Source organism: Ceratotherium simum, chromosome 2 (genome assembly GCF_057802395.1).
Source record: "Ceratotherium simum simum isolate JZ-2026a chromosome 2, ASM5780239v1, whole genome shotgun sequence".
Taxonomy (NCBI): domain Eukaryota; kingdom Metazoa; phylum Chordata; class Mammalia; order Perissodactyla; family Rhinocerotidae; genus Ceratotherium; species Ceratotherium simum.
This window is the reverse complement of record NC_141901.1, coordinates 46902415-47006235: the sequence shown is the minus strand read 5'-3', so window position 1 is coordinate 47006235 and position 103821 is coordinate 46902415. Positions and strand designations below refer to the sequence as shown.

General features: G+C 45.1%; 9 protein-coding genes across 14 annotated transcripts; 2 read left to right on the top strand and 7 right to left on the bottom strand.

Annotated features, from left to right (window-relative positions):
- Positions 1-3981: 3981 nt before the first annotated feature.
- ITGA10 (integrin subunit alpha 10) lies at positions 3982-19885 on the bottom strand. The gene is made up of 30 exons (XM_004420568.3): positions 19050-19885; positions 17432-17543; positions 17128-17237; positions 16811-16902; positions 16459-16573; positions 15611-15738; positions 15287-15435; positions 14463-14613; positions 14091-14256; positions 13885-13958; positions 13470-13614; positions 13110-13258; positions 12736-12879; positions 12400-12603; positions 11740-11870; positions 11168-11334; positions 10930-11072; positions 10358-10471; positions 10072-10157; positions 9785-9926; positions 9521-9613; positions 9285-9361; positions 9041-9130; positions 8539-8623; positions 8257-8370; positions 7919-7999; positions 7650-7763; positions 6248-6343; positions 5858-5971; positions 3982-5560 (listed from the first exon to the last, which is right to left on the bottom strand). Exons 1-30 carry the CDS (start codon positions 19201-19203, stop codon positions 5495-5497), a joined length of 3606 nt encoding a protein of 1201 aa, XP_004420625.2. The 5' UTR covers positions 19204-19885; the 3' UTR covers positions 3982-5494.
- Positions 19886-19979: 94 nt separating this feature from the next.
- PEX11B (peroxisomal biogenesis factor 11 beta) lies at positions 19980-25511 on the bottom strand. 3 transcript variants are annotated; one of them, XM_087444281.1, is made up of 5 exons: positions 25430-25511; positions 24518-24633; positions 23906-24107; positions 21005-21192; positions 19980-20339 (listed from the first exon to the last, which is right to left on the bottom strand). In XM_087444281.1, the coding sequence occupies exons 1-5, from the start codon at positions 25483-25485 to the stop codon at positions 20050-20052; spliced, it is 852 nt and encodes a 283-aa protein (XP_087300407.1). In that variant the 5' UTR covers positions 25486-25511; the 3' UTR covers positions 19980-20049. The 3 variants fall into 3 exon arrangements, with proteins under 3 accessions (XP_087300407.1, XP_004420623.1, XP_087300400.1); XM_004420566.3 differs by having other exon boundaries at positions 20316-21192; XM_087444274.1 differs by having other exon boundaries at positions 20316-21192; positions 25372-25444.
- Positions 25512-25827: 316 nt separating this feature from the next.
- Positions 25828-31166, top strand: LOC101400748 (gonadotropin-releasing hormone II receptor-like). The gene is given in 4 exon segments (XM_014779934.2): positions 25828-26184; positions 26186-26668; positions 29313-29523; positions 30044-31166. Coding segments are annotated over 4 exon segments (1122 nt in total). The 5' UTR covers positions 25828-26157; the 3' UTR covers positions 30445-31166.
- Positions 30723-32506, bottom strand: RBM8A (RNA binding motif protein 8A). Of its 3 annotated transcripts, none has more exons than XM_004420565.3 (6): positions 32367-32506; positions 32020-32079; positions 31815-31892; positions 31500-31636; positions 31037-31173; positions 30723-30928 (listed from the first exon to the last, which is right to left on the bottom strand). In XM_004420565.3, exons 1-6 carry the CDS (start codon positions 32431-32433, stop codon positions 30883-30885), a joined length of 525 nt encoding a protein of 174 aa, XP_004420622.1. In that variant the 5' UTR covers positions 32434-32506; the 3' UTR covers positions 30723-30882. The 3 variants fall into 3 exon arrangements, with proteins under 3 accessions (XP_004420622.1, XP_014635419.1, XP_087300362.1); XM_014779933.2 differs by having other exon boundaries at positions 31815-31889; XM_087444236.1 differs by having other exon boundaries at positions 32330-32462.
- A 3453-nt stretch (positions 32507-35959) lies between these two features.
- Positions 35960-56074, bottom strand: LIX1L (limb and CNS expressed 1 like). The gene is made up of 6 exons (XM_087444242.1): positions 55700-56074; positions 47453-47616; positions 42961-43101; positions 39075-39170; positions 38744-38821; positions 35960-38146 (listed from the first exon to the last, which is right to left on the bottom strand). Exons 1-6 carry the CDS (start codon positions 55989-55991, stop codon positions 37904-37906), a joined length of 1014 nt encoding a protein of 337 aa, XP_087300368.1. The 5' UTR covers positions 55992-56074; the 3' UTR covers positions 35960-37903.
- Positions 56075-57634: 1560 nt separating this feature from the next.
- On the bottom strand, positions 57635-60834 carry ANKRD34A (ankyrin repeat domain 34A). Its single transcript, XM_014779932.2, has 2 exons — positions 60644-60834; positions 57635-60092 (listed from the first exon to the last, which is right to left on the bottom strand). Exon 2 carries the CDS (start codon positions 59974-59976, stop codon positions 58486-58488), a length of 1491 nt encoding a protein of 496 aa, XP_014635418.1. The 5' UTR covers positions 59977-60092; positions 60644-60834; the 3' UTR covers positions 57635-58485.
- Positions 59343-73364, top strand: POLR3GL (RNA polymerase III subunit GL). 2 transcript variants are annotated; one of them, XM_087444231.1, is made up of 10 exons: positions 59343-59486; positions 59579-59790; positions 62784-62939; positions 69668-69835; positions 70177-70306; positions 71150-71218; positions 71577-71633; positions 71885-71958; positions 72089-72202; positions 72504-73364. In XM_087444231.1, exons 4-10 carry the CDS (start codon positions 69710-69712, stop codon positions 72588-72590), a joined length of 657 nt encoding a protein of 218 aa, XP_087300357.1. In that variant the 5' UTR covers positions 59343-59486; positions 59579-59790; positions 62784-62939; positions 69668-69709; the 3' UTR covers positions 72591-73364. The 2 variants fall into 2 exon arrangements, with proteins under 2 accessions (XP_087300357.1, XP_087300352.1); XM_087444226.1 differs by having other exon boundaries at positions 62721-62939.
- A 9777-nt stretch (positions 73365-83141) lies between these two features.
- TXNIP (thioredoxin interacting protein) lies at positions 83142-87325 on the bottom strand. Its single transcript, XM_004420562.2, has 8 exons — positions 86813-87325; positions 86217-86289; positions 85947-86094; positions 85644-85746; positions 85250-85506; positions 84992-85148; positions 84728-84879; positions 83142-84596 (listed from the first exon to the last, which is right to left on the bottom strand). Exons 1-8 carry the CDS (start codon positions 87060-87062, stop codon positions 84561-84563), a joined length of 1176 nt encoding a protein of 391 aa, XP_004420619.1. The 5' UTR covers positions 87063-87325; the 3' UTR covers positions 83142-84560.
- A 12438-nt stretch (positions 87326-99763) lies between these two features.
- Positions 99764-101967, bottom strand: HJV (hemojuvelin BMP co-receptor). Its single transcript, XM_014779930.2, has 3 exons — positions 101853-101967; positions 100890-101458; positions 99764-100387 (listed from the first exon to the last, which is right to left on the bottom strand). Exons 1-3 carry the CDS (start codon positions 101947-101949, stop codon positions 99764-99766), a joined length of 1290 nt encoding a protein of 429 aa, XP_014635416.2. The 5' UTR covers positions 101950-101967.
- Positions 101968-103821: the final 1854 nt, after the last annotated feature.

Here is a 103821-nt window from a genome sequence, read left to right as displayed (position 1 = left end):
TGGGAGAACATGGGGAGTAGAGTGATTTCTACTGGGAAGTCTCAGAGTGAATCCACTCTATCCTCTTCTCCTCTCACCATCACTCTTCCCCAACTCAGTCAAAGGAAGCAGAGCACAAGCCCTAAACAACTGGATGAGGGTTTAGAATGAAGGAATATTCTGGGGAGAAGCAAGCAGAAGGCCTTGACTAGCCCAAGAACCAGTCTGGTGACCAGACACTGCAGTGAACTGGCCAGGGTGGATTCTGCAGGCAACTTACCCAGTTCCTTGGGGAGCAGCCAGGCCACTGTGCCTCCTCTGGCAGTGCCTGTCAGGCTGGCCAGACTGCAAGATTAACCCACAGAGGGCAGGCCGAAGGAGGTTGGGGCAAATAAGGAAGAGTGGGATTGAACAACCACTGGGCAGAGGAGGGCAGAGGTTGCAAGGGAGAACAGGAGAAAGCTGCTATTGTGGGAGCACCAATTGGAAAGAGGTTTGGAATGATGTCTGAGAGCTAGTGGTGATGATTCGAGAATGGGAGTGGAAGTGGCATGAGGTGAGATGGGGGCAAGGACAGAGAAGACTATATGAAGAAGGGCTAGGAGAAGGCACAGGGCTGGAAGTACTTGTTTGGCTGACAGAAAACAGCAAAGATAGGACCATATGGGAAAGCAGGGTTGTGAGGACAGGGCAGGGCTGGAAAACGGGGCCGTGGGGCAGGACTTGGGAGACAGAATGGAGCTTGGAGCTGAGCAGGGGCTGGGGATAGGGCAGATGCTTGGGGGTAATTCAGTACTGGGAAACAGAGCAGAAGTAGAGGACAGGGCTTTGAGGAGGGGGCAGGGGCTGTAGAAAACATATCAGAAGTTGGGGGTGTAGATGCTAGGAGGACAAGAAAAGGTCCTTTGAGGAGAGCACAGGTTAGAAGGCAAGTCAGAGGCTAGGGGACAGGATGTTGAGGAAGGCAGAGCTGGCAGGCTGCATTGTAAGAGCGGAGGAGCTGGAAAGACCGATAAAGAGAAAAGGCGATGGTACACGGAGACGGGAGACGGGACCCAGGACTTCTGTCACCACAGGGCTTGGACCCCAGCCTCATGCCCATCCTCTCAGACATTTGGCACCTACCGCCACCTGTGAGCTGGAGCAGGAGAAGATGCGCTTCATGGCCGGGGCCAGGGCCACGGGGGGACGGGGACGCGCGGAGAACGGGGCCACAGGTTCCTGAACCCACCGGACTCGGCTGCGGCTGTGAGAGAGAGAGCTGTCAAAAGCAGAGCTGGACCGGCCCCGGGACCCGGCCCGCTCAATCAGAGACAAGAACCCGAGGACTGGGCTTAAAACTCCGCCCCCGGTCCTGCCCCACTCCGCCGTTGCAGAGGCAAAAAGCCTGCAATCCTCGGCTGCAACATGGGCTTGGTCTCAAGCCTCGCCCTCCCAGACCGAACCCGCCCCCAGCTCCGACCAGCTCTATCGCAGAAGGGACCCCGCGGGCTCCGGCTAAAACTCCTCCCCCGGCCCCGCCCCTCCTCGCAGTTCCAGGCTGAGGCTCCGCCCCAGACCCCGCCTCAGCCCCGCCTCTTCGAGTGCCGCCGCAGGAGGCGGGCAGCTCTTGGCTTTTCCGGGTGTGCTGCGCTCCTACCAACTGTCGCATTTAACCACTGGGATGACGCTTTTATTATATCCAGAGACCTTTGGCCAGTTTAGTTACCTCTGCTTTCTCCCCAGATTCCGCGGCCAAAAACCCAGGCACAAAAGAGGATTTGAAGAGAACAGTTTGGAGACGGGAGGAGATTGTAGTGCTGAGCAGAGGACTGAGCGTGGATGATGCATGACCCGCCGCAACCTGAGAAAACCTGAGGGAAAGGGGACCAGGCTTAATATCCTAATGCACCTCTAAGTCAGAAAACGGCAGAAGGGGAGAAGAGAATTTTTATTTTAAGCACCGCCCCCAGCAAAAAAACCCCACAAAACAGTCTTCACTATTTCCACTGCCCTTTAAGTTCAGATTCTCAGCAATTCTTGCTTGAACAGTCAGTCGCAGCCAACCCGGCTCTCCTTTCTCCTCCCTGTGGCCTGAGCGAGCCCACTCGAATGCATATGAAAGCCTACTGGATAAAGTTCAAAGTTCTTAACGTGGTGTACAAGGCTCATCAGGAGCTGCCCATGGCCTTCTCCAGTCTTGTCTCTCACTACTTTCATGAATAGCCCAATGCTCAGGTTTTTCTAATCTACTACAATTCTCTTCCCGACTGGTGACTGATCCTCCCTGGAATGCCTCCTCTCACACTTGGTGGTCCCTCAAGCCAAATGTTTTTTTCTGTAAAGTTTTCCCTTACAACCCTGCCACCCCACCCAAAAGAGTGTGCCTCTTCTGTGTCACACACTTCTAATACTTACTGCTATGTTGTATAGCAACCACCTCTCTGTATTTGTCATTATTTGTTTACATGTTTGTTTCCCCTGCTAGACTGGGATCTTTGATGGTAGGAGTTGTATTTTGTATTATTCCCACTGCCTGGCACATATGAGGTACTTAATGTCTAATGAGTGAATGAATGAAGGAAGGAACAAAGCAGCAATAATGAGAAGAAAGGAAGGAACACTCATGTGTCTGGGGAGAGCCTGTTGTTTCTACAGTTGCTTCTCAAACTGGTTCTCCAAAAGAAGAGGTAACAGGCTTATTGAAGAATAGGTTGGGGTTAGAGAAAAGTCCCACTCTGGAGCTGAGGGATAGAGAGGAGAGGGATCTCTAGGTGGAGAAAAATATTGAAAGTGCTCTTTTAATCATATGGATAAAGAATTAGATTTATCTCAATCCTTGAGGAAATCCATCTCCCTTTGGGGGCTGACTGGGGATAAAGAGGGGAGGTCTGTTGACATAACCATGGCCTCAGTCCCAGCCCCAGAAACAGTATGCACCATAAAGGATGATCAAGCTACAGCCTATATGAAGTGCACTGAGGGCCACGATGGACTCTTCCTGCCATGAAATAACTCACCAGCTTGCCACAGAATGGCTGTCCCTGCCTAAGAGGCCAGGCACACCACCATTCTCAGGTTAGGCAACAGAGGCAGAGACATGGTCTCCATAAAGCCATTGCTTAAGTGCACATGTTCCTTGAGGGTAGTCAGAACCCTGGGTGTCTGAAGAAATCAAATAGATTTGATTTCTACCATTGGAACCTTAAGTTCATTAGCTAATCATCGTCTTAGTGGGCATGAAGGCTTACTAAAGAGGATGAGGCATAGGATAAGATTTAGTGCGAGGAGTCAATAGCACACAGAAGAAACAAATCTTCAAGGTCTGTGAAGGGTCACCAGATCAGTAGTACCACCTGATGCTTGAATACCTTCATACCTTCTCACTTCTCACAACAAATGGTGGGGTAGATTTTTTTATAATAGAATATTTTTATAACAATAGTTACCATATATTGAGTACTTACTATATGTTCATTTTACTTGAATTATCTCATTTAGTCCTCACAACCCTAATAAGTTTCAAGACAAGAAAGCCAAGACGTAGAGAAGTTAAATCTGTCGAAGGTCAAACACGTTTTACGTGGTACAGCTTAGATGTAAATGCAAGTCTGTCTTCATTCTTAACCACTGTACTACGCAGCCTCTTATTGTTATCTGAGCCTCGGGGTGGTTATGACTTGCCCAAGTCCACACAGCTAATAAATGGCAGACCTTGGATTTCAATCTAGGCCTATGTGCTTCCCAAACCTACACATTTTACACTCTATGGTCACTTAAGTAGGTGAGGATTACAGGAGGCGAGAGCACATCTCCAGTGGGAGAGTCACAGCAAACATTTCAAATACTTCATAACTTGGCCTTCCAGGGACTCAACTGTATAAGGTCTCAGGTGAACCAAGAATCTACCTCTCACCATTCCTGAGCAGTCCATATCTTAGGGAACTCAAATAGAGCCAGAAGTCATGTGACACTGAACTTCATTTGTTCTGACCATCTGATATACTGTCCACCCTACCGGGGAAACAGAGACAATGCCCTCTGCAAAAGGCCAGAGACATGCCAAAATAAACATTGTGGCCAGGCCTCAAGAACAGCCCTGGAGGACAGGTTCTGTGGCTGCTAGTCAACTGCCCGATCAGGTCTCTTCTCTTCTCAGCTCTAAATGGGTGCTGATTCTTCAAACGGCTGTGAGAGCTGCACTCTGGAGACCAATAATTGACTTTGGTACCCAAAGTATTGATTGCAAAGAAATACAAGTTACCCAGTTGTCAATGAGAATCCAATTCTCTTTACTGGCCATGACCATAAGAGGTGGGTGGTGGCGGAGGGGGAGGGTGATCCAGAGATAGAAATTAACTTGGGAATTTCCAGTAAACATCAGGCAAGGGCTGGCAAACTGATTCCCCCAGAGAAGTCCTACAAGGTATGAATGGAGTTGCCCCCAGAAACATTTTCCTAGGAGCTATTTGTACTACGCAACCAGTGCTGAGCAAGTCAGGGCTTGCTCCCAAGACCCCCTGCCACCCACTTCAGCTTCTTCCTTAAGGCAGACCCCACTCATTCAGACCCCATGGGGCTGCTGCTTCCCAAAGCTGATAAGGTGAAAGAGTTTCCCACCATCAAGCAGCAATCCTCTGCCTTCTCTCTACTTTCTATAAGGAGGCCCCAATGAGGGCTCAAGAGTGCATGAGGCCTGAGAGAGGAGAAACACTGCCAGGATTATCCAGTCTTCTCTGCTATTCCGGCTCTAGCCAGCCGGGGGCCCCTGGTTCCAGAGAATCAGGCACCTGGCCCTGGCTTTGCTCCCAGGGAAGGCTGCGAGTTGGGAAACCCATGCCCAGCAGGCCTGGGGCAGCTCTGTTTCACCAGCACCTGAGGGCGGGCAAGTACACCATGAAGTCTCGGGTTTCAGGAGGACGGCAGTTGCCTGTCTAAAGGCTTCTCTGTTCCTTGGAATTGTACAGAATGTCTCTTGTGGCTTTTCCTCCTCCCTCCTTTTTTCCTGTTGACTCTCCCCATCTGGCTCTCTGAATCACCAGACTCCACAGGAAAGCAGCAGATGTTGACTTTACTTCTTTCAAGCCAACGTCAGCTCTCTCCTGTGGAGTAGGGCACAGGCAGGAAGGTGAGAGGCAGGGAATGGAGGATGATAACCCTCATCCTTTCCAAATTGTGAGGGAGGATGTAGAGGGAATCTGAAAGAAGTCAGGGACCTAGGCAAAAAATTCTTGATTCCTGGGGACAGGGAAAAAAGGGCCCCAAACCAGGCCCCAATGTTGACTGTGGAACCAGGATTATGAGGGAAACACAGGGTGGGAGTGTTCCTGGCTTTGGTGCCAGGCCATCTTGTATGAGGGAAGGCCTCATCTCTTGCCAGCAGCATCCTCATGACTCAAAAGTCAAGTCAGGCTGCAGGTCTGGGGAGACAGTCCAGAGGCTTCTTCTTGTCCCATCTGAGCCCCTAAACCTCTGCTCTTATGCAAGTCTTTTGGAGAAGCTGCCAAGGAGGACTTTCTAGGGCTTTATTCTACATTCATTGCTCCAATTTCTCTTCTCTTTTTTCTTCCTCGGGGATTTTCTTACGGGCAAAAAAGCCAAGCTGTAGAGGAGGAGATAAGAGTCATTGCCAAATGCCCTGCCTGGGGACCTTGCCAACAGCCCTCAGACATAGCTGAAGTCTTCACTTTTGTTCTGTTTCCAAAAATGAGATTCAAATTTATTTTACTTGGCTAAGTTTAATTCAACCAACATTTGTGGAGTACAGTGAAGGAGATTCAGGCATGACACCCACAGCCTGCTTAGCTGCCCAGCACAAATCCAGTTCTCTCTGCTATCATCAAGGATCCCTCAACTTGTGGGCACCATGCCCCATATTCCCCACTAAAGTAGTGCTTACCTTCCAAAGGCAGAAGACAAGGAGAGCAAGCAGGAGCAGCCCTCCCAAGACACTGCCAATGAGGATCCACAGGGATATGAGGACAGGGCGGGTCTGGATCACCTCCAGGAGGCTCTGTATGGGGAGGAGAGTTATTTTTTACTGGCACCCTTTTGCCCAGCTAGCCTCTCCCCACATTATAGCAAAGCCAGCCTCAAAATAAAAGAATAAAAGGAAAGAAACTGAGGTAGGAATGGAGGCAGTGGGACCCCAGCATCCTGATTTATCACTTCTAAGTCACCGACTGCTGCCTAATGAAGATACCTCTGTTCTGAAAAAGCTCAGAGGTACCCTTACCCCATCCCCACCCTCATTAGTTTCACAGCTCTCAAACTCAGTCTCCAGCCCCACCTCACTCCAACGGGAGGCCTCAGTCAGCTGTAGGACACTGCCCTCCTCAGTTCCCAGCTCAAAGGTGCTGACCACTGTCAAAGACTTGAACTTGGCCTGTGGACAAGTGGATGGGAAGACATTTAAAGTGAGCCATCTTAAGGTGGTATAGCTCTTGGAACCCCAATAGCAAGGATGAAGCTGAGAGGCACAACTTGCAGGACCCTCAAGACCAGAAGAAAAGTTTTGAGACTAACAGGGAAAGAGAGGAAATAGATGGAAAGCCTCTGGTCTTTCATATATGCTGTTTGCTTTACCTGAAATGCACTCAACTCCGCTTTCTTTGGCTAACCCCTACCCCTCCTTTAGGTTGAAGTTTAGATGTCATCCCCTCTGAGAATTAGGGAAGTGTGTCCTCTTAACCCCTACCACCCTGGATCAAGTTATAATGTTCTGTTTACTTCTCTGTCTTTCACCACTGAACTATAAGATCCTTGAGGTCAAGGGTTGTGTCTTACTAATTTATGTGTCCCTAGTGCCTGGTGCCTAGCATAGTGCTAAGTACATAGTGGTTTCTCAATAAATCTTTGTTGAAAGAATAAATAAATGAAAAAGAGGATACCAAAGAGAGACAAAGAGAACCAGACTTACAGAGGAATGGTTGGTCAGACTTAACTTCCCTAACACATATGCCTACATCCCAGGGATCTGTATCATTCAAAGTAGATAGTATATGGGAAAGCACAATATAAACCTCTAGTACTAAATAGCTGTTATAATTAGGATGTCATTTCCCTGCTCAGCAACTCACACTGACTCCTGACTGCCTATCGTATTAAGTCCAATTTCATCTCCCTAGCTTTAGAGAACTTTCATAATCTAGATCCCTGTCAACTATATAATCTTACTTCCCACTACCCTCCAATACATACCCTGCAAGTAATATCAACTATTTATTCATTCATTTAACAAAAATGTATTAAGTCACTACAATGAGTTAGGCATGGTGCTAAATGTTGGAGATATTCTCATCAGTGTCTACCTAATACAGAGCCTTTTATATAGTAGGCAGTTGATGGATTATTGATTGATTGAATTTAGGTATCCGATAAATGTCGATTGATTATTGATAAAGCACTAAGGGATGATAAATGGAGGAAAATACAAGGATAATAACTAGTTTTTAATGAATCTGCCTCATTATTCATTTTTTCTTTACAACAACCCCATAAAGTAGGTATTATCTTCCTTGTTTTAGAGATGAAGAGAAAGAAGCTTAAAGAGATAAAATAACTTGCTCAAGGTCCAACAGCTAGTAGGAGGTAAAGCTGGAATTTGAAGATGGGTCTGTCTACCTCCAAAGCCTATGCTAAAGTTCCAGATAGGAGCAGAAGGGGAGAGTAGTAGAAAAGAAACGGTTTACCCTCCGGAAAAATTCATTGTGAACCAGCCTCAGTAGTCCAACAGAGACCTCAGTGCCCTTTGCCAGCCGCCCAAGGTGGCACCTCACAACCTGACACTGAGTGTTGCTCCCATTCTACCAAAAGAAAGAGACAGATCAGAACCCTGAAGTGGGAAGATCCCCTCCTCCCCACTCCAGGCTCTACTCCCTATCCCAAGGCTCCAAACTCTACTGCCCCCACCCCTGCATTCCCACTCTGGACACCTTCTTCACTTTCTTGTGACTCATACCAGTCGGCTTGTGTGCTGAAGCTCCTTTGGATGCAAAGGGGACCCTGGGGGCTCAGTCAGGTTCTGCACTGTGCAACTTGCCTAGAGGAAGATTCAACTTGAGGGACCTTCTTGATGGTAAGAGGCCAGCCACTCTAGGCTGAGCAGGAGCATACTATCCACACTATTGTAGTTCTTCCCTGGGTAATCCCCTTCTTTCTTCTCAAAGAAGCCACATATATGAAAGAAAGGTCTCCCAGGGGAAAGAGCCCTGAGAGCAGTGATCCAGCAGACAGGGAGCTGGGTGAGTCCACCAGATCAAGGTGGCAGGGTTCCACACACCCCTAGCACAGACTCACATTGTTACTGATGACTTGAGACAGTGAAAGGAAGTAATTGCCCCCATGGGCCACAGCTGGTAGGAGGGCTGAGATGATGAGGCCACTGATCACATAGCAGCCCAGGTTCTGAACCTAAGAGGAGGATTGAAACGGGAAGAGGTGGGAGATAAAAGAAGACTCTTCCTCATCTATTCCCCTTTACCCTAGATACCATTGAAATCTAAGAGAGACTCTTCCCATCCTTTTTCCAGGACTCCTCCCCATCCCTCTGTTCATGCCAAGGCCCATCTGGCTTCTCACCCTAAGAGTAGTTTTGAATTCAGGGCCAGGACCCACTGACAGGGTCCCATATGGGTGAACCTCATAGCGGTGTAGAGTAGACTCACTGCGTGAACACCAAGTCAGGAAGTACATGGTCACAGCCATGACACAGATCCAGAGGCACACGATCAGCACAGAGAAATGGATTCAGGCAAGGCAGGGCCAGCACACAGATAGAAATGGGACATGACATAGACTTGGTACAAACTTTATGGCCACATCCCATATCCCCTCACCCCAGCTCCAACCCCCGGAGCCCAGCAAATCCCTACACCTAGGATGTATAGGTATACCTGTATCTAGGAAAGTAAGATATTTAAAAGAGAATGTTCAGCATGAGTGGGACTGAGGGCCAAAAGATGGAGCAGCCCCAAGGGTTTGGGTCTTGGGGAACACTGAAGCACATGGAGGGAAAGGAAGGAAACATAAAGAGTATGAGTCTGCGGTCAGAACAGGGTCCCAGTGGGGAGCTGAGCCATACCTAGAGAATAGGAGGTGAGGCTCATATTGGATGTAGGCTGAAGTCTGGGCTGTGTTATCTTGAAGTGTCCCATTTCTCTCCAGGCTATTGCTGTAGGGTCAGAGGGAGAGGCTCACATCCCAGCTCTGTCTCAATCACCCCTCTCTGGAGTAGAGGAGTCAATGCTGTATACACCCTACCCCCAACCCCCTTCCCACCAAGACCCAAAAGGAGAGGGCTGGGAAGAAGTTCCCTTTGTTCTCACCTAGTAGCAGTCAGCCTCACAAGGACCTGGTTTAGGAGGGAGGAGCAGCTAAACTCAAACTCTAGCTGAAAAGTCACCTGAGGGCAGGAGACATGGGGTCATGGTAGATTCCTCTTCATGGGGCAACTACAGAGGAACAGGAGCCCTTGTGTGCCCTCTTCCCTAAACTCCTAGGCCCCACAGATTCCAGCCCCTGCTCTCTCAGAGCCCCTGTCTCATCCTGGGCCCCAACTCACCTTGGCTCCAGTCTGAAAGACAGGATGCCCCACACTGCAGAGCCGGGCATGAGGGGAAGGAGCTGTGCATTCCACCTTCACTGGGCTGTCCCTCTGGGAGCAGAGGAATGGGGGTGGAGGCTGGAGCTGGGGCTGCAACTGCTCTCCCGCCCACAGCCTCTAAACACTGAATCTTTCTCTAGAACCCCTCATAGCTGAGGCCAATACCCCATCTTCTTCCTCCTCCTTCCCTGACTCCTCCCAAACTCCCTTCCCCAAGGGCACCTGAGGAGTGAAACTGGCCAGGTGGAGGTTTCTAGAGAAGCTGAGACTCAGGCTAGTGTTGTAGGCATTTTCCTTCCTATTCTCCAGAGCTGCTGACACCAGCACTTTCCGCCGACCATCTCGAACCACAAACGGGTCCTTCCTAGGAGTGGTGGATAAGGGAGAGCCCAGGAGTTGAAGGGGTGCCAAAAGCCTCACTTCTGTTTTCCTGAGCAAGAGACAACCCACCAAGTCCCTTCCGGTCTCTATCAGGTCACCCTGATTTGGCCAGTTCACGTCCATCCCACCTGGAGCCTCTGATGTCCATATTAACTCGAAGCACCAGGTCTGTTATACATTCATTATCAGGGCCACAATCCTTCGAGAAAGGCACCTAGAGGAGAGAGAAGGGGCTGAGGGTAAGAAGAATGCAAGGAGAAAGGAATGGAATTGGGGGAAAACTGAAAAGGGAAGAGTGGGTGCCCAGGTCAGATTTCACCATGATCTCATGTCTCCTCCCTCCCCTTCCTCTTGAATTCACTGAGAAGGGCGGTGTTGGGACCCAGGGGCAGGGCACGGTTTGGCACTGCTGACCAACTTTCGTATGGAGGTGAGTGAGGCCTCATCCAGCACAGGCCCTGGCTTTGTGGTGTTGTCCAAAGTAAAGGTCACAGTCAAAGCCACTGGCCGGAGGTAATCTGATGTATCCTGAGGGAAACCAGAATCAAGGATCATGAGGACCTAGGGTTAAGGGTATAAGCCAGGCCCCTGGCAGAATGTAATAATTACAGTGATCATTTACTGGGCACTTTCTGTGTGCTGCACACTGTCCTAAGGTTTTATCAATACTAATTACATTTAATTCTAATACAACTCCAATGATGTAGTTATTATTACTATTATTATTATTATTATCATTATTATTATTATCCCCCCTTTGCAGGCAAGGAAACTGAGGCTTGCAGGTTATATGTGACTTGCCAGAGTTCACAGGTGGTAAATGGCAGAGCTGGGATTCAAATCCAGATCAGCCAGACTCCAAAGTCTGAACTTTCTCATTTTCCTGTCTTCAGCTTTCTTGCCCATCCAGCAGAAATTCCTTCTCTGATCCAGCCTTCCCCTCACTCCCCAGCCCAGATGCAAAGCAGTTCCTGTCCCCTTCTCACCAGCACATGGAAGTGCAGCTGCTCACAAGTGATATTCCCCACACTGAGCCGGAGCCTCCGAGAAGACAGCCTCTGGCCAGAGCCATCAAATGCTGCACGTGCCCCAGCTGTCCATTCATCCAGTGATGCTGTGAACCGCATGTCTGAATGGGGCAGGCAAGAGGGAGGGTGGAGGGGGTCCAGAGACCAAGGCAGGCAAGGAGTTGAGAGTTGCTTAGGATGCATTCTAGTCACTCACAAAATCGGCGATCCCAGCGGCCAGGAGTGCGGGAGGTCACTTGAAAGCACAGGGCTGCAGATAGGCAGGCTGCCTCCTGGCTTCGACGCCTGCAGTCCCTCTGAACCACACTGATGGCTGGTGGAGTCACATCCAGTGAAGAGGCCAGGTGGACAATGGGCCGGGAGCTAGGAACAGGGTGGGGAAGAAATTCTAGCAGTAGGAGGAAAGCCCTTTGAGAAAGGCAATTTCCAGTGTCTGCCTCCCTGAGGTCAACGGAAAGAACAAGGAGATAGATGCCCTTGTGTCACCCTCCCCTGAAATTTCTGACAGAAGTAAGATAACAGCTAACATTTAATAAGCACTTGCCATGTGCTAGGCACTGTGTTAAGATCTTTACATGGATTATTGCATTTAATCCTCACAACAAGCCAGTAAGGTAGCTACTACTATTATTCCCATTTTATAAATTAGGAAACGGAAGCACAAAGTAAGTTGATCAAGAAATCCAAATCTAAGTCTGTGACTCTAAAGCCCTTGTTTTTAACAGCTATGCTGTGCTGTCCATTGCTACCTGAGCTGGGACTGCTCACCTGAGCAGGATGGCTGCCCCTTGGGCACCCACAGCCACATCTACCAGGTCATCTCCATCCAGATCTAGCCGGCCATCCACACTTCGGCCAAAGTAGCTGAGGGCCAGTGGCATGGAGATAGCAGCAATCCGCTGAGAGGAAGAGAGGAAAGGCTTAGCAGGGACACACACACCTGGTTTCCCAGGCCTCCTACCTGGCTCTTTCTTTCTTTTTTTTTTTTTTTTATAATTTTTATTTATTTATTTCCCCCAAAGACCCAGTAGATAGTTGTATGTCATAGTTGCACATCCTTCTAGTTGCTGTATGTGGGACGCGGCCTCAGCATGGCTGGAGAAGCGGCGCGTCGGCGCTCGCCCGGGATCCGAACCCGGGCCGCCAGCAGCAGAGCGCGCGCACCTAACCGCTAAGCCACGGGGCCGGCCCCCTGGCTCTTTCTAATACTCCCTTCAGGCATAGGAAGGAATAAGAGAAACTTGCTTGCATTCAGAAGTCCCTGAACAGCAACCTTTATCCTACCCCACCACCTCACCTTTTCGCCTACTGATAAAAAAGCACTTGTTCAGTTTGGGTCTCAAGACCAGGGGACAATTGATAAGCAAAGAGCATATCTCCCTTTCCTTTCTTCCCACCAAGCCCCTGCTTTATCTGGCCACTCCTGACCTGGGCAGGATGGGGCCGGACTCCACTCTGGGTTCCATGATATAAGTACAGTGCTCCATGGTGCCCATCCTCCAGGGGTGCCCCCACAGCCACATCAGCAAAACCATCTTGGTTCAGATCAGGAAGGGCACCCATGGCAAAGCCAAATCGAGCATCTTGGGGGGGTTCTGGCTGAAGTGTTCCCTGGAATGTCAGCAATGACTGCTGGTGGAGGTGAGAAGATAGAAGATGCTGATCTGACAGTCCCACCACTCAGCCAGCCCTCAGTTGTATGTACCTTCCCTCCCACCCTCCACCCTCAACAAACAAGTTCTAGGGGATCCCAGCAAGACTCACCTGGCCCACGAGATACACATAAACACGTCCTGTCTCCTTGTTCTGGGGTCCCAGGAACATGGGGGCAGCCACAAGTAAGACATCTGTTGTTCCATCCCCATCCATATCCAATGGGCAGAGCTCACTGCCAAAGTATGAGCCAATCTGGGAAGTGGTAGGGAGTGGTGACCCCAGAGAAAAAGGAAGGTGATTGTGGACAAATGGGAAGCACCCATCAGCCTGCCAATCTGGACCTCACACCTTTGACAGTCTGCCAACCAGAATTCAGTACAGACTTTTCAGGCCCCTTCACTCTCTTGCCCCTTCACTCTCTTCCCTGACAGCCTGGAGGTCCCTCAGGATCCAAGAACCCCACCCTCCATTGGATGCCCTACCTGCTCCCCCTGGAGGCTCTGGGCGACCCTCACAGCCCCATCTTTCTTAAGCTGGAAGGCGATGACCTTTCCTCGATGTCTAAACCGAGGAGCCCCTGAGAGAAAGAGGCGGCGTCCACCTCGCAAAAGCATGGAGGAAACAGAGTAACCTAGAAGTGGGCAAGGAATCAGAGGTGAAAGGGAAGGAAGATGGGGTCAGAGTGGGAGGGTTCCTTAAAGGCACAGAAGGAGGTTCCAAGGAAAGTAGCAGGAGATCAGTGAGAAACTACATGAGTTAAGAGGGAGTACATTATCCCCCCGACTGGGGAAGCATTTCCCCCACCCCCATCCCCTAATCCTCTGCAACTCTCTGCTACTCACCCAGGTAGGCTGCATGGTTCTGCAATGCAGGGGGGAACTCATCTTCCAGGGCCGTCCGTGGGGGAAAAAGGCGGTGACCTTCTTCAAGCCATAACACTGAGCCCCCCCAGTCATAGGCCCCCACCATCCCAAAGAGAATCCCATCCTGTAGGGCAGAACCAGATGGGCTCACTGAAAAGACAGTGGGGAATAAGGAGAAAAAAATCTCCAGGAGTGAGAGGGTCCCTGAGAATATGCTGGGGTAAAAAGCATATATATTTTTTTATGCTGGGAGTTGGAAAGGCATGGGAAGGTCAGCATGGACATTGGTTAAAGGAGGAATCTAGAAGAGCCCTGGGGTTGAAGTTGTCTGAGTCAGAGGTTGGAAGGAGTCAGAGGTTGAAAGGGGTCATGGAAGGGTCAGAGTCTGTCCAACCTTTAGTCGATGAGTGGAGAAACCAATCTGAGACATTTCCAGCCCAAAGGAGCTTTCGTTTTCTCCATGGGACCCTTGAGCATGAGAAAATATCAAGGCAATATTAGGGAAGACAGTTCCCCCTTTGACCTATTGAACTCACTCCAGAACCCCACCTACACTCCAGAACTCCTCCTACCCTCCAGTTTCTCCAAGGTAATCATTACCCTCAAGGCCAAAAATCCGGTCTCCTAGTGCATCCACAATGTCAGTCAATGCAGCTTCATCTGTGACATTGAAGAAGAATCTCTCGTCTGGATCACTGGCAATAGCTCTGATTTCCCGCAGGAAAGAGCTGGGGTCTCGCTGCCGCCGGAGGTAGTGACCAAGGACCTGGTATCAGGAGATCAAGGTAGGGTCTGTTAGCTGTGTGGAGGGAAATGTTACAGCTGGTATAGAACACAGCCAACTAAAGTGAAGGAAAGGAAATATGGCTGACATCTGGGAAGCAGTTAATGCTCATTTTCCTCAGGTTCCCAGTCCTCAATGTCACGGTCCCCACCCACCTCCATCCTTCCAGGTCCAGGGTAGATTCTCACCGCAATCCCATAGCGTGTCACTCTTCCAGCATCACAGGCCTTTAGTGCTGTGGGAAGCTCCTCTCCATCATGTGATTCTCCATCAGTGACAACCACCAGTAGCCTGGCAGCCTCTGGTCGGCCCCCACGGGACTGACTGAATCCTTCTGTGCTGAGAAAAGAGAGAAAGGAGTGAGATGTGATCAGATGTATGCAGATACACGTGCACACACACACACACACACACACACACAGGACTCAACACTGTCAGCACTTCACCGAGGTCAGACATCTTGCCTTTTTAGTCTATCTCCCCAACAGTGTCTAGCATGGACACTGGCACACAGTAAGAGTGTCATAGAACATATAGAGTAGCATATCATCAGTGCAAATAAGTATAAAATCCACTCATTCATAGATTTATTCAGCAAATATTACATTTGGGAGGATAAGTATTAAGGGAATGTAGAATAAAGGAGAATGATCAGGTCAGGGGAGTCTTTCAAGAGATAAGTTTTGAATCACGTTTGGAAAGTGGGCTAGGATATGAGTGGTGGAGTGACCTGAAGGCCAAGATCAAAGTGGGAACGGAGGGATAGAGAGTTCTGTCTGCAGAGATAAATAAAGCAGAAACATGGAGAGACACAGACATAGACTCTTTGAGGAAATGCGTTGAGAGGGAGTGCAATGACAGCCAACTTAGCATTCCCCCACCCACCATTAGTGTGGACACAGAGATAAGCACGCAAGAATCTTGGGATGTACACACTGCCCTCCAAACCCTCCCCTAACCTTTCTAGGCCCTCCTCACTCTGGCCTCCCACACTCCCCTCCCAATGCCTCACCAGGCCACCATTATTGCTTGGGCAGTCTTTGTTTCTCGTCCCTCCCGCCGACTCAGGTTCCTTGCTGCTCTCATCACTTCTTCCTTGGTTCGGTAATCTCCCAGGGACCACTCATGTACAGGACTCTCCCCATACTGTACCAGACCCACCTGAGAATAAAGTGTACATTCAAATGGAAGGTGTGTATGGTTGTAGGGGGAGAAGAAAGTATGTGAGGGACAGGAAAGGAGCACCCAGATACCACTGAAGACACCACTACCTAACATTTATCTCCTCTCTTCCTGTCTCTTCCCCTCCAAGCCCACCCATATTGCCTTCTCTTACCTGTATTTGCTCTGGGTCAATAAACAGTCTCCCTACCAGTCTTCGTAGGAAAGTCCGAACTTCAGACCAGGGATAGATGCTGTTGGAGCCATCCAAGACGATGACAACATCCATGTATGTCGGGCAGCCTAAGAGGAGGGTATGGTGACGGGAAACAGAGGAGCAGAAGGATATTGGGCATGGGGGCAACAAGGGAAGAGGTCACAGGAGGGCACATTCAATTCAAACATTTATTAGGCACTTCTGACATGCAAGGAAGGTAGTGTGCCAGGCCCTGGGTAAATGTAGAAACAAATAAAAGAGGCGATGAGCATACATACAATTTACCAAAAAAAAAAAAAAACAAAGAAAAAGGAATTAAGCACTAGGCAGAAACACAGTACCACTCTATGCTATGGGAGAACAAAAGAGGGTCAGTTCTGATGGTAGGCAATCAAAGGAGGCAGGAACTGAGAAGATATTGAAGACTGAAGATGTTTAAGGAGAGGAGAATATAAGGAAAGGCATTTGGGTGGAGAACACTTTAAACAAAAGGAGATGGAGGTATAAAAATAGATGATACATAGGAGAATGTTAAGGTGAATGCTATGGGCAAGGTGCAGGGTATGGAATGATATAATGAGAATTGAGTTTTTGAAGTTGGTTAGATCAATTCATGGAGTCTTGATGCCCTGGTAGAGTCTGAATTCTAATCTGTTAGGAAATCTGGAGGTTTTGCAGGTATATTAGGTAGCAATGAGGATAGTCATGCAGGCCCCCTATCAAGCATCATACCCTCTTGCCCCATCTTTTTCCCACCCTGCACCCCATTCTGAGGACTGAGTCCTCAGTCCCTTCTTCCGGCTCACGTTGTGCGGTGGGTGCCAGGCTTCCCTGGGGCCGGAATGAAGCATCTACATGGGCACATATCCCAGAACTGAAGACAGAGGAGCCGCAAGCACGAGACCAGAGAGGGGCACAAGCCTGAGAATGGGTGGGGGAAATAGTTATTCCCAGGCTTGAGAGGGCACCCTCAGAACATGCTTCTAGTCAACGGAGGCATTGAGACCACTCCCTGAGATTCCTCTCCTTTCTTTCTAGGGTTTTAACTCCTTGACCCCTCCACATATACCAGTTACCCTTTACCATATTGCTCTTTTCTCTGCCACGAACTTTCAGAGACTCCCCCCACCATCACCCACCACCCGTTCCTTAGCTCACCATGAATCCCCCATCACCATTTGTCTCTAGTAGAGACATCCCCAGGTGCATATTCACAGCAGGACGAGATGAATTTCCCAGTGGATAGTCACCTGGTTGGGGGATGAGGGGGTGGGAAAGAATGAGATCATGGGGTCACAGATGACGGGGTGCTTAAGTTCAGGGTGATTTTGGAAGAGGATGAGAAGAGATCAGGATCAAGTCAGGGGTGCGGAGTATGTGAGATATGGGAGCAAAGAAGGTGAGGTGTAAGTGGTCACAGCTACTAGCACATCAAGGTTAAGGGTTAGGAGTGGAAGAGTGAAGCATCTTCTTACCCAAGTGGCCCTTGGCACATGGGGCATTGTGGGAGCCCCCTATAGGGCAGCGATAAACATCCCCTCTTCGGTCGCCTGAAGGCCCATCCCAGGGGGCACCCACCAGCATCCTGGGAGGAGGACATGAATATAAGTGTAGTGTGAGTATGACCTTTGAGATAGGCCAGAGGGGAAGCACACGGGGGTGGAGAGTCTAGAGCCCTAGCCACTTTCAAAAGACCAGATTAGATTCCCATCTACCCTGCCTCCCCTTTAATAGCTCTATCACAGTCCCAACCCCATGGCCCTCTGGTTTCCTCCTCACCATCGTCGTCCACCCCCAACATGTTGTAAGACACTGTATCCAAATTCAGCCTCGGGTGGCCCTGGGAATAGGCGTGGGCGATGTACGTCCAGGTTAAAGGGGGAGCAGAGACCTGGGGGGCCAGGATCATAAGGTTAGCAGGAAGCAGTCAGAGAGACTAATGAATGCCTGGAAAAGCACAACCAAAGAGAAGCCACGAAGGGAACATTTTGATTTCGGTCTATCTCCCTACTTCTTACTCATAAGCTGTCCTGGCCTCTGTCAACGTCATGTACTCAGAGCTCCAAGCAAGGATGATCTCCTTCCTGTGTTTGGGTCCGGATGTCTAACTGTGTCCCTCTGCCATGCTGGTGCACAGCTGTATTTTCATTCCCATTTCTGAAATCTCATTTACAGACATGTCTGGAAGGGTCAAGTTCCTCTTTTCCACATTATTCCTCCTACACATCCTCCTCCCCAAGCTGTGAGAGTCAAAAGAGGGAGAAGGTCTTTCTGCAGCCCCAGAACAACTACTTCTTCCAAATTCTCCCCCAACTCAGGACCATAGGGAGAACAAGGAGTCTAGGGAGCACTGTATGTCTGGGTCTCCTTCTCTTTCTATCTCTTCTTGACTCCCAGTGTCATTGTTACACTCTCACTCTTTCTCCAATGTCTAGGTCTCTGGTTGATTCCAGCCCTGGAAACCTCAGTGGTAATTAACTGGGTGGGGCCACTCGCCTGCCCACACATATGGTTTGCCATCCATCCTTACCAAGGGTCCCATTACCTCAAAGTTTCCCACAATCCCGTTCCTTTCTAATTCATCCACCCTCCCAACTGCCCCCTGCCTACCTGCATTTCTTCCTTAACTCTCATCCCACCCTAAAGACCCCTCAATCATGTCCTAGCTGATTCTTCCCTCCCAACCTCAGTCCCTTTAAAATCAGAGCTGGTATTTTAGGAAACGAAGATTACAGGGCACCAATGAGGAAAAATTCCAGGCCTCTTGTCCCTCCCATGGTTCTTTCCCTGACTGTACCTTGCTCCTTCCTTTCAAGCAACCCCCTCTCAGGCCACAGCCACCAATGGCTATAGCTCTGTCTCAAACTATGCTCATTTTCAGAAAGGTATTTTGTATGTGAGCCTTTCTGCATCCAGGAAACTGGCAGGGCTGTATGACCAGGAATTGTAGCTCATTGGTTTAGATAAACCCAGAGTTCTGACCACAGAGTTAGTCAATTATGCCTCAGGCCCCAGAGACCACCAAGATTAGGGAGAAGTAGGGAGGGGGATAATAGGAATTAGACTAGCCACATGGAAGGTCACATCAGGTTTCTTTTTGGTCCCCTCACTCCTCCAGGTCTTAGGATGAAGATTTTAGATAAATGAACACACATCTTACACGAGGCCCTGCCAGTCTCAATATTGAAGCAGTCATATGTTGGGCATAAGAATGCAATCATGCAACGCCCCCCAACTCCCCCCGCCCCTCGCCCCCACCACATACACACTAGAAATGTAGAATCAGTATTAATCTCTCACCCTAATTCCTGAACAATTTTAACCCTAAAGGTCCCAATGCCAAACAATACAAACATATTCCATTCCCACCGGAAACCAAGAAGTTAACCTCTCTCACCTGTCAGGAACATCAGGGGCAAGAACAGGGGAGGGATGAAGGGGAGCTCCATGTCTGGTTGTTCTCTGTCCGTGTGAGAAGTCCTCTGTCCATGTGAGAAGTCCTCTGTGCCTCTGTCCCTCTCCTTTTCTGTTTTTTTTACTTTCCCTCCCATCCTGCCCCCTCCCACTGGCAGCTAAAAATAAAGTTGGAAGGAATGGGAGGAGTGATGGTGGGGAACTGTGGGGAGCCCCAGACCAAGAAAAGGAGGACTGAGCAATCTTACTCTAGTTCTGTGCCTTGGTGCTGCCCCCTGGAGGCATCACCTCAATATCCAAAGAGAACACAATTCTTGACTATTTCTGCCGTTTCTTTCTCTTCCTTTTTTCCTATCCTTTGCTGTTGCCAGGCAATAATGCTTTCTTCAGATTCAGAATAGAAGGCAGGAATGGGAGATAGATACTTTTTACTTTCTAACTTTATTTATCTCAACCTGGGATATGGAAAATGAAAGAGCTGATAACAGTGATATCACTTCCCCAACCAACCAAGCGGAGTCCCAACGTGTGAAGACACAGCCAGCCCACAAACCAAGCCTTACCAGCCTCACTCCACTTAGTCCTGTTTGTGACTCTTAGCCCATGCTGCCTTGTGGTATTGGAGGGACTATAAACCATGAACTGGTATGCGGTGTGCTTTGTGGAACCAGTATAATTACTTCAACATTAGACCCCATCTTCTCAACCAGGCTATAAACTTAGCTGAAGTTGGGACCATAGAGCTTCTTAGCTTTTTGTAGCTCCACCACCAAGTATTATGTCCTGCATAGTGTAGGTGCTCAATAAAAGTCTGTGGGTGATGATGCCAGCAGCTAATCCCATGGAAAACCCAAACCACAGTGACAGAAATAGGGGCCTCAAATGACTACAATACACAGTACCAGACTAAACATTAATGAGCAAACTGATCTTTAATTTGCTGACCTGGAACGCTTGCTCTCAATCGTGGGCATGGGGCACAGCTATTTACACAGAATCATTGTACAATATTTACAGCAAGATGCTAGACACAGCTTCATCCTGGATAGGCAAAGAAGGGGTAAGATCAGGCTAAAGAACAAAGCCCTGAAATTAAAGTGTAGCAGAAATCTGCAGGTGTGAGTAGAGAGAAGGGTATGGGCGAAGTCATGAGGGAGGTTGGTGAGGTAGACAGGAGGGAGGAAGAGGAAGCATCGAACCACCTCTGGTGCATGAAGGAAGAGTCCACCAGGACTTAAAGTCTTTAAAATTATGATTTGGAGTTTGAGGGCAGTAAAATGTGCCAAAGCCACCTTTGTAAAGAAAAAGAAGGCAGTTAGAACCTTAGGGACCACACCTTCTACCTCCTCTACCAAAAAGTAATTCTGCTGCTGATTAAATTCCTAGGACAGGCGACTGAGAAGGTAAAAAAGAGATGCAGAGACAGAATCTTAAATAGACTAAAGAGAGACAAAGTAAAAAGAGTCAAGAGAGACACAGACAATGCAATGAAGGAGGAAAAGAACAAAAGCTCCAATAGGGCTGAACATCAGAATCGTCCTATTGACTTCACAAGTCACTTTTTCTCACCTCATCTTCCACAAAGCCCCTCTCTCTACTCCTGAATCTCTGGATTTTTAACTTAACCAAGGAGTAGAGTTAGAATGAAGCTGGTACACTGGGGACGATCTAATGTTCCATCTTACCAATTCAGATCCCCTCCTTATCCTGTACCAGAATATCAGGGCTTGAGTCGTAGCCAAGGGTAGATTAGCGTGAGAATAGACAGGATGGAGGACACGAGGCCACAAAGCCCCACAATCCCAGGGCCACAGCGCCAGAGGCCTAGTTTGTCCAGTGGAATGAAGAGATCACAGGCATTTCTGACTACATCCAGCAGAAGGGGGGGATGACCTCGCAGGACCCGAGCCAGGAGCAGGACTCGGAGCCGAAGCTTCAGAGCCAGTTGGGGCAGGCCTCCTCCCGGAGTCCCTGTACCCCCAGATCCCCCAGTCTCAATTCCTCCTGGGACTCCTCCTCCAGAACCCTTCAGTCGCCGGCTACAAGCTGAAGACTCTTGTTCCATCAGTAGGCGAATCTCATAAGCATCACGGCTCAAATTCATGATGAGGGAAAACAGATAGTACCTGGGATACACAGGACAGAAGGGTCATTAAGGGCATGTATACCCACTTAGCATATCCAACAGAACGCGTAAACACTTTTTTCCCCATACTGCAAAGGGATTACACATTAGAACACCAGATGTGAATGCTATTAACCACTATTAGAAATGTTCTCCCACCTTTTTGTAACTAATATGTGTTTATGTGTACCTTACGATACTGGCTTAAAATTCATGAGCATCATCAAATCTTCCAAGATCAACCTCAAATTTCACTTTTACACTTGGCAACCCATTAGCACACACACACATTCAACTTCAACTATAATAATGCAAATTTGTTTTGAAAGAACAAGCTTCAGTTGTTTCAGAGACTCAGACACATTATACATCATTTAAATACAATTCTTTTGTTAAAAAAAAAAAGTGAGGCCCAGAGGTGTTAAGCAGCTTGTCAAATGTGTTAGATTATAAATTCCTTAAGAACACTCTATGTTCTTGATCTTTAATCCACTCTGACAACAGTAGTCTGTACTCAATATAATTGTCCTACCTCTAAAACACATCTTGAATCCAACCACACCTCTTTGTTACATTCCACCACTACAGTCTATGCCACCATCATCTCTCACTTGAACTACTCCTTTAGTCTTTTAATTGGTCTCTTCAGGGCCACTCTTGCCACTCTGACCCCAGCAATCTAATTTCATATAGTAGCTGGCATAAACGTAAATCACATCATTATTCCTCTTCTTAAAAGTCTCCATGGTTTCCTTCCCATCACATTTAGAACAAAATCTAGATACCTTAGACAGGCTTACAGAAGTCAACATCTGACCCTGCCTCTCTAACTCCATCATGTACCATCCTTTCCCTCAATCACTACGCTCCAACCACATTAGTTTCCTTCTATATTTTGATCCCATCAAGCTTGTCCTGCTTTAGGGCCTTTAAACTACCTAGTCCCTCTACTTGAAATATTCTCTCCAAAATCTTCACATGGCTGGCTCTTTCTTGTTCTTTGGGTCTGAGTTTAAACGTCACCTCTTCAGAGAGGCCTTCTCTGACTCCCCTCTCTATATAGCGAGCCATTTACTTTCTACCACATGATCCTATTTTAATTTCCTGCATGGAACTTACCACTATCTGATATTTTTCTTATTTATTGTTTCTTTGTCTCCTCCCATTACAATGTAAGCTCCATAGGAACAAGGACCTTGTTTGTCTTTACCACTGTATCCCTTTGTCTAGACCAGTGCTTGCCACATAGTAAGAGCTTGGTATATTTATTGAATGAAATGAATAAACATAGCACATAAACTCTTCTAAGGGTTGCTTTTCCATACCACTCCAGCCATGCCTCTGCCCCCACCCTTCATATATCATTAGCTGTGTTATAGCTGTAGATCACTGAGAAAGATGAAGAGAAAAGCAAGATATAAATGGAGATGGAAAGATGCTAATATAATGTAAAAGAATGAAGAGAATCATAGAGAAATAAAAAACAAATACAAATGATATTTATACAGATAATTTTATTCCCAAATTGTATTTCTCTCCACCTTCATTACCAGCCAGCTCCTTAGTCCAAGCCAACATCATCTCTTGGCCATATTAGGGCATCTCCTCCTCTTTTGCCCTACTGCAATCCATTTTCCACACTGCAGCAAGAGAGATCTTCTTTAAACACAATTTGAATCATGTCACATTCCTGTTCAGAACCCATTGTACTTACGAGACAATTTAAACAAAACTGAACAAAAAAATCTTACCTTTGCCTAAAAGGCTTTGCATGAATGATCTAGCCTCTACCTACATCTCCAGTTTGAATTTATGCCCTTTACTCAATACTGTCCATCACACTGGCTTTCTTTCTTTTTTTTTGTGAGGAAGATCAGCCCTGAGCTAACATCCATGCCAATCCTTCCTCTTTTTGCTGAGGAAGACTGGCCCTGGGCTAACATCTGTGCCTATCTTCCTCCCCGTTATATGGGACACCACCACAGCATGGCCTGACAAGTGGTGCCTCGCTGGGCACCTGGGATCTGAACTCAGGCTGCCAGCAGCAGAGTGCATGCACTTAACCGCTACGCCACGGGGCCGGCCCCCCGGCTTTCTTTCTATTTCTCTAATTCCTCAAAGTCTTTCTTAGTTCAAGGTCTCAAAATGTGCTATTTTCTATTTGGAAAGGTCTTCTCTGCCACTGTTACTTGGACTTCAGGTCTGAACTAAAATATTACTTTTTCAAAGAGTTCTTCCCTGACCTTTCAATCCAAATTAGCTTTCCTTATTATATCTGGTTTGGTAGTTATTTGTTTTAAAATTTGACACCCTCACTAGACTAGAAGCTTCATGAGAGCAGGAACCATATCTGTTTGGCTCTTTGCTTTATTCCCTGGCCCACAGTAAGCACTTACTAAATATTTTTAGAATGAATAAATGAGCAGGCAGTGAGGGGCATAACCTGTGGCATAAACAGAGCAGAATTAAAAGAATATAATATCTTATCTAGCCCAATCTTAGTCATTTATCATGGAAGAGCATCTGTCTTTCATCTGCCCTCGTTCATTATTCTCTGATAGTTTAAGATCTAAATGAAGATTGGAAACCAAAATTGGAAGATTGATTAAGATGTGTATATTCTGGGAAGACCTCGAAAGATCTTTCTCTCATAAAAAACAAGCTACGCAGTATGGAGAATACAAAAGGTCTTGTAGGATAAAAGGATATCAAACCTGAATGAACGTTGGGCCCACTTCTCCTGATCCACATGGGGAGCTAGTCCAGACTTTCCAGCCCACAGGACATTGTCACAGGCGAAGTACAAAGCTCGATTGAGGTGACTAACAGTGATGCAGAATCTCAGGACAACATCTGATAGGTGCACAGCTCGTTTGGCTGACTCAAGGGCATCTGCTGAGTTACCCAGGCGTAGAACTTGTGGAGATTAGCAAGGAAAAGCAAGGATTTGGAAGGAGAGAGGCAAACAGAGGGCAAGACACAGAGAAAGAGAGACAGCAAGAGTGTGAAGGTAGACCAAGTGAAAGAAACAATAACAAACAATTTTTAAAAAGAGCAGAAACAGTTCTTTCTTTTTTACTTCAAATTTTAAATAATTTGCACCCCAGTTTAGTTTTCTCAAAACTTGCCTGAGTCTCTCCAATCCTTTATTACTCTCTTACCCCTGCTCTCCTATCTCAAGTTACCCCTGCATGCAGAGGATAACTGCAGAACCAAATGAGGGAGAAGAACTGCCAGAGATGGTCAAAAACAGGAAGGAGGGACTAAGGCAGAATAGCTGGGGATGGAAGAAGTCTTGGGGTAATAGGAAAGGCACAGTTACTTACGCTTTCTTCCTAGGCTCAGGTGACCCTCCAGTTGTCGAATCTGTTTCTGTAACTCAGGACTGGCTCCATGTTTCTGCAGTGCATGACCAAGAAGGGAGCAAGCATACTGCGCGGCCCTGGAGGAGAGGACATGCAGGGTGAGGTGGAGACCTCCCTAATCTCCCCGTCAAAAACATCCTCCAAAAGGCAAGTATGGACTTTCTCTTTTCCCAGATTGAGACCATTCCCTTTCCTCCTCTTCATGCCCATATCTCACAGTTTGGTGAGGGGCCAGGGGAAGGGAAAGGCATAAGATTAAAAAGAAGCCTAGAAGGGGGTGAGGAGCACTAATTAGAGTTGAGAACATAAGAGATTTGACAATGAGGCCTGAAGAGGACAGTGAAGGCAGCAGGGGGTCCATCACAATCACCTCAGTGTGAGCATGTATGTGATATGTGAGGGAGTGGAGAATAGTTGGAAGGCAGATTATTCTTCAGAGATTTCAAGGCCCCTCGAGCTGAATCGAGACCAGAAGACAGAGCGGAGGCAAAGGAATTCCCGGGTGACAGCAGGGTGAGGGGACACGTAAACTTGGAGAGCCTCCTTTGCTCTGGGGACAGAGTCTGGGTCGCTATCTACCGCGGGGCGAACGCTCCTCATCCCACCACTGCCCAGTGAGAAAACTGTTGGTCTTATGTGGACACGGCAACCCTGAGCAGTCTCCCCACTGGCCCACTAATGCCTCAGTTTCCCCATCTTTCCCGTGAGCAGAAACGAATCATCTCCTCGTGGCCTGCTCAAATCAGCTCCTGGCGGTCCGTCTGGGCCCCCGTAGCCCAAGTTGACCCTTTTTGACCCCCGTAGTGTGAACTGACCTCGCCTCACGAAGACCTTCCTCTGCCTGCCCTCCCCCCATTCCTATTCGGGCCGCACCTACACAGCCGCTCCCGCGCCTGGCTCTGAGCACTGAAGCGGACCCAGGCGTCCATGACACCGGCAGCCGCGGCTCCGCAGGGCCACTCCCGCCCCACTGCCCGCCCCTCGTCACGCCTCCGGGACGACCCAACGGTGCCTCGCGAGGGACAAACATCATCAGAAAAGAAAGCGAGCGCAGCCGGCCCCTGAAGTGGAATTTCAAAACGAGAAGCGCTTGTCTCTGATCCTACACCTGCGTGTTTTCGTGCGTGTCTCTGTCAGAGCGTCGTCTTATCAAATGGTCTATTTTTTCTTAAGCACGCCTCCAGCGGCACATTCCTCTTTAAATATTCTGACCTAAGGGCGGGGCCTGCAGGAGTGCGGGCGGGGCGAGAAGGCGCCGCAGGGATCTCTCCGCGGCGGCTGGGATAGGGTTTCCCCCCGGGTGTGTCCAGCAGAACACTCCCACCACACGTGCATGCATGCACGCACGTTCCGCCCGAATCCAGGCTTCCAGGGGCTAAAGAGGTCTATGAAAGTAGAAGCCAGCATCAGATCCCTGTTATCTGCAGGTCCCTGACAGTTGAACAGGTGATCTGCAGAATAAAGATGGAGAGTCTTCAGAGACCGAGGCTTTACTGGACGAAATTCGCAATAACCAGCTCCAGATCCTAAAAAGGAGGGCGAAGAATCAGTGGCCGAAGCTAACCTCTTTATACCCACAACCCTTGTCCTTCTAGGCCACCATGACTGCAGCCTACGGCACCCCGTGGGGGGTCAGCTACGGGGGAAGAGGTCTGGGCTGGATCAGGAGTAGAGGTGGAGGGCTCAGAGCTGCCCACCTTCTCAGCTGCAGCCAAGTCCGAGTAGGAGTGACCATTGTGCTGTTTTTTTTCTTCTGCTGGAGGGAACTTGGCCGTGCTGTGGTCAGTGACGCAGCCGCAACCCGGCCAACTCCGCCCCTCTCCAGTGTGGCGACTCTTTGCCCATTTAGCAGCCGACGACTTACTGGTCACTTTTGTGATTATGCCCCTAGATGCCACCTGGAATATCACTGTTCAATGGCTGGCCGGGGATATTGCATGTCGGACACTCATGTTCCTGAAACTAATGGCCATGTATGCCGCAGCTTTCCTGCCTGTGGTCACTGGGCTAGAACGCCAGGCAGCAGTACTCCACCCGCTCGGACCCCGCCCCGCTGGAAGGAAACTTCTGGGGACAGCCTGGGGACTTAGTTTCCTGCTTGTCTTGCCCCAGGTGAGTGACTTGTCGGGACTCAGGGCTAGACAGGACAAGAATTTGGGTACACAGCATGAGCCTCCGGAGTCAAGGGGTGTGCTTGGCCGGCGTCAACCGTTAATCCTCAGGGGGGAGCCTGTGCTATCTCGTTTGCAAGTTAAGATCATTGCATGTTAATTTGTCTCTGTTTAGAGCCTACCTCTTGAAAACAGTACCCTGTATCTATGCTCTTCCTTCAGCTTTGTTTTACTACACTTAGCTTCCACCTGTTTGCATCCTGCCAGTCCCACCTTCTTCAGGAGGTTGTTGCAGAAATACTCTAGGGCAGGGAGGTCTATTAACAAGACAGTGAAGTCAAGGGCTTTGGGTAAAGCCATTTGGGTACATTCATTTCATCGATTCAAAAAATAATGTGCATCATCCCCAGATAGACCCAAATGCTCTATCAAGCATATAGCAACAAAGTCCTGCCTTCAAGAAATTTATAGACTAGTGCAGGAGACAAATTAGTATGCAGTTACAATACAGTGTGCAGTCAAGTGTTACACTAAAGGTAAGCATAAGGAGCCCAAGAACAATGGAGGGTGACTGACCCACTCTTGGACCGTCAGGAACAGCTTCCTAGAGATGTTAAAATATGATTCCTGACAGATAGGTATTAGAAAAGTTTAAGCAGGAGGAATGCTGGGGAGGGTAGATGGTAGAGGATCTCAAAGTGGTTACAGCTAAAGTTAAGGACTAGAAAATGATGAGTAACGAGCCTGGAGGGGAAGGATGGGCCAGATCACAAATGTTAAGTTTGTACTTTATCCTGAGGGCAGTAGAGAGACACTTGAGTAAAAGGTCATGAGTGATATAATCAGATTTGTATTTTTTTACTCTGGGTTTATTGTGGAATGGGTGTCAAAAACAGAAAAAAAAAAAGGATCTGAACTTGAGTGCCAGTTAATCAAATCTCAATATTGCAAATGAGCTAGAAATCTAGAAAAAAGCTAAATATGAAGCAGTTCCTTCAAAACAAAAACTACTACCACCATCTGGGTGGGAGGGGCTTGAGCATCTGAGACTAGGATTAGGATTATGTCTGGAAGGGGCCAGAAGGGCTGATTTCAGTCTCTGGAATGATTATGCACTAGAGTCAGATTTAAGATTTGATCCTTAAATCCTCAAATATTAGAAATATAACTACCAAAAGTATCATATATGTATACATATATGTTCATATACATATGAAGCAAATTTTAGATGTGGACTGGGAGTTAGAAGCCTGTTTTTGTTGCATTGTCTGCTTGTTTTACTTGGCTTTGTTTTTTTTTTTAATCTAGGCTCTACCACTAACTAGCTGTGACTTGGGGTAAGTCACTTGAAATCCATGGGCCAGAAAACAACGGAATAGGAGACGAATTTCATACATCTTGACAATCTGACAGTAATTGCTATCTCCATTTGCTTCAGTGGCAAACTAGTGGTGATGTATGTGCCAAGGTGATATTTTTGGTTCCACATTAGCGTCCTCTTGTATATTCTGCATTGCCCATATACTGTATTTAAAATATTAGTGTCAATAAAAAAATTTTTTTTGAAGCGTGGGGTTAGTGTAGTGAAGGAGTATTGGGGTTGTTAGAAATTTTTTTTATAGGCTCAAGTTTCCAAGTATCAGAAGTAGTTGAGAGGAAGGTTTCTACAGTAGATGGTAAATTGCATATAAAATAGGGGAAAGGAGAGACAGAAGCAGGGCTGTGGACCAAATTCTAAGTCCAAGAGCCTTATCTATTTTTAAACCCATTCTCACAATGTCTCAAGTACTTCTAGGCATAGTACAAAAAAACCCCCAGAAATATATGGCCTCAAGATAGGGAAAGAGGAAAGACTACTTCCCAACTAGCTCAGAGTAGCCTGATCGTAACTCCAAGCAGGTCATAAAATTGTATGTCCATGGCTGACACTATTCACCTTTCCTAAAAGTCCCTCATGCCTGCTAAAATGACTTCCCCAAATGCCTTCTATCTAGGAAACGATACCTACTGAACTTGCCTTTTCTCAGACTAATAATCTACCTCACCTGAACCAAGGTACTAACCCTGAAGCTCTAAACTGAAAAATACTCTACTGATTCAAACCAAAAACCCAACAATTTACCAAAAAGGGGGAGGGGCAGCCAATAGCATTTTGAAAATGTTAAGTTTTATTATTTAACATTACTTCATCATTGTAGTTATTGTACATAAGACTATTAGTACAAGTTACTTCACAGAGTAGTTGCAAAATGGCCTGGAATTTTAGCAGCACCTGTTTTATACAAGATTTCTTTTTTCCACAGAATTAACCAGTCACATCAGAAAATTCATTTCAGCTAAAAATGTTGGTGAGGTGGTAGAGATATCCTTTTTATAAAGTGCAATGTTAGAATATATGAAAAGGCAGGATTTTTTAAGTCCCAGGATTTAACAAACTTAACGGTTACCTCCATAGCCTAAGGGGACAGGGATTTTCAAGATACATTTCTACCCTTTTAAAAATGGCACCATGGATGAACCATTGCTTAGCACTGCATTGCTCTGCATAGAATTAAGGATGAATTAGGAGACAGTATCACACTCGTGGGTAGGCTGAAGGGGAGGGGAAGAGGGACCAGTTCTAATAGTCCTTAAATCCACTCCAGCTGTTCCCGTTCCATACCGCCCGCCAAGCTGGCCCAGTCCCCTTCACTCAATGTGTCACCAAAGGCAGCTTCAAGGCTCAATGGCAAGAGATCACCTATAACCTCTTCACCTTCTGCTGCTTCTTTCTGCTGCCACTGACTGCTATGACGATCTGCTATCGCCGCATTGTCCTCAGTGTGTCCAGTCCCCGGACAAGGACAGGGAACCATGGTGAGACTCCAGTCTCCAGGCCCGAATCCATACCCTGAAACTATTGCCTCTACCCTCATTTATTTATCTGATAGCCATCTATTATATAGCTGTGATAAACCAAAAGTAAGATCCTAACGATATTTCTAGCACCTGAAGCTGCACATAATTTTATCGAATGCCTGCAGTTCTAACCAGCCTCTAAAGCTGAGTTAGCTGGGCAAGGATTAAGGAGAAAGGTGATCTATATTCTCCTTTACTTTTGGACACCATCAAATCTTAAAGTAAACTTAGTAACTTCACATAACACAGCAGTTCCATCAAAACCTTTTCTCTAGCATGTTTGTCATAATCCCTGGTGGGGAGGGGAGCACATGGTCACAGGTTCGGAAGGGGAAGAGGGTTTGCAGCATTACCTCCTGTTTATAGCATTCTCTTCCTCGTAGGGGGAGAGCTCCATCTCACTATCTCTGCCTATCAGTTCACCCTAAACTCAGAAGCTGAGTGGTTCTGAATTTGAGTATATTTTCTAAATTCCCAGCCCCTGCCAGTGAATTTGCCCTCCGCCGCTCCTTAGACAGTCGCCCCCGTGTTCATCTATGGGCCCTGCTTGTCTTGCTGACCTTCGTCCTCTGCTGGACACCTTATTACCTGCTGGGTCTGTGGTACTGGTTCTCTCCCACCATGCTAACTGAAGTCCCTCCCAGCCTCAGCCATATCCTTTTCCTCTTGGGCATCCTCAAAGCGCCTCTGGATCCTCTCCTCTACGGGGCCTTCACCCTTGGATGCCAAAGAGGGCACCAAGAACTTAGTAAAGACTCTTCCAGGGAAAGAGGGTCTGGGAGAATGCCTCGACAGGAGACTCAAGCCCTTAGACAGCTGGAAATACAAACAAATGTGGCAGGAAGAAGAGCAGGAGAAACACAAGAGACATTCCTGTAATATCCATTTGCTCAGGACAGAGTATATAGGAATGGAATAATTATTCTTTAATATCATGAGAACATCTCACTTCTAGCCCTGCTTTATTAGCTTCCAAGAAAAAGAAATACTAAGCAGTCTCTTTCTTTTAACCCTAGCTGAGACTTGAAACTATGTCTAATGTAGAAACTCACACAGAATTCAGTTCCTGGGAGAAGTATCTTCACAGTAACCCACACTGCCTTACTCTAAATAGTGCTTCAGAGCTTCCAATGTTAGAATAGAAAAAAAACTTTAAATGTAGAAAACAAAAATGGGACATTTATTCATAACTCAAACACTAAGCAGGTAGGGTAAGAGATTAAATATAAACATAGTGAGTTCCACCCCAGCTCTTTCTCCAAGGTTGCGTGGTCAAATGGAATCTCTGGAGAAACCACCTCGACAACAGAGATCTTGTCAGCGACGCCTCCGGTCTGGACTCCTGCTGCGTCTTCGGCCACCTCTAGGGAAAAGGAAGGGGGAGGTCCATCAGAGAGACATAATACAAAGTCCTTAATCGGTTTCCTTCATATTCCCTTTAGTAAGATAGTGTTTGCCCGCTCCACTTTACCTCCTCTTGCCCTTGGGTGGACCCCGAACAAAACACCAGTCCACGCTGATTGGCTGTCCCATCAAATCCTGGCCATTGAGTCCCTCCATAGCAGCCTGGGCCTCCTTGTATGTTTCATACTCAACTAGAGTATATCCCTGGGGCAAGGGAAAAGACAGATATCAGAACCCTCCTATTCCACCAAACATCCCTGAGTATCTTCAAATACTAAATTTTTCTTCAAAACTAAATTCATACTCAAATAGAAAAATCTATAAACTTTAAACAATGAATGTACATCATATATCCCTACTGTATACACACCGTGTCTGTTTCTGTCTGTCTCTTTGCTGTGTCTAACAAAATCAATTTCCAATGTCATTTTATTTCAACTTTGCTATTGGTCAACCACAGCAAACAAGAACTACCAATGATGTCTAAGGGTTATGGAGGAAGAAAGGCAATGGAGTGTTACTTAGGATACCTTCAGGTATCCTGTACGCCTGTCCAAGTTGAGGTGGATGTTTTTTATTTCGCCATACTCTGCAAATTTGTCATGGATGTCTTCTTCAGTGGCTTCCTCATGGACTCCAGTGACAAAGAGAATCCAGCCTTCAACAGCTGTTGGGGAAGGGACGGAGACTGTTTGAGAACATGAGAGAAAAACTTCAAACAAGATCACAGGAGTAGAGTGAGTGCACGGACTGCAGCTATCTCTGACCCCATTTCTATTGGGTTTTATTTTATTGGTCCCTGATTCTCTACAAACACAGATCCCTACAGGCTCCATGTTACTTACAGCGTTGTGGTCCGGGTTCATCACCATCTTGCTCCACGCTGTCATAATCCTCACGCATCCGCGCTCGAGACCCCTCTTCTATAAGGAACATACACGAGATCACCGGAAATTCTCCTTCTCCCACTGCTTCCCATGAGTCTGAACGGGAACTCCAAAACTCGTAGCTCTCGCCATTCTAGACCCCATTTTTCCCACACACACTCACCGGAGCCAAAGCCGCGGCCCTTCCGTTTCTTCGCTTTTTCTTTTAGTTTGTGGATGCTCTCTGGAACCCCAGAAATGAAAGAATGAATAACAAAGACAACAGTTATTTATAACAATAGTCTCTTTGTCCCAAGACATTATCTGAAAGTAGACCCCACCACCTCCAGTCCCAGTCCCTTCCCGGTCCCACCCCCAGTCCTCTCGAAGGGGGCGGAGTCTCTAATCCAACCGAAACCCAGTTCCCCGGCTCCCATCTTCCCTGCTGGGGAAAAGGGAGATTATGTTTTCCAGTTAACGCCCTTCTCTCGCACCTTCCCCGCTTCCCGCAGCCGCCTCCACTGTCCTCACCGTCCCCATCCTCATCCATGGCGAAATCCTCGCCGCCAGCCTCATGAAGATCCAGCACATCCGCCATCTTGCCTTCGTTGTAACTCTCGTCCGTGCCGCTCAGGCACTAGGCACCTCGGGAAACTGTCGCGGAGACGAAAGGTCGCCCGTCAAGTTGACCAATGAAAAGCTAACTCTAAGTCCGGCCCCCGGCGCGGTGAAAATACGCAAATAGAGGCGGGCCCAGTTCGGGAAGCTGCCGGAAGTGTATCTGTAGCCATCTTGAGCAGGTCGTGAGCTGAAAGCAGCAGCGCTGTGAGGGACAAGCTCGGGGGTGGGCAAGTCAGCGGATTTCTCGACTAGGACAGCCAACGAGAAATAGTACTGACAGTGAAGCCCAGCCTAATTTCCTTATTAGAGGGTTGCTTTCCGTCTCTTTTCACCACACCATTCTAGGAAATTGAAGTTTAAGAAAGTTTTTCTGTCAAAACTTCCAGGCCTTTACCTGTTCCGAGGAGCAGCTGCATGTGTGATGGAAGCATTTTTAAAAAATAGTTCAGTCAGCAATGCTGGCTCAAAAAGCTGCCTCTGGAACCTACGGCAGCACCGAATTTCTCTCTTAAGGAAACTAACAGACCTAGTTGTGCGTGAAACCATTGGTGAACAGATAACTTTCTTTTTTTTGTTGTTAAACTCCGAAACTCTTCCCACCGTCTCTGGGAATTAAAAAGTAGTCATGGCTTTAAACAGAATAGGGGTTTTAAAGTTTCTCTGGTGGTGGTACAGGTATTTCATGTTCAAAAACCTAGGCGTTGAGGCTGTGGGAGATCAAGATTTGGCCACCCTGAAATATATCTCTTTACCTTGATTGTTTTCTCTGAGGGACATTTGACCTCCCCCACTAACTGCCTAAAGAATTTGACATGGTGGCTCCTTCCTGGAACAGATCTTCTATCATGATGGCTATAAAGATAATGTAGGATAGAGGTTACAATAGCAAAGGCACCAAGTCTCTTTTATCAAAAAACTCTGTCTCTCCCTGACCACGTTATCTATAGATGACTCTGAAAAGAATTGTCCTCCTGCCCTCTGAAGTCCCAGGCCACTAACCACCCCCAACACGCTCCTCGCCTTTAGCTGCAATACTTAAGCAAGCAGCTTAGACAGAGGGACGAGTTGCTCATTTCTGAGTTTCTCCCATGTATACATGTTATTAAACTTGGTATTATTGTCTCCTGCTAACCTGTCTTGTTGATTATTTGGCCAGCCATAGGAACCTTAAGGAAAAGGGCAGAGGGAGATTCTCCCTCTTCCCCCGACAAGGCAAAACCCATATTGCCCCCAAAGAATCCCAGTGTAGGCCTTAAACAATAGTGGACTGCAGATTCACTTATTTATTAATCAAAGAGTTATGAGTGCCTGTACGTCTAATGTTAGAGGAGGTGCTGGCAATACAAGGAAAAATAATTGTATTATCAACAATCACTTTATTATGAAAATCACTTACATCACATTATGAAAGTGATAATTGCTATCACAAAGTGCTATGGCAGTACAAAGAAAGTTTCTAATGGGACTGGGAGTAAGGAGGGTCCATGTAAAGGAGGACGTCTGTTTGAACTGCGCCTTTAAGGCTGGATAGTTTTCCAGGAAAAGCAGTTGTATTGAGACTAGTGGACACTAACCCATTGTCCACAGTAGGTAGTGTGACCTTTCTAAAAATCAGTTGGTCACATCCTGCTAAAAACTCTTCCTTGACTTATTTTTGCACTTAGAATAAAATTCAGGCTCACACAGTCAGCTCTGCCTATGTCTCTAACCTCTTCCACCACCATTCTTCCCTCTCACCCATTAAGCTCTCCCTACACTTTCCCTCAACTATATTGTACTCTTTCCCATCTCAAGACTTTTCCAACTTTTTGTTCCTGATGCTTTTACTCAAGCTCTTCACATCGCTAGTTCAACCTCATCCTTTAGGTCTCCCTAAAATACTACTGTCACCCGGAGGGGTCTTCTCTACCCTCCTATCCTTCATTTTGTTTATTTCCTTTACAGAACTGAAATCCGAATCTTTAATTACCTTGTTTACTTTCTAACTTGCTTATTGTCTGTTTCTCCCATTAGAATGTAATCTTTATGGCAGAGACTCTTATTTACAACTATATCCCCAAAGTTTAGACCAGTGCCTGGCTCATAGTAGACATCTGGTAAATACTTATTGAAGAATGAATATCAGAATGGCAAGAAATTCTGTATGCTGTGTGACTAGGAAATAAAGCTGGAAATACAGTTTAGGGCCAAATTTTATGCCATGCTAAGGATTTTGAAACTTATCCTGTAGGCAAGAAATTTCTCTACTTCAAGTATTTGAGGAGTCACGATTTTTATTATTTGCAAATAGTCCCCATACTATTTTTGATTAGTATTTTTCCTTAAATAGACTGACTTTTTAAACAAATTTACACTAAATTTAAATATCACTGCCATAAGTGGAAAACTTATATTTTTCTACTACAAATTCAGATTAAAGCATAACTAGAAAAAAGGAAAACTATTTGCCCATCTACCACCTAAAATCATCTCAGGTAATACCAAGGGTTCACATATAAAACTTTGGGAAATGCTGCTAAAGGTAAAGATAGCTAAGTGATGGTTTAGCAAGGGAGTGGTACAGCCATACGTATTTGAGAAAGAAATCTGACAGGAGTGTGTAGGATGTTAAGAATAAAAGCAGAGGGGCCGGCTGGGTTGCGCAAGCGGTTAAGTGCGCGTGCTCCGCTGCGGCGGCCCAGGGTTCACCGCCCGGATCGGGCGCACACAGATGCACTGCGTCAAGCCATGCTGTGGCAGTGTCCCATATAAAGCGGAGGAAGATGGGCACGGATGTTAGCCCAGGGCCACTCTTCCTCAGCAAAAAGAGGAGGATTGGCAGTTGTTAGCTCAGGGCTGATCTCCTCACAAAAAAAAAAAAAAAGGCAGAGATTAGTTAGGAAGCTGTTGCAGTGGTCCAGCCCAGAAATGATAAAGGACTGAACTAAGGCAGTATATATGGACAACACAGATTAGGAAGTTTATATGGGAGGTAAATTCAACAGTAAGTGACTGATTAGATGACAGTAGGGAAGAGCTGAGGATGGATCTGAGGTTCTAGCTTAGATGACTGGGCAGATAATAATTCCCATAACAGATCTGGGAAGTCAAAGAGGAGCATGTATGGTGAAATGGGTTTTATTTTGGATATGTGAGTTCAAAGAGTTGTGTCATATTCCCCCGGTGGTGATGTCCAATATGTGGAAATATAGATGTAAAAGCTCAAAACAGTCGAGGTGGAAGAAATAGATTTGAGAATCATGTGTATGATAGAGTTTAAGCCACAATAGTGGGTGAGATTGCCAGTGGAAATGGGTAGAGCTTGAGGAGAAAGGGCCAAGGACAAAATCCAGGCTCCTCAAATGTCTGGAGAAGGGAAGGCAGAATGCCTTCCTTCCCCCAGCAGTACCATTTTATTTCTACCACCCCAAAAATACTAATCAAAATTATTTTTTAGTATATATGTAAGAGAAAGGGTCATTTTAGAGCTCCTCTGATACACAGGTCTCAAGAAAGAGTCTGGCTCACTAGACAAAAATCTATTTTTAATTGTATAAAATTATACATATAAAATACATAGAAAGTAGTAAATGGTGAGTAAAATCTTTAATACCAAAAGTGGACAGATCAGGGAACAATTTTTCTTAAGTTCTTTGAGATCTTACTGGTTGGTATTTGAGAAAAACAATAAATCCAGGAGGTGCAAGGACAAGTTCTTCCCACAACTCATACCCCTTAACACTTCTCAGAGAAAGGAGCATAGGAGGAATGAGGGTTTATGATTTCTGGATTATAAATATCAATAAAAACTGAATAGACACACCTATTTTTTAATGTAGGATCCTCTACTCCAACCTTTTATGTGCTTCGTGGAATACAGAGATGGGGACTGGAGAATTCAAGGAAGTCCTTTTCAAGCACTAATACAATTGTTGCTAGATTCCTTACCTCTGATCCCATATATACTGGTTACCAAGATCATTTAAAAAGCAAGAAAGCTGACTTTCATCTTGTCCCTCTATGATCCAAAGAGCAAACGGTGGCCGGTTTCCTAACCTATTTCTAAAAGCAAACTGTAAAATTGTTAAATGAAAAGTCCAATTACATGAACATTAAACTTCCCAAGAAAGTGCACTGAGCTATAATATAGTATAAAGGAGATTAGAGAAACAAGGGGAAAATATATCTTAGAGAGACCTACAAAAAGTTCTCCCAAAGGGGAATGTTTTAGCTGTACTCCAGATCATTTCTCTCCTATTTCACTCAAAAGAGAGGTGGGGAAGAGAACAAAATTAAAAACACAAATAGCTGATCATTGATTTTCTTTCCCCTCCTGCAGTCTCCCACGGTTCCAATTAGGAAGTGCCACAATGCAAAAGTCTCATCTAATTTTCCTGATGCTCATGCTCTAATAATCAATGTGAGGAAGAGGAAAGAAAAGAGAGAAAACAAATGTGAATCTAAGGTATGTACATCTAAAGTCATAAACAGCAGCAACTTCGTGGAAGTAAGAGGAACATGGCCCTCACCAAACAGGACAGATAATGTTTCCAAAGAGCAAAGTGATGGGAAGAGAGAGAGGAGGGAAATATGTTTTACCTTCTACCAATCTCTGCAGGCAGGAAGGTCTAAATATAGGGCTTAAGCTGGGTGAGAAGGGGAGGAGGAGTGAAAAGGGAATGTTGAAAGATAAGCAACTTCAACCCTGACCCCTTCTGTAGTGTAGAGTACATCCGGAAATCTGGACTACCAGTATGGTATTGTATCTATGCCCTAGAAGCAACTTAGATGATAAACCCTTGTGAACTGTGTTTCAAATTTCTCTCTTGTTCCTGGACAGTTTCTCAGGATTGATTTTAAAAATAAGAAACCAGATCTCCACTTCCTGCCAAATAATAAAGTAAGGAAGCCTCAAAATGAAGTACCATTTGGAGGCAAAGGAGTAAGGTAGTAGTGGGGAGAGGGTGGTGGAGGCTAGGAAATATCTAGTTACTGAGGGAACAACTCGGTACCAAGTAGGCCCAGCTCAAGATAAACCAAAGTCGAAGTCTTCATACTCATACCCTGTTTGAGCCCAAGAGAAAGCAGGAATGGGAGTGAGGGTGGGGCACATAGTCCTTATTCAAGCTCCCTGTTATTTTAAAAGAAGGAGACATGAACACTTAATCATTTTGTGCTATTGAAATGACTACACAGAATTACTGAGAGTGTAAGAGCCAACAAAGCTCCGAAGACAGCCTGCTCTTCTTGTAAAGTGGAGTGGAGATGTTTCAAATGAAACTACATCCAAAAACTAGAAGTAAGAAAACGGATCTCTTAGCAAATAGGAATCCAGGTGTAGAATTTATACATACATATATATATCTCTGTATTTTAAAGTATAAAATTGAGAAAGTATGTACAGAAATCATACTAAGTCTTAGAAAGGACATATAAAAAGAGAGGATGCAGAGTATGTGGGTGGATGCCTAGCAGTTGGAAGAATGCATATTGCCCAACTGCCCAGCAGCCAGCATGAGAATATCTTTCTTCTCCTTGTGGAAGCGCAGCTCCTTGCCTGCCAGGCGGGCTTCATCGAGCTCCCGCTCAGTAGAGGCCAGCTCTCTAGACAGTGCCCCTGGCACACTCTGCTCCCGGCTCACCCAGTCCAATGCCATTTGGTGGCGAATATCATCATCCAGGGCCCGGTGTGAATAATGAGCCAACACTTCCTGGAGAGGGAGAGGAATGTGAAGGTCACTGACAAGGTAAAGATTCATACCACATTGACCCAACGGGGACTAGAAACTCTTAGCCTTGGAGTCCTAACTGAAGTCAGCACCTAAGTCCTCAAAGGAGATTCTTTTTTTTTTTTGAGGAAGATCAGCCCTGTGCTAACATCTGCCAATCCTCCTCTTTTTTTGCTGAGGAAGACTAGCCCTGGGCTAACATCCGTGCCCATCTTCCTCCACTTTATATGGGACGCCACTATAGCATGGCTTGCCAAGCAGTGTGTCGGGTGCGCGCCCGGGATCCGAACCGGTGAACCCCAGGCCACCGCAGTGGAGCGCGTGCACTTAACTGCTTGTGCCACTGGGCCGGCCCCTCAAAGGAGATTCTTAAGAGAAACTTCGTGGTGGGGGAAGTAAGGCAGGCGAAAGAATCACAGTTAAGATTTAAACAGGAAAGATTATAGGGGTGAAGAGGGCACTTGAAGTAAAGCTTTCAATATTCACAACTTGGTAACCACAGGTCTGCTTATTTCTAACAGAGCAGCCACCTGAAAATAGTCCCTTTGCTAGACTCACCTCACCCACAGGATCTCTTACCTGCCGAGAACACTGTCTTTCCCTCATGGCCTTAAGACTGCCATTCCAGTGCAGCAGTTGAAAAACTGTCATTAACTCCTGGGGGAAGAAGATATGAAATGCCAGGACAGTGATTTTATATTGGGAGGTTGCATCAGAATTACATGGGGAACCTTTTACAAAATGTATTTGTGGAAGCATCTCTTACACCAACTCTGATATGCCCTTGTGGGGAGAAAGGTATTTATATTTTGAAAAATATCCTAAGGACTTTCTCTCCCTTCATTTCCAATTACATATGGTAACAGGCTGATCCATGTTATTAGAGCCAGGGAAGTAGGAGGAATAGTACCTGGAACTCCAACATTGACTTGCCCTTGTTGGATTCCAACATGAATCGGAAGGCACCAATCCCTGTATTTGGGTTGTCAGCTTCCTCCCTGTTGCCCTGGTAACAGAGGAAAGGAAAAGAAAAATAGATTTTCAGTTAGGATTATCACCTCAAGCAGCACTGTCCAATAGAAATATAATACAAGGGGCTGGCCTTGTGACATAGTGGTTAAGTTTGAGTGTTCTGCTTTGGCGGCCAGCGGCCCTGGGTTTGCAGCGTTTGGACCCTGGGCGGGGACCTACTCACTGCTCATCAAGCCATGCAGAGGCGGCATCCCACAGAGAGCAACTAGAAGGATGTACAACTATGACATGCAACTATCTGCTGGGGCTTTGGGGAAAAAAAAGGAAAAAAGGAGGAAGATTGGCAACAGATGTTAGCTCAGGGCCAATCTTCCTAAAAAAAAATATATGCTATTGGATTGTTTTGAGAATTAAATAAATTAAAAAAATGTTTTAATTTAAGAAGGGATGAATATGGTCTGAAAACTCCAATCATATAAAATGTGAGTGCATTATTGTACTGGACCTGGTGTCCAGTTACAGAATCCAAATCCATTCTGGTACTGGCTCTGATTAGGTGCTATTTGGTGGTGGTTTAATCTTATTGGGGATAATTCCAGATCCTGGGGCTGGCTGGGACTTCCAAAATAAGGGCATCTCCTGGTTTATTGGTGACCCTTTTATCAACTTGATCTAGGAAAATAAGATCAGGAGACTACTGGGAACACAGGGACCCAACTTTCTCCTCCTGCTTCCTGAGAAGTTGCCTGCTCTTCCTAGCCAATTCCACACACACTCCCACCTACCAAGATAAGAACTTTATTCTGCTCTCTTTGAGAAAGGAGGCTGGGTAGAGGTTGGGAGCCAACTAAGTTATCTCCAAATTCAGTTTATTGTGGGGCACTTTATCATGAAGTTTTACTGTGTATGTATCAAACCTAAAATAATTCCAGGCACTTAGTAAGTATACCATAAGTGCTGGCTTATCGTTATTATTTGTTTTCACTGTTCTAGAATCAACAAGAAGTCAGAACTACTAAAAATCAACCCATATTGTTTTGTGGCTGACGAGAAACAACCATACCACATGTACTTAACCTTTGTGGTGAAGCAAAGATCACAAAATTTGGATTTAGAAGTGAAAAGCTAGAGGGAAGGAGGACAAAGGTAATCTTCACTATTAGGATTTAGGACTCTGAAGCAAGCAACCATTTTTATTTTTACCTATAATTGGTCAATACAGTACTTTATTCAGCACCTCCAAACTTTCCCATGATATAGCACATAGAAAATAATGATCATATCTGTACAGCCTACTGAAGTATACAAAGGAGGCTGTTGGCAGAGCAGCCTGCCAGCAGAGGCTGCGGGGCAGAGGAGTCCATCTGCTCCAGCCCTTGCTCAGTCCCTTGAGAGCTGAGGGAATCAATATCATGGCACATCTGTAACCCACTTGGAGTACACCAGAGTGGCATGACCCACTAGTTGGGAAGTTCTACCTCATATGACACTTCTACACCTAACGTAGTTATAAACAAACTCCATTAATTCAATAAACATTTAATCACAGAATACTTGATAAGCGGTAGGAACATTAGAATATAATTGGAAAGGAATTAGAGTTAATTTAATTCAACCTGCTTATTTTACAAATGAGGAAACTCAGACTCACAGAGGCTAGGTGACTTGTCAAAAGACAAATAATATAATAATATAATATAGTGTCAGATTGAGGACTTTTAAAGAAAAGCTGAAAGCAAAGAATGTGGACATCACTTTTTACCCATGGCTGAGACCAAGTGAAAATTGTTATTCTGGAGAATGAGGATTCCATTGAGAAATTAATGAGAAATCTATTAAACTCTCAATTTGGGGGGTTAATCAAAAGGAATAGTGGCATGAGAATAAAAATAGTTTACATTTCTTAAATACTTTGTAGTAGACACTGCTGGGACCTACCCAACATCTATTTCCTTCCTCCTTGCTATAGAACCTTAATCTTGTTTTAGTGCCTACCCATTTCCCATGTGCCTCAGGGAAGAGTGATTTTATCCTAATTCCAGTGGGTAAATCCTAATCCCTTTTCCTGTAATTGGTTTTAAGGTGGGAATTCTGGCCATGGAAGGTAGAAGGGAGGTCTGCTGGAGGGCTTCTGGGCAAAGATTCCTTACTACTAAGGAGACATGAGAAAAGATGGTCTCTTTCTGTCTCTGAATGTAGTTATGTCTGTATTTAATGTCTGGAATTCTGTAGCCATCTTGCACCCTGAGGGGAGCCAGCCCAAGGACAAAGCCATTATCTAGAAGTGGCTGGAAATTGAAGAGATGGAAAGAATTTGGGCCAGTAGATGATGACATTCTTGATCCATGGAATCAACCAGCCCTGAAATCTGCCCTACTTCTGAACTTCCTGTCATGTTAGATAATAGATTTCCTTCCTTTATTTATTTCCTTAAGTCAATTTGAAGTGAGATTTTCTATTACTTGCATCCAAAGGCATCTAAACAGATAACATGTGCTAAGTGCTTGACTATATTCTCTTTTATCCAGTAATCCTATGTGATAGGTATAACTGTTATCCTATTTTATAGATGACGAGTCTGAGACTTAGATTAAGTAAATTGCTCACAGGCATATAGCTAGGAGAACCATAATTTCAAAACAATGAATTCAGAACCCAGGCTCATAACCAATGCTTTCTATAATCCAAAACTTATGTTTCATTTTATAATATATTAGGTGATTTAAGAATAACAAATGTACTTTCTTAATTTTAATTGGCTTTGATTAATATAAAAATGTTTTTATTCTCTGCAGATACTGCTGACTGGGGCAAAGAGTAATAGGAGAAAAACAGATGGGTCCTAGATAACAGAGGGAAGCCAACTTATGATTTAAAGTGTCCAACACTAATCCACAAAACAGATAACTGAAGCAGTTTAGTATATGTAAATACATCTTAAATGCAAAGAGAACAGACACAGAAAATTGTTATGACTTTATCACCCAATCAATGAACTTGTGGGGAGGGAGGAAGAAGGTAGTATTAATTTCTAAGATGTACCTCTCAGTTAGAAAAGTCTGTAAGTTGGCTTGGGTTCCAGTCTTGGCTCTACCACTTACTAGCTGTATCACTTTAGGCAAAACTTCACTTCTGTGTTTTTAGTTTCCTCATCTGTATAACAGGGGTAATAATGGTTCTTATACCTCATAGGATTGTTGTAAAGATCAAATGAGATAAAATGCATATAAATCCCCTAGAATAGTGCCTGGCACAAAGTAAATACTCAATGAGAATTAGTTATGGTTATCATCATCATCACAATCATTTGAAAGAACAGATGTTCTTTTTAGAGAGGGTAAATATATTATCCTCCCCATTTCTAGAAAGGAAAAAAGACAAGACATTGTATTATAAAGTGATCTTTATTAATAAGATCAAGTAATGGAGGCAGGAGACAAGTGACAATAAGAACAGTCATATAAAAAAAAGAACAGTAAAGGAAGAAGTGACTAAGGTCTTAAACCAAAATTGGGAAAAGCAAAATTCAAGCTCAATTTTCACTTTCGAATATCTCTAAAATTCCATAAATCTTGAATTAAAAATTTCTAGATACCAAATAGACACAAAGAAAGAGACAAAACAACAAAAACAAACACACAGAATTAGAGACTGAGATATATGGAGCAGGTAATATAAAAGACTGACAGAATAAACAGAAAGAACACAGATGTAATAGGAAAGAAAACAAGAATTCATGCTGTTTCCCAGTAATTTACAAGACTTCCCAACCAGCCAGTTCTCCCATCCCCCACTCTCTTTCCTTCCAACTCCAAGTAACTTACATTGAAAGATGCTAGGGCCTCAGAGACACTCTTCTCAATAAACTCATCAGTGATTCTTCGGGAAGGATGTTCATTAAACACAGAATTCATTAGCGCAATCTTTGCAGCACTCCGCCGGGCCTCAGCTTTTGTGGGGCAAAACTAGGCAGGGTAGAGAGAGAGAAGATACGTTTAGAGAGAGAGAAGATATGTTTATGTGCATCTGAGAGAGAGGAAGGAACAGTGAGAAGGAAACACTTGGGATAGAAGACACTCGGACACTGGGTAAATCAGTTTGTTCAACACACCCTCCAAAATTTTTATTGTAAAATGGTTGGGGCATTTGGAAACATAATTTTGATTCAACATCCTGAAGTCATTAAGGAACTGGAGACGGCTGTAGCTCATACCAAATTGAATGCAGAATGAAGAAGGCTGCTGAAGTCAGCATATACTCACTGGAAATGAAACATACCCCTGTTTAAACTGTCAACAGAATTAATTACTCAAAAGCCAGATTCTGGCCAGCCTGTTAGAAATCTGTATCTTGTTCTCTTGTTCTTTGGACAGGCAAAATTTTTTTCATCCCTCTAGATAACCTAAGAGCAGAACAAAGCTGTGTCCAGGCTACCTCTGCAGAGGACACCTCTAGTCTCTATCAGAAGCACCCATCTGGGATTCTTTGACTTCACTTTTAGCTGTGAGCAGGCAGTTCTCCCAATAATGTAGGGAGCCAAGGAGCTATCCCCGAGGTCTGAAGAAGGAATTTATAGTCTTTTTTTCTCCCCCAGTGGAATCAGGGAGGAGAGGGGTGGCTAGGGGAAGGAAAGCTGACCTGAGGAAAGCAAGAAAATATCAATTCATGTTTTTACATTGTATCCAACATAGGTATCATAGAACAAGTCTGATTTTTCAGTCTTAAATCATTCAACTTCAGATCCCTAGGCACCATAGTATTCCTTTATAATTCATCTTCACTGGCTGCCTCAAAGGCCTCTGTGCCCTTTGTCATTTATGATTAGGATTCGAGGAAAGGAAAAAAAGTGATGTTGATGCAGCCCTGATATCAGTTCCCCTGCATCAAACCCAGAATATATGGGGTTAAAACCAAAAGCCCTCATCCCCTTTCCCTGCTTCTCTAAGTTGCATTCATATGTAAATATTGGTTTTTTAAACCTTCCTTTCCCTGAACTTCATAAGGCAGATGGAAGTTACTTTAAACTGTTAAAAGCCCAGGTGGCCTCATGCTGGGCTCACACTGAAGTTTTGGCTAATTACCGGTTCTTGAGGTATGTTACAAGGAAACTGATATCCAGAGAATATCAAGAAGCTGAAGCTTCCCAGACCCCAACTCCTTGGCTTCCTGGTACCAGAATCTACCCTCCACCATGGAGGCAGACAACCAAGGACACCCACCTACGGATTCCCTTATCTCACCATCCTCCTCCTTGCAAGCAGCTTCATAAGACCAAATGCAGGCTGGTGGGAAAGCCCTGACCAGCAAGGCCACAGGCTCCCCCTCCCTACAAGCAGCTGCATTCCTCGCAACCTTTAAAACCCCTTGCCTCCCATCTTTTGGGGGAGACAAGGCAAATTTGAGGGCTCACTCTCATCTCCCGGCTGACATCACCCAAAATAAAAATGCTTTCCTTGCCATAAGCCTGGCGTTCCAGTTTTTATTTGGCCCCTCTTGTGTGGCAGGTAAAGAACCTGTGTTTGTGTCCAGTAACAATGTTACAGTTTTAAAAAGTAGACCCGGAATATATTCTCTACTTAACCATCCTTAAAATCAATAATTCCCAATTTCCTTTAGCTGACAGGTATCTCTGAGACAGCATAGGGAGCTTGGTACATTAACCCTAAGTCTTCTTGATTCTTCAATTTCTGTTTCTACTTCTCTATTTACTAGCGCACTGCCCATTGTACTGTATAATGCTGAAAAGTCATCTACGAATAAAACCACTGGGAGAAATTTCACCTGCCAAAGTGGATATAAAAGATATAAGCGAAAAGAGGCCAAGATAGATAATTCTACTCTTTCAGGAAATAACATGAATCAAATTACTATAATTGTCCAGTTATAGGCATCACCATAAAATTATAAAATCCTTATTCAACAATATGATGAGGCAAGAAAAGGAAGGAAAGATCTTATTCTCTAGAAGAGAAAGCATAAACATTAGTTATCCTGGGCATATATTTATTTCTCTGAAATGTTCTGAGGGAAGAAATTTAGTCACCTGATTTGAAATGAAGCTTCCTTAGAACTGTTTCTGATTGAGGCAGGAACTGAGCTGCAATGGCACTCACTCATGCCACAGATATATTAAGTGCCTACTCGGTGCTTGTCTTGACATGAGTACAGCCATGTTTGGCCGCTCCATTGACCTACAGCCACCAGCACAAAAAAGAAATACAAGGCTGCTTTCTGCGTGGTGGGAACTGGCCCTTCTCTCACGGAGGGAGTTGCAAGTTGTAACATTTCAAGGCTCTTGGAGCGTCGTAGCACGGGATGGACTGGCCATCTGTGCCGGGCTGGGACGATAACCAAAGAGAACAATGCACGTACGCAACTACTGGGCTGGGACGTTAGCCAGGGGGCTCAGTGCACGTACGCCACTGATAACCATTTGTGCATGGGAACACTAAATGCTTGCTCTGCAAACTCTGTAGTTGCTTACTCTGAAAATTACTGATGGTATAAAAACTGCTGGAGACTGAGATCCAGTGAGAGTTCCACCTGTGGAAGGGACACCTTGCCCAGGACGTGTGATCCTTGCCCAGCCGTGTCGATTGACAGGACTCTCCCGGCAGTGGGGCGTGGATGTTGTGAGTAATTGATTTGATATGAAGTAATTGATTTGATGTGTTCTCTTTTTGGTTAACCTGGTGTTTCTCTTTCCGGTTGATTTGTGTCATTTCTCTTCAGCCGATGTGGGTGTTTTCCCTTTCCAGTCGGGCTGATGTTTTTTCCTCTTAATATTTGACCTATTTGATCTGTTTGCAGACTGTCACCTTTACTATCCTCTATATAATAAAATATACCTTCAGCCCATTTGTTTGGAGTGGAAAGTGTCTTTTACGTCTCCGATCGAATCCCCGAACCTCTGATAACAGTGCTGTATGCTGAGTTTGGTGGTAGAGATTTAAAACTGAATAAGAAAGAAGACAGACACTATCTCTGCCTCTATGGAGCATCAAAAATTTTTCTAGTACTAGCGTTCTACAATTAGATGAAAGACCTGTAATATATGATGATAAAAAGAGTAGTTGCTTTTATAGGGTAATGAGAAATTTGACTAGTGTGAATATTATCATCAAAGATGGATTTTTTTACATTTTACATAGACTTTAGATAATCTAACCTATTTTCCTTCATGTTATAGATGGGGAAACTGAGGCCCAGCAAAGTTACCTGATTACCCTTCTGGCAGTCAGGAGAATGAGAATTTGGATCTCCCAACTCTTAGATGAGGACTATTTCTACCATACATAGTCCTTCCCCTTTGATCACTTAGAGAACTCAAACATTGCTTTCTTTAGTAATTGCCTATTAAAAAGTACTGGGGGCAAGGAATGTTATTCTGTGTTCTCAAAAACAGATGGCAGGAAGTTGGAAAGCCAGATCTGAACATGGGTTATGTGCTGGTAGTCTGATATACTGAGTAAGGGCATATTCATAACTGCTCAAATTCAAAGTGGATTTGAGGGGCCGGCCCCGTGTCTTAGCGGTTAAGTGTGCGCGCTCCGCTACTGGCGGCCCGGGTTTGGATCTGGGTGCGCACCGATGCACCACTTGTCTGGCCATGCTGAGGCTGCGTCCCACATACAGCAACTAGAAGGATGTGCAATTATGACATACAACTATTTACTGGGGCTTTGGGGAAAAAAAAGGAGGAGGATTGGCAATAGATATTAGCTCAGAGCCGGTCTTCCTCAGCAAAAAGAGGAGGATTAGCATGGATGTTAGCTCAGGGCTGATCTTCCTCACACACACACACACACACAAAATACAAAACAAAGTGGATTTGAATTTTTTGTTTTTTTGTTTTTGTTGTTTTGTGGTGAGGAAGATCAGCCCTGAGCTAACATCTGTTGCCAATCTTCCTCTTTTTGCTGGGGAAGATTGGCCCGGGGCTAACATCCGTGTCCATCTTCCTCTACTTTATATGTGGCATGCCTGCCACAGCATGGCTTGATAAGTGGTGTGTAGTTCTGCACCCGGGATCTGAACCTGTGAACCCTGGGATGCCCAAGTGGAGTGTGCGAACTTAACCACTATGCCACCGGGCTGGCCCCAGGTTTGAGTTTTTGTAGGCTGAAAGAAAAGCATGCTACTGAGGTTCTTTTGTGGTCAAATGAGCCTCAGATGCTACCAGAATGATTTTCTCAGAATTGGTTCAGGTCCTCAAATATGTGATTTCAGACAGAAATTTCATGGCCAAAGTGATGGAGAAAGCCATTAGTAGCACCTAAGCATTTGTTTTTGCTACTGCCACCTCACAACTCTTACCTGGAAACTCCCAAAGCAACTTCCCCCAGGTAGGGTGACATAGCAGACATAGGGAGGGCTGTTGGAGGGAACCATCTCATAAACCACTAGCGCCCCATTCTTCAAGTCAGCCCCACGAGACTGCTTCATCTGCCAGAATTCCTGGAGTGCCTCCACCACATTCACTACAAAAAGAGAAGTAGTTAAGTTCAGCAATGAGAATACCTCCAAGTGGTGCTGTGCTTCAATACAGTTTCTGTAATCTGTACCTACATTAAGAGTCTAACCCCCTTAGCTCTCTACCTATCACCATTTAAAAGCATTTAATTTAATGAACCTAGACTGTGATTAAGTCCACTTGCATAGGAAGACCAGAGTATGCCTGCCTCCTCTACCACCTCTCTAGTTCACATTTTGATTAATACTAGACACCAAAGGAGCATAACTTAAACATTGGAGGCAGAGTTTCCAAGATCAGCAGACCATTATCACTATCTGAAGAAATGCAAGTAGATTATTCCACAATTGGTCAGCTGGCCTAAAATAATAATAACCACCAGAATAAGTGCTAACACTCACTGAACACTTACTGTATGTCATGCATTTCTCTAAGTGCTTTATTCATTTAATCACAACAACCTTATGAGGCAGGTACTTTTATTATCCCCATTTTACAGATGAGGGAAATGAGGCATAGAGAGGTTAAATAACTTGCCCAAGGATGTAACAGCTAGAAAGCAGCAGAGCAAGAATTCAAACCCAGGCAGTTCTTAACCATTATGCAATACTGCCACTCAAGGAAATATGGCCCTATTAGCCATTCTTGACCTTATGCTTCTGGTGAGCAAACCCATGGCCAGATTCCTTTTCCATCCTGGAATACTATGTGTATACTACATGAGAGAGAGAGAGAGAGAAAATATTTCTCTTCTAAGGCTATCCCTAGGTATAAATGATTTCTGGAGGAACTGTATACTGGGAGACACTCCTCTACAGGTCTCTTGCACTCCTTTCCATTTTGCTGGGTGTGCCAAGATTTCAAGCCCCTGACTGCTCTTTACTTGAATCATTTCTCAGGATTTTGTTTCAAGCAAGAAACCTTGAGGGATGAGGTAATGTCTCCCTCTGGGACAAAGAACAAGCTTGCTTACTGCTTGCTATAAAATGGTAGGTTCCCCAAACTCAGTGTTCCTCTCCTGTAACGCAACCCATGGCCTGGGCAAGCATCCACGTGAGCTCTCCATGTCAGACTTTGGAGGCAAAGGGAACCAATGCAAACAAACATGATGTTCATACTACTTGCTGTGCTATCAGTAATAAAGTCCTTTGTCTCTGATCCAGAAGTCTCTTGACTTTTGCCAGTATCCATGAAACAGTAACCAGCTAACTTATTATTTGTAAATAGGGTAAAATCAAACTCCAGACCCAATACTGTATTCCAGAACAGTGCCCCTTATCCCCCAATACTTGGGCTCAATCATTCCACAAATATGTATTGAACAACTACTCAGTGCTAGACTATGTGCTTGATGCTAATCTACAATAGTGAGCAAAACCATACACTGTTCCTTTTCCTTATGTAGCTTACAGTCTAAAGAGGGAGAGAGATATTAACCAAATAATCTCAAACAAATGAAAAATTACAACTGTGATAAGTGCTATAAAGGAGCGGTAAATGCTGGGAAATGTCGTAGGAGCATCTGACCTAGTTAAGAAGGTCAAAGAAAGCTACCCTGATGAGATGATACTTAATCTCAGATATGAGTATGAATTCACTAGGCAAAAAGGTAAGAGAGTAATACTCTGAGCAGAAGCAACAGCATGTACAAAGGCTCTGTAACAGCGGGAATTTGGTGAATAAAGGGACTAGTGTGGCTAGAAAAGAGAGAGTGAGGAGTAGTGTAATGCAAAATGAGGTTGCAAAACGAAGCAGGGACCAGACAAAATTGGACCTGGTAGGCCATGTTAGAGTACTGGCTTTATCCTAGGAGAATGGGAAGCCATGCAAGGGTTTTAAATGGAAGGAGGGATGAGATCAGTTTGCCTTTGGAAAGGATCACTTTAAGTCTAGGGTTCCAAACATTTCAAATGGCTTTAACTAAAGCCTCATAATAATAAATTATCACATGAATTCTCCAATATCTTCCAACATGACCTCTCTCTACTCTTAGTTACAACCAGGACTCATTCATTCTTTTATATTGCATTAGTTCAGGTCTGCCAAAGAGAAGACACCACGATGGGATAGACATGCAAGAGATTTATTGGAGAGGAAGTAGAAGGGAGAGCCTTCAGACCATGTTGAAGGTATAACACCTGTGGAAGGAGAGCGGGAAGGAAGGAGATCTGGATATGAGAGTCTCAGACTGCAGTGCAGTTCCAATAAAGGTTTGGCTAGGCCAGTGGGAAGTCCTCAAGCCAAAGAAATCCCACATCTCACCAGGATGTGCCGGAGTTAGTACCCCTTCTGTGCTCAGTCACTGGCTGAGAGCAGACTGCAGGATGTGTGGCCTCAGTACAAATGTGGTGATGGACCTAGAGGGAATAGCAGCTTAAAGCTGTCAGTCAGTTATGCTCCCTGCAGCAGGAGATATAAACAGCACATTTTCACGGCTGCCACACACACATTAAGCAAAAATTTGAGAACTTAATAGATGCATAGCTCTATTCTAGGCATCAGGGATGCAAAGATGAATAACACACATTCCCTGCCAGCAAGGTGTTCAAAATCTAGTGGCCAATAATAACTGTTATCTTACCTGCTCTGCAGCTGAAGCAAGCATTCCATGTACCAGCCAGAGTCTGAAAGCAGCATAAGCTCTTTTCTAATACCCTATATTTAACAGATTTCTTAGAATGTTCATTCTTTCATTAAAAGACAGCATGAAAAGGAAACTTTCTCTTTCCCACCCTTAGTTTTGGCAGGGGCTCTTCAAAGGTCACTGCTGCCCAGAAAGCTTAGCCATCTTTGTTCTTTCCATTGAGATCTTTTCAGCCCCAGTTCCCTCTTTGAGACAATTTAGCACAATGCGCTGGGTGACAGCTCTCCTGACATGCAAATAACAGGGAGAATACTGAAATAAAGAGGAAGGGGAGGAGACCACTATAATGGGGAAGGTCCTATTAAAAAGCATATGTCCATTCTATATCCAGTTAAATCCCTCTTGACACAGAGTACAGGACTGTTTTCTAATGATTACTCAAAGCCAAAGGAAATAGGGAGTCTTATTTCAAAAATGTGAGTGTGAAATAGGAAACTGGGCAAAGTAATCAGGAAACAAGCAATTAATTATGATCAGCATTTGAAAATGCTCATAGACTCATTCATTTTTAGAGCTAAAAGGGATCTGAGAGATCATCTACTCCAACTCAGGCTAAGAAAGGGTAAATGACTTGCTTGAGGTCACACAGCTATGGCAGAATTGGGGCATGAATGTAGATATCCTGATGACAATTCTCTTTCCAATTTGGGAATCTTAACCCAGGTTCCAGTTCATGGTTGAGCTTCACGGGGTTCACAGGCCCCCTAAAAGTCTTAAGTAAAATTATGTGTGTGTGTGTGAATATGAGTATTTATGTGTGTGTGTGTGGGAAGTACCCAGAGTTTCTATCAGATTTTCAGTGAGGAACCATGGATATAATAGTTTACATATGGATGGTTAAAGAACAGTAAGGCAGGAGGGTAGCAATGACTGAGACATACACATCTGACAGCTACAATTGCCTTTTGGAAGTCACTGATGGATGCTGGGCTGAAAGGGACAAGAAAGACTAAGGTAGTGAGGAATATTTAAGTGCTTGTACCATGATGCTGAACAACAATAAAAAAGAGAATAATTTTGGTTTTGCCCTTAGGAGGCAAAATATTAGATGAATGGCCAAGTGAGATGAGAGGTACAGACTGTATATCCACCAGAGTAAAAGCATTAAAACAACACATGAAACTACAGTAAAAATTATCATAAAAATAAATATAATTTTGTGGTGGGAGAGCATGGATAAATAGATAATAAATAGATAATGAAATTGAAAGATGAGTGAGAAGGTTCTCCCTGATCATACAGGGTGGCAAGAATAGGCTGGCCTGGCTTAATTCATGTTCTTATGAAGACAGAGAAGCTGGTTAACAATATTTCATCTGACATTTCCTATTTCAATTTGTAGAAGGTACCCCTGAATAGGCCACAATGCACTGACTCTTTGGAAGGGAGACAGTGACAGTGACTTTGAGAGGACTATGGTAAGCTGAATAATGCCCCCTGCCAAGATGTCCATGTCCTAATCCTTGGAACCTGTGAATGTTACCTTATATGGCAAAGACTTTGCAGATGTGATTAAGTTAAGGATCTTGAGTTGCAGAGATGAGCCTGGATTATCCAGGTGAGCCCTAAATGCAATCACAAGTATCCTTAGGGAAGGAGATTTGATGAAACACAGAAGAGGAGAAGGCAGGGTGACCATGGAGGCAGAGATTGGAGTGATGTAGTAACAAGCCAAGGAATACTGGCAGCCACCAGAAGCTGGAAGAGGCAAGGAAGCAGATTCTCCCTTAGAGCCTTTGGAGGGAGCACACACCTGCTGACACCTTGATTTTGGCCCAGTGATACTGATTTTGGACTACTGGCCTCCAGAAACATGAGAAAATAAATTTCTGTTGCTTTAAGCCACCAAGTTTGTGATAATTTGTTAGAGCAGCCACAGGAAACTAATACAGGGTCTAATCCAACATTCCCAAAATTGGAAATATTCTGACCAATCAATTTAATTTCACAGTCATTTACAGGCAAAGAAGCTATCTGTGATTCTGAGGAAAAGGAACAACTAAACAGAAAATACCACACAAGATTCATTTGTTCAACCTGGTGGAGTAGCTGGGCAGAATTTCCAATCATGTAACTATATTGTGATATAAAGGGAGAATACCAATTCCAAAAAAATAGGTTTGAAGAGGGCAATGCAGAAGTTGCAGAGCAAGGAAAGTGACTTGGTCATTCAGTCAATCATTAGAAGAGGAGGACTATATGCCATGTGGAAAAAAGGGGCAAGGGAAATGATAACGCTAATAATACCTACCATATGCACAGTTTTCAAAGCATTTCCAAATGCATAATAATAGCAACCACTCATTGAATACTAACTATGTGCTGCATACTTTACATTTATTATCTCATTTAATCCACACAAAACTATCAAGATACATATTATAATACCCATTTTACAAAAAGTAAATAAGTTATAGAACAGGCCACAGTGGCAGAACCAGGATTTAGAATTAATGTTTGTTTGCCTCAGAAGACAACCCTCTTTCTATTGTACTATCCTGTTTTGTTGCATTATTAATCCTCACACATGTGCTGTAAAGTGCATTGTGAGCTCCATGAAGATAGGCACTGAGTATCTGTCTTGTTCGCCACTGCCTCTGGTAATCAATAAGTATTTGTTAAATGAATGAATCGAACAGATGAGGCCTAGAGAGATTAAGCAACTTACCCAAAATCACACAGCCACTATTTTATAGGGCCAGGTCCTCTGATTCCAAATCCTATGCAGTGTAAACCGATTAAGATCCTACAGCTTACTGAGCTATGTGTGTATCTTGAGTGGGGCTGGGGCCCAGGGATACAGGGTGGCAGGGAGATATAGGATAAACAGGTGAAATAACAGAAGAGTTTTTTTTGTGTGTGTGATGAAGATTGGCCCTGGGATAACATCCCTACCCATCTTCCTCTACTTTATATGGGACGCCGCCACAGCATGGCTTGACAAGCGGTGCGACAGTGCGCACCCCAGACCGAACCCGTGAACCCTGGGCCACCGAAGCGGAGTGCGCGCACTTAACCGCTGCGCCACCAGGCTGGCCCCTAACAGGAGAGTTTTTTTGTATAAATGCTGAGAGCCTACATGAGTGAAGGTAAATCTAAAGACTGTGACTGGAAAAGGTGAATTTGGAGCAGTCAGGAAGAAGATGAAGGATGTGAATTGAAGATGATACAGTAAAGCATTGCTGGATCGGGGAATGGTTTGGCGAAAGACCAAAGTAAATTATATTCAGGGGACTAGAGCCAGTCCCCAAATACCATGCCATCAGTCACAAGGGTATGTGGCTACATGCCAATGGCAGCTTTGCCTATTAATTGAAGCAGAATAAGTAATTCCATGTGGTGAAGGACTTCTGAGCCAAATCGGCAGAAATTCTGCTTGCCTGAAGCTGAACTATCTGCCAAACTCTCCCAAAGTACTGGCTGGACAACCAGACTGGAAATGAGAAACTCAAGAATAATGAGAAGGACTGTGGTGGGAGGTAGGGAGGTTGGAGGAGAGAATCCCCACAGAGTCTGAAGCCTGACTGATTGCTCTTTGTCAGTACTATCCCCTCGTTCCCTCATCCTTTCTAAGAAAATGAAAAAGTTTTTACAGGACACTCAGTTTAGATGCTAAACCAGAAGCTCTCCAGGTAACACAGACAAGAAAAATGGTACACTCCTCTACAATTGTAATAAATTCCTGTAAGTTTCTAAGAGGAAGGGTTCAGATTTAGGGTGACCACTCCTGGCTACTCCTATGCCCAGAGGCAAAGACCTTCCCTTGGTCTTGACTTAAAAAGACCTAAAGCAGCAGGACAACAGCTAATTGCAGTTCCATCACATAGCCTTGTTAAATCTAGAAATTAAACTAGAAAAACAAATACATTCCCTCATGATGGTTTTCAGAATCATATGCATTTGTATTCCCAGTATCTAGCAGAGTGCCTGCCCCCTGGTAAGAGTTCAAAATGTTGAAGAACAAAGGGAAACTGATGATAAATGTATCATTTGGCACATATAGTAAAACGGATTTAAAAATCTGTTTTCATGGAAATCTTTGGGTTTACACAGGATTTAAGAGTGGAAGAAAATGAGACATGTTCTTCCCAAGGAAATATGAACCAATAAATTTGAGATAATACTCATCATTTTTAAAGTACCTATTATGTGTTAGGTGCCATATCTCATTTAATCCACATCATAACCCTTGAGGAAACTAAAGTTCAGTGAGGTTAAGTCACTTCCCCAAATACATAGCTGGCAAGTGACAGAGATTTAATCTGGGATTTAATCCAGACTTGTCTGACTCCAAAGCCTGTGTGTGCTCTTTTCACTACACTTTCTCAGGGAGAAAAAAAAAAAAAAGTCATTACTGTCTATAGAGGAAACCCTGCAAACTTTGTGTGTATTATTATTAAACTAGAAAGTTAAAGATATAGTCACTTCCAGGTCATGCAGGACCTGGCCAAACAGAGAGAAGTGATGTCTCAGAAATTTCAGATCTAAATTCTGTATCCCACACCCCTCGCTATATATTCCTTGTTACACTATAACTCTGGAGCTCAAACTCAGGAAATTCTGCACTGGTTAAACAAAAACAACAAAGAAAATCCTCACATCCCCCTTCTCAGACACCTTAGAAATTAGGCATCCTTAAGATGAAGATTTCTAATGGAAATAGGATTTCTGCCTGGCTCATTTCCACAGAATTTAACATTGAGAGAGCCAAGGCCTGGGATTTATCCTTAGTTCCTGGGCAAAGGCCAAGAAAACAGAGCCAGACAGACAGAGAGGACAGAGTTGTGAGGCTCCATACTAAAAAAGACACCAAAGTGAGGTACTAAATCACAGGAAGTTGGTGCGGGCTCAATGGTATGGGTCCAGATCTAAAAGCACAATTATTATAAGTGACTTGTGAAGGCACTACCTAATTCCTCAGCAAATCAGCAGTTGCATTGGAAATTTCAGAGTGATGATAAGTAGGAAAAGAACTAAAAAGTCAAGGTTAAGGAGATGGAGTACAGGGGAATCCAAGAATTGCTGAGATTACAGAAGAAAGATTTTGAGAAGGTATGGGTGAGAAATATCTTGGATCTGAGATAAAGGATAGGATCCTACACGACGGAGACCGGGCTCAAAGGCAGAGAGATGTTAAGGCATTAAGCTACAGAAGGAATTCTATTTCTGAAGGAGAAAAGGTTGGGAAGAAATGAGGGTTGTATCTGTAAAAAGGGGTCCTTGGAGAACATGGTAGTAACTCAATAAAGGGGAGGGGGTGAGAGGCTTAAAACGTGTGCATGAGTGTGTGCGTCTGTGCGTGTGCGTGTGTGTGTAGCTCAGAAGGAAACTCCCCAAAAGGAAATGCATGTGAGGGCTCTGCGCCAGGAAAAGCGATCCAGAGGACTGTGGGAGCAAGGCTCCCTTACAGAGGGTGTCCCGCAGGAGGCCAGACCCGCAGACTCACCTCGGCCATAGCCCTGCGTGTGCTTGGCGAAGCTCCTTACCACGGCCTCCACGGCCTCTCGCAGCACCGCGGGGCTGCCGGCGGCGCCGGGGGGCAGCGGCAGCCCCGGGGCCCCCGACAGGAGCAGCGGCGGCGGGGGCGGTGCGGGGGGCGGCGGGGCCGGCGGGGGGCCCGCTGCGGGTGTGGCGGTGGCAGCCGCGGCCCCAGTCACTCCCGGCCGAAGCGCTCGCAGAGTGCCCCTCCCGCTGGTGCCCACTCCAGGCTGCAGCCGCTGCGCTCGCATCGTCTCCATCCCGGCCGCCAGTGGAGTAGCGGCCCGGAGCCTGCCAGCCTGGCGAGCTAACGGTCCCAGCCACCCTCGCCAGTGAGCGCCCAGGGACTGAAGGCGGTGCCGGAGCCCAGCCGTCAGTCAAGCGGGGGCGGGGACGAGCCAAGTCCCATGCCAATCACCGGTGAGGGGGCGGGAGCTGGTGGGTTCCAGCTCCGCCATAGGCCAATTATTAAAGAGGGTGGAGGTTTTGAGCAACCAATTACAAAGAGAAAAGGCGATATCTTCTATAAGGGAGAAGCTTAGCTTGGGAGCGTGTTCTGGAGTACTGTGGGGGAGTACCAGAAAGTGGGCGAGACCCCGGAGGGAGGCCTGGGGAAAAAAACCCCTGGATGCAAGGTCGGAGAGAATTATAGACAGAGTGAGAGGATTCTTAGAGATCATTTGTCTGACTACTTCATTTTATAGATGTAGATGAGGAAACTGGCTCAGAAAAGTGATATGACTTGTGCAAGATCACATGCAATTGGTGATGAAGCTAAAGCAAGGAAAGATACTGACATTTAATGATCATATACTTACTGTATGTCAGACACTAAAGAGTGTACTTTAGAGCATCCTCTTATTTAATAATTACAATCACTAACTAGATTTTATCATTTTACAGATAAGGAAATTGACACTCAGAGAGCTAGATAAATTGCGCAAAATTAAATAGCTAGGAGATGGCAAAGAGGGGTTCAGACATAGGTCTCCTGGTTCCCAATATTTTGATTTTTTCATTATACCACATTGTTGGGTAATTTTCTGATTTCACCTATTCTAAGTGGGGGGAGGGAGTAAGAAAGAGTAGAATGGGCTGCTCCCTTACCTCTCATTGGAGTAAGGAAGAGTTAGAATATATGCAGAAAATCAGCAAACTGAGAGGTCCAGGGGGCAGATCAAGGCAGGTACCCTTGTTCATAGAATCTGTCATGTTGGGTTCCTCTGACTACTCTTAAACACACACACACACACACACACACACACACACACACACACACTAGACACCCTTTGCCAGTTGGGTTCCTCTGATTACTCTTACACACACACACACACACACACACACCCACCCACACTACACACCCTTTGTCAGTTGACCATCATGCCATTTTGACCTAAGTGAGGTTATATTAACTACTGCTCTCTCGTTCCGTCTCTCTAAATCTGTCTCTCTCCACCCTATAGTGGTTCAGAAATCAAGGATGGGGAAATAGAAGCCAGAAGTAGAAGAAAATGAATGAAATGCACCTGTGAGATGAAAGTTACACTCGCAAGGAAAAACTATGAGTGGTCAAGAAATAGGAAGCTTGGAGGGACAGTTAATCTACTGGGATATATCTGCCAACAGTGGAGGGAGGGACTCTTTGTAGGAATCACAAGTTAAAGAATTTGAGGATGGACATAGGAGAGACTGGGGAAAATGAAAGCCTGTCAAATGCCTTAAAACTCTCAGGACACAAGACACTTGCCTTTTCTTCTACAACCGCAGTTGGTCAGTTGGTCTCCTGGAAAGAAGGTGGCTGGAACATCTAAGTATGCCCTAGACCATTATAGCTATAGTTAGCGTCACCCTTCCTCCCCATTCCTTGTACCCGACACCCCCCAGACAGAAGTGACAAAACAGAGACTTCTGAACACATTTATTTGATATGTCAAGTGGAGAGAGGAGTGATTTAGGATTACTCCCCACTTCTACCTGTGGGGGTGTTCATAAGCTCAAACAGACAGAAGGGCAGCTTAGAGCCCATGACCCACCCCCTGGGAAAGTGAGACAACCTGTTGTACTGGTTGCAGGGGAGCAGGGTGGGAATAAAAAGCAGGAAGTTGAGAAGTAAAGCAGAGAGCAGGAAGGCCAACAGCAGAACTGAGGCTGGAGATTGCTGCAGGAAACCCCCATGGAGAGTGAAGAATATATCCTGAAAAGTAGTTAGGACTGGAAGCAGGGTGTGAACAAGGAGCCGGCCTGGAGAGAGAACCAAGACCTGCAAAACCTGCAGAATATCTGGAATATTCACAAAAAGGATAGAGTGTGCAAAATCATGAGCGGACTGTGTTGCAGGGCATACATAGAAAGCAAGGGTTTGCTTCTGTAGGAGGGCAAAGAGATTGGAAACTACCCATAAGTAGGGGCTCCCTACTGCTTCTGAACAAACGCAAGAGAGTTTGGGACTCATGTGGGGTCCTAGCACAAGTGGTCCTGTGTATGCCATGCCTGTGGGTACACAAGTAATTCCCATACGCGTGTGAAGTGACCAGGGCATGAATGCATGTGTCTATATGCCCAGTAAATAGAGTACTTACTCTTCCCTGTGAATAAAAGTACTGTGCTTGTGGACACGTTTACCCATGTGTGCGTGCACCGTGCCCATGAGCACATGCAAGAGATCCCTATGTCCGTGGTGTGTGTGTGAGCCAGTTCTCCCACCTGTCCCATCAACGTCCTGATCCCCACTCTCCTTGGCTCGTCTCACTCCTCTCAGCGCCCAGGCTCCCCTGACCCGCCTAGACTCTGGAAGCCCCCTAGCAGTCGGATCTGCTCAGTCTGCATGGAGTGGCGCCTCACCAACTTGCGCTTGGTCCTGGGAGAGCCTGGCGCCCCCGCCTGGGGAGGAGCGGGCAGCGAAGGCGCCCGACTTCCAGGTTGGGGGCGAATGTCGGGGATGGGAGGATGGGGGCTGACGTTGAGCGGGGGCAGGAAACCAGGCCGCGTTTGCGCGATGTGGTCCAGGAGCAGCGTACCCGAGCCCCTCCGCTCCAGCAACCCAGGACTCCGCCTCCGCCCGCTCAGCGGAGATACAGACCCAGGCAGACTCTCCTGGGACTGGCGCGGGGAGGGAACCGAGCCGGCTGGAGGGAAGGTCAGCGGGGAGGCGCTGTATCGGCGGCGCTCCAGGGACAGGCGGCTGCATTCTGGCGAGTCAGGGCAAAGATTTCCGGGGGTATCGAGCTCCACCGGCTCCATGCGGCTCAGTTTCTGCCTCAGCCCTGAAGGGGGACCAGACTCCTGAGCTTCTGGCGCGGTGTTTCGGCGAGACAGGGGACCCCCGCCCGTCACTTTCTCCGCCCACGGGGGCGGGTCCTCCGGACCTTCCGTGCTGTGACGTCTGGAAAGACGCGGTCGGCTGGTCAGGGTCAGGCCGTTGAATTCGGCGGTCAGGCGCTCAATCCCCGGCCTCCCTTCCGAGGGCGGGACCGGTTGAGGAGGGGCCACTAGGCCCCAGGGCTCGGAGTTTAGCCTTTTGAGTGGTTTTGGAGGGTGACGGGGTGGTTTGGGGAGCGGCTCAGAAGGGGAGGGATCATCGGGGGGCTTAGGAAGAGGGAATTCAAATACGTCCCGCTTCTCCTCTTCTTCCTGGGCGCGAGGGGATAACAATCTCCGTCCTCCTCCTCCTGCAGTCTGCAGTTGGATTTCCGAAGGCGACGTGCAGACCCCCGGGCTAGAAGGAACGGGAGCATGGCCCTCCACCCCCGGGGAAGGTGGGGAATTGAGATACTGCCGGGTCTTCTTGGTACCCGAGGGCGAGGTGTCGGTGGTGATGATGATGACCTCCGTGCCCTTGGCCTTACAGGCGTCCAGCAGCGTGGCAAGGGTCTCGCGGTCCCCGCGGTCCAGAGCGTGGACAAGCGCCGAGGCACCCGCGTGATCTCGGACTGAAGGGTCTGCGCCGTGGGCAAGGAGCAGCGAGGCCACGGCGGCGCCCCCACCCCCGGCGCAAGCGTGCATGAGCGCTGTGCGCCCTAGGCGGTCTGCGATGTTGGGGTCGGCGCCTTGCTCCAGGAGGTAGCGTACCATGCGCGCCTTGTTCTGGGGGTCGTCGTAACGGGCCCGACAGGCCGCCATTAGCGCAGTCTCACCCTGGGCATCACCCTCATTCACGTAGGCGCCCCCCTCCAGAAGCAAACGGGCCAAGCGTAGCTTACCCTGACCCACGGCCCGAAGAAGAGCGTGGCCCTCGGTGTGCAGCATAGCTGCAGCTGGGGCGAAAGCACCGATGGAGCCGGGCCTGGGACCTGGCGAGAATGACTAGGGGCGTGGGGATGGTGGCTGGCAGAGGCCTGAGGGCTCAGTGGCGAAGCCAATCCCTGCGAGAAAGAGAGAGATCTTATTGACGGATTCAGGCAGGGAAACTGAGGCACCGATGGAAGGACCCGGCGTGGGGCGGGGAGATCTCCACGGCACCGCGCACAGTCCTTCCTCTAATTCATGCCTTTGAGCCGCCCCTTCCCCCCAGCGCATGCCTGAGGAGGTGGGAAGGGTGCACCCGCATTGAAGGACGAGCGCGCGTGCAAATGCGTACGTGCACGCGCAAGGATATCCGCACCCTCACCCTCACCCCAGGGCTTATCAGACCTTTCCAGCATCCCCCTTTTCTTATCCGCACTTGGAATCCCCCTTTTTAGGATGCTGAAAGCCACCCACCCACCCACATGCACCCATACATTCACACACATATTCCCATTCCTAACCTCTTTTAGGTTGCCACAGCCCCACAAATTGAATGGGGGGGAGGGAAGTAGCTTGCGTTTGGGACCTAAAACGGGTGGCGGGAGAATTGGGGGTTTCTTTTGCCTCTGCTATGTTCCCCATCACTCCTTGCTCTTTCCCCTCCCAGGCTGTGCGCCCAAATAGATACCTGAATGTCCGCAGAATCTCCGCCGGGCCAGGGCTAAGGCCAGGGCCACGGGGCAGCCGGGGTGGCGGAGCCTGGTTCTCGGGGGTCCACATGGCGTGGGGGGGGGCACCCGGATTCCCTTGGTGTCAGTATCTGCGCCCGGGCACCGGATTTTGGTCCCTCCTCCCGGTGCGCCCCGGGCACAGCGCCGGCTCCGGAGGAGAGAAGCTGGGGGGGGGGGCGGGGAGGGCGGAGCTCTGCCTTGCTATTTATAGACTAGTCTCTGCGGGTGGGGGCGTCGGGCACCAAACTGTTACCCCACCCATGCACACATAAACCCTCAAAACCTAGGGGCTCCAATCCTGACTTCCCTTGCTTAGCCGACCTCCCCTCAGCCCCAACAAACGTAAGTGTTCCTTAGGAGACTCCTCCGACACCCAGACTGGGACCATCCCAATTCTTCGTTGAGCTCCTGCAGATCCCTATTCTCCGCGCTTGGTGTGTTTATGCGCGCCTGTGCGCCAGATCTGACCTGCCACACACGGCACATGGCACACTGTGCAGAGTGTTGGAGAGAGGCAATTGGGTTCCACAGCCGGAGTCCATACCGTGCAGAGAGAGGCAAAAGGTCTGGCTGCCTTCTCGTAGTTCAAATGTCAGGGAGAGCTGGAATCAGACACAAAGATACATCCTCACTCCACCTCCCCCCCAAATGGAACGCATAGCATAGATAAATTTGGACTTCAGCTCCCTTGTACACATAAGTTTGAGGAGGGTGGTTATCTGGGGTCATTTTTTGATACAGCAAGAGGCATTCCCTTATGCCTCCTCCCCATATTCTTGGGCGGAAGGAGGGAGATAGAAAAGGGGCAGAGAGAAGAGGAAACCTTGTTACAAACATATCCTCTCTCATTGTATCTTTTTACTCTCAGTCTTGCTTAGACTCATCATTTTTCCACTTTGCTTGAAGGTCTCTGTCTGAACTGCTCCTTAAGTCTTCTCTCTCCCTATCTGTCGTAATGGGTCTCTCTCACTGTCTGTCTCTGCCTCTCCTTGCCACCTGCCCTGTCTCCATAGTTACCATAGCTTCCATCTGCATATTTTAGGAATGAGTTTGTATCCAGCTGGAAGGCATCAGGGGAAGGAGGATGAGGAAAAAATCCTAAGGATTTGGAAAACTCACCTGAGATAATTCAGAGGCTGGAGGTCACCAGACACAAGATACTAAAAATAATGTTCCTGGAGAAGGAGAGAAAGAGAACTATTTGCAGGGCTTGATTTTTTTTTACTAGCTACCATTTATTGGACACCAACAATATGCCACGTACTTTACATACATTGTCTCCAATCCTCAAAACAAAGCCATAAAGAAGGAATTATCTTCTTGTTATAGAGGAAGAAACAGACTTAGTAAAGTTAAGCAAGTTTTCCAAAGCCTCTCAGCTGTGTTTCTGTCCTATTCTAAAGACTGGGCACCTACAGCTTTCCAAGTCCAGAAGCTTCACTCCCGGGGCCATTTTCCCTGACATCTGGGATATGCTTCTTGACTAACTCCTAGATTTTATCTCCATTCTGAACTTTTTCCCTGTTTCTGTTTTTTGTGAAAATTGGACTCCTCCCACTGCGCCCCCCCTTGCCAAGGGCTAGGATGAGCTGAAAGGCAGTGGAAAACGCGGGAAACACTGGGATCCTTCCCTGCCTCCCCAAATCTGGTTCTCTGATTCCTAATCCTTCCTTCTCCAAATCCTCTTCCCATCTTCTCACAGAAATGGCAGCAACCCAGATAAAATTTTTTTTTTGAAAAGAAATATTTATTGGTGGTGCTGGAGGGAAGCAATGTAGGATTGAAGGGAAAATTGGAGTAATGGAGGAGAGGTCAAGCTGTGAAGCCTGAGTCACAAAACGACTCATCCCTAAGGAACAGGTTTCATAAGAGTTCATTTCTCTGTGGGGGCTCCCTCAGCAGAGACGCTCGGTGAGATCTTAGTGTCAGGTTCCCTTTGTGAACTCTGGCTAGCCAGGGGCTCCTCCGTCTGAGATGAGGTCCGAAATAACTGTCCCCTGGTTGATTCAGTAACCCCGTCTCTCTCCGCGCCAGGGTCCCCAAGCTTGGGCTCCGGCTGACTCTCTCCCCCTCCCTGCTTCTCCTCCTCGCTTCAAGTGGGCGGACCTCCCTCCTCAGCTTCTTCTAGATTGGCCGGGAGAACTCACCAATGGGGAGCTCTGGGAGGCGGACCTAGAACGCCACCAGCGGGAGGAAGAAGAGCAAATTTCAAGTTGGCTGCGGCGTGGGCTCCGTGTGGGGGAGGGGCAGCAGGTAAGGCTCCGACCTGGTGGCTCTGACCTGGTTGGCTCCCACACTTCCCGAACTAGTTCATCAGGGCCAAGCTGTGAGATAGATAGACAAAGCTTTCTGGAAGCTTGTTGCGTCAGCCCCCTTCTGGTTCTAGGGAGCCTTTCTCCTCTGGGCTCCCATTGCTATATTGATTGTATACCAGAGAACCGTAGTTTTCTTTGGCGCATAGGAGAGAGATGAAAGTAGAAAGTGAGCAAGACTCACTCTTGTACCTCTGACTCTTTGCTGTGGCATCAGCTTCCTCCGAATATATTAACATTATTCCCCTAAGAGCCTGACAAACTCCTGTTGTCTATCAAGATTCAGCTGAAATGTTACCTCCTACCTGTAGCTTTCCTGGGCCACCTTTTTTAGCGGAATTCATTGTTCTCTAGTCTGACGATAGTATTTTATGCCTACCCTTATTAGAGCACTTAGTGCGCTTGCTCTCTTTAATGTTTCTATTCTTAGAATATAAGGTTTTGTAGGGCAGGTTCTGGTACTTAATACATAGTGCCCAATAAAGGTTAATTGAATGGCAGTGATTGGGGAGGTAGAATTTAAACTCCTAACGTAATTAGGGAACAATTACAGTAATAAAAAACAAAGTAAAATACAACACAGTATACAATTAAGATCCTTAAATTAGTGGTTCATCATAAAATTTCTCCCACAGTCCAGAGAAGGGAGAAAACTTGGAGGACTGGAATGGTGAGGGGAGGCTTTGTGAATAACAGGTCTCAAGTTTGGAAGAGCCCTTAGGAATCATGTATTCATTCATTCAACAAGTATTTGTTGAGCATCTGCTATATGCCAGACACAATGCTAGACAATGAGAATCATGGTGAATCCTCTACTCTAGACATGCATCCTTCCTCTGCTAAACCATGCTTAGTAAGCTGTTATCCAGCTTCTATTTAAACATCTTGAGTAAGAGGACTCCCTATCTCACTTTGCAGGTCATGCCATTTTTGGATATTTGTTCTTCAGTTAATATCCAACAAATATTCTAAACAAATACCTGGCTCAGTGAAATGCATTCCACACTTCCATTATAAAAGAGGGAGCACTGTCCTAGTGGCAGCATTCTTAAAAATAAAGAAAACCATCTCTTTGTTTTCTGATTATAGAAGTAATACATATTTATTCTAGAAAATTTGGAAACACATAAAGGTATAAATAAAAATGTCTATTATTTCATGATCATGATGTAGTGATAACCATTATGATAATATGTATCCTTTCAATTTCCTTTCTGCATGTATACCTATATATACATGTGTGTGTACATATATATATTACATAAATAGGACCATACAATAAATACAATTTTATGTGTTTCCCTCTACTTTATATTATATTGTGAACACTTTTCTGCCTTTAAATATTATTTAAAGTCATTTTTATGGTTACATAATAGTCTAAAATGGATATTTGAATTTTTTTAACCATTCATTTTTTGTTGGACCATTTGGGTTATTTCAGAATTTTTGCTACCATGGATAGCTATTTGATGAACATCCTTGTACTTATATCTCTGATTATATATCTGATGATTTCTTTAGGATAGATTTTTAAAGTAGGATTACTAAATTAAGGATATGAACATTTAAAAGGCTGTTGATTCAAGTGATCAGATTGTTCCCTGAAAGATTGTGTTTATAGTCCTTCCAGTGAGGTATGAGAGACTCATGACAGCCTGATTATTATTTAAATCTTTGTCAATTTGATAGGTAAAGGGTGGTTTTATTGGCCACTTTTTTGTCAATTGCCTATTCATGTCCTTTGCACATTTATTCTCTTAGGATGATTTTTTTTCATTTGGATTTCCATGAGTTCTAATACAATAAAAGTGTTAACTTCTTGCCTTATTTATTACAAATATAGGAAACTCTAAACATTACTGTGCTCCAGGCCTCAGTCCCTGGATCTCTTCTTTTCTCTGTTCCCATTCAATCCTTTAGGGATCTCACCCAGTCTCATGGCTTGACATATTTGTGTACTGATAACTCCACTGGAATGTAAGCTCCCATCAAACTCCATGGATGCAGTTTTTTGTCCACAATGAGTTTTGCTCACTACTATATTCCTAGCACTGAGAACAGTGCCTGGCATATAGTAAGCACTCAGTAAATATTTGATGAATTAATTAAGATGGTTTTATTATTATTATTCCCATTTTACAGATGAGGAAACAGATTTAGAGATGTTAAATAAATTGCTGAAGGTTGTGTAGCTAAGAAATGACAGAACTGGGGTTCAAATCCATGTTCTTAACCACTACATGTACTGCCTTCCTTAAATTTGATGTAATTGTTTTTCTGTATGTTTTGTTGAAACCTGTTCTTAGTAACTTCTACTACAATACGTAGTTATGTGTAATTGGGAATGAGTATAGTGTATATAAGATGTGTTTTGGGGGAAGGATAGTGCAGGGTGAACACTAGGAAGGGTTGATGTTAAGGAGGAGCAGTTTGGGACCAGATTATGGGAGACCTTAAATATCTTCACGAATGTAGACTCAATCTCAATCTTAAATAGATGAGACTCATTGTAGATTCCTCAGCTGAGTGGGGTAGAGATGGATGGTTTAGTTTCCCAACCACCAGTTTATTGTCTGAATTAAATAAAATTTTGTCGTCTTCTTGCCCCACGTCCTTGGGGGTCACTTGGTTAGTATCAGAAATGGAGTTAGATTTGTCTAACCTCAAAGCTCATGGCCTTTTCTTGACTGCTCACTGCTTTGCAATCAAAACAGCTCCCATCTCCTGCTAGAACTATATCTCTCATGGCCTTTTCTTGACTGCTCACTGCTTTGCAATCAAAACAGCTCCCATCTCCTGCTAGAACTATATCTGTCAAGTGGAAAGGTACCTAAGCCAGCTAGTTAGGTTAAAGTGTCCTTTCCCTTGAAAGGGTCTGAAGACATGGTGACAAATTCTTAAATCTTCTTTAGTGTCCATGAGACATCCCCTCTCCCCTAATATCTTCTTTCAATCAGATCACAATTTAATCTATTAACCAACAGCTGTTTTTCCTCACATTTTTCATGGCAGTTGGCCTTGAAACTTTCTAAATTCCTCAGACACACATTTTTCCACCCCCTCCTTCCTGCTACATGTTATTAATCTCATCTACTATTCTGTTACTGTATTGTTAAATTTTTAAATGAATATTTTTCTCTTATTACAAAACCGGTACCTATTCAGCATAGGAAAAAACCTTAAAATACACAAAATTTTAAAATTTAAAATAACAAAAAACAAAAACAAAAACACATCACCCCAAATTAACCAATATTAATTTTTGGTTCATTTCAAGAACAACTTTTCTATTGATATGTGTGTATGTGTTTGACAAAATAGATTACGTTATACATATTTTTAAATCTTTATTTCACCAACTAATCTTTTGTGGAATATACTTCACTGAGCCATATATTTCTTGTTTAGAGTATTTGTTGGATATTGATTGAAAAACAAATATCCAAAAATGGAAAAGCAAAGTGAGATAGGGAGTCCCCTTACTAAAGATGTTTAAATAGAAGCTGGATAACAATTTACTAAACATGGTTTAGCAGAGGAAAGATGCATCTAGAGTGGAGGATTCACCATGATCCCCATTGTCTAGCATTGTCTGGCATATGGTAGATGCTCAATAAATATTTGTTGAATGAATGAATACATGATTTCTAAGGGCTCTTGCAAACTTGAGACCTGTGATTCACAAAGCCTCCCCTCACCATTCCAGTCCTTCTAGCTTTCTCCCTTCTCCTGACTGTGGGAGCACTTATATTATGAAACACTAATTTAAGAAATCTTAATTAAATTGTCTGCATTGTCTCTTATTGTTCCCTAACTTGTTGTTAGTATGTACCTTTAACATGATTTGATGAAAATGGCACTTTACCTCTGTGATCGTCCTCCCCCAAACCCATAACCCAAATCTAATCAAAATAAAAACAGCATACAAATTCCAACAGAGGAGCATCATCAAAAATAAGAAACTGTGAATTTTGAATTGCTACTCAAGTTTCTTTTTTTATTATTGTTAATAGATTTTATTTTTAAAGACAGTTTTAGATTTACAGAAAAACTGAGCAGATAGTACTAAAAGTTTCCATATGCCCTGGCACACAGTTTCCCCTGTAATTAACATCATATATTAGTATGGTACATTTGTTACAATTAATGAACCCAACACTGATACATTATAATTATTTAAGGTCCATATTTGAATCAGATTTCCATAGTTTTACCTAATGCTCTTTTTCTTTTCCAAGATCCCATCCAGTATACCACATTACATTTAGTTGTCATGGCCCTGTTATGTATGTATAGACATATGTATACACACATATGTACATGTATGTATACACACAGAAATGAAATTGAAAGGATACATATTAAAATATTAATAATGATTGTTACTACATCATGGTCATGAAATAATAGGTATTTTTCTTTATACTTTTAAGTGTTTCCAAGTTTTCTAGAATAAATGTATATTACTTCTATAATCAGAAAACAAAAGGGGTGGTTTTATTTATTTTTAAGAATGCTGCCACTAGGACAGCTTTCCCTCTTTTCAAATGGATGTGTGGGCGCCGCCCTGGTGGCGCAAGCAGCTAAGTGCACGTGCTCTGCTGCGGCGGCCTGCGGTTTGGGGGCTCGGATCCCGGGTGCGCACTCCCAGGTGCGCACTGACGCACGGCTTGGCAAGCCATGCTGTGGTGGCGTCCCATAAAAAGTGGAGGAAGATGGGCATGGGAGATAGCCCACGGCCAGTCTTCCTCAGCAAAAAAGAGGAGGATTGGCAGATGTTAGCACAGGGCCGATCTTCCTCACAATAAATAAATAAATAAATAAAAATAAAATGGATGTGTGGACCTTCCTTGTTTTTGATGACCTTGACAGTTTTGAAGAGTACTGATCAGGTATGTTATAGGATGCTCCTCTGTTGAAATTTGTCTGATGTTTTTCTCCTGATTAGACTGGGGTTATGGGTTTGGGGGAGGAGGATCACAGAGGTAAAGTGCTATTTTCATTGTATCATATTAAGGATACATACAACAACATGATTTAATGTTGTTGATGTTGACTTTGGTTACCTGACTGCAGTAGTGTTTGTCCAGTTTCTCCACTGTGAAGTTATTCTCCCCTCTTTCCAAAACTGTATTGGACAAAATTTCCTATATACAACCCACACTTAGGGATTGGGGAGTTAACATTCCCCCTCTTTAGGGTGGAGTCTACATAATTTATTTGGAATTCTGCATAAGAGGTTTGTCTTTTCTCCCCATGTGTTAATTTAGTCAATCATTTATTTGTATCAGTATGGACTCATGGATATTTATTTTATACTTTGGGGTTATAATCCAATACTACTTTATTTATTTTATTGTTCATTGGGAGCTCTTTCAGTTGACTCTTATGCCCCTTTGACATAGCCCCCTCAATGTGTATGTGTTGTTTTTTTGGAGTATTTCCTTAGTTTCTGACATTACAAGATGCTTCAGGCTCATCTTGTATATTTCCTGCCCCAGTCCTAGAATCAGCCATTTCTCCAAGAAGCCCTGGTTCCCTTTATTGGAAAATGGTATTAGAAACTAAGATCTGGGTGCTAGTTGTGCTCCTTGGTACTGGGATATCATTTCTTTCAAGTTTCATGTTCATTTGGTGACTTTATCCCCCATTCTATCTGACTGGCCCCACAGGATGACAAGAGGCAGAGTTCAGTTCAGTAGCAGGAGGACTTTTGATTCATCACAGTTGACCACAGTGGAATGGGCTGCCTTGGGGGAGAATGGACAGCTTTTCTGTGGGAAAATGCCACCAGAAGCTGAATGGCTAACAACTTACAGACTGGCGTACTGCACTGGGAGGGCTTTTGGACTAGATGACTCTATGGGTCCTTCTAATTCTAAGATTCTTTGCTTCCAAGTGGTGTTTAAAAAGATCAATTGGCTTGTAATGGCTCTTCCCTCACTGCCCCCTACTTCCGCCCCCGCCAATTGACAATGAGACTGAAGACTCATTCCTGTGCCCCCACAGTGCCTGGCACACTACCTTTTTTTTTTTTTATAATTTTATTTATTTATTTTTCCCCCAAAGCCCCAGTAGATAGTTGTATGTCACAGCTGCACATCCTTCCAGCTGCTGCATGTGGGACGCGGCCCCAGCATGGCGGGACAAGCGGTGCATCGGTGCGTGCCCGGGATCCAAACCCGGGCCGCCAGCAGCGGAGCGCACGCACCTAACCGCTAAGCCACGGGGCCGGCCCTGCCACACTACCTTTTTAATGGGAGATGCTTAATAAGTGTTTTGCTGAAATGCATTGCATTGGATTGAATCGGGGCCTGGTTGGGTTTGGAAAGGGAGAGAAAGAATTCAAAGGTCATGTGTAGATATGCAGATGGTGATAAACATCCAGTTATTTCAGGGATGTAGGGAAATTTTATCCAAGAGTAGAATCACTTTCCCCTTTGTGCTACAGTTACACTATATTGCAATTATCTGTCCTGTTGGGACCACGTCTCATCCATGTTTTTATTTCCAGAAATACCCTGCCTGGCACTATGCTTTCACAGTCAAAATTTGTTGAATTACACTGGCTTTTCCCATCCCAGAGAGAAAAGATTAAGTGTCTTGTGCCTCCCTGGCTTCCTGTCCATTCTACTCTACTTCTTTTTCTCTTTTTGTCTTTATCAGGTTTTTCTCATTGGATCTCTGAATACCCAGGCCCCCTCCACCATGGCCAGCCGGGGTGGGGGCCAGGGTCGTGGCCGGGGCCAGTTGACCTTCAACATGGAGGCTGTGGGCATTGGGAAGGGGGATGCCTTGCCCCCACCTACCCTGCAGCCGTCTCCACTCTTCCCTGTGAGTGTCTGCCCTCCCTTCTTAAGACTCCCATGTGCCCCTGGCTGACTATATTTGATACTGGATTCCTCCTGGGCCATCATAAAACCATCCTCATCTTGCTCTTCCTGGTCTCCATACTCCCACCTCACATGGGATGTTTTGCAGGCAAGGAAGTGTCTACCCTTACTTCTCACACTCCCGGCTCCACCCCTTTCAAAATGCTGTATTGTTCCCCACATTTTCCTTTGGTCCTCTGCTCAGTGAGAGCATTGGATTGAATTGGGGGGAGAGGAGAGGCCCTCCCAGATTTGTACTCCAGCATTTTCTCCCTTAACTGACCACTGCTTCTGTCTTCTTAGCCATTGGAATTCCGCCCAGTGCCTCTGTCCTCAGGAGAAGAAGGGGAATATGTCCTGGCACTGAAGCAGGAGCTACGAGGGGCCATGAGGCAGCTCCCCTACTTTATCCGGCCAGCTGTCCCCAAGAGAGGTCAGTTGGAATGCTAGCATCATGTTCTGAGTGCCTTCCATGAGTAGTGCCCTATCCTCAGCACCACTGGGGGCCAGACAGTCCAGAAGAGGCACAGGAAACTCACTGTCTAACTGGGGAGATCATAATAATTACCCCTGCATTTGAAATGAGTTAGTATCCATGGTTTGTTTTGAGTCTCACAATAGTTTTGGGACAGTAGGAGGTTAAGTTTTAAGATAACCATTTCACAGATATAAATGAAGGGATGTATTAAAATTTTTAACAACCTGGATACTACAGACACCAACCAATCTAAAGATGGGCTGGTGCTGGGTCTCTGAGAAGCCCTGTTAATTAAAGTATTACCCCTTTCGTTAGTGGATCATGGAGAGGTCAGGGAGACCAGGAGGGGCTGGAGAAGGGGGTACACTTGGGAGGCTGGGAATAGTAGATATTTACCAACTGCTGTGGGAGTACAGTATTTCAGTATATTGACAACCGGTGCTTTCCTACTGAAGCTGAAGTTCAGAGAGATGAAAGACTTGCCTAAGTTAGCCCCATTAACAAGGAGTAAAGGGAAGACTGAAACCTGGTTTCTTGCTCTCTAATATACTTCCCACTATACCACTGTAGCCATGCCTTTGTGTTAAGAGAGAGAACAAAAACATTGTAATCTTGGGTGGCAAAGGGACAGGTTAGAAGAGTGTTGAAGGTTCTCACTGAAGCTGACCTCTTGGGCTCTGAGTTTGGGGTGAGAGAACAGACAATTCCTGAGTATTGAGAGGGCTGGGCCCTCAGGAACAACCCTCTTCTGGGGCTCTGAAAGGATAAAACTTTGACCCTTGACCTCTGACCCCTCAGATGTGGAACGTTACTCAGACAAATATCAGATGTCAGGGCCGATTGACAGTGCCATCGATTGGAACCCTGGTAGGTGATGGGCTCTTTCATTGATTGCCCTTCTTTCAAATGCTTGAGATGCCTCAAGCCCCAAGCCACCACCTCATCCACCCTCCTCTGTCTCCCTCTCCACCCTATTCAGAATTTACAAACTGGGCTCGAGCCTTAGATGTGCTCCAAAACACTTTCAGACTCTACCTAAAAACCTATTAAATAGCCCCCACTCCCCTGGAGACATCCAAGCCACAGTTTTGGTCCAAGCAACTTTGACCTAACCCCTTCCTTCCTCACCCTTGACCTGACCCTCATCTCTTCTTTAAAACCAGTCATCAACCATAGGAGACCCCAGGCAGGGTCTTACCGACTTTTATGTTCCCACTATTCCCAGATTGGCGACGTCTACCCCGGGAGCTAAAGATCCGAGTGCGGAAGCTACAGAAGGAGCGTGAGTGTGTCTGGAAGAAAGAGGGAGAAGAGAGATTTTCTTCAACAGTTCCAGGGCCAAGGCAGCTAGAGGGCCAAGGCAGCTGGTGGTCTTGCCTGCCCTCCCAATTCCTACACAATCCACCAGTATTGTTGCCAGATGCCATAGTGGCCACATGAGGGCAGCAGAGTAACATGGTCTTTGCAGGAGGGTGGGGTAGAAAGCTAACAAAGTTTGCTCCCTCATGGTTCACCTTTTGATCCCCTCACCAGGGACCACCATTCTACTCCCTAAAAGGCCCCCTAAGACCACAGAAGATAAGGAGGAAACAATACAGAAACTAGAGGTAAGGAGGAAATGTGAATAGAGACCACCTGGGCCCAGATCCATTCCCTCCCCTTTGGCCCATGTGTCCCTCAGTTTTTCCCTTCTGTGAGCTGAGTCTGAGCTTTTCTTCCCATTCATCTTCACATAAGACCCTGGAGAAGAAAGAGGAAGAAGTGACTTCAGAAGAAGATGAAGAGAAAGAAGAAGAAGAAGAGAAGGAAGAGGAAGAGGAGGAGGAGTATGATGAAGAAGAACATGAAGAGGTGAAGGGGACCTCTTTCCACACTCAGTCCCCCTCTCTTCCCCTCATAAGTTCTGGGGATATCAACTCTGTCCACTAGGGATGTTCTCTTCAGAGGGTTGGAGGGCCAAAGGAGATAGTGCCCTCAAAGGATAGTGCCCTCCCCTTTATCTGTCCCTAGGCTCTTCTCAAGAGGGAACTACAGCTGAAAGGGACTTTCCAGGCCTGAAACAGTGTGATTGGGAGGGAAGGGGCCTGAGACACAGGGCAGAAGGAGAATGCTGAAAGCATGTCTGACTTTTATTTCTTTTTTTCTATTTCAGGAAACTGATTACATCATGTCATATTTTGACAATGGAGAGGATTTTGGGGGTGACAGTGATGACAATATGGATGAGGCTATATACTGAAGAAGGACCCTAAACAACACCTTGGACCTCCATATCTTTCTTTCTTTCTTTCTTTTCAAGATGAGTGTCTCTAAGTGCCACCAAAGAGGCTCTCGACTTTTTATTTTTTTATTTTTTAGGAAGATTGGCCCTGAGCTTAACATCTCTTGCCAATCTTCCTCTTTTTTTTTTTTTTGTTTCCCTTTTTTCTCCCCTTTTTTTATCCCCAGTACATAGTTGTATATCCTAGTTGTAGGTCCTTCTAGCTCTTCTGTGTGGGAAGCTGCCTCAGCATGGCTTGATGAGCGGTGCGTAGGTCTGCGCACAGGATCTGAAATGGTGAACCCCAGGCTGCCGAAGCGGAGTGTGCAAACTTAACTGCTACACCACCAGGCCGGCCCTCCATATCTCTCTTGATTTAGGATACAGAGAGTAACTGTTCCTATTATTTGGTTTTGTGGACAAACAAATCCTTTGCTCAGAGTCCAGATAATCTGTTTGGTCCCTGGAGATAGGAATGGAGAATGACGACAGATAGCTCTCTTTTCTACCCTTCCCCTCCATCTACCCTTGTATCACCTCTGATATCTTGGGGAAAGGGAAAAGGACCAATGTCTTAATTGTATGAAAAGGAGAAAGGAGGGTCAAAAGAAGAACTGGAGTTGTTAGAGCTGAGACAGTGCACACATACCCCTACCCATTTTTTATAGTTCTTTGTGGAGATAATTGGGAGTAGGAGCAGGTAGAAGGAATAAAGCCAGTTTTATATTTTTAAATAAAATGTTTTTATCTGTCTGTCTGTCCAGAGTGAGGCATGGTGGGAGAGGGCTGAAGGAATGAAGGGGATGTCTAGCTGAGCCATTCTTCTTCCTTACTCGTCAGAGCCCAGTGTGATACACTGGGGGTTACAGCCTTCCTGTCCTTTGCCCCTTCCCTCCCACCCCCCTGGTAGGACATATACTCCTAATCTAGCCCTGCCAAGGAACATTCAGGAACTCGTCTGCGTGGCTGTGGCTGCGCAGAGTGAGTAGTAGGGAAGAATAGCCCAGACCCTGAAGACCAGCTGGCTTCTGAGCCTCTGGTCCTCAGGCCACAGGGACATGATTGTTCACATGTGCTCACAGGGGCATAGGCCCTCTCTTTCCCACGCTTGACCTTGATCTTGTCCTTGTTTACAAGGAATGATTACAGCTATTTTTATGGGGAGAGTCAAGAAAGCCAGGTGTGGAGAGGGAGTAGGGAGGAGCTGCTGATTCTTCTTCAGCCCACTCACTGTCTTCCAGTCCCTGGAGACCCCACTTTAAGAGGTATCTCTGTGCAGAGGGAGCCCCCTAAATATCCTGTTCTTCACTTCCAGAAGTGGCTGTTGGCTGAATTGCAGTTTCTCTTTTGGTTCTTCCTTCATGGAATTTAGCTTTTCTCACACCCTTCTTGGGGAGGGTGGGTAGGCGGTATTGCTTTACAGGAAGTAAGGAGGGCGGGGAGGAAGGGAGTGACTTTGGGGACACTCAGCTCTGAGAGACTGAGAGACGCTCACCCACACAGCTCTCCCTTGGGTGAGGTCACTTCCCTAGGCTCTGATTGGCTTCTGAGGAAGCCCTGGATGAGCTGATTGGTTCCAGCCACTTGACATGCAACAGTCACGGGCGAGCTGCGTGTCCAGAATAGGGACTGAATAAGGAGGCAGCCACAGATAGCTGGGATGCTGTCATAGCAACCCTACTAAACATTTGAAAGCCATAAAGATGGGATGCAGGAGAACCTTCAGGAAATTCCCCAACCATATTCAGGCAGGCAGACTGAATTCCCTACAGCATCAAGTGATAGAGACTGACAATCTAATGTTAGACATTTCTGACCCCATTGTAAAGAATGAATAAGGGCTGTGACTCCACTGAGGGAAAGCACCTTAAAAGCCTGGTTTGGGTACAGTAGTAGGTGTTAAGGTAGAAGGAGCTAAGTGGACAGAGAAGGAAGCAGAAATAGAAACAATATTCCAGAGTTATTGAACAATTTGTGAGTGACGATTAGTGTGTTTCCTTTTCTAGCTCTCTGAGGTGTTGTATGAGTAGAGTGGGGGGAGGCGCCAGGGGACCTGTCACTGGGGTTTCCCATAGTCACACTTTAGCCTGTGATTGTGGCTAGGGAGAAATCAGCAAAAAACAAAAGTAAAAGACACTGAAAAATCTTTTGCCTTTCTTCCCTACATATACGACACATACCAGTCCTAACCTGGTGAACTATATGTGTCTATCTTGGGGGCACAGGTAACCTCCTAAATCCTACCTAATATTAGCCTGGGAACTTAAAAGAGTGGGAACAAAGAAGATTCTAGACAAGAGACAGTAGAGGAGGACTGGAACACATCCCTGCCCCCATCTCTATACACGCACATCGTTTTCCCAGGAAATGGGGGAAGGGAGGACAAAGGTTAGAGTAACCACTTGGGATCAGTTGTACTGCCTCAAAGACAAAGCGTCAGAAAGATCAGACCATTCTTGGACTTGTTCCTGTCTGGCCTCCTGCCCTTCCTGGCAGGTGACCTTGCTGAACAAAGCCAGACATGGGACCCAGCAGCTTCCTCAGATTCCAGAGCAGTTCCAGGCATGAGCTAGACTGTTTCCATTGACCTCTCCCCCACTTTCCATAGGCTCTATCAGGCAGGCTGAGGCTGAAGCCTAAGGCCCAGTAAACAGAGACAGGGCTGCTATTCCTCTGCAGGACCACCTGAGAGGTTAGAGGTTGAGGCCCTGCTTGCAAACATTTAGAAGGGACCCGTGAGATTCTTGCTCAGTCCTGTGCTATGTGCCTGCTAGGGTCTGCTTATGTTGAGCAGATTGCTCCCATGCCCACAGCCTGGGCTGCACTGGCCCCAGGCAGGGTAGGTTCTCTGGCAAGAATCCTATCTTTCCCTACCCTGTGTTCCATCCCTAGCCTTCTGGTCCCCTCTCATCTTGGGCAGGAAGCTTGAGAGTGGGGTCTGCAGGTTTCAGTGCAAGGACTCAAGTGGTTTGAGGGATGGCTGAATGCGAGACCTGGCTGCAACATGCAGTTTGGAACATTGGGAGTAGAGACCAAAGAAAATTAGAGGGTCAAATGTTGGGTGGATAGGGCACTCATGGTTTGGTGAGGAAAAGACAATTATTTTCCTCCATTCTTTTTTATTGCTGTTTGAACTTTGAAAGGAAGGAAGGGTGGCTTGTAGGCATAGGCTGGTTAAGAACTTGGCCAAGGGGAAGGGCTGCCATCTCAACCGGGCAAAACACTGGTTTATGGTCCTAGTTTCACCACTCCATAACTTTGTGCCCTTGGGAAAGTCATGTCAAGTCTCCAAGCCTCAATTTCCTCATGTCTGAAACAGAATTTGGATTAGATGTCCACTGGGAATCCTTCAAGCTGATGTTGATCCCCCTGCAAGAATCCAAATGGTTCTGAGAACAATGGTCATGACGTGTCCGGCTTTTGCTGAACTCCTTCCATCCGCTGGACTTCCCCACCGTATTTTCAACTTGGGCAGCTAAAGATAAGCTCAGGCATCTAGCCAGTCCTTTCCAAGAACCCACTTCAGCACCAGTAGCAGGAGGATCAGCAATTCCATCAATTAGCAAGAAAGGAGAAAATCCCTGCAGCAGAGTTCAAGGTCACAATCTGCAAGCCAAGACTCAAATCAGGCCAGCCACTAAGAAATTTCTGATTGAGGAAGGGGCCAGTGGGGCAGGGCCTCTCCATCTCTCCTCATGTATCATGTCTGGCCAGAGGACAGAGAAGAGAAATGAGCTAGGTAGGAATAGCTCAGTTAGCTAATCTGGCCAGACCAGTGGTAACCCCTTCTCCATTGAGCTTTCCCCTGACGAGGCTCACTTTTTCCCCAAGGTCATTTGGGACTAGAAAGCTGGAAATAAGAAGTTCTAGTTTCCTAGTATCCCCTCAGAAATCCCTTTCCCTTATCCCCAACAGGATTCAATTTGCCATTTTGTATCCTGAAGGGAAGAGAGGTTCCCCCTGCAACCTTAGTGGGAGTCAGTTTTGGAGACAATGATGCAACCCTAACTGCAGGACCTAAGAGGCTACGTGCGATCACCTTGGGAACCCAAGACTTTGGGGGAAGGAAACCAAGGATTCCTCAGACACAGTCCTGACCAGTGCAGGAAGAGGCTATGTCCCCATGACTTCTGAGTCTGGGACCATTCTCCCTTCTCAAATATCCCCTCCTTCCAGGATGCTCAGCTATGGGCTGGGCTTCCCCAAACTTGGACCCCTGCCTCTCCCTGAATCTTCCCCATCCTGTGATTCCATTTCTCTTGGTATACAATAGACAAAGGGGGAAAATATCCAAATCCTGTCCCTAACATTCTTTGTTAGACTCAGGGCAGCATTGATAGTACTAGAATAGGAGATTAGTTAGAACTATCTTTGCCTTACCAAAAGGGGTGGGGGGAACAAACTCACCTAAGTCGGTAACACAGATCTGGGGTATTTCCCGTCTTGGAGAGAATAGGTGAAATCCCATTTGGACAGGGAAAGAAGCCCTGGTACTCGTCCTCTTTATGCTCTGCTATGGCCAGAGATGTAGCCATTCTGGAGAGGAAATTCCCTCATCTAAGGAGGTCAAGGTAATTCCTTTACCTTGTTTTTCTCAGGCAGAGATAGTAAGAGGAAGTGAAACAAAGATGGGCTCAGTGGGAGAAAGAGCAAATGCTGACTAGCCCTTTTCTTAGCCCTCTGCTTCCTGTCCCCAGGCCTCTCTCCTGGCCCCTAGACAATCTTTTCTGTCTGACCATACTTGGCTGCTCTTGGCCCCTAACCTCTCCCTTACTTGGCCTGGCTCCTGTTTTGAGACTTGTTTTTCATCCGGAGCTATCACTCTAACACCTGTCCAGAGATATCAGGGATATCTACGAACTGCTCAGGAGCTCTACTGGGCCAGGTCAGGAGGGATGGCTTAGGGCTAGAGAGAAAGCGTGTCACTCAGACTCATTCTTATTGTCTTTCAGGTTCTTTTCCTCTTCTTAGCTCTCTCTCCATGTTTTTCTTTCCATGTCTCTCTTTGCCTCATGTCTTTAGCATTGTGCCTCTTAAATTGGGTTACTACTGGGTGATGTGGTGAGGAATATTTGGAGCCGCAGAATATACATGGCACATCTTCCAAAGTGTCAATTTTACTTTTAAGATTTGGTGGAGGAAGATAAATTGTTTTTATACTAAAACTACACAAATATACTATGCAGTGTAAATCAAAATTTGTACTTTTTAAACATAAAATACGTACTTCAAGACATTTCTGGCTTGTGACAGGCTACTTTGGACTGCTCCAAAAGCCCTAGGGAACATGGTTCACTCTCCCTAATCTTAGGGGTCCTTCAGAGGAAATATTTGAGAAGCTCTACTTAGAGCAGAGGTGACAACCTAAGACAAACCTCAATACCAGACAGGAGTCAGGCAGGTATAAAGGAGTGAAACAGGTGAGTGTAATGCAGTAGGGAGTGCTGAGAACTGGCAAATAAGAGCCTGCCTGGCCCCTTCGGCTCCAGCAGGTTGATGCCATGAGAGAATGTGGGCTCAGTGTTACCAAATATGATTGCTTTTCACTGATTGCAGAACAGTAGATTTTAGTGAAATCTGGTTTTTAAATATCTACAGCCAATGTAAAATTTTAGAAAGAAATTATATAGGTTTCTTGATGTCTGCAAGCTGATTCTGCCTATGTGCCCCTGGTTTGCTGCCTCTGACCTCTACTGACATTTCTTCTACTTTCCACAGGTATATGAGCCCCAAATCTGGGCTTCCAAGGGCTCAAATTCTGTTCCCAAGAACTGAGGACAGTGAGGTGCATTAGGTTGCAGCAGAGGTTGAAGCTCTCTTGCAGGACAGCTTGGGGAGGCAGAACTAAAGAGAAGCCTCTGGGTATCACCGGCAGGCTACACCTTTCTCCAGGGGGAGCAAAGGAGGCATTGGTCACTGCTCAACCACCCTTTCCCTGATCTACAGGGATATGCAGCTAAAAACATCTTGGCGTCTGCAACAGAAACCAGAGTTTCCTCAGGGTTGGAAGGTGAGACAAGCACAAAAGACTAGGAATAGAGAGAAATGGGAGAACAGGAGACAAACGAAGGATTAGCTGTGAGTCTGGATAGATGAAGGAGGAAGTCAGAATTTAGACAGGTGAAGTGGAGAGGGAGGGGTCTTTAGCCAGAGAACCATGTAAGGGAAACACAGTTCTCACGCCCCCGAACTCCTCCTCCCCTCCCATCAACTGAAATCCTTCCTCTGTCCATCAGTCCAGGAGGTTAAAAATATCCAAGCTGGGTCCCCAGCCAGACATTTCCAAGAACCCATTTACTGACCATTTGATTCACTTGGAGAGGTAGTCAGCAGCTCCGTCACCCAACAAAGAATGAGAATGGACATTGCTTGACAACCCAGGACTCGAGGCACGTAGGATTCACAATCATGTGCCCAGGTTCTCCCTGTCTTCCTCCTTCCTCCATCACTCCATTGCCTAGAGATGACCAATTAATTGGTAGTCAGAAAAATCCCAACCTTCAGAGTTCGTTCCTTCTTTTCACCTTATATAACAGGCCCAGTAGAGAGTATAGCAGGGTCAAGTCCAGGGAAATGCCAGTACATGACAAGAATAGCCTAAAGAGGCTAAATTGGGCCTCATCAGTGGGCTCACTTCCACTGTTTTTGTGGTGCTCCGTCTAGTCCACCTCAGGAAAAAAAATCAAATGAGATGTAATATCTTCGAATAAGGAGTCTGAGAGTTTTTTGTAGTATCACATTATATATCCAGCACTCTCTGTTCCTCAGTTTATCACTCCAAATGGTGGAAAGCTTTCCCCTGGTGTTGTATACTGAAAAGTTAAGAAAGCTCAATTCATTTTCAGAAGGTGGGGCCAGCCCGGTAGCATAGTGGTTGAGTTTGTGCGCTCAGCTTCTGGCAGCCCGGGGTTCGCAGGTTCAGATCCCGGGCGTGGACCTACATACCGCTCATCAAGCCACACTGTGGCAGGCGTCCCACATAAAGTAGAGGAAGATGGGCACGAATGTTAGCCTAGGGCCAATCTTCCTCAGCAAAAAAGAGGAGGATCAGCAACAGGTGTTAGCTCAGGGCTAATCTTCCTCACCAAAAAAAAAAAAAATTCAGACAGTGACAAAGTTAATCCAGAGAGGCCTGTGAAGCACACTGGGACTATGAGAGAGAAAACTCTAGTGCTCCCAGAGCTATACCATGAGATGCTGGTGGTATGTAGAGGGCCTGTCCTGGCCTGGGTATGGGAGTCCCAATAGTGGGCTACCCCTTCCCTACTATAATTAACTCCATTCTGAGCCATTCTGAGCCAGCTTCTATACACTGACCTCTTCTCAGACCTCTTCTCAGACTGTTTTGTTCCCCCAACACAGGAAGGGAATCAAGAGGAGCAAAGAGAGAATGGCCTTACTTCTGATAGGTCAGACGGGAAGAACAATTTTTGAGACATGGCTGGGAGTAAACTAATCAAGGTGGTGGTGGTGGATATGTCTTTTCTTTATTTTAGATAACAAGCATTTACTTGCCATTATTCTAACACTTCACATATATTTTTAAATCCTCTCAACAATCTTCTGAGTTATCTATTATTATCTCCCATTTTACAAATAAACTGTAGCACAGAGATGTTAATCAAGTTGGCAGAGATCATACAGCTTGTTAACTGGTGGAAGTAGGATTCAAATGTAGATAGTTTGGCTCCAGAGTACACGTGCTTAACTACCTCACTATACTATTTCTCCTTAATAGTATAGGAAGGCTGATCCCTGAACTTTTTCTAGGCTATAGACTCACCTATTGGACCAGGACCTTCAGCCCTGGATCTGCAACAATCTCTGGGAGGGAGTTTTTCAGGTTAGGAAATGGAGGTTGATGTGGGGTCAGAAGAAAGGATGGGACAAAAGTTTCTGCTCTCCCAGTCCAGAACAATTGAGGTCAGGGTGCTTGGGACAGGGACTGGACCATTGGAGGGTCAGTAAAATATTTTCCTGATGCATTCCGTCACCTAGAGATAGTCCAAAGAAAGAAGGCTAGGAAGGGGTCTGTATGCTGTTGAAAGAACTGGGCAAAAGCCGCTCCTTCACCCCGCTTCATACTCCTCAGTTCCTATGTGATTGGTTTTTGTTGACCAGAGGCCTGGTTAAATCCTCCCTCCACACTTTTCCCTCCCAATGCCTCAACCCGAGTTACATCCTTGTGTTTCCAGCCTGTTCAGAGGTATCATAGTAGCCAAGGACCCTGGTTGTGGAAGTAGCTGCCCTTTTCTTGTTAATTTTACTTTCTCTAGCTCTTTTCTCTCTTTAGATAGTTTTCTTTCTGTCTTCTCTCAGATATTCCTATACCAGATTGGACCTAATGAATAAATGACACTAAGAACTAGATCTTCTCTAATGGCTGTACATGTAGGTTATAACTCTTTAAAACTTAAAAGGCATATGAGAAGAGCATGAGAAAGGAAAACCCAAAATATCAACCCACTTAAGTGGAGAAACAGCTGGGCCAGTACCTAGGGAAGTGTACTTAAGTGAGCCTACATGCAGAAAATGTCCTGGGGTGAGGTAGAAGTTGCGTCTAGAAGGCAAAAGAAAGTTGAGTGGAGCCTTTTGTGCTCTAAGGGACGGATGAGTTTCCTCTGAGTGAATAGCTACAGCTGCTCACTTCCTTCCTCAGATTTCGCTGTGCTGTTCAATATGGTAGTCACTAGTCACATGAAGCTAGGTAAATTTAATTAAATTAGAAATAAAAATTCAGTTCATCAGTCACAGTACCCACATTTCAGAGCTCAATAGCTACGTGTGGCTAGTGGCTACTGGCTACTGTATTAGTGCAAGTATAGAACATTTCCATCATCATAGAAAGTTCTATTGGACACTGCTCAATATGAGGTATTAGGGTATCAGGAGGGGCTGCACATGTTCTGGCCCCTTGAGGCTCAAATCTCTAACAGACCTTGGGTGAAGTTTATCTACTCTTTCCACACCATCTCCTTCTCATATCTCGTACCAGTAGCCAGGCTGTGTACACAAACGGCCAGGCTTATGTGTTCCATGGTCTCTCCATCCCTTTGTCCTTCCCTCTGGCCTGCTCTTGTCCTTGCTCCACCCTTCCAGTCCCTGGAAAACAAGCTGCAGAAAAAACTTTTCCATCAACTTTGACCTAGTTTCCTGGTCACAGATTCAAAAAAGGGAGGAGCTACTAAATTCTTGAACAGGTAGGAAGAAAAGGAGACGGCAGAGGTGAGAGTCACCATGGCAACTGAGATCTAGAGACTGACACCTTGAGAAAGAAAAAAGGAGAACCAGGAGAGAGCAAACAAGCTACTGAGAATGAAGGAAAAGACACAACAAAGGGAAGATTGAAGCGGAAAAGAATCTTTTCAATCTTTCTGTTCAATTCATATTGATTTTATGAACTTCCCAGGAGCCTGTTTGGAGTGGAGGTCCACAGGAAAACTGACCCCATCAAATAAGGGCCAGAACTAGATCTGTCTGCAAAGGTTTAAATGAGCCAGAAATCAGAAAGTATATTAACTTCTGCCATCTCAGGGTTTCTCATCCTAGTCACTCTTTTAGGAATAATAAAAATCATTTCAATTAGAGAGGGAATTGTGGTATCAATCTATTGTTATTACTCTACAAGGAAGAAATACGAACTGCTAAAGCATATCCTCAGAGATGAGGGTGGGGTTGGATATTTAGCAAACCTTTACTATGATTATGTGCTTGGATAGGAACTGTGCTCAGAACTGCTAAGATAAAAAATGATAGATTGCCTTCAAAGAATTTAATACTTGTAACTCTAAATCCTTAACACCTGAATAATTATCATCTTATGTCTTATTGCATATAAACAAAGTTTACACTAGGAAAAAACTCTTATGATAAAACCAAATTATAAAATATGGAACCAAAACCCTTTCCTTCCAAATCTCCCCAGAAACCTCATTTCCTTGTATTTCAAGAGCTCCTTAAAAAAAAAACCTTACGCACTCCAAACTTCAAACAATTTAGTAATGATAAGTGATGGATGTAGAAAACTAGCTTAGACCACCAGAAGATCCCATTGCAGTTTTTTGTGTGTGTGAGAGAGGAAGATTAGCTCTCAGCTAACATCTCTTGCCAATCCTCCTCTTCTCTGCTGAGGAAGATTGGCTCTGGGCTAACATCTGTGCCGATCTTCCTTTACTTTATACAGGACGCCCCCACAGCATGGTTTGGTAGTCGGTGCCTCTGTCCCTGCTGGTGATCAGAACCTGTGAACCCTGGGCGAGAACATAACCACTATGCCACAGGGCCGGCCCTGCCCACTCCCCCGCCCCACTATAGGTTTTTAGTGAATTGGAAGAAAAGACTAAACGTACTTCAAATTCCTTCCCTCTTCACCCCTCCAACCTCCACTCTGACTATATTCATTAGTCAACAACGAATGTTCTCTCTACCGAGTTTTCAAGAACATGAATTGGTCAAGTAGGGGTAAAGCTCCTTTAGGCACACTTTCTAATAATTTCTCCAACACCATTTCACAGAAAAGAAAACAAGCAGTTTTGCCATTAAAAAAACTTTTTTTATTTTTTTACAAAGAATACCCCCACCTGGGGTGAAAATATATCTGGTTAAGTACAAAATATAGTTTTTATCATACAAAAAGATACACAATTAAAAAAAATAAAACCACCTTCAGTCCACATACTTTCTCAAAAAAAGGGTGGAGAGCGGAGTGCTCTGACACAGGACAGTGAACAAAGTGCTAAGGCTGAGGGTGACCAAGTGCTAGCGGCTGCAGTGAGAGAGGGGCTGTCAACATCCCTGTCTCTAATAGTGGGCAGGAAGGGAGCCCTGGGGGCTTTTGTGAAGACCTGCCCTCTAGTTTCTCATGGCAATGTCTGGAGGCTCTGATCATTGTGTTGGGGCATCTTGATCTCGAGTTCATCGTGTTGGGGCATCTTGATCTAGAGTGCCTCCTTGAGTTTGGAGAAGTCACAGTGGGCAAGGATAGCAGCAACTCTTCTCATATAATTATAGTGTCAGAACAGAATTCTGTACACTGGGACGAAGTCTCAAAAATAGAGTAACACTTTTTTTGTCATTGTGCTTACCCCTAGAGACGTAGTAGACCAGTTTTAGCTTACGTATGAGGGGAAAAAAACCCAAAAAGTTTGACAGGAACTAAAGTGCTAAGAACATCACCTCAGAATCAATTCCAAGGAGTCACATGAAAAGAAAAACATTCTCCCACATGAAAAATGTTCGCAACAGGAGAACACAGTGCAATCGGCTCTAAAAATGGCTTTTAAGACCTTTCACGGGGCACAGTTACTACTGCTTTAAGCCAAATTGAAGTACATTTTAAGCAAAGATAACCTTTCTTCCCTTTAATTCAAATGGGAAGCTCTCTCCAAAGTCCAAACCAAATCATCTCTGGAGAGTATTTCTTTTTTTTCTATAAGTATAGAAACAAAGGGCAACAATGATTTTAAGAATCTCCTTTTCCCAAAGTTTTGGCCATCACTTTTTTTTCATTTTCCTAGTTTGCTAAATTAGCTCTGCTCCACATGGCACGTAAGTTCAAGATCTAATACTGTTATCACCATCTGTAATACCCTTCAAAAAACCTTGGGAAAACCATGCCAGGAGGCTATTTCTACCCCTTATTCAAAACTACTGAAAATGCCGCAATTTTCAAGATCTGAGAAAACAGGATGGGCCTGAGTTTGTCTAGTGTGATTTTAAACCCATCCAGCAAACACTCCTGTATCACAACATCTTGTTGGCTGAGAACGAGTGCGCACCCTTTAAGGCCCAGGAGATTGCCTGCTGATCACCTCCTAACATTGGGGAGTCAGAGGCTGGGGTGGACCTATACCCCACTGTAGAGACCACTGAGTCTCTGAAAAAATAAGAGTCCAGGAAGCAAGGCAGAAAGAAACAAGTAGGTACAGCTGCTTCTTTTCTTCCATATGCTCACTGCACATTGTTGTTTAGAATGCAAGGATCCACCTGAGAGAAAAAAGAAAAGACCATTTTAGTTTGGGTAAGAAGGAAAACAACAACTCAGTTTAGCAATTCCTTCAATTCAACTTCCTATAGAAGGCTTCGGACAAATATAGTGGTAAAATGACAATTCTCACCTCAGTATAAGTAGGTGGTGGCATGAACTGGAACTCAGGAGCATACATAAAAATAGGGCTGTCTTGGCAACTATCTGTGTCATCTAGCAGAGGAGTGGTGGGGCTCTCCAATCGGTGGTCTTCAGGAATGATATCCATATAGCAAGGAGGAGCTAGAGAGAGAAAGTATGGGGATAAGAAGCATGGCCAAGAAATACCTGACCACCACAATTTTACAAACCCAAACAGGCCAGAGGAGAAGAAAAGACCGTAGGTCTGGCTCACCTTCTGGGGTATCAGGGATGTTGAGATCTACCCAACTCATCTCAGAGCTGGTTTGGCTGGCCATGCTGGACGACCGGCTGCTCAGACCTGACCTGCTGCCAATTACCAGGGGCAGGTCAAGAATGACCTTCTTCGAGCCAGGCACACTAACATAGATCTAGAAAAAAAGATGGCAGTTTGTTAGACTGGAGGTCTGGAGAAAACACCACTGTTATTTTGACAGATGAACAATTTCTCTCTCCAACCCCACTCACTCACCAGTAAGGAATATTCAACTCGAAGGATGTTGCAGCCCAGGATAGAAGGCCTGATCTTCTGCACCCGAAGGCTCTTGCCACGCCATGACGCACAGGTTCCTGAGATAATATGATTGCCTCTGACTGATGACAACTTCTGTGTCAATACCTTGGTTTGGCCATTGGCAAGGTAAGTATGGCGGGCTACAATGGCAGCTTTGGGGATCACAATGCGGGAACATGTATTCTCAAAGTCAGCATGGATGGCAATCTCATCACCTAGCAATGACAAAGATGAAAACTAACGCTCAGTATGCCTAATGACTTTTCTTCTGTTCCTGTGCCCTGTCCTCACCCCACCTCCAAGCCCACATTCCTGTTTTATCAGTCTACCATTTTAAGCCCTAGGTTTTTACCTTCACAAAATCCTTTTCTGTCAATTCTGGCAGAGACAGACACTCGTCCATCAGGAATGAACATGCAGGAAACTTTCTTTTCCTTTTTAGCAGACACAGGTGCCTATGTAGAATGGTGGGAAAGACATTTTGAGAATTTCTAGCGATCCTTTCTGTTTTTCCTTTCCACTCCTTACCTAGAGTAGGCAGCTTTCCCTCCCACCTTCATGACAGGATTTGATTCCCTGAGATGCTTCAATCTAATGCCCAAGACATTTGACTTATCATCCCTGAGACCCAGGAGAATAGAATCTTAAACCTCACCATTAAATCAGGAGTATTGACATCCACTAGATCCATCACTTCAAAGCTTTTCTTTGTCTCTTGAGTTGGCTGGCTGGGGCGATCAAGAAAAGCCTTCACCCAGTAGTCTACACACCCATACTTTCCTTTGAAGGATGTTCCTAGAGGCCTGTGTCAAGAAAAAGGAAACAATTCAAAAATGCTCTCCCAGAACAGTTAAGTGATCTCCTCAAAGGAAGGGAAAATTTTTAGAGACAGAAAAGTCCAAAGATGCATTTAGCTGATACCTACCCTTGAGGAAGCTCAAAGCCGAACTTGTACTCATATATGTTTCCAGGTCTCATGATCACCATCTCATTCTCACCTGAAAGGAGACAAAAGCGAGTAGCCCTTAGGTTTCTTGTTACACTGAAAACGCATCTGTGTGATAAGGAATTCTTGGGCAGCAGGCAAAAAGTGTTGTAGTACCCCCCATTTTCATCTCTTATGTTCTTAAAGGAGAGATTCTGAGGCATTTTGTTGGACAACAAGTTGCAAAGCCCTGCAATACTGAATGACTCTACCAGGACAGTTAATCTACTAACATCTCAAACAGGAAGCAAGCAAAGAATAAGCAACTTATGCATACAGAAAATCTTTAAATAGCTAAGGCAACATCCCTCAGGATCACCTTCAGAACACAGCACCAGTAAGAAATTGTACAAATCACCCTTTTATTTTGGGGAGGTGGGGGGATTTGCAAATTAAAACTAAAAAAGATAAGGTAACACAAAATTCAAACCACTCAACCTAAGCAACTTATAATATTTAGTACAGGCTCCACTTATTCGTTTCATTTCTCGTCTCAAGTCAGCTGTCACCCTCCAGCAAATAACTGGGCCACTCACCTGCTGGCTGGTCTTCCAGCAGAAGCGTGTCTTCGTAGCGCAGGTACTCCAAAGCCTGTTTGCACTGCTGGGATCCTTGCATCCAGAGGACTTTGGCCACTCCGCAAGCCAGGATCCTGACAGCTTTCACTCGAGTGACTTCACACACCTCCACTATCACCCGGCCAGCCACCTTCTCCCCACTGCCGAACACCTTTTCAGGGTCGTTAAAGACCACCTCGAAAGACTTCATCTTCTTGAACATCACCATGATGGGGCTGGGTTGGCTCAAGAGTTAGAAACCGGGAAAAACAAAACCCCTTTGCAATAAATTAAGATTACTTCACTCAATTCTCTACTAAATTTTTGAAAAGATGTCCACACAATGTAAGCTGCTTGCTATGCCAAGGGATTTCAAGAGAAAAATAGGATCTCTCTTTTCTTTCTTTTCTCCAACAGCTGGAGGGAGCACCGGATCTCGGCGGATGAACGGACAGCACTGCAGCCAAAGAAAGAGAAGGCTAGTTTAAATCGAGAGCCGGAAACTGCTCTATATAGTAGCCCAGGCAGGCAGGGCCACGCGAGCGCTGGCCGGGAGGCTCGTGCTGCCCTCGTGCACAGCCCTCCCATTGGCTGCCTGGTCCTTGTTTACCAGTAGCTGAACCAATCAGCGAGGTCGCAGTGGCGCGTGGACACGGTGTGCTCTTGGCGCGGGGGGAAAGAGGTTGTTATGCCGCGCTGCCTCGCAGGGAGGAGGGGGGTGGAGGGGCTTCGGCGCGGCTTGCCTGCGGCCCGAAGGAGGTGGGCGTCTCGCTGACCCTAACATTTATTCAGGGCCCGTGGCTGTCGAAGGGCGGGTGCGGATGATTTTGGGTTGGGAGCGGTGTTTTGAGGTAAAAGGAAATGTGCTTGTGAGGGAATTTTGTGCGGAGCCTTAGCCAGAGCACTTCATTTAGAGGCGACCGTTTATTTCCGGCTCACAAGTCGCAAGTCGTGTGAAAAACAATCCCACAGCCCCAAGAATACTTAAGGATTGGAGTGGAGGACAGGGAGTGCTGGCGTTACTGTTCAGGAAGAGCCCCTTTTTCCTTCTCTCGCCCCGCATCTCTATTAAACAAACAGAACTGCTGTCTGTAAAGGAAAGGAGAATTTGTCACAAATTTTAAATCTCTCTTCTGTCCTCATTGGAAAGCGAGTATGTGGGACTGGTCGGCCTTCTCCCTCCCTTTGTCCGGGACTGTGTGCCTGTGCTGTTCCTCAGCTCCCGTACCCTGTGTTCTGTTCTCTGGAACGGAAATAGTAAGGGCGTCTTCACATCCTGTTGCTTATCCCCTCATGTCTTCAGTTTCCACCTGCAAAGTTGGGGAACACTGTGTTCTCCCAGTTACCTCATTACCTCTTTAGGAAGGTGTGTTCTTGAGGCTCTGATTCTCTCACTCCTTCCCTGCTTCTTCAGGAAAGGAGAGGGGAAAAAAAGGATGCTTCACTCTTTCCACTTTCTTCCTGAGTTACTTCCCATTCTGTCGTCTTCATCTCGTCTTCAACTCACCAAATCAAAGGTACATCCCTAAAACTGTTGCCCACACTCCTCACAGTCTTCAAGTTAGTTAAGAGCGGGAAAGTGCTCTTGTTTATAACCAAAGTATCAGTGAAGAGATGGCTGTATTCCCGTTTGAAGGAAGAATTTCCTTATCTTTTAAAAGTTTTTCTTAAGTTGTTTAAAAATCGGTAAGAAAGGAAAGAAGACAGAAGGGTCGTGAGAACACTGTACGTTCAAGCTAAAAGAGACCCTGACTTCTCTTTCTTGCTGTCATTTGGTTGTCAGATGGGTTGGTCCTGAGCTGGCAGTGAGATGCCTTAGGAGCTGACTCCTGAGAAATTATTCATAAATGCAATAAAAACTTGTATGCAGAGATACTGGGATTCTTCCCCTTTTTCTTTGGTTCCTAATTCCCTCCCATGTCTGTTTTGGGATATCAGGAGCTTATTACTTCATTTCTTGTGCTGGAAAGAGGAAGATAATGTCCCCAAGATTGAGATGGGGAAGTGAATAGAAGCGTTAGAATATACAGAAATCCTACGCTCTCAGCAAAAAGAGGGCTATTAATTGCTGTTAAGGATCCTTTGTCCTTCCTGGTACACCCTAAGTAGATTGCTAAGGTAAGGCTAACAAGTTACAACTCAACCCCAATATTAAGCAAGCTCAAGAAACAGGCATTAAGACTGTTGGAAAACACACACACAAACAGCACCAATCCCCAGGAACAAAAAGGGGAACATGTTGATCCTTAGGGTGTGTGGGTTTGAGGTGGCACCCTGTTCTAGAAAGTTCACTGACAAGGGCTGAGTTGTTTTCAGTTGGTCAACAATATTGATTGAATTATCGGGAGCAGGGAAGGTGGGACTCGCACTAAAGTCATTTTAAAAATTCAAAATTGTGGCTTCCAGGAGACCTTTAGTTTGATGAGTATGAAAGTGTACATAAATATGAAACATCAGTGTTTACAAAGAAATACATGAATCAATATTGTTAAACAGTGTTGATATGTAACTACATAAATTTTGAGGGGATGGGGGAGAGTTGGGTTGTCATAGGTCAGGGTGGTATTAAGGATGTATTTGAGAAAAGGGAATGCTGATATTTATTTGGGCATGTCTATGAAGGGCTGAATTTTTGAGTTTTTAAAAATCTTAATACAATTCTCTTTTGCTGTAAGTTCCTCTTATGGGCTCCCGTTTCTTCTTTCTTTCCCTTTTTGCAGAACTCAGTAGAGACCACTTGTTTGCTCTGTGTTGTGCCTGGGTTCCCTTAAATGCCAAAAAGCGATTTAGCTTTGGCAGCAAGCAGCTGACTGTCAGGCCTATAGCCAAAGCATGTTCTGAAATGGAGCCCTCCTGGACAGAGTTGTTTACAACCTTTCACCTTATACCCTGGTATGCTGATAAAAATCTGTCCCGATTTTTCTTTCTCAGTTCCTTATTGGAAGGAAGAAAAAATCTTGTGAATTCCTGTTCTGAAAACAGTGTACAAGCACTTGTGGGGTGCAGGGGGGAAAAAGGCAGGCCCAGGAGGAACAACAAAGTAGGGCTAAGTCCAGGAGTTTTGCAGGTTTGGTCGTCTTTATCTGCTCCTTCCCCACCCTCTTCAATTCCAGTGTCAGTAGGAAACCAAGTGGTGATTGTTTGCTGTACTGGAGTTGATTGAGTAAAGCCAAAGCTTTCAGGGAGGGAAGTACCCTCAGCACTCTGTTGCATTTCTCTTTTCCTTCACCTGTGGCCTGAAGACATTTAAAACTCTAAAGACTGCAAAACAAACCCCTTTCTTTGTCCTTTTAATCTCTTCTGTCACCTTCACTCTGTAAATTTCCGTTTACCCTTATCCATCAGCCAGTTCCCATTTTTCCCTAGGGAATATTAGTTTAGAGGCGAATAAAGGTCGAAAAGAGAGTGTGAAATTTGAGACTGCTCAACTGTGTGTATGCCTCCAAGTCATAGATAAATAAGAATATATTAATAATTGTATAGCATCTTAGAGTTCAAAGTGACTTTTTTGTCATTTATTGAGCCCCTGTAATGGACCAAAGTCTTTTACATAGTTATCTCAATGATATTTTAAAATTTATCTGTCATCTTGTTCCAGAAAGGATTTAAAAACGGTTAGATTATTTCATTTAATTCTCACAATAACCTTGTGACTCAGGGTTGATTAAGTCAAGCTCAGAGGGTTAAGTAATTTGCCTGAGGTCACAGATTTTGTCACTACAGCAAGATCTTGAACCCAGGTCTGTCTATCTAAAGTATGTACTCTTTCTAATGTGTTGTCCTGCGTTTCGGTGCTTTAACACACCATATCTTGTTTGATCTTCACTGTAAAGGATTCAGGGCAAGACTCATAAAATTTTAGAGTTAAAGGTGACTCGAGCAGTCATTTTCCTAAAACCAGTTCCCTTATTTTAGTTAAGTGACTTGCCCTGGGCCAAACAGCAAGTAACTGCTGGAGCCACTCTCCAAACCCACGATTCCTACTACTTAATCTAGACTTCTTGTCTCTAGAATGCTTTGTGAGGGTTCTTGTTTTTATGTTTAGCTTTAATTATTAAAATATCTCATCTGGAAGCCCACGTTTCCTATTTGTTGGGGTCTACTTTTCTACTATGTTGAGGAAAGAATGGAGATCTAGGAGTGGCCTAACTTCAGGGAAGGATGAGGAGAGGCGGTGAATTAATTTGTTCAGAATGATTGCAGAAACATTTATTTCTTAAAGTTGCTTTATTATATTAAAAAAAATCTTATTTCCCTTTTCATGCTATCACCCCATCTGTTTTCTTTCCTTGACTACCAAATTTCTTAAGAGAATCACTTATGTCAGCTTTGTCTGTTGACTAAACTTGTCGCTTTGTAGTCTAGCTTCTGCTACCACTGAAACAGTTTTCTTTAAGGTTTCCAGAGGAAACGAGAGTGGTTGTTTTTAGGCCTTATTCTCCTTGACTCCTACATAATTTGAAAACTGCCATCTTTTTAAAATTTACACATCCGTCTTGACTTTTGGACTTTATTCTTTTCTTGTTTGCTAACAATTCCTTTTTTCCCTGCCCCCTGAAAGCTGTTCTCAAGGGCTTGTCCTTGGCCATCTCCTTTTCTTTGTTTAAGCTTTGTTCTTCAGTTTGCCTGTCTGTACGTCACTCGTGTAAAATCTATACCATACCTCTAGCCTGTCTCCCAGGTTCCAGCTGGCATCTGAAATTCAGCTTGTCCAGTATGGAATTCATAATCTTCCCTCTGTGCTCAAACTCAGTTCTTCCCCTTGTTTCTTTTAATGGAACCATTATATATTCCCTCAGTTGTCAAGGCTTGAAATCCAGGAATTTCCTTTGATTTCTTCCTCTCTGACATTCCCCACTTCCAATCAACTGCCAAATTCTGTAGAGGCCATCTTTCCAGTGTTTCTTGAATCTCTCTCTCATTTTTTGTTTCACTGCCACCACTCTGGTTCATGTCCTTGTTGCTTTTGCCTAGATTATTTTAATAGCTTTTAACTGAGCTTTCTGCTATAATCTATAGACCATGACTAGATTAATCTAACAAAATTGAGTTTCTGTCTGTTCCTGTGATACTCCAAAACTTATTGCTTACTGAGTCAAATTCAAATGCTTCAATCTGGCATTTAAAGCCTTCACAAATTGGCCTCAACCAGACTTTCCCGTCTCATTTCCCACTACTTCCTCATGTATGTACCCTATACCTCAGCCAAACCTGAGTACTGGGTGTTCTTCTAATATATCCTTCTCTGCCTTTGTGTCTTTACTTATGCTTTTCTCTCTACCTGGACTGCCTGACCTTCGTCCTCATCTCTGCTTTTGGAAATCCTACCCGCTCTTCAGCAGACAGCCAAATGACTTTTCCTCTATGAAACTTTCTTGATTCCCAATCCCTTCATCTTTCACCTTGCAACCAAATAGGATTTCATTCTCTTTTGAATACTCCATAGCACATTGTTTATATTTCTCATATAGAACTTACATGTAAATTTCCTTTTCTTTCTAGATAATGAATTCCTAGAGAGCAGAAACTGCGTCCTTTTTTTGTCTGCGTATTCTTCATAGCATCTAGCATAGTACATTTCATGGAGTAAATATATTATTAAATATAGATTGAATTGATAGATTGGGGTATGTCTCTGGAGTAGAACACGCCACTATTCAGAACCTAGTATTGTTTCTTATCAGTGTTTGATTTTAAACCTCAACCTCAGTTCCTTCTGCTGTCCTGTAACATGTAACCAGTCCCTCCACAAAGCCTGTGGCCCCAGTTATGTATCGGGGCAAGGGTGGTAAGGCGGTGAGAGGTGATGGTTTGTTTTTCTGAGGGGAAAATTGGACTGTGTTGATGTTTATAAGCATGAGGGAGACAGGACATTGCGTGCTTCGTCCTACTTCCCCTTTTCTGAGAAATTCTTTCTTACACAATTCAATAATTCATTTGGCTCAGCCCTGCCACCCAGTGGGTAAATTAATGTACTATCAAGATCCTTAGTCCAAGAATTGTCTCAGGCATACAGAAACTTTTCTAAGATCTGAAACTTGACCCAGACTGCTCCCGACTGGTGACGATGATTCTTAAATCATGAGAAGAAGGAGCTGGTGTTCATGACTGAGAGGAAGAAACTACATATTAATATTGTTTTCTGTTTTTTATCCAGACTGACATTTAACAGTACTTTCTTTGTTAATAGCATTTTATAGTGTACACAGAGCTGACTATATGTGTGCGTTATAAAGCAATTGCACAAACGTTTGATCCTCACTGAATAGACAGGCAGATATTTTGTAGAAAGAAATATTGCAATTCAGAGGGCTCAAGTGACTTGCTTAAGTTCACACAACTAGGGCAAAATTCATCTGATTTATGGTTCAAAGATCTTTCCACTAGAGCATCTCTGATCCTTAAAAAGAAAAAGTAATCTCCTTTGTAAAAATTTCTCTGATTTCTACAAGCAGATTTGTCACCTTCTTTGTATTCCTACAGCATGTTGGGCATACATCTATGTATTAAGAATATTGATCATTTATCTTGTAATTTTCTGTTTATCTGTCTATTCATTCCCACTAAACTGAGCTCCCTGAAGGTAGGAACCGTGTTGTCTTATGGCCTGGCATCGTTTAGGTGCTTCAAAAGTTCTAAAATCGGGGTCAAAATCAATCCATGGGATTATTTTAGCCTGATCAGGTAATGTGTAGCATATGTTGCCCATCCCATTGCTCATCCTTCTGGTGTTGGTTTCTTCTTCAACACTGATGGTATTCCCCCTAGGCTGTAGGCTCGGTTGTGGTAGATGCAGGGCAGTGACCTCCATAGAGACAAAATAAAACATGGCAGAACATTTTGTTTCAGATGCTATACTTTCAACAAAGGACCTTTCAATTTTTGGCTGGGGTGAGGTGGGGTGGGAGAGCAGGATGCAGAGGCTGATTAATTTTTTAAAAATCTGACTTAACTAGTTCCTCAGAGGTAAGAGTAGAAGAAAAGTGCCGTATCAAAGACTGATTACACAAAACCCTTGATAGAAAAAATATTGGTTCTTTGAACCAAGAGCGAAAAATAATTCCAAAATAGCCTTGCAGTAGAGGCAGAATCTAGTTATCCTTCCTAATTTCTGTTTCATTTTCTCAAAGCCCATCCTGCATTCACACACAAATTTTATCTCAGGAAACATATGTTATTTAGTTCTTCCTATCAACTGTTGGGAGTATGATGAATAATTTAGTTTGGAAGTAGGCAGAAAAATTGAGGAAGGCCTTTTATTTTCTAATGTTCTGCCTTCCTTTCTCTCCTTAGTGCTGGTGCAGTTTCTTGGCGCTGATTTTGAGAACCGTAATCACTGGACCATAGAAATTATCTCTGTTTCCTTGAGAAGAAATGTGGGAAGGAGCTTGCCGTGAAGTATACAAGGTGGGGTGAAGTGGGAAGGGAGGGGTTGGGTGGATCTGAGAAATGGTTGAGGTGGTCATGAGTTTAGGAAGTTAGGGAGAAAAGCTCAGAACTGGCCAAGGTGGAGATGTCCTTTTTTCTTTTTGGTGAGGAAGATTAGCCCTGAGCTAATGTGTGTTGCCAATCCTCCCCTTTTTGCTGAGGAGGATTCGCCCTGGGCTAACATCTGTGCCCATCTTCCTCTATTTTTTTTTATTGATGTTTTAATAGTTTATAACACTGTGAAATTTTGGGTTGTACATTTTTGTCCGTCACCATATATGTTTCCCTTCACCCCTTGTGCCCACCCCCCACCCCCATTGCCCCTGGTAACCACAATACGATTTTCTCTGTCCATGTGTTGCTTTATATTCCACATATGAGTGAGATCATACAGGGATTGTCTTTCTCTTTCTGGCTTATTTCACTTAACATAATACCCTCCAGGCCCATCCATGTTGTTGCAAATGGGACGATTTTGTCTTTTTTATGGCTGAGTAGTATTCCATTATATATATATACCACATCTTCTTGATGCAATCATCAGTCAAGGGACACTTAGGTTGCTTCCACTTCTTGGTTATAGTGAATAATGCTGCAATGAACACCGGGGTGCATAAGCCTCTTTGGATTGTTGATTTCAGGTTCGTTAGATAGATTCCCAGTAGTGGGATAGCTGGATCATAGGATATTTCTATTTTTAATTCTTTGAGGAATCTCCATACCGTTTTCCATAGAGGCTGCACCAGTTTGCATTCCCACCAGCTGTGTATGAGGGTTCCTATTTCTCCGAATCCTCTCCAACATTTGTTGTTTTTTGTCTTAGTGATTATAGCCATTCTAACGGGCATGAGGTGATATCTTAGTGTTGTTTTGATTTGCATTTCCCTGGTGATTAGTGATGTTGAACATCTTTTCATGTGCCTATTGGCCATCTGTATATCTTCTTTGGAGAAGTGTCTGTTCATTTCCTCTGCCCATTTTTTGATCGAGTTGTTTGTTTTTTTGTTGTTCAGTTGTGTGAGTTCTTTATATATTATGGAGAGTCCATCTTCCTCTATTTTATATGTGGGACACCTGCCACAGCATGGCTTGATAAGCGGTGTGTAGGTCTGCGCCCAGGATCGAAACTAGTGAATCCCGGGCTGCCAAAGCGGAGCACGCGAACCCAACCACTACGCCACCGGGCCATCCCCTGTTCTCTGTTTTTTAAATCAAAATAATGTAACATAATGTAGTTAAAATCACATAATATTTAATGCTTACACAAAAAAACAGTAGTCCTCAAGTCTCTGTATTGAGATGGTGTCTTCCAATTTTTTCAGCTTTTTTGTCTGGTATTTACTTAATATTTCTAAATTATGTGTTTCTTATTTTGTTTCTTAATTTAGAAATATTAGACATATCTACTCTTTTTTTGTTAAAGTAATTGAAACTTTAAGCATCTTACATCACATTGTATCCCTATCATCCCTTTCCTCTTACCTCATCCTCTCAATAGAGTTATATCACGGTTTTGGCTAAATCAATAGTCAGTGTTTACATCATTATCTCTGTGTAAATAATATCTCTTGTGGAGCCAAGTAGTGTATTTTGATTGTTTTATGTCTTGAACAACTCTCTGTTTGTCGTGAAGTTATAATAATTTATTTAAACAATTTATTTAGTTTACTATGCACCTATCTTTGATTTATTTCTGAAATGCCAGTTCTGTCAAATGCTTATTAATATTTTCTCTGAAATGATCAACATATCAGATAATCTAAGAAATTAATTTTCTTTTTCTCTGAAGACTTGCCCCATCCCCACTGAATAATTCTTTTTAGTTACCAACGCCACCTGCTGACTGTTAGTGGAGTGGAAAGACAAAATTATGAGGCACAGGGTTGATGTTTTTAAACCAGAAACTATCCTTTTTATGGTCTCTGACCTTGAGAGTGACAATTTGGAGGAAGGAATATGGTGCTTGTGATAGGAGTAGAAGAGAGAATATAAAATCATTAAATATTCTCTTCCTTTGCTCCATCATCCTCTTCTTCTATGTGTTTTCCTAGAAGAAGGAAAGTCTGTTGTAATCTTTTTTATGCTATGGTGGTTCTAAGCCTTTATCTGATGCACCAAAGGAGGAGGGAAAGGTCAGCTACCCATTTTTTAAAAATTTCAGCTTTATTGGGTATACTTGATGTGTGATAAATTACACGTGTTTAAAGTGTATAATTTCATGGGTTTTGACAAATGTATACCCATGAAATTGCTGCCACAGTCAAGATAATGAACACGTTACTCCCAAAAGTTTCCTCATGCCCCGTTGTAAACCATCCCTCCCTCTCTGCCCATCTCCAGGCAGCCTTGGATCTCTTTTCTTCCACTATATATTAGTTTGCATTTTCTATAATTTTATATAAAAGGAAGCAAACAGTATGTTCTCCTTTTTGTTGTTGTCTTCTTTCACTTGCATTATTGTTTTGAGATTTGTCATGTTGTTGTGTCTATCAGTAGTTTATTTCATTTTATTGCTGAGTGGCATTGTATGGATTTACCACAATAGGTGCATCTTTTTGCCTATTAATGGACATCTGGCTTGTTTCTAGTTTTTGGTTATTGGAGACAAAAGTGTTATGAACATTTATATGCAAGTTTTTGTGCAGACATGTTATCATTTCTCTTGGGTCAATGCTTAAGAGTGAATGTTTAGCTTGTACTGTAAGTGTAAGTTTAACTTTTAAAGAAACTGCCAAACCATTTTACAAAGTGGTTTTACTATTTTACATTCCCATAAGCAGCGTGTAAGAGCTTGCCAACACTTGATATGGTCAATCTTTTTGACTATATTCTATGGATGTATAGTGTTTTCTCATTGTGATTTTAATTTGATTTGCATTTCACTAATGACTAATGATGTTGAGCATCTTTTCATGTGCTTATTTTGAGTTACTCATTTTTTTTTTTTGAGGAAGATTAGCCCTGAGCTAACATCCATGCCAATCCTCCTCTTTTTGCTGAGGAAGACTGGCCCTAAGCTGACATCTATGCCAATCTTCCTCCTTTTTTTCCCCTTTTTCTCCCCAAAGCCCCAGTAGATAGTTATATGTCATAGTTGCACATCCTTCTAGTTGCTGTATGTGAGACGCTGCCTCAGCATGGCCTGAGAAGCGATGCGTCCGTGTGCGCCTGAATCCGAACCCGGGCTGCCAGCAGTGGAGCGTGCGCACTTAACCGCTAAGCCACGGGGCCAGCCCCTGAGCTACCCATTTTTAAATACTTCATTGGTAGTAGAGCTAACCCTAAGTTTGGGCAAAGGAAGCATTGTTATATGACAGGTGCCATAAAAGAATCACATCTACCAGTTGGCCATGAAATTCTTCTTAACTTACTTGAAATTCTTGCACCTGAGGGATAAAGTTACTCTTTTGAGTTAAGAGAATCACTATAACGAGCAGTTTCTAAAAAAGATGTTTTGAGTTAAAATGCCTATGTTATCTGTAAGTGAAGGGGAAGCCCTGGATATTTTTCCTCCATTAGAACAGATTGTTTTCTAGATGAGCAAACTGTCATTTCATAAAGTATAGAGATTGTGCTTTGAGGAAATGGCAGAGAGGCTGTGGTCCTTAGAGGAGATGGAGAGGAGGGAATAGGAGATGAAGAATTGCAAAAGAAATTTGAAATGGCAGACCAGAGAGGACACCTGTCTGGTAAGTGCTGGCCAGTGTGTATATGTGTTCTGGGGGTGTATGGTCTGGTGAGTGAGGCTGAGAGAAGCATGGGAAGATAAGGGTGAATACATGATTAGATCAGGGAGGGCAGGCCCTAGATAATGGAGTACCTGAAGGGGGAGACTGAGACTAGAAAAAAAGGGAAAATACTGGATATAAAAGTTACCTCCTTCATAGTTTTGTTCAGTGTAGCACTGTTACTTTGGAACATCCTGGACTAGAACAGCTGCTATTCTCAGTCTTTTCTTCCACAAACTAGATTCCTTCAACTTTGGGCTTTTTTTCCCCTCTCCCCAGCTCTCCTTTATGGGTTTCATATGAGAGAAGAAAGTAGCTTTTGTAGTGGCAGCCACCACTGCAGCTCCCCTTCCCTGTCCACAACCAAGCCTTTAATGGCTGTTTCCTTGACAATATAGTATAGTGGTTAAGAGTTAAGGCTCTGGACCCAAACTGCCTGGGTTCAGTTTCTGGCTCTATCATTTATTAGCTGTGTGACTGTGGGTGAGCTGCTTAATCTTCCTGTACCTCAGTTTCTTTATATAAGAATAGAGATAAGAATATTACCTTCCATAGAGAGTTGTGAGGATTAAATGAATTAATAATTTAAAAGTGTTTAGGACATTGTCTGGCAGGTTTTAAGCTCTCAATAAATGTTAGCTGTTAATTGAATTTAAACTTCTTGGCCCCACTTTCAAGTTGCTCCATAATCTGGCCTCTGCCCATCTACCCTTCTATGCCGTTACTTCTTGTCTGCTGCATTTGAATCTTGCTGGTTTCCTCACTGAATCATAAATCTGTGCATAACTCCAGATAGGTTTCCATTGCCTAGAAGGTCCTTAACAATTCAAATCCTACCCAGTCTTCAAAGATCACTTCAAAACCCATCTCCTCTATTATCCCTTATTACTTGTTATTTCTTGAGTTCTTGTCAACCATCTGCCCATCTGAATTTTCATGGTAACGTAGAATTTAGTGAATAATTACACACTCATCACTCTTTCATGTGAATCAATTTTATCTCCCTAATAGCATGTAAACTTCCTGAGGGCAGAAACCATATCTGATACTTCTGAGCTCTCTTTCAGTGGAGTGAACACATTGCCTTTACCCCATTTCAAGCATCTGTAAAGAGATTCAATACAGGCAACAGAGGAGGATGTGGAGAATTCATAGCTTTAATAACAGAGTAGTTAGGAGTGGGGATGATAGCTTCCTTCCTATCTGTGCCGTTCTCCAAAGGCAGAGATTCCATTCACCTAAGATCCGGACAACCCCCACTTCATTTCTGAACCAAGAAAGCAGAACACATCCTGCCCACATATGTTCATCAAATAGACTCTTTTCCCTAATCATTTCCTCCTCTTTCCATCTTCCAAGAGAAAATATCATTAGATTTTGAGTCTCTTATAGGTAATGATCATGTCTTCCTCTTTCAGTTCTCCCCTCTTAGGAGTCTCAACCCTTAAGTTCTACTGATCATCAGGACCCCTATAACCTCTAAGCTTGTAGGGGTGATCTCAGGAGTACATGGACTGGAACAATTCAATTACTATAAATAGGACTGGGAAAATTGGTGAAGAGCCCCCACAGAGGTCTGGAATGCAGTAACTTTGCCCCGAATCCTTATTCTGTGATCATTTCAAACCTGGACTGCAGCCTTATCTGACTCTGGGTAAATGTCATTGTTTCATGTGTCTCCTAGTCCAGTTTCCTTCAGTGATTCTTTATGTTCTTCCCTACCAATCTCTATCCCCAAATAATTTCTAAACCAATCATGGGATTGCTGGCCTATCTATTGAATGCTAAGCCATAGAACAAAGATCCCAGAAAGGAGTGGAGCTAGGGGGGTTGCTGAGGAAAGAGGAACTCCGGTATCTGAGGGGAAGAGATGCAGCTTTTCTAAGTCTGGTAGGAAGGCTCTGGCATCCTCCAGAGCTGCCTGAGCTGCCACAGTAAAGTTGGGGTCACCAGAGATTGAAACATCAAAGACACAGGAATGGAAGTAAGCGTCTTCAACTGGCAGCCCTTCCTTGCACAGCTGTCTGGCAGTATCAAGTGTTATAGCTCCCCGACGATTGCGCTCTGAGCGAGAGAGTCGTTGACTTGGGGGGCACCCCCCAACACAGAGCTGCAGGTCCTGCTCAGCTGAGAAGGCCCTGGCTACATCCTCTGCTACCTTGATGGAGAAGGAGAGTTGCCCAGCTGTCTGCCGAATGATTATAGTTGTGCCAATATAGGCAGCTCGAATCTCCACATGGCTCCCAAGGTTAGCAGTTCGAATAGACAAACTTGAGCCCCCAGGTCGGTCACCTCCATTGATAGAACCATCTTCAAAGGCTGCAGGAAGATTGTCCACCTCAGCCTGGTAGACCTTCTGATCAATGCATTCCTGCATGTTCTTAAATATAATGGTGAGCTGTGAGGGCAAGAGGGAAAACAGTTCATTTTGGGCTCAGTGCATCCTCCCCCCTTCCCCCAATTAGGCCTCATACATAGTCAGGGATATGATCCCAGTAGAGATGCAAGGCTTGTTCTGGCTCTCACTGCTTGATCCCTTCTTCTCTTTATGTTCCAATATTGCCTCATCCCTGGTCAACCCTTCCCTTCCTTTTTGGTCTCAATCTCAGCAATTCCCACAGGAGAAGTAAAGTTTCCCTTCTCTAACTTCTCAACCCAGGGCTCCTCAGCTCTCCTCTCCCCAACCTTCTCTTCAATGTTTTCTGCATTGGAGTGAAATTCCCACCAAGGAAAAGTGATTTACAGGAGCAACTGTCTGGCAGGTGGGAGTGATTCAAGATGTGGGAGTGGTTGAGGAAGAAAGGGAATAGGGAGCATTGCTGTGGAATAGTGGGAGTGGGATGGGAGTGGTACGGTGGGGTGACCATGAGAGGGTCTGGAGGAGCCGTTGAGTCCCTGACCTTCCGGGTGGTGGTGGCGTTGGCCCCCGATGCCACAGGGGAGCTGGTGGCCTGGACAAAAAGGAAGTCATTATCCAGCAGGGGCCAAGCTCCTTGGACACGGCACGTGTGAAAATGGTGGTGGAAGCTGCGGACGTGGGGGTCCCCGAAGGAGGCACAATGCAAGAAGCCCGGGGGACGACCGTGCAGCCGGGAAAACCGGCCTTCATAGTCACAGGGGTCCGGGGCTGGGGGGCCAGAGGAGCGGATGGGGCCTGCGCCTGGAAGGGCTGGGCCCCGGGGCTGGGGCGGGGCAGTGGGGCCTTGGCGGGAGCAGTTGTGCTGGATCATCAAGTCTTCGATGCCGTGCACAGCCGAATGGAAGGCGAGGTCCCCGCGGCAGGTGCGGGCTGTGCGCCGAGTGCAGACGGCGTAGGAACGGAGGGCTCGACAGAGGCCGATGGAGCCCACCCCTCCACCCCGGCCTCCTCCTCCTCCTCGAAGCGCTCCTGGTGAACCCCCACCTCTAAGGCTCAGGGTGGACGACACGTACTCAGCATTGCAGCGGAGGATCTTGCATTGAGAATGAGCTGAGATGGAAAGGAGAGGATTGTGAGATGGTCCCCAGATCCCGGCTCTATTGGAGTATGCTCTCCCAAATCTCAGCAGGGGATTCCAGGCGTTCCTAAAACCCAGCTGAAGGCCTTCCCCAGTCCCCAGCCCCCAGCTCCCTAGTCCTGTCCTCACTCTGTCTTGCTAAAAATATGTAAGACTGCTAGATCTTTTCTCCCTGTCGATCAAAGGCTTTCCCAGAACCCTTCCCCAAGATGAATGAGAAACAAAATATACCCATTTGAGAGTGGGATGAATGACAAGGACTCCTCAGCACCCATCTCTTTTCACTCACACATGCTCACACATGCCCACCCCTACATAGCAGCCTACCCTCTAGATTCCCCAAACCCTTCCCTAGCCCTTCCTTACCATGTCCACAGAGGAGCAGCAGGAGAGTGAGAGTGCTTAGAGTTGGGGGACTGCCATGGGTGGACCGGGGACTAGGGGACTGGCCTGGATCCCCCATACCTATCCAGCCAGGTCCCCCCAGGCTCCGGTTCTTTCCAGCTGATGACCCTCCTACCTAGTGAATTTTGACCGGACGTCCTGTAAGGGACTGAAAAAAGAAATTTGGCTGGGCATGGGGAGAGAGAAGAGTTGAAGATTGTTCAGGATGACGTAAAGAGAATCTGGGGAGATCAAGTAAAGAATGAGCAGACTGGAGTTTGGGGAGAAAAGGGCTCCCGAAACTGTAAGTTTCGGCTGTTAAGCCTCTGTGCCCTGCTCTTGTGGCCACTTTCAGGTCCCTTATGCAATACCCCTAGGTGGGGGTGGAAGGAAGGTTGAGTGGACTCAGGGAGCAGAGTCCACTGTATTGCCCCATCCTGAACTACCAAATAGTGGAAATGTCAAAAAAGGAGGAATCATGGGGATAGATCAGATCCCAATCATCCCAGTGGGCTCCCCAATAGAGTTAGGATCTGAAAATACTTCAGAAACATACCTCTTATTTGTCCCTCCCCATCAGGAGGGGACACCCTCTAGGGGTCATTAATTTCTTTTCCTTCTTTGTGTCAGAATTTTCAGCAAGGAGTGACTGGAATACCCATCCCCTCTCTAGAACATCAGTATTCAAATGAAAAGGAAACGGATCTCTTTCATCTACTCTAGAGAGCTGCAATTATAATCCTTCTCTCTCATGGAATAATGGGATGCAAACCAAGCATGCAAATCAATATTTGTTTGTTCTGAGTCAACAGTTCTTGAATTTTTCCAAACCTGATTGAAGAACCACTCTTTTCATTAATCTTCCCTTTGCAAATTCAGAAGTTCTCAATCTTTTTATGAGGACAGGGCTTGGGGAGGCACTAACCTCCTCCTGCCGAATTCCCCACTCTTGGGGTAAGGATATGATTGGGGGAAGAGTCATGCAGGAGGGAAAATAGGATGGTGGGACTAGAGTTATGAGGAGAAATCATTTACAACAAGGAGTAACCCCCACTCTTGGAAGTCCATTGTGAAGGCCACTGCTAAGTAGGGGCAGGGTAGAAGGGTATCAGTGACTAATCATCTGAGGTTAAATTTGGTCTTGGTGAGAAAACCACAGAATGGGGGATGTGGGAAACTCCTCCTAAAGAAGGAGACTTCATCAGAAGTCTTGAGGTAATAAGGTAAGGAGAGAGCTAAGACTGCCTAAGAAGAGACTGAGGATTAAACTTCAAATGGCCAGAGGCCAGAGGCCAGAAAGAAATAAGACAGAAGGAGAAATGGAAATTGGGACACCTTAGTATGGAAGAAATCCTAGCTTTTGGACCAGAGACATCCACATAGGTGTCGTAGTTTTAGGAAAGTCTAACTTCAATCCTAAAGCTTATTAAAGGAATTGCAATTTCATTTTCACTTACTGTTTCCAGAGGTCAAACATTACTCTGATATCCAATTCTCCAGCCATGACTGCCTACTCTGTCGGTCAGCTCCAGCCAGGGGATGCCCCGTCTCTTTCTCCATGTCTCCCACAGGTCCTCAGACCAGCTGCAATCTCACTGAGGTCAGGGAGCCAGAGAAGGTTTGGTGTGGGGGAAGGGGGAGTATATGGCTGGCCGGAGTACTGGACAGCTGAGCGGGGGAGGGAGGTGGCTACTGAGTTGACTGTTTTAAAAATAGCTAAGTCCAAAATTCCAGGAGTGTTGGTGGGGGTAGGGTGTGGGACTTGGGGGAGTGGGGAGGGTAGGAGGATTAGAAAGAATATGGAGTATAGGGTGCCAAGTCGGGGAGGGGAGACAAATATTACAGGCAGGTCAGATACCCAGTTCCAGCTTATATGACTCTAGTCACTGCCTACTCCAGGCAGCCCTCCAGCATTGTCAATAATGAGCTCCTGGCCTTTAAAAATTAGAGT

Bases quoted from the DNA above. Each gene is read 5' to 3' on its own strand.
- ITGA10 (XM_004420568.3), bottom strand. From the start codon at position 19,203: ATGGGAGGGAAAGTAAAAAAAACAGAAAAGGAGAGGGACAGAGGCACA. The intron at 16,903-17,127 runs GTAAGAAGATGC...TCCCCCAACCAG, and splicing joins ATGTGCCAAGGGCCACTTGG to GTGACTATCCACTGGGAAAT. The intron at 12,880-13,109 runs GTAGGGCATCCA...ACCACTTCCCAG, and splicing joins AGAGCCTCCAGGGGGAGCAG to ATTGGCTCATACTTTGGCAG.
- PEX11B (XM_087444281.1), bottom strand. From the start codon at position 25,485: ATGGACGCCTGGGTCCGCTTCAGTGCTCAGAGCCAGGCGCGGGAGCGG. The intron at 24,634-25,429 runs GTGCGGCCCGAA...CCTCTCCTCCAG, and splicing joins GCGCGGGAGCGGCTGTGTAG to GGCCGCGCAGTATGCTTGCT. The intron at 21,193-23,905 runs GTTTGATATCCT...TGTGTATCCCAG, and splicing joins TGGGCCCAACGTTCATTCAG to GTACTATCTGTTTTCCCTCA.
- RBM8A (XM_087444236.1), bottom strand. From the start codon at position 32,426: ATGTGCTGGATCTTCATGAGGCTGGCGGCGAGGATTTCGCCATGGATG. The intron at 32,080-32,329 runs GTGCGAGAGAAG...CTGGGGTTCCAG, and splicing joins GGCTGCGGGAAGCGGGGAAG to AGAGCATCCACAAACTAAAA. The intron at 31,893-32,019 runs GTGAGTGTGTGT...TGTTCCTTATAG, and splicing joins GGGCCGCGGCTTTGGCTCCG to AAGAGGGGTCTCGAGCGCGG.
- LIX1L (XM_087444242.1), bottom strand. From the start codon at position 55,991: ATGGAGACGATGCGAGCGCAGCGGCTGCAGCCTGGAGTGGGCACCAGC. The intron at 43,102-47,452 runs GTAAGAGTTGTG...TACCCTGCCTAG, and splicing joins GTTGCTTTGGGAGTTTCCAG to TTTTGCCCCACAAAAGCTGA. The intron at 38,822-39,074 runs GTACTATTCCTC...TTCTTCCCCCAG, and splicing joins AGTCAATGTTGGAGTTCCAG to GAGTTAATGACAGTTTTTCA.
- ANKRD34A (XM_014779932.2), bottom strand. From the start codon at position 59,976: ATGCTGCACACCGAGGGCCACGCTCTTCTTCGGGCCGTGGGTCAGGGT.
- POLR3GL (XM_087444231.1), top strand. From the start codon at position 69,710: ATGGCCAGCCGGGGTGGGGGCCAGGGTCGTGGCCGGGGCCAGTTGACC. The intron at 71,219-71,576 runs GTAGGTGATGGG...CACTATTCCCAG, and splicing joins TGCCATCGATTGGAACCCTG to ATTGGCGACGTCTACCCCGG. The intron at 72,203-72,503 runs GTGAAGGGGACC...TTTCTATTTCAG, and splicing joins ATGAAGAAGAACATGAAGAG to GAAACTGATTACATCATGTC.
- TXNIP (XM_004420562.2), bottom strand. From the start codon at position 87,062: ATGGTGATGTTCAAGAAGATGAAGTCTTTCGAGGTGGTCTTTAACGAC. The intron at 85,149-85,249 runs GTGAGTGAGTGG...CTTTTTTTCTAG, and splicing joins GAGTTGAATATTCCTTACTG to ATCTATGTTAGTGTGCCTGG. The intron at 84,597-84,727 runs GTGAGAATTGTC...TTTTTCTCTCAG, and splicing joins CACCACCTACTTATACTGAG to GTGGATCCTTGCATTCTAAA.
- HJV (XM_014779930.2), bottom strand. From the start codon at position 101,949: ATGGGGGATCCAGGCCAGTCCCCTAGTCCCCGGTCCACCCATGGCAGT. The intron at 101,459-101,852 runs GTAAGGAAGGGC...TTTCCATCTCAG, and splicing joins GCTGCTCCTCTGTGGACATG to CTCATTCTCAATGCAAGATC. The intron at 100,388-100,889 runs GTCAGGGACTCA...TTGCCCTCACAG, and splicing joins ACGCCACCACCACCCGGAAG to CTCACCATTATATTTAAGAA.